Source organism: Panulirus ornatus, chromosome 14 (genome assembly GCF_036320965.1).
Source record: "Panulirus ornatus isolate Po-2019 chromosome 14, ASM3632096v1, whole genome shotgun sequence".
NCBI lineage: Eukaryota > Metazoa > Arthropoda > Malacostraca > Decapoda > Palinuridae > Panulirus > Panulirus ornatus.
Window position 1 is genome coordinate 53,559,041 of NC_092237.1, and position 131,542 is coordinate 53,690,582.

The 131,542-nt window shown below is 35.7% G+C and overlaps 5 protein-coding genes across 9 annotated transcripts; 2 read left to right on the forward strand and 3 right to left on the reverse strand.

The window, feature by feature from the left end:
* The first annotated feature begins 5,661 nt into the window (after positions 1-5,661).
* LOC139753445 (cocaine esterase-like) lies at positions 5,662-13,886 on the forward strand. Its single transcript, XM_071669960.1, has 12 exons — positions 5,662-5,798; positions 6,154-6,346; positions 7,096-7,260; positions 7,894-8,041; positions 8,448-8,633; positions 9,362-9,555; positions 9,746-9,896; positions 10,141-10,322; positions 10,467-10,620; positions 11,093-11,252; positions 12,325-12,439; positions 13,410-13,886. Exons 1-12 carry the CDS (start codon positions 5,677-5,679, stop codon positions 13,491-13,493), a joined length of 1,854 nt encoding a protein of 617 aa, XP_071526061.1. The 5' UTR covers positions 5,662-5,676; the 3' UTR covers positions 13,494-13,886.
* A 3,056-nt stretch (positions 13,887-16,942) lies between these two features.
* Positions 16,943-26,661, forward strand: LOC139753447 (venom carboxylesterase-6-like). 3 transcript variants are annotated; one of them, XM_071669963.1, is made up of 12 exons: positions 16,943-17,053; positions 18,072-18,265; positions 18,620-18,778; positions 19,546-19,693; positions 19,907-20,092; positions 20,454-20,647; positions 21,417-21,567; positions 21,836-22,017; positions 22,299-22,449; positions 23,908-24,067; positions 24,987-25,101; positions 25,900-26,661. In XM_071669963.1, the coding sequence occupies exons 2-12, from the start codon at positions 18,074-18,076 to the stop codon at positions 26,038-26,040; spliced, it is 1,779 nt and encodes a 592-aa protein (XP_071526064.1). In that variant the 5' UTR covers positions 16,943-17,053; positions 18,072-18,073; the 3' UTR covers positions 26,041-26,661. The 3 variants fall into 3 exon arrangements, with proteins under 3 accessions (XP_071526064.1, XP_071526066.1, XP_071526065.1); XM_071669965.1 differs by having other exon boundaries at positions 16,961-16,987; XM_071669964.1 differs by lacking the exon at positions 16,943-17,053 and having other exon boundaries at positions 17,506-18,265.
* A 1,867-nt stretch (positions 26,662-28,528) lies between these two features.
* On the reverse strand, positions 28,529-53,309 carry LOC139753448 (pyrethroid hydrolase Ces2a-like). Of its 3 annotated transcripts, none has more exons than XM_071669969.1 (12): positions 52,959-53,309; positions 37,283-37,478; positions 36,377-36,532; positions 36,020-36,167; positions 35,249-35,434; positions 34,482-34,675; positions 33,966-34,116; positions 33,015-33,190; positions 31,527-31,683; positions 30,466-30,622; positions 29,992-30,106; positions 28,529-29,330 (listed from the first exon to the last, which is right to left on the reverse strand). In XM_071669969.1, exons 2-12 carry the CDS (start codon positions 37,469-37,471, stop codon positions 29,232-29,234), a joined length of 1,728 nt encoding a protein of 575 aa, XP_071526070.1. In that variant the 5' UTR covers positions 37,472-37,478; positions 52,959-53,309; the 3' UTR covers positions 28,529-29,231. The 3 variants fall into 3 exon arrangements, with proteins under 3 accessions (XP_071526070.1, XP_071526069.1, XP_071526068.1); XM_071669968.1 differs by lacking the exon at positions 52,959-53,309 and adding an exon at positions 44,953-45,261; XM_071669967.1 differs by lacking the exon at positions 52,959-53,309 and adding an exon at positions 44,813-44,946.
* A 3,552-nt stretch (positions 53,310-56,861) lies between these two features.
* On the reverse strand, positions 56,862-58,643 carry LOC139753108 (uncharacterized). Its single transcript, XM_071669196.1, has 2 exons — positions 58,598-58,643; positions 56,862-58,051 (listed from the first exon to the last, which is right to left on the reverse strand). The coding sequence occupies exons 1-2, from the start codon at positions 58,641-58,643 to the stop codon at positions 57,279-57,281; spliced, it is 819 nt and encodes a 272-aa protein (XP_071525297.1). The 3' UTR covers positions 56,862-57,278.
* Positions 58,266-69,593, reverse strand: LOC139753446 (organic cation transporter protein-like). The gene is made up of 12 exons (XM_071669962.1): positions 69,361-69,593; positions 67,987-68,170; positions 66,684-66,819; positions 66,292-66,481; positions 65,912-66,015; positions 65,096-65,250; positions 63,564-63,732; positions 62,897-63,056; positions 62,610-62,800; positions 61,448-61,620; positions 60,781-60,965; positions 58,266-59,410 (listed from the first exon to the last, which is right to left on the reverse strand). The coding sequence occupies exons 2-12, from the start codon at positions 68,147-68,149 to the stop codon at positions 59,213-59,215; spliced, it is 1,824 nt and encodes a 607-aa protein (XP_071526063.1). The 5' UTR covers positions 68,150-68,170; positions 69,361-69,593; the 3' UTR covers positions 58,266-59,212.
* Between the last annotated feature and the right edge of the window lie 61,949 nt (positions 69,594-131,542).

Consider the following 131,542-nt stretch of genomic DNA (forward strand, 5'->3'; position numbering starts at 1 on the left):
AACAAAAAGAAAAAAAAAGACGAAACAAAAATAGGACACAAAGAGTTGGACGATCAGCACTTCCAACTTCTGTTGGCACTTCCAACAGAAGTTGGAAGTGCCATAAGCATATTCTTCCTGTCCCCCAAGGCTATGCACACATTTTACATGAGGCCTACCAACACCGCAGCCAGGAACAAGCTGCATGATACGCGCTGAGACACTACGCAGCCTGGATCAAGCTGCATGATACGCGCTGAGACACTACGCAGCCTGGATCAAGCTGCATGATACGCGCTGAGACACTACGCAGCCTGGATCAAGCTACATGATACGCGCTGAGACACTACGCAGCTTGAAACAAGCTGCATGATACGCGCTGAGACACTACGCAGCTTGAAACAAGCTGCATGATACGCGCTGAGACACTACGCAGCCTGGATCAAGCTACATGATACGCGCTGAGACACTACGCAGCCTGGATCAAGCTACATGATACTCGCTGAGACACTACGCAGCTTGAAACAAGCTGCATGATACGCGCTGAGACACTTAGTACGCAGCCAGGGTCAAGCTGCATGACACGCGCTGAGACACTACGCAGCCAGGATCAAGCTGCATGATACGTGCTGAGACACTACGCAGCCTGGAAAAAGTTGCATGATACGCGCTTTGACACTACGCAGGTCCAACATCATCACAACAGATCAACGGAGGAGTAAGGGAGGGCTGGTAACTAAGCCGAGATGAGCGAACAATAGAGAAATCACCAATTATGAACGGAAGCTGGAGATACGGGAGAGCAGACAAGAATTCTAGCCATGGTGCATACAATAGTCGGAAGCGAGAGGCCACTACAGGCAAACAGCTGGTCATGGATGACGAGGGATTCATTCTCCTGGTATTTTTGATGTTTAAGAGGAGTTCTAGCGGCATCCTACTCGATTAATAGAGGATATACTGGACCGTCGAGGAAGACTGTTGAGATCAACATAGCCAAGTGGCGTCGCTAAGAAATGCACAACACAGCACCAGCGCTACGTCGTTATGCATGCATGTACATATGTATGCATGTACATATGTATGTATGTACATATGTATGTATGTACATATGTATGTATGTACATATGTATGTATGTACATATGTATGTATGTACATATGTATGTATGTACATATGTATGTATGTACATATGTATGTATGTACATATGTATGTATGTACATATGTATGTATGTACATATGTATGTATGTACATATGTATGTATGTACATATGTATGTATGTACATATGTATGTATGTACATATGTATGTATGTACATATGTATGTATGTACATATGTATGTATGTACATATGTATGTATGTACATATGTATGTATGTACATATGTATGTATGTACATATGTATGCATGTACATATGTATGTATGTACATATGTATGTATGTACATATGTATGTATGTACATATGTATGTATGTACATATGTATGTATGTACATATGTATGTATGTACATATGTATGTATGTACATATGTATGTATGTACATATGTATGTATGTACATATGTATGTATGTACATATGTATGTATGTACATATGTATGTATGTACATATGTATGTATGTACATATGTATGTATGTACATATGTATGTATGTACATATGTATGTATGTACATATGTATGTATGTACATATGTATGTATGTACATATGTATGTATGTACATATGTATGTATGTACATATGTATGTATGTACATATGTATGTATGTACATATGTATGTATGTACATATGTATGTATGTACATATGTATGTATGTACATATGTATGTATGTACATATGTATGTATGTACATATGTATGTATGTACATATGTATGTATGTACATATGTATGTATGTACATATGTATGTATGTACATATGTATGTATGTACATATGTATGTATGTACATATGTATGTATGTACATATGTATGTATGTACATATGTATGTATGTACATATGTATGTATGTACATATGTATGTATGTACATATGTATGTATGTACATATGTATGTATGTACATATGTATGTATGTACATATGTATGTATGTACATATGTATGTATGTACATATGTATGTATGTACATATGTATGCATGTACATATGTATGCATGTACATATGTATGTATGTACATATGTATGTATGTACATATGTATGTATGTACATATGTATGCATGTACATATGTATGTATGTACATATGTATGTATGTACATATGTATGCATGTACATATGTATGTATGTACATATGTATGTATGTACATATGTATGTATGTACATATGTATGTATGTACATATGTATGTATGTACATATGTATGTATGTACATATGTATGTATGTACATATGTATGTATGTACATATGTATGTATGTACATATGTATGTATGTACATATGTATGTATGTACATATGTATGTATGTACATATGTATGTATGTACATATGTATGTATGTACATATGTATGTATGTACATATGTATGTATGTACATATGTATGTATGTACATATGTATGTATGTACATATGTATGTATGTACATATGTATGTATGTACATATGTATGTATGTACATATGTATGTATGTACATATGTATGCATGTACATATGTATGTATGTACATATGTATGTATGTACATATGTATGCATGTACATATGTATGCATGTACATATGTATGCATGTACATATGTATGCATGTACATATGTATGTATGTACATATGTATGTATGTACATATGTATGTATGTACATATGTATGTATGTACATATGTATGTATGTACATATGTATGTATGTACATATGTATGTATGTACATATGTATGCATGTACATATGTATGCATGTACATATGTATGCATGTACATATGTATGTATGTACATATGTATGTATGTACATATGTATGTATGTACATATGTATGTATGTACATATGTATGTATGTACATATGTATGCATGTACATATGTATGTATGTACATATGTATGTATGTACATATGTATGTATGTACATATGTATGTATGTACATATGTATGTATGTACATATGTATGCATGTACATATGTATGTATGTACATATGTATGTATGTACATATGTATGTATGTACATATGTATGTATGTACATATGTATGTATGTACATATGTATGTATGTACATATGTATGTATGTACATATGTATGTATGTACATATGTATGCATGTACATATGTATGTATGTACATATGTATGCATGTACATATGTATGTATGTACATATGTATGTATGTACATATGTATGTATGTACATATGTATGTATGTACATATGTATGTATGTACATATGTATGTATGTACATATGTATGTATGTACATATGTATGTATGTACATATGTATGCATGTACATATGTATGTATGTACATATGTATGCATGTACATATGTATGTATGTACATATGTATGTATGTACATATGTATGTATGTACATATGTATGCATGTACATATGTATGTATGTACATATGTATGTATGTACATATGTATGTATGTACATATGTATGTATGTACATATGTATGTATGTACATATGTATGTATGTACATATGTATGTATGTACATATGTATAAAAGAAGGGACTCCACGAGTGTAGAAATCCCAGTTTTACAGTTGAAATAGTTACACACACACACACACACACACACAACACCAGATGAAGAAAAATGATTGTCATCATCCAAGAAAGACTCTGTTTATGCATCCAAAATCAGACTTGCGTGGATGGTGACTATCAGTCATTCAGGCCACGGCCACCGACCACCAAATTGCTTTTGTCTCCTCAGACTCCGTCGGATTACAGGGTTGTTAGCTTGTGCAACGGCCGAGGCACTGGAGGTTCTCATTCCTTTGTAGATTAATCAGGGATCTCTCTCTCTCTCTCTCTCTCTCTCTCTCTCTCTCTCTCTCTCTCTCTCTCTCTCTCTCTCTCTCTCTCTCTCTCTCTCTCTCTCTCTCTCTCTCTCTCTCTCTTTTAGTTTGCTTTTAGCCATCCTGGACCCGCTCGGGTGGACGAGACTGTAGGTAGATTGCCAAAAGGCGGTAGGTAGATCCAGCCAACGTGTAAACATGTCTCGTGTTATCTGGCCTACCCTTGTACTCTCCCAGCTATACGTGCCGAGGCGTCGCGTGCTGCAGAAGCCCACAGCTGGAGACCAGCACAGCATCGCGCCTGCAGTACGGGACACAAGTATACATATTACGATCGGCTGTGGTTACTGTCAGTAGAACGATCCAAGAGGATATGCGCTCCGACTGGCCCGCTCTTAAAATGGCACCGGGGCTTACCTTGCTTACGGGGCACTGGTCTCGGGGAAGGCAGCAGCTGACTAGTTTATCATAATTTGTTGTGCCTCTGATTTGAAAGCAGTTTTGATATCTCGCTAGAATTTAAGGTACTTCCTTCCCTTAGATTTTTTTTTTCACCTGTGCAGAAGATCAGAGCGTAACGAGAGAGAGAGAGAGAGAGAGAGAGAGAGGGGGGTGTTTATGAGAGTAAGTGCAACGATATTTTTTGCGTAGGAAGGGGGAGAGAGAGAGAATATGAGTAATCAAGTGAGTTAGGAACAGGGAGTAAATCACTCCTTCTCAGTGTTCGAACTGCTGTTGAAGAATATGTTCCTCCAAACGCAGACAGACACTTTCCGACGAACTTTAAACTTCAAGTATGAAATAGTATGTTGAAGGGTGTGGGTTTACCTGGCTTTACGATGGAGCGGTACATCAGCTAGTAACGTATTCACATCTCATTGCATACGTCTAGTCTACACAGGAACCCCAGGGAAGGTGGAATGTACAATGAGCATCACTCACTATCTCCAGTATCTATGAACGTTAGTTTTTCAGATAAACTGCATCATAAGTCCAGTAGGATCACCGTGGTCGGAACAATGTGTTTTTCAGCTGAATTTTGATGCGAGCTTATGTTGAACCCTACTGTTATTTACATTCTTGATTACAGCCTATTGTATATTCCACATGGATGATACCATAGTCTTCCTGCTGCTCTATACACTATTCTTCAGGTGGACGATAAAGTGTTCATTAACTGGGCCATACATGCACTTACTTCATAGCTAGACCACATCATGTTTATCGTGTCAGTGGAGCAGACCATTATGTCTTCAGAGCTTGATCAGCATCAAATAGCTTGTTGTCTGACGTATATCTTTCCTCCAGATGAAAGTCATTTGAATGTTACGCACTTGATTTGCTAAATCAGCTCAATTCTTCTTCATGTAAGGGGATAGAACCGATATCCTTTGGGATAAGGGAAGGAGACGAATAAGGACTTGTCCCCAAGCACCACTTCGACCAGGCGGGACACAGTGTACAGGTGTGAGGGATAAGAAAGATAACACTGAGATAAGCAGAACCAAACGATAAAAGAACATACTGGATAAAAAAAATAACAGGTAAACCTATTCTAGATTAAAAAAAAACAACACGGGTAAACCTATTCTATTGATCTAACTTTTGCGACATCTTCCTGGCTACTGGTACGTTTTTCCAGTTACTGTTTCCTTCTTTTGTCCACTAACTTTAGACAGCAGATGAACCCATTAGTGTGTATGTCTTAAATCAAAACACTTTCTTTACGTAGAGACACTCGTTACCGCGACTTTCAAAAGGGTAGATGAAAATACGGGCGCTAGATGGTGCTGGGGTCTACCAGCGGCAGCACTTGTGCTGTATACCTGAGTGGGAGGCCAGCAGACGTGCCAGTCGGCGTCGCTCAGTCAAGTTGGCCAGACGTGTTGTTTATCACTGTGAGCAGGTATGTACATACGTGGCCCTCGCTGACAGACCCTGGGTCAAATACCCTCATACATATTCAAGTTGCCTTTTAGAATCAGCTGTATTTACAAATAAGACGATTCTAATGGGATGCAGATGATAAGCGGTCATTAACAATTGCCCAATTGTTTAGGTTGCCACTTTAGTTCTGCTGAGGTCGTCTGTTGTAATGCTTACCCTTAATGCTCAAGTATTTGTTTATTACAGTGACTTAGACACTGTTTAACCTTCGTTGGTTACGTAGTTCACCAAGACCATCACTCGTTCCAGTGGTCCTTGCTCGTTAAAGTTGCCAATGATGAAAGAAGACGAATAATTTCTCTTATCTTGGTCAGGATGACAGTGTCGGCGGTGCTGTTGGCAGCGGTGTTGTCAGTGGCTAGGGTGTGGGCACAGGACGCCCCGGTGGTGGCCACGCAGGAGGGAAGGGTCTCCGGCATCCAGGAGGAGTCCACGAAGGGCAAGGTCTTCTACTCCTACTACGGTATCCCCTTCGCCAAGCCTCCCCTTGGTGATCTCAGACTCAAGGTAACTCGTAGACACAATAAAATGATTGAAAAATTTTGAGAGAGAAAAGAAAATCTAAATATTGTACGCTTAATCGTAGCCATGTACTGTTGTAAAATCATTACTATTTATATGGTCCTTTAACACTGTATTATAATGAATTCTCTCTGTACGTGAGGATAGACGAGATGCACGGAGGAGTGAGAGACGGTGTGAGGTAATGAGAGATATTAAGATACTTACGAGACTACTGCTACTATTGTTGAAACCTGCGAAGCAAGATATAGGCGTCATTTAGACCTGACACTAGTCTTGGGGTGTATCGTATGACCCAGGGTGATGGGTGACGCCAAGTGAAGTGATGGATGATCCAGAGACAAGTGAAGTGATGGATGGATGAACTTGAGAAATGTGAAGTGAAAGATAACAAAAGGTAAGGTGACGGATGACCCAGGGACATGTCAAGTGATGGATGACCCAAAAACAGGTGAAGAGATGGATGACTCTAGGATAAGTAAAGGGACAGACGGCCTCGAGGCAGAGGAAGTGATGGATGACAAAACAACAGGTAAGATCTAACAACCACTTCAGAGATGCGACATGTTTGATGACCTATAACACAAGGTGAAATGATATACGTAAGTCAGTCTTGTTTCACCTTCTCATACTCTTTACAAACTCACTTTCGAAGAGGAGTGAACTCGAGGTGAACATGACACCTGGAAGGATGCCTTCATGACGATGCTCTCGTGCGTCTGTTCCCTTTCCAGGATCCTGTGGCAGCTGAGTCATGGGATGGCCTCCTGGACGGGTCTGCTATGCCCGAACCCTGTCTCCAGGCCCCGTTCTCAGACACCGCAATGGGTGTGAAGACCAAACCAGAGAATCTGATCGGAAAGGAAGACTGCCTTTATGTCAACGTTTTCACGCCCAAGGTAAGGGTATTCGTGGAGGCATAAGAGATCGCTAAGGCAACATGGGGAACACCACTACTTCCCTCTTTGCCAGTGAACAATACTAGATCCTGAATTGAGGTTTCAATTCCGTGTTTTGTGATCCTTTTCGCTATTTGAAACAAAAGATCTAGCTGATCATTTTCATTGAGTTGAATCCTTCGACTCAAATAGTTAAATGATCATACTGACATAGATGATGAGTCCAGTCATCGTACTTGAGTTATCTGTAATAATTAATCAAGCTTCTTTCTTCTACCATCCCTCGACACACGCTGTTTATTCAGTGCACTCAGTAAATGCTGTAATGTACGAGTCATTATCAGTTGAACACAGCGAATTCTAGATATAAAGCGAAAGAATTAAGATTATGCATGTAGGCAATGGTCATACAGATACGTTGTATGTTATGATTGATAGAAGCCAATTATTTTAATTGCTATAATAGAAGCCAGTTATTTCATATGATGAAGGATTCGAAATGATCCACAAATGTCTAAATTGAAAGAGAAGTCATGTGACTTTCGAACCCTGGAACCTGTTTGAGATATCTTAATATTACTCTTGAATGCCTTCGTACATAAGTGCAGCAGTGTATGTGTCTGTGTGTTGCAGCCCACTGACGAGGAGGCTAAACTGCCGGTGATGGTGTGGATCCACGGCGGAGGGTACTTCTCGGGCGGAGCTCACGAGTACTTGCCCCACGTCCTCCTCAACCATGACATTGTGCTGGTGGTCCTCCAGTATAGACTGGGCATCATGGGTAAGGACTGGTCCTCCAGTATATATACAAGGACCTCTTGGATAGGTACTGTTGGCCCTTTAGTATAGACCGGGGCATGATGGGTAGGTACTGATCCATACATTCCCTCATCATATCGACACATCACTGTACTCAGTCTTGTCCACGTTCGCTTCAGCTACGTATACAGTCAACAGAGGGTCACTTAAGGCTTTAAAACCTAGTTAGGATCATTATAAGACTCTGCTTATTACAGTTCTAGATTAGGTCTAATTCTTAGCTAACTTATTGCAGGCTGATTTTTAGATATGCTAGATTCTACGAGACGTGCTCACCGAATATATATATATAAGAGTACGAGTGTCCCCTGGAAGACATATTAGTTTACTGTGAACTAGGTATGTGACATTTTGCTTCCTCACCTCAGGTTTCCTGTCGACTGAGGACTCAGTGATCCCGGGCAACTTCGGGCTGAAGGACCAGACGTTGGCGCTCCAGTGGGTGCAGAGGAACATCCACAACTTCGGCGGCGACAAGACCCGGGTCACCATCTTCGGCGAGAGCGCTGGCGGGGCCTCGGTGCATCTCTTGGTTCTATCACCCAAGACTGATGGTGAGGGAGTGGGAGCAGATGAAGGAGAATAGAATGGATGATTAGGAAGACGCAAGCATGAAAGGTGGTAATGTTTGTCCTCAAATACTATTATTGCTTGATTTTACATGATGTTTGCCCAGGCACCGTCCTACCATAAATGAGAGGATAAACAAATGAGTTGGATGAGAACTGGTTACTGTGTCCGGAACCTGACATCAGGCCCCGTGTAACTCACTGATAACGATGTTAACAGTTACACTACAGAAGCCACCAAGTTCAGGGACGCGTTGGATCAGTTGGGTTTTATGATAATCCTTTTCCTTCTTCATGTTGGTTTCGTCGTAGCCACGTTGTCAAAATGGGGGGCCATTTGTCGACAAGAAACCTTACTGAGACTTCCCTTGCTATTGCCACACTAACAAGACTTACTTATCGTCTAACTATAACAGTCTTCGTAAGACATGATGTCTCTATCTGTGTAGGAAAGCATTGCTATGATACCATGTAAAACGAGTACCAAGCACCTGATGTAGAACAACTAGTGATCACAGTTCATGACAAAATATTTTCTTTACACTCTCCTGTAAGAATTTGCTCTACCAAATAGTTAGTTTAGTTAACAGCTGGATACGTGTGCTGGAGGCATAGATATCATTCCAACAAAGGATTTGGAACCTAATACAGGAGGGAGGAGCATTTAGAATCGTCTATAACGTCAAACTCATTTACACATGTAACTGTTTAAGGATTGTTCAACCGGGCCATCATGCAGTCTGGGTCAGCACTCAGCCCCTGGGGATTTACCTGGTCATACGGAGAGCAGCTGCAGCACGTGACCACCAAGACAGGTTGTCCCACCGACCAGGGCAGCGAGGCGCTCCTTGTGTGCCTGCAAGGCATTGATGATCGGGAGCTGGCCGCCTTGTACCAAGCTTACTTCGTAAGTTGTCGAATTTGTTGACTTAAGTTTTAAGTCCGTCTCCCCCCTCTCTCTGGGTCAGTCTAGAGTTCGTTCAAGTTTTCATTAATATCCTTAGGACTTGTCATTGTATGTAACTCACTCCTGGTTCTCCTGCGAGGTAAGTTAAAGTATCATTTTCCTTTCCCTCTGCCTCCCATGGCATGGCCAGGGCTGGTTCATCCTCCCGTGCATCATCGGGCCGCGGGTGGACGGAGACTTCATACCAGATGATCCCGGTCGGATGCTGCGTGAAGGTCGCTACAAGAAAGTAGACGTCATGACCGGGGTTACGTCAGATGAGGGAGCGCTCTTCACGAAACGTGAGTAACGCGTTACCTTTGCCTGCTTCTCGTAATCTGACCGAAATACAGTTGCTGTCACTGAGGAAAAACAGATGTATTAGAGATTCATAAATGAAATGCAGCCAAAGATATGGTGACGATTCGTTCCCACTTGATCAAGATAGAGGAACTGAAGGGTGTTCGATCTCATGATGTACTCTAGTTCTTCTGTCATTATGTGGCTGTTACACTATTTCTCAAGAGCATTGGATTCACGTTACAGCCATGTATGTCCAGAAGGAGATCTTCAATGCTATTGAGACGAACTTTAGTGTTATGGCCCCAGTGGTCCTCCAGTGTCAGGCGGACAACACCGACCCTCCCAGTGTGGCACGAAGGATCTTTCGTCACTACCTTGGCGAGGGCAAGCTAGACCCAGAGGCTCAGAGCGAGGAACTGACGAGGGTGAGTTCCACGTGAAGGATATCCCTTTTTCCCACCTGTTGTTATAGCTCAGGTTAGACATGCTATGTTGTCTGTGTTTTCAAGACTGATAGATTCATAGATTGATAGATAGATCGATACGAATGAAATCCTCTCCCGCGATAGATGATGACCGACCGTCACATGATGGTGGACAACGAGATGATGGTGATGCAACACGTGAAGAACCCAGCCACTGGCAACACCTTCAGATACGTCCTGACCCACCGTGGAGAACTCTCCTTCGGCGACTTCTTCCCGTCAGACGTCGGCAGCCAGTGTGAGTTGTGAGAGAAGGACGCCCTTTGTCCTCCACCCAACATCGTTTTTCTTTTTACGTTCATTGTTCTTTCAACTTCGAAAGAAAAGTTCGCTATAATCAATCGTAATTTAAGAGGAATCAGTGAAACGATGTTAAGTTCGGTGTTAGTCTTCTGTCTCTTCTTGACATGAAGGAGGAAGAGGATTCGATCGGAAGTCTATGAAGCTGTGCGGTGGTAAGTAGGAAGAGCTAACCTTAGACTTACTGGTCGGGAAAATAATCTTAAACTTTATATCATCTTATAATGAGGATGTCCTCTATTTAGATCACTGTTTTCTACTCTACTGTAGCCAAGAATTCTAAGGAGACAACCTCCATCACGTGCTGTGAATGCTGAGAACAACACATTTATATAGAACACTATAAACACTGATGACCCCGGTGACAGAAACATTCTTCTTCGAATCTATATCTGTGTGTTTCGTCGCAGGGGTGAGTCACTTGGACGACCTGTACTACCTCTTCCGTGGTGGGCGAATGCTGCAGCCTCCCCACCAGCCGCCCCAGCGACCCCGGGACCTGCGAGAGGAGGAGGACCTCGCGGTGAGGGATATCATGACCGCACTCTGGACCAACTTTGCTGCCAAAGGGTAATGACGAAAGTGGAATGGTAGCCACTCTCTAGGGTCACTATCCCTGCACACAGGGTAATGGGTGGGAGATTGGGGAGCAATTCTGAACTATCTCCTCAGAGATCATATTGGGGAGAGGAAATGGGAGGTTTTACACCTAAATTTGAACGTAAGGAATGATAGAAGCCCATGAGGACTTACTGATGAATGATGAACTTATTCAGATTTGAGATACTGTATTTCAACTGCACGAGTCTGACTCGTCTTTTCTTCATAATGATAATTGATACTCAATATTTTTTTCCTTTGAATGATTGTAGAACTGTGGTTCAGTGTGTGAGGAAGGGTTGAAACAGGTGTTTAGACAAGCCACAGGCACTCATGATCTTGGCATCATCTGGAAGTATGTTTAATGTAGTCTGTCAGGCAAAGCCTTTGACACACGCCAAGAATAGCAGCAGACCCAGGATCAAGCCCTGTGGCATCCCACCAGTAACTGTACCCCATTTAGATATTGTTCCTCTAACCTACGTCCGCTGCTCCCTTTCACGAAACCTATCTTCTATCCAGTGCAGGAATCTTCCCTTTATTCCTGCTTGTAGATCTACCTTCCTAGTCAACTTCCCATGGGATAGTTGCCAAATGGCCTCTGGCTATCCAATAATACATGGTCTGCCCATCCATCTTTTTGATCGATGGGAAAGGTGATCCTATCATAGAACTCTACGAGATATGTAATGCATGACACCCTTTTGACTAAATCTATAATGACCCTCATTTAGGTCGTTTCTCCTTTGCAAAGCAGTCACGCCTTTGCTCTCTACTTATATTGTGTAAGTGGTTTTTTCACATAGTCAGGTGTATGCAAGATGAACGTCTTTCCCGGTATGAATTACTTTAGAATGAGCGACTGGCAGAAAGTTATGGTATAGTGGCTTTCCCAATGGCCAATATCCAACAGTCACTCCCTTGAGCTGTTCTGAAACCTGAAAATACGTGCGAATCCCTAAAAAACGAAAGATAATGATGGAGGAACTTCACAGGCAAAAGACGCATCTGTGCTCCTGACGATGTTTATTTCATTTTTCAGGAACCCAACTCCAGACGATTCCCTTGGGTTCATCTGGGAGCCCTTCACCAAGGACGACCACCGGTACCTCGTCCTTAAGCCCACACCTATGATGGAGGCCGACCAGAGACAAGAGGTAAGTGAATCCCTGCTACAGAATGTAGCGTTAATCACCCCTCGTCCCCTCCCCCTGTAAAGCGTAGCCAGGTGTTTATCTCGAATGATTATATTAATATGTATTATGAACTTCACAACTACTCTGCAGATGATTAAAGAAAAGCATAATCTAAAAATCTCTCACCGATGTGTACGTTTTACCACGGTGACTGAAGGAAACTTATTTTCCTTAAAATCGCTAATAAGGAAAATTCATGATCGAGTAACCAAATCCCACATCATTTTTCATTCTTTCTTTGACCAGGATCCACTATTTTTCTCAACTCTTCTTCTCACTTTAGAACCCGACTTTTTCTGATCATATTCAGGCTAGAACGAAACTTAACTTTCTTAATGAGTGCTTCACCTATCATCGAATGCTTTTTTGTCCTCACGACTAATTATGTATCAATCTATGGAGTCATTTCCTATTACAGTAACATTTAAATATCCGTCCTCACGACTCTCTTTCCCTTTTTGGACTCTTCACGTCTCGTTCTCGGTCGCGAACGCCACTTGATATCCTTTAGCTAGAGTATTCACGTCTTGTCCCCCAAATCTTCCTTCCGTGATCTCTTGCGACACCGAGTGTCAGCTTCAACTAAGACGGCTTAGTTTGCCAGCGGTGCTGCATGAACAGACCTGGGAGGAGATGGGTTCGTTTTTTCAAATACTTGATTTCAATCAGCCATTTACAGGTACCCAATACGCTTCATGTGGCCGATTCCCCGCTGGTTTCTGTCTTACCTTCTGCTTCAAAAATCATTCTTCCAATTCCTTCGTCAAATTTATGGCTACTGCCAGACTTATGACTGTCAAGTACTGTCGCTCTCCGACCATAAAAAGGACCACATCAGGAATGAACTCATGCCATTGATCACTTACAAACACTGGAGAGAATATATACACACACACAAGACTTCGTAATATCATTCACTGTCTCTCTTCAGGTGAGGAAGTTCCACGCATCGCTGCCGACCAAGATGAACTTCGCCCTAAACCCCGAGCTGGTGCAGGAGGAAGTTGAAATGTAGTGGCTACATTTTCACCAGCTGTCGACACCAACGGTTCAAAGTTAGATTTTCAGATGTAGGTCATCATCATAGTTAGATACGTCGTGGCAGGGCTGTGAACCACGTCAGGCCTTAATGGTCGTTATCTTTCAATGATCTCTTTTTATTGGCTAGTCGACCATGGTTATCATTCAAGGATTGCTTGGACTCTAGTGCAGATGATCTGATACCTCTGGACTGAGGTGATATTCTGATACTGTAGGTGTTGTACTGATACAGTAGAGAGAGAGAGAGAGAGAGAGAGAGAGAGAGAGAGAGAGAGAGAGAGAGAGAGAGAGAGAGAGAGAGAGAGAGAGAGAGAGAGAGAGAGAGTGGATTTCAATAAAGTATGACGTAAGTGTGACATCGCATAAATGTGTCGGTTTTTATTGCCCCCTTAGGGATGAGAGGCGTGTAATCAGTATTCAGTGTGAAATTTTTACGTACATTATAATCTATAATTTGTTCAAAGCCTAAACAAAGATAAACATTCATAAAACACTAACATCAGCCTTTACGAAAGAGAAATCAAATAATCTGAACAATTAGCAAGTAAACTAACTATCAAGAAGGTGAAAGAAGAAAGTGATTTATATAAATCTTACACCTAGAGATATTCCCCATTCTTTCACCTCAACATTCTCACTTTATCCTCCAATACCTATAGTTTTCTACTCTGTTTCTCATACTTCGCGTGTCTTCACTCTCTCAGACTATACTTTTACTTTATCATCCCTAATTACCAGTGTCTGTAGCTACTTGCACCTCACAAGATAACAACCAAACCTGGTTTGGGTCATAATATACGAGTACTACCTTCAAAGAAATGGGAAAACTCGTTTTCTGTAACTCTTAGAGCCAAATATGATTTCAGAGAATGGATTCTCTGCTTTCTAGTGGAACTCAAGGAAATGTTCTTGGTTCATAGCATTGATGATGTGAAGAATAGATGGCACTCGCCTTTGCTTTTCCACATTTCTTAGTAACAAACAATATTATGAAATATTACTTTATAAATCATCAAATTAAACATATTTCATCACTCCTGATGCTGTTCCCTTCAGCGGATGAAAGGTTCAATTAACCTGACCTCTTCCTTGCCTTTACCGTGACCTATGATATCTTCACTGACGAAACATAATGGTATTATCTGGAGACAAATATATGGTAACCTTTAATAGAATATAACATCTTTCCATCATTTTTCACTTTCGATTTTGATAAGGAATCCCACTAGACTTGCATTATCATTTTGTCTATGATAGGGCTGGATACAACATAACGAAAGTATGTGAAGTTGTAACAGAGGCTTTTGTGCAGAGATTTCGAGAGATACTGATGAAGAGTGGCTTGTGATGAAAATAAACGAAACAATTGGGGGAATGGACGAAGAGTGGAAGAGACGTAGGGAATCGGTGCTAATTACAAGTTACATGCGCGGATGAAGTATGTGGGGTGAGCAGGGTGGGAGGTAGGCGTATGAGAAAAATAGGCGTGAATGGTAGAATGATAACGGTTAGCGTTTCTGACCATGACGCACTCATGGGCCATCCATATGAGAGAGAGAGAGAGAGAGAGAGAGAGAGAGAGAGAGAGAGAGAGAGAGAGAGAGAGGGAGAGAGAGAGAGAGAGAGAGAGAGTGTGTGTGTGTTCATAAGATGGCACTGATCAAGTATACAGCTTAGCTGAACACATGCCTCGACTACTCCTCAGTTTATCAGCTTCCCCATTAGCTCACCGACACACATCCCTACTGATACATCTGCTTGCTTACAAATAGACTTACTCATCCACTTGCTCTTTCTTAAATGTTAGCTTAGACGGCACGTGCAAGTGATTTGCCCAGATCAATGCGAATCTCATGAACTCTCTCTCTCTCTCTCTCTCTCTCTCTCTCTCTCTCTCTCTCTCTCTCTCTCTCTCTCTCTCTCTCTCTCTCTCTATCTATCTATCTATCTATCTATCTATCTATCTATCTAGATATATATATATATATATATATATATATATATATATATATATATATATATATATATATATATATATATATATATATCCCTGGGGATAGGGGAGAAAAAATACTTCCCACGTATTCCCTGCGTGTCGTAGAAGGCGACTAAAAGGGAAGGGAGCGTGGTGCTGGAAATCCTCCCCTCTCGTTTTCTTTTAAATTTTCCAAAAGAAGGAACAGAGAAGGGGGCCAGGTGAGGATATTCCCTCAAAGGCCCAGTCCTCTGTTCTTAACGCTACCTTGCTAACGCGGGAAATGGCGAATAGTATGAAAGAAAAAGAAATATATATATATATATATATATATATATATATATATATATATATATATATATATATATATATATATATGAAGGTGAAATCGTATTTCAGTAGGAGTTCACACAATCTTATTTACCATGTAATTTTTCTATACATGTGGCACGACATGTTTCGTGGGAGACAATCCACCTCATCAGGTGCCAGTACTTAATTTAAATCCCAAGTGGGCATTACCAGCCTGCTCGAGGATGTATTATTGGCAGCATCTCACTCCAAAGGAGTCAACATTTCCCCGCTACTTTAAGTAGACCCTGGGTATTACCAGTACCCGTACATGGAAATTGGTCATGGGGTAATTCCAAATGATGAAAGAGGTTCCTAAGTCCTCATGCAGAGTAGACCTGAGAATGGTGCTATTATAGGTGAAGATTGACACCAGTGTTACAGTAAACCTTGCAGGACTGGCAAAAATCTGAGTAAAGCTTCAGCAGGTTAGATTAGTGGTTCGTGACGTCACAAAAATCATTGGTCAGAGCAGCGAACAATCTAAATTAGCTTTCTTTTTTTTTTTCATTTCCCAACACCCATTTTCAGGTCATATTGGTGTAGCATTGAGCATGTCGTATTGTCCATACTTCGTCCTTCAGGTAGCTCGCTGGCTGTGTTCGTTAGGGTTAAAGTTCGTCAGGTACTCCGCCCTAAAGCCTAGCCTATCTGTGTCCACCCATCAGAAAGCAATCAAGTAAACAAACAGACTTGGACGACGTCTGTCAGAAGGGAAAAATAATCTCCCTAAACAACTAGTTGCAATGAGCTACAGTTAGTGCTACACCACATTTACACAGTCTCAATTCAATAGTTTGACTGACTCGCCAACCTTAAACGCAGTCCGTCTGCTTTTTCCCCACAAACAAACAAATTAGTGTAACCACATCTCGCGCCATGTAACGGAACATATGTTTTAACGGTTACTAATTTTCGCTACGACTTGCTTCTCCCACTAACGTGTTCTTCCCTATTGATTTAAGTTTCTAAATTTTGTAGTCCTGAGGACTAAGTCTGTTAATGGTTAAGATCTCTGCAGAAACGGACATAGAAAGCGGATTTAAATTTAGTACCAAATCTAGAGATTCGGTGTCGTTGTTAACTTCTGGGGTAGAATGACGAAGAGGCGGGCAGTAACGGTGTTGTAGTGGAGAGAGAAGGTGCTTTATGTCGCCTAACAGTTCAAGCAGATATATATACAAAGTAGCTCCCAAACTGATTAAGTGGTCCGTGTACATAGTGAAAGTATATGTAGTATATTGAACATCTGAATTAAAGTCGTCCAGAGTGGCATTAGAGGAGAATAAGGAGCCATTATGAGCGGCATTATTAGTTGGAGCGTTAGTTATACAGTCAGGGTTAGAGGAAATTAGGGAAAGGATTAATTAAAGGAGTTCTGGAAGAGTTTTAGTTACGAACAGAATTATTCATCACTCTTGTAGAAGTCGACGGGTCTGGGTTCCTCTTTCCCACATCCTACGTGATAGTTTTTTTAAATGTACAGCAAAATCCCTCGTCCTCACTTTTTCATATGTTTGTGCCCCAAGAATCCCTTCTCTCTTCTCTGGGGCTCCCCCAACGCCCAGGAAGCTGGCCACGTCCACAGGGTGTGTGTATGTCTGTATGGGCAAAGTGCGGGGCAATTATTTGCAGTAAGTGTTCAGTGTCTTCATTCATTGTGGGTATGAGGCGGGGGTCTTCCACACCGTTGCATTTATACGAGCTCGTTGCTGTACTAATTTAGGACCTTCGTAAAGTCTTAATAAAAGAGAAAGGACATGAGAAACTGGGGAGGAGGGGCTTAGAACGTCGCTAGGGGGCCCCTTTCAAAGGCGGAGCCAGCTGAGTTTGCCCCGAGGCCATATACTGGCTCATGACGCCCTTGGAATGATGATTAAGGATCCACACGCTCTCATCCTTGATGCGACATGAAAGCCAAGTGCAAACAGACCTTGAGTAGGATGAATCCTCCAAATTACTAATTAGTTTCGAAGGCTGGATGAGGGGTAGGCGTGTCCAGTTAAAAGTGACAAATGTGTGAGTGATCATAGGATCCTTGTGGTGGTGGGAGAGCTCAGAGGTTAAAAAAAAAAAAAAATGCTGCAACAATATCGATTTAAAAGTCAGACTTTTACATTGATTTATGCCTGGTCACTGAGAGGGTAGAAGCGGTGTTGTCTGATGGTGGCATGGTGCTGTGATGATGTCAGCAGTGGATGATGTGATTTCTCCGTTGTTACCTAGACATGAGAGCGTCGGCAGTGGTGTTGGCGGCAGTTTTGTCAGTGGCTGGAGTGTGGGCAGAGGACGTCCCTGTGGTAGCCACGCAGGAGGGAAGGGTCTCCGGCATCAAGGAGGAGTCCACGAAGGGCAAGGTCTTCTACTCCTACTACGGTATCCCCTTCGCCAAGCCTCCCCTTGGTGATCTCAGACTCAAGGTAACTCGTAGACACACGTTTTGACGTACAAAAGACTGATCAGTCTGGTATCAAACGTAAGGGGAGACTGGTAGAACATCAGGATTCGCAATATATGCTCTTAATGTAAAACATTGATGCAAGCTCCACTAGCACATTCATCTTTTGTTTTATGTTCAGCTCAGTAAAGATATACGTTTCACAAAGTATTCTTCCTATGAAGCAGGTCAGTATTTAGAACAAGCAGATGGTTTGTGAAATTTTTTGAAATTGAATTTGTTCGTACGTATAGACAGGTATTTTCCATACACATGTGTATTATACATATTTGTATACATGCACGGAGAGAGACTGAACTGCTATGGAACCTTCCAGGACCCCGTAGCGGCAGAACCATGGGAAGGAGTGCGGGACGGGTCTACCATGCCCGAAATGTGCCTCCAGGTCCCATTTCTCGACACGTTGGCTGGGATAAGGCTGCCTCCTGAGGGTCTGTCCGGCAGTGAGGACTGCTTGTACCTCAACGTCTTCACAGTAAGGGCGTGAGAGTGGGATGAGCGTCCTTCTCGTTGCTAAGGAAGAGTGTGTGGTCTTTACATGAAGCTTAATCCTCGGTGGATTTCATGCTATGTATCTGGTATTGATAAGTACTTACTGTCCTGCTCTAACAGTCCCTTAAAGCAGTTTAAGAACCGCGTTTAGAACTGGAGGTTAGTTTGTTTTTTTCTAAGATTCTTTTTTTTTATTGTGATTCTACCCCAGTTTTATGATGTGTAATGCTAATTCTATTCGTCTAGATTCTCTGGTTGTGTCTGTATATTATGGTCCTGTCTTAAAGTACAACTAGATAAATCATTTTACTGTGTTGTAGGCTGTAGATGGTGTGTCCAATAGTCGTTTACTTTTTTTTTCATTCTTACTTTCGCTTTACGTGTGTATTGCTAGGTTTCTAAGTAGGCTCCTACTAGTTTTGCGGCTCATTCTGAATGGATGAAGAAGAATCCTAAACGTGTGACTGTGAGCTGGAAGTTGGGAATGATGCTATTTAGCAGAATTTTTAATGTTCTTGTCGAGTATCTGCTTCCCAGTCGGAAGTTCGATCGCCAAAAACATACATATATTACTTATTTTCAATCTACACAAACATATATTACTTATTTTCAATCTACACAAACATATTACTTATTTTCAATCTACACAAACATATATTATTTATTTTCAATCTACACAAACCTTTTTTTTTTCTTTTTTGGTAGCATTAACCAGTGGAATGCGATTGTAACAAAATACGTTTCATACAGCCTGCTGTCAGGGAGGAGGGACTTCCAGTGATGGTGTGGATACACGGTGGCGGGTTCTTCTCTGGCGGAGCGAACGAGTACTTGCCCCACGTCCTCCTCAACCACGATGTTGTGATGGTGGTCCTCCAATACAGGCTGGGCACTTTGGGTAGGGACTGATGCCATCTACATAGCCTTTCTCAGTCATGTTATACAGTCATTTGGAGAGCGCTTGGAGCAAGCACGATTCATGATCATCTTTCACAATGGTTTATTTGCGTAAACCTCTGAATGTTGATGACCATATAGTGTATGTTTATATCTGATTCTTGGTGATACACTTCTGTTCAAGACTTTACAACGCATTGGTTTTGAAATATAGGTTTCCTGTCGACTGAGGACTCGGTGATCCCGGGCAACTTCGGGCTGAAGGACCAGACGCTGGCGCTCCAGTGGGTGCAGAGGAACATCCACAACTTCGGCGGCGACAAGACCCGGGTCACCATCTTCGGCGAGAGCGCTGGCGGGGCCTCGGTGCACTATCAAATTCTCTCACCCAAGTCAGATGGTGAGTCACAGGAAACTAACTGAATAATTGGGTGATGGATATTCATTCGAAGACGTAGAAAGAATTAGGAAGATAATTATTTATTCAGATTGTTCATTTCGCATTCAGTCATCGTCACATCAAGTTAGTTTGATCTCTCCCTCAAGCGAGGCATTCTGGTCCATCCATTTGTTAGAGAAATATGTAGGTTTAGGTTTGATAAGATAGACTGGGCTATGATAACTCCTTACCTTCTGCCTCCAACTACAAAAAAAAGGCACAGAGAAGGGGGGCCAAGTGAGGATATTCCCTCAGTTCTTAACGCTACCTCGCATACGCGGAAAATGGCGAATGTGTATAATTTATGTTAATAAATGTCTAGGTCTGTTTGCCCGGGCCATAATACAGTCTGGCGTGGCAGTCGACCCCTGGAGTCAAACAAGGACATGGGGAGAGCAGGCGCAGTATGTGGCCTCTGCACTAACCTGTCCCGTCCAAGAGGGTAGCGAGGCGCTTCTAACGTGTCTGCAGAACGTTGATGGTCGGAAGGTGGCTGCGCTCGCGCAGGATTTCTTCGTAAGTTGATGAGGTTTTTTATAACTAGTATATGTCATCGAGTTACCAGATTTTATTGATTCATAAAAGTCATTTATCAAGAGATATTTAGCAGAGTAGTTTGTGTGTATAATTGACGTTCATCATCGCTGATGAAGGTAGATGATGTATAACCCTTTCCCTGGGGCCTTCCTCCCAGGGTTTGTTTAGGTACGTCATAATTTTTTGGTCCATCCAGGGTTGGTTCAAGTACATACATCACCCTCCCGTCGTTCCTCAAGGGTTGGTACGAGTGTGGTGTTGCCCCCATTGATTCTTCTAGGGTTCGTTCATGTATGCCGACCAGTCTTGCTTTTATCAGGAAATTACACAATCGCTACACATAACCTGAAGTGAACTGAACCACAGTTACACTCCTGAGGGACACGGTGATTAGGGCAATGTAAATTTTCGTGATTTTTGTATACGGAGGCCTTAAGCAAAAGGCCACTTTTAAGTTTCCCCTTGAAACCTTAAGCAACCGATGCAGAGAAAGCTGTTAAGGAGACCAACAAATCTTGATGCTTTTTAAGAATAAAGTGATATCTATGCCTGATTTAATTGCTGTTGCATCACACTGATAACTCGGGCATTTATATGTTCACGTACATGGCCTTCAGATAGTCTGCCATGAGTTGATTCACGTATGTCGCCTTCAGCTGCATTGCCAGGGGTTGATTCAAGTCCATCTACTTCTCATTGTTCTCTCGGCGGCTGGTTCAACCATGCCTCCGCTTCTTGCTACTCCCAGAGGTGGTTCGTTCTACCGATGACCGTCGGGCCGCGAGTGGACGGGGACTTCGTACCGGACGAGCCAGGTCGGCTAGCGAGGGACCACCGCCACAAGAAGGTCGACATTATAATCGGCTACACAGCCGACGAAGGAGCGATGTTCACCAGTTGTAAGCTTGACTCCATCATTCATATTGTCTACGGAACTTTTGCAGTGAAACAATTCCAGTTATATGAATATATGTGTGCAGTGATAAAACCCACAGATGAAACACCTAATTATAGCACACGATTTGACAATATTTTGCCTCCAGTAAAATCCCGGACAAGTTAGAACTTAGAACTTGAAAATATATCTGTCCTGAACTCTATATATTCCGTAAGATAATTTTCTTCTACAGCGCCTGGAAGTATTTCCATGTTAGTTCCTTATTCCAGCCATGATGGCCCAGGAGGAGCTGGTCACTGCCATCGAGACCAACTTCAGCGCTATAGCCCCGATAACCCTCCAGTGTGACGCAGACAATGCCGACCCTCCTTCTGTGGCTCGCAAGATCTACAACTACTACCTGGGGGAGGGGAAATTGGACCCGGTGGCCCAAAAGGAGCAGTTCACCAAGGTAAGTAACCCACCCCCCCCGGAGGCTTTCCCGTTCTCATTCATATTGTACGTGGCATAATGACTTAATAATGAGTATCACTCGTCACCTTAAATACGTAGGGAGACACCCACCTTCACTACACCCTCAACGAGCCATGATTCACCTCACCCTTCGACAAAACACATCTTTGTACACCATTTCGTTGGAGTTCATTTCACTTCAGTCTGACAATCGCAGCTTCACCATCGACAAAATGCACCTCCGTCTCACTTTTGCCCCATACTGTCCACACCTTACAGATGTTCAGTGACCGTTGCGAGAAAGTAGGCTCGGAGTTCGTGGCGCTATACCACGCTGGGGACCCGGCCAGCAAGAATACCTACAGTTACATGCTCACCCACCGCGGCCAACTCTCCCACGGCGACTTCGCCGTGGAAGGCGGACGCCATTGTAAGTTAATGAGCTAGATCAATTTACCAGAGATAGTGGATTGTAAGTGGAATTCTTCAAGACGCTGTTCAGTGGGTTCTTTTCTCGTGTTCTTGACTTGCTTAATCCCACTGAGGAAACATGCAAATCTCCTCTATTTCATCTTATTTTTCATTATGAATATCAGTGTGTTTGCTTGACAGTCTGGCGTTCGGTTCCATATGTGTGTGTGTGTTCTGCAGTGTCTGCCAACCGGTTTCTCGTTTCTCTTCATCTTCCTGTGTCTTTCTTTTCTCTACATTTTCCTGTGCTTCTCCTTTTTCTACATTTTCCTGTGCTTAATAATACATTGTGTACGATTCAAACTATTTGTTTTGGGTATTTCCGCTCCCGTGTGCTTATGAAAAACAAAATCTCGAATCTCGTTTAAAGAGAAACAAGTTAGGTCTCGGTGAGTTGAAAGAACATCATGTATAAGAATAAGGAAAGATGAGAGAATAAGTTAATGTAGGACATAACTTTACCCAAAGATAGGTATCACATCATGAGTGCACTTTTGTTTTCGAGATGAGGCCACTCGCTACACACACAAACGCACACTCGTCTGGCCATGTATATCATCTTTATAAAGCACAAATTTTTTTCTTGCACATCTAATCACCTTCTAGCCTTAGAAGTGCTCTTACTGCTCGTACTTATAAAAGTTGATTTTTCTGATCACTTTATATTATGGCACAGTTCGTAGTCCTTGTAAGATAGGGCAATAGAGTGTATTGAAGCGCTCTTACTGCTCGTACTTATAAAAGTTGATTTTTCTTACCACTTTATATTGTGGCACAGTTCGTAGTCCTGGTAAGATAGGGCAATAGAGTGTATTGAAGAATTCTTTACTTTTCCCCCCCACTTCTCGAGCCAGCCATTTGCTTGGTTGTTGAGGACCAAGATACATAGATTCTCTTGGAGCTTGGTGATGAGACTAGTAATGACTTGAGTACAGTCAGGATCTTAATGTAACACTTCTTTTTCAAGTGACTTGATGCTATTTTCATCTAGGTTTAATAGCTTTACCTTCAGTACTTCATATTTCATCTGCTCCCGGGGATGACACAAGTATTTGTTTCACGTGTTTATAGTTTATAATGGCCATTATTGAAGTTCTCTTTTTTTTTTTTTAGGGGGTAACTTTGCTGTATTTGTCGGTGATTTATGTTACCACTAGCCTTTTGAATAGTATTTAAAGTAACGCACAGACCTACTACCATGGAAGTAAATGTTTTGGGCATTGGAGCAATTGGACAGCATTTATATGTATTTAAAGTTATTCACTGTTCAGGTAGCTGAGGCAGACTGCGTGCGCCAACAGCCGTGAATGCTAGAAACGGTAAAATGGTTTTAGTAACTGGCAATCCACATGTTCAAACATTCACGAATTTATGAGTTTCTTTTTTCTGAGGCTGAATATACTGGCGTCCTCCACAGGGGTGTGTCATGCTGACGATCTGTTCTACCTCTTTCGGGGCGGCCCGCTCCTGCAGCCCCGAGAGCAGCCACCTGAAAGACCCCAAGACCTGCAGCGTCAGGAGGACCTCAAGTTGAGAGACATCATTACGACACTTTGGGTCAACTTCGCTAGCGCAGGGTAATGGTGAAAGTGCTGCCATTGTGGACTAACCAAAACGAACAGGTTCATGACGAAGGAGGAGAGGTAGTAGTGAGACAAGTTGGGTGACTGCTAGCTACTCTCGAGTTCACTATGACCACTGATAGTCAGAGGAGGATGGGAGATGTTTACATTACCTGTGAATGGCGTCAGTCAATCATTGTGCCATGATGAGAGAGTAGAGCTTGCGTACAGTATTTACTTCAGTGGTAAATAGCTTGAGTGTCAGGTTCATTTGTTTTTGCTATTTTTTCATACGCTACAAGAACCCTTTGCCAGTGGCTTGTTAAAGGCAAGGCTACCAAAGGCTAAGAAGCGGCACTGGAGTTATCTTGTTATGGAAACCACTGCCGTGGGAGCTGCAAGTGGGAACATGCGTCAGAGATATGGATAGATAGACCTACATTAGTAATTCGCAGTGGGTTTGAAGCATATAGGTTAAGTCGAATTTTACAAGCATTTTGTGCATCATGTTCATACGTACTGACACTGACAATTCCGACACACACACTACTGCAACAAAGTATGTGTGTGTACATATATATATATATATATATATATATATATATATATATATATATATATATATATATATATATATATATGGGAATAAATAAAGGCAGACTATGAATTATGTACATGTGTATATATGTATATGTCTGTGTGTATATATATGTGTCCATTTAGATGTATAGGTATGTATATTTGCGTGTGTGGTCGTGTATGTATATACTTGTGTATGGGGGTGGGTTGGGCCATTTCTTTCGTCTGTTTCCTTGCGCTAACTCGCAAAAGCGGGAGACAGCGACAAAGCAAAATGAAATAAAAATAATAAAAAGAAAAAAAAAATATATATATATATATATATAACGAGGCCCCTGTTCTTCCTCTCTTGCAGGAATCCAACCCCAGACGACTCCCTTGGGTTCATCTGGGAACCCTCCACCAAGGACAACCTCCAGTACCTGGATCTTAAGCCCAGACCAACCATGGAGCCCAATCAACGCCAGGAGGTGGGTGGTTCTCGAAGACGCTTATGGGCATAGAATACCGCCCATAGCTTCATCCATGATAGGGTTGTAGTTGGTTGTATGAATCGGATGTATTAATCAATTGTTTGGCCAAAAGAATATAAGAAAAAGATCAAAAAGCAAATGAATGAATTACAGAAACGCTTGAAAAGACTTCATTTAGAATAATAATTTGCCGAGTATCTTATTTACAGCAAGAGATACTCATTATCTCTTGTTATTTGTTGAAATCCATTACTCCTATCAGCTCTTTCCTGATGCCTGTATGTATGTACATCTACCATCCAATCTGTCTCATCTAGGACTTTATCATTCGTCGAGGATGTCTCGGATGTATTTGTTTGGCCTTGTGACTCTAGCTAACACCTTGGCTGAAGTCAGTTCAGGAGAAAGTAAGTGTCGGCGCGTAACTTGACCCCAATTTTCCTACAGTCGTGTGAATATAAATAGCTCCGTTGAGCTCATCATCTGTGCGGAGTGTAAGCAGTCTTGTGCTTTTTTACGGTCTGGTTACCAAGCAGTGTAGCACCGTTGCATAATGTGGATACCACTTTTCATGTGATACGTAGCCTTCAGAACACCATTAAAGATTCGTGGTAGATATTGCCTGGCGATAGACATATTACACTTGTTTCCGATGAGAATTTGGATGTTGACTGTGATAGCAGTGTCAAAAGCAATATCTTTTGTACACTTTACATACTGTAATACAACTCCTATGGTCACGAATACAGTGATCACACACACCAATACCTGACGCATTCTCCTCTGTCTCCTCAGGTGCGGAGGTTCCACGCGTCGCTGCCAACGAAGGTGAACTTCGCCCTCCACCCGCACCTGGTTCAAGAGGAGCCAGCTCCCGCTCCGGACGCTGGAGAACCTCACCGCACCTGGGCTTCGACAGCCCACTACGAGCTGTAATGTCAAGACCTCGGCAGTTGTTGACGCCAGATGTCACCACTGCCGCAGGGCGACGCAGGACGTGATGGTGTTGTTGAAAATCTACGAGTCGAAGTTTTTAGTAAACAGCTGTTGGTTGAAGAGCCGGGTGTCCGGGGAAGAGCATCAACTTGACTGATGTGAAGGAACGGGAAACAACTGTAGTAAATGAAACTGATGTTATGTTGAGCTGCTGGCCCTGCACTTTATAGGTGTCAGTATGTCAGTGCTTGAATTACCATTTGCGTTGGAGCTGGAAACCCATCCCTCCTTGTATTCTAACTTTCTAAAAGGGGAAAGATATATATATATATATATATATATATATATATATATATATATATATATATATATATATATATATATATATATAGACCAGCCTAAGCCAGGTACTTTGTAAGGTCATGTCCATATTTCTATAAGGTTTTGTTTTGATTGTACTGATGAGGTGAATTTTAAGGGTGATTTCTGTAACCTCGTCATAAACTCTTAGCCATGCCAGTAGTTAGGGTGGTGGAGGATAACTCAAAACAGTAAGTGTATCAACCTGATTACAATCTGTCGTAATTAAAGACTAATTGACAAAACACAAAACTCAGTTTGCCCCAGGTTTTTCTTTCCATATGGAAATTACACAGGAATGAAGAGTGATTCTTTACCAGGCCTTGTACACCTACTCCAATGGTATATCAACTGCTAGACCCGAAATATTTGAGGATATTGTACGTCAGACTAACACGCACTCTTCTAAAAACCCCAGGAGGTCGGTCAGTCACATGGGCTAAAACCAACCTTTGCGAAAGTCGACACACACACACCCAAGACGAACCAAACAAGTTTCCAAACCGGAAAAATAAAATACCAAAGGTAAGTGGAAAAATGTCTGGTCCTGTAGACGGTGTTAGAGGTGATAGAAATTTAATATTACTTGGGTTAGGCTGGAAGATGAGTTTAACATATCCAGGAAAAACTACTGTTCTTCACACAAGTTCTTTTCATATTCTTAACTTAATTCTGATTCACGTAATTCGCTTGTTCTACCAAATGGCTCTGAAATGCTATTATTATTATTGCTGGTTCACGTAATTCGCTTGTTCTACCAAATGGCTCTGAAATGCTATTATTATTATTGCTGGTTCACGTAATTCGCTTGTTCTACCAAATGGCTCTGAAATGCTATCATTATTGAAGTCTCTGTCTATATAAGAGCTATTTTTTTTTCCTCTAATTTGTGCACATTTTATACAAATGATTGACTGTATGTGAATGTGTCACATGAATGCACGTCGAAAAGTAGACATCCTAGTTGAGTCGCACCCAAAGTAAATTATGGAGTGTGCTGGGAAGAGGCATTTTTGCACAAATCTCCACAACCATTAAGGCATTTCACACAGTTTTCCTGGTTTTTTTAAAGGTATTACTTATTTGCGTACAGTTATCAGCAGGAGCGCAGTACATACTCGCCCTCTCTATTGCATTAGCCTTGTAGTTATCAAATTTAGAACAGTAGAGGAAGTGGGTTCTGTGCCCTATGAAGGTGGTGGCGGCCTTTCCTTCTCATACAACTTTTTCATGAGTTGTTTGTACTCACAACTTCATCAATCACATTATTCCATTCATTACAACTCGGGTACTGCAGAAACGTTACTTCATATCTTTCTTAGTCAATTTCTTCTTTATGTCATCTGCTTGTTTTATCTTGATGGAGGCTCTGGTTGCTTTAACTTACGGCCTATTGTTGATTATTTTGTGACCTTTGGTTGTTTTGAATTTTCATTATTCTGAGAAGTGTTCATTGTTGACATCATGAAGGATGTGTTCAAGTCACCCTTTTTACTCTTCTTTATTCCAAAGTGGACAAATCTATTGTCTCTAACTTCTTACTGTTACCCACCTTTGATTATTCTACTACCATCTTTGTTTTTCCTCCTCTGGACTTTAAGGGTTTGTTAGTTCCATGTGCTTTTCTAGAATCGGTGACCAAACTTGAAAAACAAACTCTAGTTTCCCCAAATCTAAACTGTGTAGAGTCTGAATATTTTCTCATCCGTATGTATGATTATATACATACTTCCTGACCCCTGTATGAATTACACCTAACACTTCCTTCATGGTTATACATGCACACTTTCGTTATAAATACAGTATTTCAGAATGTTACAGAAGTGGGAGTGGATGACCGAATACTATTAACCAATGTAGTGTTCATTAATGGTTACCCAACCATGGAAAGAATCTTTGATGACCGAAAATAGATGAGTGTGTATATATATATATATATATATATATATATATATATATATATGTGTGTGTGTGTGTGTGCGTAAATTTCTATTGTAGGTCATTGTGAATATCCACGATGGCTTGGGATAGCTGGACGAGAAAGATGGAGACCTTAACTTGAGCCTCCTTCCAGTACACCATCTTGGGAGCTATGGAAAAAAAAAAGGTGATAATAAAATACTCCAACTTCACTCACAGTGTTATTACAAATATTACAAATTATACATCTACCACTGGAGCTTTGCCCGGCAGCTTGCAAGCGCATCCTAGCCATCTATCTGTTGGCGACGAACTCTCAGTTGACTGAAGTTGATAATACGTTGAGGAATTACGTTATGCTTTTTACCCGCCTCTCTCCCCAGTTGAGAATATTTCCCAATTGGAGGCTTCCAGGATGCGATTGGTCAGTGTTCCAAGTTCAGATTTTTGAAGACTTTACAGTTTCATTCGTCACTTTGACCACCATCTTGTGGCTCAACTTGTCGCCAGGTTTGTAAGGAGGGGAAGTATGGCAGAATATGTTCACAGATTCCCCCGTCCTTTTCAACTAGAGAATTACCCACTAGTGACTCTCTGCTGTTATTTTATTCATGAGCAAGTCATTGTGTTCGTGATTTATTGTGTATAAGAAGCAAATTACTAATACCCACTCGACAGTAGTTGTCACACACACAATAGGTGTCATACACGCACACATTCTCGGTGAAAAAATTTGCTATCACCAATGTCCTTTGAATCTTCCGTTATGCTGATCCTGTGAGAAGAGACTTTTCACATCGACAAATCCCTGTACTTCTGTTGATTGATTTGGTCAGTCTGTTGAGAACCACATGGTCCCCGAAATGACGATGTGGACGGCCGGTACGGAGTAGCTGCTGGTCCTGCATCTTTTAGAGTTCTTCTCGACCGCCACCTGGCTCCGCCTTCACCAGGTCAGGGTGGAGAATGAAGTTCTCCTTGGTCGGCAGCGACGCGTGGAACCTCCGCATCTGAGACAAGACAAAAATACCTCAGGCATCGGGTGAGTTCAACCCTCAATGTGTGTGTGTGTGTGTGTGTAATTCCCTACCGGTACTGTGCGGGAAGGGACTTGTACACTCATGGGGTTAAGTTACTGGCAAATGACACGTATCAGAACGGGGTTTTATCCTTACACAAACGACAGAAGTGGATCTACCTTTTTTTTTTTTTTTGTTGAGCAGCTGGAAAATTACCAAAAATAATTTCAATACGTGGCCATGGTGTAGTCACGAATGCCTATCATTAGCGTATTGTCTAATGGGAAGATGATGATGATGAACAGGAAAATCAACTGACGAGAGTTGTGCTACTGTGCATGAACATGTATGCAAACTATTTATACTTAAAGGCAGTCGCACCTGGCTGCTCAACCATGGTAGCATTTGATACTTGATAAGTCAGATGATTCAATATTTCTTGCATTTTCTAATGATTTGCCTCTATTCATCAACAACATAACCAGAAATATGTAACAGAAAAAAATAAGAAATTCTCTTAATCTGAAATAAATTTTTTGTAATCGAAATTTTTTCGTATTTCGTTTATATTAGATTGGTAACGTACAGCTGTAAGGAACATAAAGTAGGAGTTTGGGAAACCTAGAATTTCCAATAGCAAATGTTTACCCACCTCCTGGCGCTGGTCGGCCTCCATGGTGGGATTGAGCTTGAGGGCAAGGTACTGGAGGTTGTCCTCAGTGGAAGGTTCCCAGGTAAATCCAAGAGAGTCGTCCGGGGTCGGATTCCTGAAGGAGAGAACCTATCAAGGTCATCGCTTATAGCACCTACAGGAGAAGATGACTCCTCATCAGGGTCACTGCTAATAGCATTCACACAAGAGAACCCAGTTAAAAGAGAAGGTCTCAGCTCCAACAGGATCATCCCGGATAGAGCTTAAACCAGTATTTCTGGTGTACATTAAAGTCCCCTTTACAGAGGATGTCAGCGTATAGCTATAAAGATTGCAGTGCCTCTCGTAGTACGAAGTAAAAACTGCCAAGGAGTTGTGCACGGTTGGGAAAATGGAGAGGGTAAGGAGACATGCGAAATGCAAGAGTATTATCCAGTTGGTATAGAATGGCTACCCATTGACTTCCCCCATTACCCTGTCTCAGCGAAGTTGGTCCAGAGGGTCGTCATGATATCTCTCAATGCCAGGTCCTCCTCTTGCTGTAGGTCCCTGAGTGGCTTTGGCGTTGACTTGGAGTCAAAAATCGGTCCACCCCAGAACAGATAGAATAGGTCGTCGCCGTGAACTACCCCTGCGGAGGAAACCACCACGGTTCATCAGATCTTAGCTGGAAGGTAAAACTGCTTAAGGCAATCCTTAACGGTAATGATCCTACACAAGGTGTCAAGTTACATGAAGTGATGGATGGATGGTAAGACCTCATAACAACCTTCAGTGCCTCACAAAGCCGTATAAGAAATTTTGGTTTACGTTAGAAGTGTTTCTTTGGTCATATAAGAACGTGTGAGACATGCATATGACCAATTAAGGGACGGATATTATAGACGTCCATTAATTAATGAGATTATCTGACAGAGCATTGGCTAATCCATTTACAGTGTCTCGGATGACTAAGAAAACCCTTTTCATTAATACCTTACAAACTAATGTAATAATGGATGTTGGCAAATTTCACACCTAAAGGGCAAGCTGATGCATCTATAATCCTTCATTTGATTTTAAAAGGCGCCAGGCATTTGCGATGTACAAGATTTCAGTCACTGAGACTATGATTAATGAGCATCTTCCTCCAAGCTGCATCTCTAAATAGAATTCAGATTGTGCATTATAATTTGTACTGTTATTTTCTTTTGAACTACTGTGAACACTTGCAGCCCTAGTTCACATAGGCATCTCATGGTGACGAGGAAAAAAAAAAAAGAGCATCAAGTCCGATTGATTCTAGTGTATGGCTCATGGTTCCTTGTTGTCTGCCTTCTTATATGGCTTTGTGTGTCTCTCCTGCATACCTCTCAAGGAGCTTTGCATCAGAATTCCGCTGGAGATCAGGGATAGCTCCCCCATACCCTGGCAGCGTCTACAAAATCCTGCCCCTCCCATCTTTAAGTGATATTCGGAAACATTTCCTGTCTGCGCTATACATGTAGGCAGAAGATACCACCAAATTTCTGCCACATCTTCCCACCGGAACTTACACTTTTTGTCGTCCTTCTTCTCGAAGAAATCGCTCAAGGACATCTCCCCTGTGTGCTGCAGCTCGTACGTATAGACCTTCTTGTTGGGGTGCTGGTTCCTGGCGTGGTACATGGCAGCCCAGTCGACACCAGCGAAGAAATGCCGGGCACTGAACGCCTGCAGGAGGAGGAGGTAACGAATGAACCTTTAAGTCTTGCCTTTGATCGCTGGAAGAGGATGCAGATGCTACGTATGATACTTAAAATTTGTCTAAGGGATTTGGGGATTTTGGAAACTATTCTGGAATGTTGATATGTTGTTTAAGAATTATTTGTCGAGGGTTGTTTGAAGTTCTAGATATATTCACATTTTAAAAGACAGGTTCTTGACTTCCTCCAAAATTCGTAAATGTTTTCATGTCTCTTTTTTTTTTTTTCCCCCTCTCATGATCCTTTGTGTTTCAATTAAGGTTCGGCCTTGATGTGGACTTTTGTCCGTGACTGGAACCTCCAACATACAAAACCTGTAGTTGATTATTCATATGAGTAAAGACAGGAGGATATTCAGAATATAATTTTGACAGTGTAATTTATATAAAGTAATCAAGAGATAATGACACTAGTTTTACGTATAGTTTCCAGTATATGAATGTTCGAAAGAATGTAGATATATTTTCCCTCTTTTTCTAGACTAGTGACTTGTATGTTAGAAGCAAAGAGCATTGAGAGGCAGATTCTCTTAGTCTTATTGGACCAACTGTTGACCATGAAGGAAGTGAACTATAAATCCTTCCCAGTATTAAGGAAAGATTCCCTCATAATCCCCCCGCACCAACTCAAAGGTAAACATAACAAAGATGGAAACCACATGAAACACAGCACTCGGAACAATCACCGGCTGCATAGCAACCATAAACATTCAACGTCTGCATTACGAAACAAGAAGCGACCAATACAATCTCACCCAAGTATGTTCGGCACCCTGATCTTTGAAGCAGCATTTCATGCCCAACCACAACCACTTAAGAGAAAAGTGTAATCCCTGCTTCAAAGTTACTTAGGTTGAAATATAGGCAGAAATTGCAGTTTGCGTATTAGCATTGTTGAATTTAACCAGGCGTTCCATACGTCTGAATTATGAGAGGAAGTACAATCGGTAAAGGAAAAAGAGTGAATGTGGGGAGTCATGAGGAGTGAAAATGAGTTAGTGTAAAGTAGAAGCGTAGGTGTAAATTAAATTTCAGATTCACGGAAGATGACTCACGAAGAGAAGAAAGAAGGTAGGCGACAGGACATAGCCCTGGGGAACAATAGTGTTGATGGGGGTATGATGGTTACATCGCTCCACCAGCGAAATGACCAGAAGGAAAACAGCATATTGGTGAACAGAGGAGAGATGATGAGGTCAAAGAGAGAAGCTTAGCTAGCAGTGGTTCGCCTTGTGATACGCCTGAGATGTCGAGAGCTGCAACAAAAGATTCACACCCGAAAAGCTAGTGGCATACCAACCTTAAGTACATCTTCGCTTCGGGTTTCGTCGAACTTCAGTTCACCTAAATATCGCCTGTAAATCTGGGTAGCGACGTCGGTTGGATGGTCGTCCTCGTGGCACTGGAGGCTGGCAGGGCCGACCAGGGAGAAATTGGTCTCGAAGACATCTAGCAGCTCCCGTCTAACGTACATGGCTGAAGGGTGAACGCAAGGTGAAAGAGAAGATAATAACGAAGTTAATACTTTGTTGCCAAGCAAGGAAGAGACGTTGGAAACAAAGTCAATTTGCAAGTATTGAAATACTGTAATCGTTTTAATGGTAAATAAAGTCAGATTTGTTGCTCAGCGAGTTTAAAGCTCATTCCTGTTGCTGAGGGGCTAAAGAGGCCAAAGATACACTCAGACACACACAGTGACCCGCATCAGTCAACAACAGGACATTGCAACAGTTACAACCACATCATCACACTCAGACGCTACCAAGAGGGCTCAGATCTAACTCGGTGTATACTACTACCTATGGTATAGACGTACTTCTTTACATCTTCTCTGAAATGTTTCTTGCTTAACTTCATGTCATGGTCTTGGCGAAATGAAGGAACTCTTGTCTGTTGCTACTGCTGAGATTGTGAACCTGTCAACCCGGGACCTGTGTGTGTGTGTGTGTGTGTGTGTGTGTGTGTGTGATTAATATTGGTGTAATATTGGAACGAGTGCCATCTTCGTATGGCTTCATCCCATAACCTTTCTCTACCATTTTATGAATCTTTAAACTTTTCAACCATTTTTGCATTCATCCAGTGATGACTGTTAATAACCTATTTAGTACTAATAGTAAATAAACCTGAGTTAATGTTGGAAAACCATTTTCCAGTTTCTTTCAAAACGAGCAGATTCGGACTCCCCCACTGGTAATGGACACCAAACAGTAAGAGAACCTCAAGCTAAAGAACAGAACAGTAGACTCACGCATGGTGAAGAGTCCTCCTTCGTTGGCCGTGACGCCGGTCATGATATCAACGTGCTGGTGACGCCCCTTCCGCACCAGTTGGCTCGGTTCCTCAGGCAGGTAGTCACCGTCCATGCGAGGGGCTAGCCGAATGGGGAACAAGAACCAATCCTAAGGAGAGAACCACAAAACTAACGAGACTTGGTATTGTCATTACACTCTCAGTAACCTCTAACTTGCGTCATGGCTTTTCAGTTGTTGACAGTTGTCCTAAATATTTACCCTCACTATACCTCAGTAGAGGAAAATTCAGTTGAATTCAGTGACTTATATACCCTACATATCTTCAGGTTGACTGAATCCCCAAAACCTCTCTTGACACCATTAAAAAGGCAAATGTCATTCAGGCACAGGTCACCTCACAAAACTACACCGGGACGGTGTTTATAAAAGGAACTTCAAGTGCATTTTTCTTCTTGAAATAGATTGAAATACCTAATATATAAGAAGAGAGAGAGAGAAGAAAAAGAACTTACGTTCAGTTCAGAGGCGTACAATGCCAGTTGAATGGCGTCAAGACTCTGTAAACAAGTCAAAAGAGCCTCACTGCCCTCCGATGTACTACATCCGAAAGCCTCGGCGACTCTGTCCTTGACCGGCGCGGCCGACCAAGTGAACGCCCATGGGCAAAGGGACGACCCAGACTGCATAATAGCGCGGGAGAAGAGGCCTGGACATGGATGACATGTATGATCAAACCTTTAGTAACCTATTGTTTGAAATGTAACGATCTCCATTCTATATAGCATGAGGACATCTTGAAACATGGCAATCAACAATAGCTCCTGAAATGCAAAGAAGGATTTCTCTCCTGAACTGTAAAGGGGAAACTAATGCAGTACAGTCATTCATTTATTACTTGAACAGCCTATCTTTTAAAGCAACTTGGGGATTCCATTGCTTAACAGAAAGTCAGGACTTTCGACTAAGTGTATGAAATGGTTATTTAGAATTTAGAGAGAGTAGATCGTGTGCCACTAACTTTATGCTTCAGTTCTGTGTGATCATATGTGACGACCATTTGTACCGTAGGGGGAGAGAGTTTTACATTCGTGTTGCCCCGTCTCTTAATCTTGTATAATACGTACCATGTTTTACTCCCATGGGTGTATGGGCACACACACATTGGATGTACTAAGAGATCGCAGAATTCTAAAGTTTGCGCCATATACTTTGTGACGACCCTGCAGACGCACTCTCCCTATGTTCCACTCTATACTTGTTTACCTAGCGCCTGCCTCACCTTCAGACTTGGGTGAGAGAATGTGATAGTGCACCGAGGCCCCGCCAGCGCTCTCGCCGAAGATGGTGACCCGGGTCTTGTCGCCGCCGAAGTTGTGGATGTTCCTCTGCACCCACTGGAGCGCCAGCGTCTGGTCCTTCAGCCCGAAGTTGCCCGGGATCACCGAGTCCTCAGTCGACAGGAAACCTTCGTCAGGGTAAACACAGTTCTGAATGAGTAACTTCATATCGAAATTCTTCTCTTTTCTAAGTCATGAAGACTAAACGTAATATTACTCAGTTTCAAAAAAAAAGGAAGACAGAGATAATGACGCACTGAATACATTCTGGAATGCATTTTTTATTTCAGTCCTCAAATGACATAAAGGAAAATAGTAGAAATGATAGCTTCTCTGTTCATTAGAACAATATGAGAAATAGAGAGGGACCAGGCTTGTAAAAAAACAAATCCTAAGTTATTCTAACAACAGCAGAGTCATGGAAATCATCATTGTCACGTAAGGATCCACCAACGTTTGAAGGTAAAAGGTTCAGCCCATAACAGAAACGTGGAAGTAATGAGACAATGTATTTCCGAATACTAACATGCAAGATTGAAGACACTGTGATCAGGGCCTCATACCTGAGGAGAACCTGGTTCTACTTATATGATTATGAATTTGCCTAAGTGTGGACAGCCAACTCAAAGGAACGACCTGTTCGGCTGGTTAGTGGATACCTAATATAAACCATTTATAAGAAGCCCAACCCTGAGTCGTCAGTGAGTACTTACCCATGATGCCCAGCCTGTACTGTATAGACACGATCACGACATCATGGTTGAGGAGGACGTGGGGCAAGTACTCATTCGTGCTTCCAGCGAAGAACCCGCCGCCGTGGATCCACACCATCACTGGCAGGTTACTGCCCTCCTCAGCTGACTGCAGACCATCAACTATATGATTACTTAAAACATTGGTTCTCTATACGATGAGTGTGGGATGATACTATGACTTGAACACTTTACATCTCTTGTAAGCATAATTCCTTTCTGATGGAGTTTAATCTAGCGTGATGTTTCATGGAGGCCGACAATATATAAAGAGTACTATTGTATGCACCACTCCCCGAAGAAGTTAGCGAATCTCACCTCTGGCGTGAAGACATTAAGGTAGAGGCAGTCCTCCCTACCCACATGGACATCTGGGAGGCCTATGACAGAGATACCGAAGGGGATCTGAAGGCAAGGTTCCGGCATGGTAGACCCGTCCAGTACGCCTTCCCACCGCTCTCCAGCCACGGGGTCCTGCAGGAGGCGCAATCAGGAAGTTATCCCATCGAGAAAAGGTATCTTCCAATTCCTACTCCTGTAGAATACGTCGTGATGATGATATTAGTCAGCTTAAGAAATGAGATCCTTTAACCCCCTGTGCTCCAGATGTTATCAATATCGAGTCGACTAAAGCAAGGCTCGATTCCTTTTACTGCAGATTATATCATGTGTTTGTGTTAAACGAGGAGATTCTTGTTTCCCCTCCTCTGCCAAACATGAAGCAATGGCAACACCCAAAGATGGCTTTTCACTCCTGCTAATGTAAAACCTTCATTATAAACCAAGGGAGCTCTTCTTTATCCCCGTACTGCAGGTGAATATCGCTAGTAAGGTAACTTCAAGACTAACAGTAGTACGTCTATAGTAAATATTCTCAATAGTCCCCAAAGAAATTACAGTTGGAAGTGATGTATGATGTTACTGTATGAGGTCTTTCACTTTCCTGGCATTGAAATACCCTTTGACAATAGTAATATTTAGCCGTTTTATGGGGAAATCACTCATGAAAATAAGCAACTAATTCAAGGTGATACATCTCATATCATATCTAATCTATAAGTACACAAACATAAAAACATTGTGTAGTGAGAGACACTGGCTTAAAATCAATTAAAAGTTTTTAGTGCAATCCATCATATTTTTGTAACTGTCAATCATAAAAAACGGGACTTTCTCCTTGGTCCAATATGCACTGCACTAGGTCGGGGTTTGTTGTGGACTGACCTTGAGTCTCAGCTCGCCTACTGGAGGCTTGGCGAAGGGAATTCTATGATATGAGTAGAAGGTCCTCCCCTTGGTAGACTCCTCCTTGACCCCAGCCACACGTCCTTGAAGAGTGTTCGCCACCGGGGCCTCATCAGCCACCGCCATCACCGCTACCACCACCAACACCAACGCTGCCACCACATTCATCTTCCAACTGGAGCGTATACAAGTTGACGTAAGTAAGAGACACTACCTTCTTCATTCGTCAGTCTTTATGAATAAGAATCTTGAGATGATCACGGTCAGTCGATTCTCCAGTGATGAAAAATGTATAAAACATTTGAGATATTAATGCATTCACTATATACATAAGATGAAGACGAAAAGTTTACCAAAATAGTTTACTACAAGTTCCTGAACACTTTTTTAGATTTTGTTTTCATCTAAAAAGTAATCTTTAAGTATTTTTTCCACTCGCAATATTCACTAAATCCAGTTAGCATATATATATATATATATATATATATATATATATATATATATATATATATATATATATATATATATACGAAAAACACACACACACACACACACAAGCATGGAAGCCTTCTAGCCGATGTTAGAACTGTAGAGAAAACACAAGACATTTCGTTCCGAGTGTAACACAACAGCCAACCCTCAGTATTGGAGTTTAACACAGCGGCCGACCATCAACAACAAAGCATAACACAGCAGCCGGCCATCATCAGAAGGCGACTAAGAGAGGCAGGTGGGAACGGGGAAAGACCAAGAAATCCTTCCCTCATGCATTGTGAGCCACGAAGAAGCTCCAGCAACCTTTCCTTCAAAGGCTCGGTCATCTTCCCTAAGGAGAGCGAACAGGTACAGTAAAATCTAAGTGTTTTGTAACAAGTTATCAGCGTAGTTGTTTTTCAGGAGAGAGAGAGAGAGAGAGAGAGAGAGAGAGAGAGAGAGAGAGAGAGAGAGAGAGAGAGAGAGAGAGAGAAACTCCCAGACCTCACGGCCACCTTCCCCAGCCTCCCAACACTGACACTTCCCCCACCCACCCCACCCCACCCTTCCCTCCTCTCCCACACTCACCGCTCTCCCTCCCCACCACCACCTAATCAGCACATAATCCCGCCTGAAGGTCAAGTGACTGTCACCGCCAATGATAAGAGCGGCTCCCGTGACCAACCGACGATAGACTTTATCTATGTCATCATGATCTCAAGTGGTCGAGTGCCTGAACAGAAAAGCTTCGTGGTAAGAGTTAGATCATGTAGGTATGGCCGAGGAGGGGGCCTAGGATCCTTATGCCCTGAGCAATAAAGTTCGTCTATCTATTCATCCTCATCTCTAGTCGTTCATCCATTCGTCTGTTTTCCCCCCCGTTCCTTTCATCTGTTCACGCCTTAATCTCTTTGCTTATCCGTTCCTTCGCTCTTCGTCTCGTTCGCCCATTTTGGGTTTCTTTTTTTTCAGTGTTACTGTCCTGAAATAGAGCTTCTGCAAGATTACTGTGAGGGAGAGAGAGAGTCAGCCTATGTTAATTCCTTCCAGAAACATTCCTGACCTTAAAAGGTGCCTTTTAGATGAAGGAATTCTTGTATTACATTTACCTCGCTTGACGAACACCGTATTCCTAGCAATGCTAAGTAGCACCTTCATAATGTTCTCAGATGACATCATAGTATTCCTCTTAAGATGAGTGGACAGGAGTTTAGATAGCGAACAGACACTTTTATTTCCAACGGCACACAGTGAGAACACTCTCAGCAACCTCCCCAAACTCGCTTAAAGGCGTCGGTCATGACCCTCTGAATGCGTCTCTGAAAAGCGCTAAGCTTTGCACAATAGGCTCACAGTCGCATGTCGACATATAGTTTGGTGAATTCCGCGGGGCCGTGTGAGCCGCCGTCACACCGCTGCTGGTATAATCCCTTGGTCTGTTCTGTTGTTCGTTCACACAGTCCTCCGTCCATCGACTCGTTCCTCTGTTTACCCATCGCCTGGCTTATTCGTTCACCCCTCTCGTTGTTCATCCATTATCTCCCCCATTTGTTGGTCTTATCCACTGGTCCATCTATCCGTCCACTTGATGGTTGGTTCTATTCGTTCGTCCACCTATCTGCACATCCCATTTTGTCCATTGGCGTTGCTCTACTTCTGCGTCTTAGATCTACGTAGGACGTTACATACACCAAGACGCCCCAACCGCTTACCACATCCTCCACCGTATCACGATAAATCGTACCTCCTGGACTTCTGAGACCTAAAGTAGCCTTGATCTCGAGTACCTTGATACGCAAGTTACCCGGAAAGTGGGAGAGCTTAAGCCTTGGATTAAGTTTCGTCACCACACAGCTCAGACCTAGCTCCCGCGACTCGCAGCTTAGATTAAAGCTTCTGTAATTCATATAGCTAAAACTAAGCTCCTGGAACTCACAGACTATACTAAGCTTCTGAAGGAAACAGTTTCAACTATATCATTTTCTTCAACGTGCAGATTAGCCTAAGCTCTTGCAAGACAAAGCTCCAACAAAGCATCTGAAACTCAAAACAAATGAAGCTTATGCAAGTGAAAGACCCAAGTTTTTTTTTGCAACCCAGAGCTGACAATCTCTTCAATTAATACGCTTAGACTAAGCCTACGCAACTCAGCTCACACGAAGCTTGCGTAACTCACAGCTCGGACCCACGTAAGGGAATCCTCTGTTTTCTTATCCTCTGACGCTTTGTTATATGACCTTCGCTTTGGAGTCAAGAGAGAGACTGTCAGCCTTCTGCAAGTTACACAAAAAGCATGTTTGTGCTTAGAATACAGAAGAGCACCCAGTGTCCTTGCTTGCGTGTTTGTGTGAGTGTGTGTGCGTGTGTGAATACCACTTTGTTACAGGGAGAGTTTTACACTCGTGTTACCTAGTCTCTTAAACTTTATGTATGTATACACACACACACACACACACACACACACACACACACACACAAAATTGATCGCCGTTTCCCGCGTCAGCAAGGTAGCGCCAGGAAATAGACGAAGAATGGTCCATTTACTTATATAGACAAGTATATACATAAACGCCCATAAACGCACATACATATACATATACAATCAACATATACATACGTATGCATACACATACACACAGACACAGACATATACGTATCATGTACATATTCATACGTGCTCGCCTTCATCCATTTCTAGCGCCACCCCGCCCCATAGGAAACAGCATCGCTACCCCCCTACTTCAGCGAGGTAACACCAGATTAAGACCAAAAAAAACGCCACAATCATTCACACTCAGTCTCTAGCTGTCATGTGTAATGCACCGAAACCACTGCTCCCTATTCAATCTTTAGACCCGTAAATGAGACATGAACTCACTGAGCACATCAATCAGATAATCAATACAATAACAAGAGACTGAAAGCACACGATGACATAACAAAAGCTGAATCCTGCTCGTACGGCCTTGGCAGTTCGGTTCAAAGTCAACCCGGCTGTTTAGACACCTCCCCAGCATTCAGTTGCCCGTTCCGTCTAAACGGACAAACTAAAAGAAGTCAATAGAGTTGAAGTCCACAGTCGAGAGAGATAGGAAACATGGATGTGATATATATATATATATATATATATATATATATATATATATATATATATATATATATATATATATATATATATATATATATATCTTGTGGAGGCTAAGGTGAAGATATGTATGGGTTTTCAGAAAAGAAGAGTGAATGTTGGGGTGAAGAGGGTGGTGAGAGTAAGTGAGCTTGGGAAGGAGACTTGTGTGAGGAAGTACCAGGAGAGACTGAGTACAGAATGGAAAAAGGTGAGAACAATGGAAGTAAGGGGAGTGGGGGAGGAATGGGATGTATTTAGGGAAGCAGTGATGGATTGCGCAAAAGATGCTTGTGGCATGAGAAGAGTGGGAGGTGGGTTCATTAGAAAGGGTAGTGAGTGGTGGGATGAAGAAGTAAGATTATTAGTGAAAGAGAAGAGAGAGGAATTTGGACGATTTTTGCAGGGAAAAAATGCAATTGAGTGGGAGATGTATAAAAGAAAGAGACAGGAGGTCAAGAGAAAGGTGCAAGAGGTGAAAAAGAGGGCAAATGAGAGTTGGGGTGAGAGAGTACCATTAAATTTTAGGGAGAATAAAACGATGTTCTGGAAGGAGGTAAATAAAGTGCGTAAGACAAGGGAGCAAATGGGAACTTCAGTGAAGGGCGCAAATGGGGAGGTGATAACAAGTAGTGGTGATGTGAGAAGGAGATGGAGTGAGTATTTTGAAGGTTTGTTGAATGTGTTTGATGATAGAGTGGCAGATATAGGGTGTTTTGGTCGAGGTGGTGTGCAAAGTAAGAGGGTTAGGGAAAATGATTTGGTAAACAGAGAAGAGGTAGTAAAAGCTTTGCGGAAGATGAAAGCCGGCAAGGCAGCAGGTTTGGATGGTATTGCAGTGGAATTTATTAAAAATGGGGGTGACTGTATTGTTGACTGGTTGGTAAGGTTATTTAATGTATGTATGACTCATGGTGAGGTGCCTGAGGATTGGCGGAATGCGTGCATAGTGCCATTGTACAAAGGCAAAGGGGATAAGAGTGCTCAAATTACAGAGGTATAAGTTTGTTGAGTATTCCTGGTAAATTATATGGGAGGGTATTGATTGAGAGGGTGAAGGCATGTACAGAGCATCAGATTGGGGAAGAGCTGTGTGGTTTCAGAAGTGGTAGAGGATGTGTGGATCAGGTGTTTGCTTTGAAGAATGTATGTGAGAAATACTTAGAAAAGCAAATGGATTTGTATGTAGCATTTATGGATCTGGAGAAGGCATATGATAGAGTGGATAGAGATGCTCTGTGGAAGGTATTAAGAATATATGGGGTGGGAGGCAAGTTGTTAGAAGCAGTGAAAAGTTTTTATCGAGGATGTAAGGCATGTGTACGTGTAGGAAGAGAGGAAAGTGATTGGTTCTCAGTGAATGTAGGTTTGCGGCAGGGGTGTGTGATGTCTCCATGGTTGTTTAATTTGTTTATGGATGGGGTTGTTAGGGAGGTGAATGCAAGAGTTTTGGAAAGAGGGGCAAGTATGAAGTCTGTTGTGGATGAGAGAGCTTAGGAAGTGAGTCAGTAGTTGTTCGCTGATGATACAGCGCTGGTGGCTGATTCATGTGAGAAACTGCAGAAGCTGGTGACTGAGTTTGGTAAAGTGTGTGGAAGAAGAAAGTTAAGAGTAAATGTGAATAAGAGCAAGGTTATTAGGTACAGTAGGGTTGAGGGTCAAGTCAATTGGGAGGTAAGTTTGAATGGAGAAAAACTGGAGGAAGTAAAGTGTTTTAGATATCTGGGGGTGGATCTGGCAGCGGATGGAACCATGGAAGCGGAAGTGAATCATAGGGTGGGGTAGGGGGGCGAAAATCCTGGGAGCCTTGAAGAATGTGTGGGAGTCGAGAACATTATCTCGGAAAGCAAAAATGGGTATGTTTGAAGGAACAGTGGTTCCAACAATGTTGTATGGTTGCGAGGCGTGGGCTATGGATAGAGTTGTGCGCAGGAGGGTGGATGTGCTGGAAATGAGATGTTTGAGGACAATGTGTGGTGTGAGGTGGTTTGATCGAGTAAGTAATGTAAGGGTAAGAGAGATATGTGGAAATAAAAAGAGCGTGGTTGAGAGAGCAGAAGAGGGTGTTTTGAAATGGTTTGGGCACATGGAGAGAGTGAGTGAGGAAAGATTGACCAAGAGGATATATGTGTCGGAGGTGGAGGGAACGAGGAGAAGTGGGAGACCAAATTGGAGGTGGAAAGATGGAGTGAAAAAGATTTTGAGTGATCGAGGCCTGAACATGCAGGAGGGTGAAAGGCGGACAAGGAATAGAGTGAATTGGATCGATGTGGTATACCGGGGTTGAAGTGCTGGCAGTGGATTGAATCAGGGCATGTGAAGCGTCTGGGGTAAACCATGGAAAGTTGTGTGGGGCCTGGATGTGGAAAGGGAGCTGTGGTTTCGGACATTATTGCGTGACAGCTGGAGACTGAGTGTGAACGAATGGGGCCTTTGTTGTCTTTTCCTAGTGCTACCTCGCACACATGAGGGGGGAGGGGGATGGTATTCCATGTGTGGCGAGGTGGCGATGGGAATGAATAGGGACAGGCAGTGTGAATTGTGTGCATGGGTATATATGTATGTGTCTGTGTGTGTATATATATGTGTACATTGAGATGTATAGGTATGTATATTTGCGTGTGTGGGCGTATGTGTGTGTACATTGTGTATGGGGGTGGGTTGTGCCATTTCTTTCGTCTGCCTCCTTGCGCTACCTCGCAAACGCGGGAGACAGCGACAAAGCAAAATAAATAAATAAATATAAATATATATATATATATATATATATATATATATATATATATATATATATATATATACATATGTATGTAGGACAAGATATACAGAGCATCTCAACGAGACAAAACAATACCTGAGAAATACCAAAAACTTACCGACTAAAAAGCATTAGGGAATCAAGCAAATGACGTCGTAAAGAGCGTGGCGGACGACTGAACTACTGAATGAGCAAGATAAGCGGTGAGAGCTACGTGCTGCTGCTAACCCTGCTATTTTAGCAAAATCTCCTAAGTACTCATTGGTAGTCTCTCTCTCTCTCTCTCTCTCTCTCTCTCTCTCTCTCTCTCTCTCTCTCTCTCTCTCGGCAAGAAGTTGATTACATAATTCGCCTCCTCTCTACATTATATCGTTTTCTTATTCCCACCCCACCACCCCTCTCTTCAAAGTATGGCTGGCTTTCGGATACTTCCAAATCACCATTATGACACCTTACTCATTCTACATATGATATGTTAATAACATCATCGTTCACTTCAGCTTACGCTAGAACGTCCAATCTTCGTCTCCATTTCTTGCCTTGCGATACGGTAACATTGAAATGCTGTTCTTAGAACACCAGTTCTTTAACGCACAGTTCACAGCTAATTGAGCAATTCAGGTTAAAAATGACTAAGCGGCTCGGTCTAGCGTTAGGAGATTGATCGGTCATTAGTACAGGTGTACCCGTGACCTTCAGGACAAGTCGCTAGGTCGACCAGACAGCCCAGCCCAGGCGGTAGGAGTTTGACCTGTCACGGATACAAGGAAAATACTACTTGGCGGGGTTTTCTGGTCGGCCTATTTCAAGAACAGGTCGACCAAACAGCCCTGTCGATTTCCTAGCCCTCGCTCGTCCCCTGTCCTCGTACATTTGTGGAGCGTTCTACTGTATCTGCTTCTTTTCCTCGAAATGGGAAATCCGCAAAAACTTTCGTTCATGTCGTTTCATCCATCACACACCACCGAGAATCACCAGGAGAACCCATTATAATAAAAAAAAATATGCGTTACATAAAAAAGTTATAATGCATAAGGTATAGATCTGCCCTTACCTACATCCAACACCAGTTTGTTCAATTGATTATGCGTGTCTCTGTGCATCCTAAACAATCACCAGTTAAGACTAGAAAACATTGGTATTAACTTCATACCCAGGCAAATGTATCCAGACACGTGCCGCATGGAGGGTACGCAGCCGCCTAGGTCCATACACAACAACACGCTGTTCTATTTTGAGCAGCGTACTCACCTGATGGTGCTTACGACTAGTGTACCCAGAGCGTACCCTTACCTCAAGGTCTGGTGGGTCCGAATGGCAAGCACAAGCACGCACGCATCCGCCGGCAGGGGAGAATGCCAGCCAACCACCGACACCCCGCACTGACTGTTGCCGGGTAGATTGGAAATTTTCACCTATGATGCACACACTTCTCTACGCTTTTCGTCTGCGTTTGTTTCTATTTTGATAGTCTGTTTGTTGTCTTTTTCCATTCAGTTGTTCGTTTCACTGTTGAGATTGTCCTGAGGAGGATTGATCGATCACAGAATGTAGAAAGCGAATAGTGATAGAAAGATGGCCATCTGGCGTCACGGGGAATGACGGTGGACGCAAGCACATGATATAAGTCCTTCTTCTATCGGCTAGAGTTGCTTGATTCATCATGCGGGTTGGATTATCTGTACACACACTCAAACACACACACACTCGCACAACGTATTTCCTCTTTAAATCGACTTCTTTCTGATGTAGAAAGGGTCATTCGATCATTATTTTTTTCTCTAGATAAATCCAAGATATCATTAGATCATACACGTCAAGTTCTGCGACGAGTGATGGAATCACTTTTAGTTAGCTTTCGTAGTGTTTCAGTGAATATCGTGATTAGGTCGTATTACCATCTACCCCTTACACTCTCCTCTCTATTCAGATATGAGATCCTGTTGGAGGACGATGGTCATCTGAACCACTGCATCACAGACCGCGGGAGCAAGACTGCTACAAAACCCTGTGGTCTGACGAAATATTACATAACAGAGGACGCCAGGCGAGAGATCAGGCAGGTCGGAGTTATTGGGGGGAATGGTGGGTTGTTGAGGGAGGGAGGGAGGAGGAGTAAAGAGAGTGAGAGTGGCGAAGGAGTAGAGCGAGAGGATAACCACGTAGGACTGAGAAGCGAGGATGCTTATGGAAAATGAGAGGGGGAAATGGTAAGTAAGAGGGTGGGGTGAGGACCAGTGAAAAGACGTTGATGAAAGAGAACGAAGAAAGTACGCAGAGAATACGTGGGCGGGGAAGGAAGAGAGGAGTGATGAGGTAAAGAAGAAGAGATGAAGTAGGTCAATGGACGCAATAAAGCAAGGAGAGGGAGAATGGGAAGATTTAAGAAAATTGCTGTTTCTATTCATCTGATTCACAAAGTGAAACAGATGGCCCTAAACCATGGCAAGAATGAAACAAATGGTCATCATTATCTGTTAAATACGACTTCGGGAGATTCATTCAGACGAAGGAAGAAAAATGAAAGAAGTCTGCATATCATATATACAGTGGATTCGAATTTAGATTTCAAATGTTTACTCTCACGAGAGAATGAACACCCATCCACAATACGGTTTGGTGTCAGCAAATAAATACAATAACCCAGTCAGATACTACAAGTGCGTAAGGGCCAAGAGATCTCTAGGTTCATTAAGATAGTAAGTGCCCAGACCGATGACGCTACGATAAGCTGCCAGAGATACGACGATCCTAGACTCATTCCAAAATTTCAGCATACAACGACAAGATTGAGTTATGATTTTTTTTTTTAGCCATTTTGAAAAACGGATACAGAATTTCTGAAGTGGTATTAAAAATGTTTAAGTTATATTTTCATCCTGTGTCACTAAAACAGAACGGGTATTGCCCTAATCAAGGCCATCTCATTAGCGCTTTCTCTCCCTCTCTCTCTCTCTCTCTCTCTCTCTCTCTCTCTCTCTCTCTCTCTATATATATATATATATATATATATATATATATATATATATATATATATATATATATATATATTCCTATGAGTCCACGGGGAAAAGGAAACAACATATATATATATATATATATATATATATATATATATATATATATATATATATATATTGTGTGTGTGTGTGTGTGTGGATCCTAAGCCATGTACCCATTTTATCGACCAGCCCTTAAGGGAGAATGATCTATTGAGTTGACAGTAGATGGACCGCCGCAACCAGGATCCAAACCTATGCGGTTGACCGCGGGCGGGCCCGTGAAAGCGACGGGGGTCAGCGACGTTAACCGATACACCACGAAGGTCCGTTGTGAAAAGCTTCTAATGTGATGGTAACTTACACGGTTTATAGTCAGTCCCTGGGATTAGGTAACACCCACAGACATACTTTTCTTCTTCATGTCCGGGGTCTTCAACTCTATATGTGTGTGTGTGTGTGTGTGTGTGTGTGTGTGTGTGTTCTCGAATTCCAGATTCGTGGGTTCAAAACCATGATTACAAAAGTCACCTGTGGCTTGTGCTGTATCACTGTCACTGGACAAAAGGATTACGATCTGGTCGAAGAATGTGTCAACCACAAAGGAAATTGATTATTTCCTCATTACTGATCGTAGCGCAGCCCTGGAGGTGCACCAGTCGCAAAAAAGAGGTAGTGGGGTCTCTCTCTCTCTCTCTCTCTCTCTCTCTCTCTCTCTCTCTCTCTCTCTCTCTCTCTCTCTCTCTCTCTGTGCCATGCCAAGTACCCAGTTTCTCGACCAGACTCTCGGAGAAAGATAACGAACTGGATGGTTGTGTACGCCGGCCTCCGCCCAACGAATGCGTCAGGACCACTAACGCTAACTGATACGCCGTGGAAGTCCCTCGAAGGACCCGCTTCCAATGAGGCTATAAGCCTACTAGTCGGGATCACAGGTCAAATTAGTCTGGTAAAGTAATGCGTGCGACTACCTTGTTAGATGACTAAGAGAACATTTGAAGAACAGGTGTTCAGTGTCTTCGTGTTCAATGTCTTCAGTGTGGAAGTTGTATCTTGACCACTAAGGATCCTGTGCTATATTAAACAAACGTTTATAATTTTGAAGAAAAAAAAAGATATTGCCATAACATGGACAAGATAGTGTACCGTGTATGCCTGAGGGGTGTAGTTTCTGGTGGGTGTATGTGTGGAGTAGTGCTTTAAAACTATGACGGTGGATTTTTGTAGGAATGCAAATATACTCTGTTTGAGGTGAACCAAGTGTTCTAATAACATACTGTAATGATGCACGTTTTCTTGTTCTTTATGTAGTAATTGGGTGTTGTAATTGTTGGGTCCCATATTTTCACAGTAGTGAAGTTTCCGGTAAATGAAAAGGAAGTTGTGGCGGGAAGAGATTAAAGAAAGCTGGAGAAAGAGCTGCTCGCTGGGAGACTCCATTGTAGAGCATAAAGGTTTCAGGAGACAGTGTCGAAGGCTTTGTTGACGTCAATTGCCTCTCATAGTGTCCGAGAGGATGGTTATGGCCGATTGAAGTCATACAGGATGTGGTGTGTGTGTGTGTGTGTGTGTGTGTGTGTGTGTGTGTGTGTGTGAGGTTTGTGCGCAGGGAGGTGTTGAAGTAACTCGGCCTAAATCCGCGGTGTGCGCGTAAGAGAGGGTAACTTTAGTTGATTTTGTTGTGGATCTGTTTTTCGGGGGAGTTTGCATATTAGTGATGATGATGACCCACATAGATGTTGGGGGGAAGGAGACCTGTGGAGTTTGGAGGGTTTCAGGGTGGGTGCCATGTTGGCAAAGCTTTCACATTTTGGAAATTTGTTATTTAGAATCAAGGATGATAATAGAATCAGTCAAGCATTGCTTTGCAGCTGAGTCGAGGAGTTTTATGTGGGAGTTTGATAAGAGTTTGATACGTTGGAATGAACTGTTACAGGAGAATTTAAGGATCTTAAGTAACTTGTAAATGACAGTGGATGAGAAGGGTGGATGAGTAGTCGAAGGATGGATGAGTAGTCGAAGGATGGATGAGTAGTCATGTTTCTATGTCACGGTAGGTTTTGTGTGATTTATGAGTATGTTCATTTCTTTCTTTCTTATATAGTAAAAGGAGTCTTGTTGGTTTGGGTTAGAAGTGTCATGCAAGAGGGCTGGAGTTGTGTGGGAGACTTGGCTGAGTCACACTATCCACCAGAGTTGGATGTTGTTGTGTGAGTCGTCGTGTCAAGGTCGGAGTGTTGTGGTAGAGACTGGACGTGTTTCATGCTCTGTATTAATACGGTGAGAGCTGTTCTGTTCGAGCATTTGCTTGTTTCATGAGATCTGTATCGTGTCGGGGAAAAGCTTGGAATTTACTGCTTTGCATGGCATTTCAGTGTGTGTGTGTGTGGGTGTGTGTGTGTGTGTGTGTGTGGGTGTGAGTGTGTGGGTGGGTGGGTGTGTGTGTGTGTGTGTTTAGTGGGTGGGGGAAAGCGCAACGCTCATTGATGATGCTGTTAGAATATGATATTGCCTTTTTCAAAGGTTAGCAGTTTGCGCTAATCGAAGCCATGAAATATGATTCGCAATCATTCATCATCAAGTGAGTGATGTTGGAATTACACCAAAGCAGACAAAAAAAAAGAAAAGGAAACGAAACGCCTGTAATTACAACAGTAGATGTGTTGCTATAGCACGAAGCTCTCTACCAATCAGCTAATGGTGTTCAGGTAGAGGCTGGAGCTCTCTACCAATCATAGCAAGTGGTGACCAGGTGGAGGCTGAAGCTCTCTACCAATCATAGCAAGTGGTGTTCAGGTAGAGGCTGGAGCTCTCTACCAATCATGGCAAGTGATGCTCAGGCAGAGGCTGCGCACTTCCCAACATACGTCTTATGGGTTGGCATTGCCTAGAGCCGAGGGGACACCAGATTACTGCTGCTGACTGAAAGAATCTTTTTTTGTGTGTATGATCAGTAGGTAGATAAGAGACTGCCCAAAGGGAAGTTTTGTGGATAGGAAAAAATGATATACTGATCAGAGGAGAGTATAGGAGCGTTTAAACTCTCTGTAGATATCACACTTCTTGCCATTCCTTGTGTTAGTAAGGCCTTCGATCATTATTATACGACCCTTGACCATGATGGAAAAGACCTTTGACATTACCCTTAAGGGTTAGGTCGAAGACCAGGCTATCATACCCATTGGTCATGCTTGCCGTGCCTGTAAAGCACTGTCGAGTTTAAGACCCTCCCGTCAAGCTCACTGGGTGAAAAGAGGACCAGTAACGCAATGAGGATAGCTTTACACAGGTTCGACACTTCAACAAGGAGCATTAGCAACGCGGAATAGCATTCCAGTTCTAGAAGCGGTGTCAAACACCATTATTCTCTACAAGCAAGATGCGCCAAGTTACTGGTATCTATTACAGGAGTTCCTCTCCGCTGCCTAGATTCCTTGCCCTGCCCCGAGTGAGTCATTGTTATCTCTGCTTTCATAAGTAAGAGGCAGCATACTTTCTCGTGCCTGAGGGTCGTTGACTCCCTCGTGAGTGAGAGGCGATATGGTCCTTCATGTGTGAGGGATGTAGCCATCTCCCCCAACCTATACATGCAATATTTTTTTTCCGTTCGAAAGTCATAAATCATATATACAAGTCAGACTTCTGTCGTGGATACTCGTAAGATTAAAGATACTGCGCAGTGTTCATCCATATCTATCAGAACATGCTGTTCACATGTAAATCAGTCTTAGTAATATTACCATTGCTCATCTGGGATTCGAACTCATCGGTGGTCCAGTGGTACACTGTTCGCCTGCTGTTCTACGCAGTCTTGGTTCGACTTTCGGGTGCACATACATACGTCTATATATATATATATATATATATTTATATGGGGATAGGGGAGAAAGAATACTTCCCACGTATTCCCTGCGTGTCGTAGAAGGCGACTAAAAGGGAAGGGAGCGGGGGGCTGGAAATCCTCCCCTCTCGTTTTTTTTTTCTTTTTTTTTTTAATTTTCCAAAAGAAGGAACAGAGGGGGGCCAGGTGAGGATATTCCACAAAGGCCCAGTCCTCTGTTCTTAACGCTACCTCGCTAATGCGGGAAATGGCGGATAGTTTAAAAGAAAAAGAAAATATATATATATATATATATATATATATATATATATATATATATATATATATATATATATATATATATATATATCCTCAGATATATTGTCAGACCCACATACTTTTATAAATCACATTGAATTTCAGTACAGCTCAATCTTCACTTCATCTGTCCCTAAATTGGAGTGAACTTGATAGTCGCACCTGACATCTGTTCATCATTCTAGACATCCGTACATCTCAGACTTTAACTCCCTGACCTGACGAACTATCAAAAAAAATTTGCAGCCTTGTAAGACTTAGTGATATACCTGATTCCATCGATTCTCATACCAGAGTAAGTGTGGCTCGCGTATCCTTACTTCCAAAACTAAGTCTCCGATCAATTTTAATCTATCGTCCATGATCATTTCTTGTTTGCCGAAGGAACCATATTATGCATGATGACGTCCATGATTTTGTATACCAGTCACAAGCTGCAGTAAATAGCTTAGGACTTTCATGAACTTTGTGAGGTTTCACGCAAGCGATCATCTGTCTAGGTTCGAGGGTTCGTTCATGTATGTGTGTCCACAGCTTTATTTCGAGTCATTAGTTTCACTAACTCTCGTTATATTCTTATCAAACTTAGGAGGATGAATCATTTCAGTGATTATGAGCTCAGTTTCGAAGACTGAATATCAGTCGTTATCGAACCGCCTACGTGAACTAATGCCCGAGTCACTGCTTCATTCACCACCGTGTCTGAACGATGAAACCGTATTGTTCATCGTCCGTATCAGGTCTTGTTCGACGAACACTTCCTCTCTTTTGGCTTTAGATTATAGAAAATAGTTCTCTGTATCTGTGCGTTCTGTAGTTCCAGATCACAGTCTCTAAGTTACGCTGTATTTCGTTCGAGTTAACCGATTCTTTTTTTTTCTTTCTCTCGACAAAGACACTGTGGCGTTCTACAACAGTTTGTGGTGACCCGTCGTCTTCCAACAACCCATCTTCAACACTTAGTGTCATGAATGCGCTCCGGTTATTCCAATACTCTCTGTATAATGATCTCACGTCTCGTATTAAATACCAAGACCAGAACGACTGCAATATGAGAAGCTTAGCGAGTCATGGTTGTGTGCGTGAGGAGGGAGAGTACACACACACATACACAGTCGACGCTTACATCATTGTTCTGAAACTGTAAATGTGTGTAAACCTGGATGACAAGAAACTTGGTCATCTATTAAAGAATAATTACAATTTGTCTCACTGATTACTAAAACTAAATCCATCCCCATCTGTAGTGTTATTTGTCTCTTTGTCATCAAACATACTATTTTTTCCCTCCACGTCTGTCGACCGATTTAAGTTAAACTTAACATACACCACCAAGAACCCAGCGAGTATTTTCAGAGCGAACGGCGCTCAATGAACGAACCTGTTCACTACGCACCGAGTGGCCAGCGATGATAAAAATCCGGTACTGACATTCATAAGAACGCTTGCAGTTCCTCGCCACGTTCGTTTGGAGTTTATCATATGACAAGCATTTAAAAGCTACAAGTTAGCAAGTTGTACATGATGCTCTGCCAATTTAGCAGATTTATATAGTTAGGATAATGGCTTTATATTCGAAGCTTGCTCTTACGTAATGTTTGCAAAGACTTGTCAGTCATGTCGAGTCCCCAGTTCAACTGGTTCTGTACTCGTGAGGGTAAGAATATGAATGATAAGTAAGCAGCGAAAGCCATTCCGAATCGTGGACCCGACAGTGGAAATGAATAATGGCGAATCGTGGCATCACAAGCAGGACTGACATTATCCGTAGCAAATTAAACTTGCTAACCTCTCTCAAAGGATCAGAGCTGTAAAATATATATATATATATATATATATATATATATATATATATATATATATATATATATATATATATATATATATATATCGATTAGATGAAATTTGACAACTTAATAACTTGAACTGGCAATTGTGTAAGCCAACAATTGGATACGTCACAAGTGACCAATCAAAACGTGTTCAATTATCTAGTTACATCACTCTTTTTCTTTTTTTCTTCCTTCTACTTTTCTATTCATCTTTTTCATTCATGGTCTTCCTTCTCAATAACTACTCGTTTTTTGTGGGGGAAAATTCTTTTCTAGTTACATTCACTATCCCTGGAGACATGGAGAAGACAACACCATTCGCAGACGTACCTGTAAACAAGTGCAGATCCGAGAGACTGAGAGCGAGGTGGGCAGTTCGCTTCTTGTACGTCGCCTCACAGAAAATCCCTCGAGTTCTTGCAGGAGAGAGAGAGACAGCGGAAGTTTCAGAAAACAGGATGTTTGCAAGAGGCTGCTTGGAGTGGCTGGCAATGTATTGCAAGAGATTTCACGAAATCACTCCTTGCAAGCAGGTGCTTCTTCACGGCGCCAGTCACATTCTCTACGCCAGCACAGACCCCAGGGTAGTGCTGGTCAGGTAGAGCACCTTTTCATGGACACGGTGTACTCAGGAGGAGGTCGACGAGAGAATGAATCGTGGACACCAGCAACACGCCGGCTGGGCCTCGGCAACCGGGAGGGGTGGCGTCCATGCTGAGACTGCAGCGTAGCCAGGGTACGAAGAGGAGAGCCAAGATGGCAAGACCTGCAGAATGAAATGGTCCATTTCTGGATCTGGTGTCGTCAGGGTCCTGATGGAAACTTGTTCATCGTGACGTAAGCCTGAGGTAGTGTGTGTGTGTGTGTGTGTAGTCAGGTTGCCACAAACACAGCAGTGGCAGACTGGTATACTATTTTCACCAGGTTTTATATATATATATATATATATATATATATATATATATATATATATATATATATATATATATATTAAAATTCATTAGAAATTTATATAGGCTATGACATAGACCAGTTATTTTGAGGTTAGGACAAAACTTCTGGTGTAATTCCATTACCGTAAGTCGTCTAGTTTCCCCGCCACACGCGAAAAGAATGACGTCAAGAAATAACACCTGTAAAATGTACGTTTATTAATGACATTTTTTGTTATTACTTCTGTTTTCCGTTGATCAAATGCTTTATCAATAGTTTTGGAATAACTATGACCTCTCTCTCAAGACTGGAACACCTAAGGACCCATGCCCCATTGATTGTGCCCAGGTATTCCCGCCTTCTAATTGGTCCTCCTCATTTGTCAAAATGATCTACAGATGTGATCAACCTGACCTCTTTATTGATTAGCATACTTCTTATCATTTATATCTTCTTTTCTTTTGGGCTAGGATTCCAAGAGTAAGAAATACGATTCACTGTAGTCATGATACTGTTTATCAAGCCGTACGTACCTCCTTTGATCAGGTGGTCAAAAGCATTTTGGCAGATATGGCATGCGTGAGAATCATACTCGATCCCGCCGCATATGTTGAGGATGGAATGTCAGTTTCTATGGCATTTCATTTCTTTGGTAACTGTATTGTTTAGAGGCCGGAGTGGTCCCTCTCCGTCTGTAGGCTACGGAGTGGTGGTTTTGCTTGACTCCTCCTGCAGGAGGTTACACCGCGAACGAGAAGTCCGTGTTCGTCAAGCCCCGAGCAAGGCTGAATCATCAGCAGCGGAAGGGAGTAGAACAATCTCGTCGAGGGATCATAACTCCCCAGATCTAGACCACTAGAAGGGGTGTCCTGGGGTTGCATAATGATGATAACATATCAGTCATGTCAGACTCTTCCGTGTCTCTAGTTAAACCAGTGATACCAGTTAACACCAAGTTATGTCAGTTATAAACACTTAATCAATTTCTTGTCGTAAGAATTAGACGCTTATCTTTTGGTAAATGACTTTCGCACACACAGTCGTCTCGTTCAAGTGGGTGGAAAATTAAAAGATGTTATATAATAATGTCAGTTGAGGAGCGACTTTTTTACGCCACCGCCCGTCAGAATCCGCTCAAAAAGCGGAGGACCTCGACCCAGTTCTTGAATCTCTGTATCTTCATACGTGATGAATCCTCCCTCTGCTGCGTAGCTCCCCCTCACGTGCCCCGTCTACCACGTTCAGTTTCATGTGCTGCAGCGTGTTGGTGACTTTCTTCTTTTCTTTTCTTTTTTTTCATCACGTGCTTCGGTTTACGTGTTTTAATACATGCATTCACATCACATTTCCACGTACTTCGACCTGGTGTGCCTTAATGCACGCCCGTTACTCCACGTGCTTCAAGATGTGTGTGTGTGTGTGTGTGTGTGTGTGTGTGTGTCCCTCTTTCCCACCACGTGCTTCAGTAGACGCGCCCTCCGACATCACGTGCGTCAGTCAAGAGTCGCAAGCCATGGCAGTGAGTGGGATCGGTACGGCCACTTTACGTAAGACGCCGCGCGACTGGTGGATCCGTGTGGTTGCAACGTACCACAACACAACCTCACCAACGGTACAGGCTGAGGCGCGGTGGCAGTGTACCACGGCGCAGTCTCACTAACGGTACGAGTTTATATACCTTGGTATACCGGACACCTCACGTGTGGTATACTGGTTTAAGTTTTGGTTTACCGCTCATTGAGATATCAACGTTAAGAAACGGAGTCTCTTTACCGTTGTGGGATCGAGCGTCAGTACTCAGCAGCGGCGAGGGTGCCAAGCGGACCTCACAGTGGGTCTGTGTTACCAAGAGGCGCATTCCCGACTGTAAACAAGCGAGTGAGGAGGAGCCAGCAAGCAAAGGTCGAGTAGAACAGAGTGCCAGGTGGGTCTCCCATTGATGTCCAATGAATATGGTATTTATTGCGCTTATATATATATATATATATATATATATATATATATATATATATATATATATATATATATATATATATATATATATATATAATGTGTATGTGTGAGTTGGAAATTAGATGTTTAAGGAAAATATATGCTGTGAGGATCGTTCAAAATCTTTTTCACTCCATACTTCCACCTCCAATTTGGTCTTCCCGATCTCCTTGTTCCCTCCATTTCTAACACATCTTCCTTTTGTCAACCTTTCCTCACTCATTCTCTCCATACGACCAAACCATTTCAGTATACCCTCTTCAGATTTCTCAACCACACTCTTTTTATCATTACGTCTCTCCCTTACCCTTTCATTTCTTACTCGATCAAACCACATATTGTCCTCAAGCATTTCATTTCCAACACATCCATCCTTCTCCGCACAGTCTCATCTGTAGCCATGTCTCGCATCCGTATATTATTGTTGAGACTACTGTACCTTCAAACACACATTTTTGCCCTCCCAGATAACGTTCTCTCTCCACACATTCTTCACTGCTTCGAGAACCTTCGCCCCCTCGCCCAACTTATGCCTCGCTTCCACTTCCATGGTTCCATTCGCTGTCTTGTCCACTCCCGGGTATCAAAAACACTTCGCATCCTCCCTTTTTTTTTTTTTCTATTCAGATTCACACCCTAATTGACATGTCCCTTAACTGCTAAACCTAACAACCGTGTTTTTATTCACATTTACTCTCATCCCTCTCCTTACACACACACACACACACATACACACACACACATACACACATACACACACACACACACACACACACACACACACACACACTCACACACTCACACACACACATCTTCACTACTTTGAGGTGGATAAAAAATGATGCGAAATGAACTGAACTTTGATGGAGTGACAGCAGACGAGGAAGGCATAGCGACTCACAATCAAGTATCCATGTGCGATTCATATGGCTATGAGCCTCTTGTACATGCCACCAATATACACTCACTCCTTGATTGGTTGGGCTTGAGGCCTATCAGCTACTAGGATCATTGAGGCCGAAACACTCCTCCCTTAGCAGTGACAGCACCCTCGTCTTGCATACCTTCACTTCACCCTCGACAAAACGTATCTTCACTACACACACCCAGCCTTACTCTTGACGCATCTCTCACGTCCCATCAAGAAACGAATCGACGTCTCTCGTCATCGGCAGAATGACGTATCGATTCCACATTATCTTCACTACTGGCCTCTAACCTATAACGAAGCCCCAGCTTAACTTTATAATTCATCTACAATATGCCAGTCGACGTGCTTTGGGTTGCTCCAAGGAGACAACAGATTTCACAAAGATGAAACGATATCTCCTTCTTTTGGCTTTCCTTGTGACGGCGCTTTTGATATACATCTTGGACCAACGAGCTAAGGGAAAGATAATGGATTTGGATTCTGAGCGCCATTTCCTTGAAGACCATGTGAGGGAGCAACACCTCAACGCCTATTCAATTCGGGTCTTCCTGCGGCAAGTTCCCGTGATAGGCTCGTGGTTCCCAAAGCCCCCTGAACTTGATCTGAAGATATGTCGCCCCTGGTGGACGACTGTTCCTCTTTTAAGAATTCCAATGATCACGGTTAGGGCAGCTGACGAGAATGAGGACCTTCACCAGTTGATACAGCTCTACAGGATCTAGAATGCCAATAAGTGTGGACAATGCACTTTAATCATGGTGTTCCTGCATGCAGCTGTGATTCTGTTTCCGCTCTTACTGAAACCAAGAGACGGTGAGCGGAGGAGTGATGATGAAGAAGACAATGTCACTGCGAGAAGAGAAGGCTATGAGGAAACCAGGCCTAGGGACAATGCTCTTGCTAATACCACCAGTGACGGCGGTGCTAGTGCCGGTGCTGCCAGTGACGGCAGGTGCTAGTGCCGGTGCTGTCAGTGACGGAGGTGCTAGTGCCAGTGCTGCCAGTGACGGCGGTGCTAGTGCCGGTGCTGTCAGTGACGGCGGTGCTAGTGGTGGTGCTGTCAGTGACGGAGGTGCTAGTGCCAGTGCTGTCAGTGACGGCGGTGCTAGTGCCGGTGCTGTCAGTGACGGCGGTGCTAGTGGCGGTTCTGTCAGTGACGGCGGTGCTAGTGCCGGTGCTGTCAGTGACGGAGGTGCTAGTGCCAGTGCTGTCAGTGACGGCGGTGCTAGTGCCGGTGCTGTCAGTGACGGAGGTGCTAGTGCCAGTGCTGTCAGTGACGGCAGTGCTAGTGCCGGTGCTTCCAGTGACGGCGGTGCTAGTGCCAGTGACAACGGTGCTAGTACTGTTGGAGATGAGAGTGACAGCAGTGTCTCCAGCGACGAGGATGAAGATAGCCACTCTACCTTGCCTGTCGTAGTAAGCTTGGCGATTGCATCCTCACTGGTGTTAGGAGCCTTGTTCTGGAGAAGACGTCGTCTGTGAGTCTCACTCCTCCAGCTTTGAGAACCCTCATTTTCAGCTCCATCCAGTTTTCCCGGTTCTTGGATGTGAAGGCTGGGTGATTGAGCTGCTTCGCATTACCCACCCTCCCCGTTTACTCGTACATGGGGGGGCGGATGCGACGTCATAACAAAGGGGACTGGTGATATTTTTCTTTGTATCTGTTTTATCATTTTACACTTAATGATCTAGTCATATATTGATAATGAGGCGAGTGTCAGGCTGGGGTTATAAGATCTTCAACCTAGAGATGTTATTATAACCATATTCTTAAACATTAGGGTGACAGTTAAAAACATTTTCCATTGAGACCATATATTTCTGTCCCACCAAAGTAAGTACATGGCTGTATTTTGAATATATGTCAAGTTGTAAGAAGACCCTGTTGACATTAATGTTATACCTTCAGTCAATGCTACGGTCTGACAAATTCAGATTGTGGACGGTAGTAAAACATGGATAATCAGTTTGAGAAAATGAAATTGTATTACGGTGATCTTAAGTGATAGGCATGCACGTAAATGCGTGAAGATCCGAGAAAATTCTTTAGAAAGAGAAGAGGTTGAGGATGATGACAATAAAACAAATGTATTTGAAGGAAGAAAATACTGACTGTCTAATTCACTGATCTTTGCTGAACCTGTATCGTTGTTATTCATATATTTCACTCAACATTTACAGAGAAATTGGTGGCTTTGGGGACATGCCCTCCGGGATCACACGTCCTCGCCTTGCACGCATGCCTGGACCTTGGCCGTGTTCCTTCCCACAGGTTAGTTCTTAGAATCACGGTACAATAAAATGATTTATAGTGTAGCGATAATCATACTGTTAACGTCTAGCGCCTCTAGCGAGGTGGAAGACGACGACCAACCCACCTCCACCTTTAGGGTCTTGTTGAATGCTACTCTCTCCAGTGGTTGGCCTTCACCAAAGACCAGAGGAAACCCTTACAGGACCCGGTCGACCCTATATCTCTGGTGAAATAAGAATAAATCCGATGTACCGGAAGGGCTTTTGAGGTCTTTGGAGTGGCTAGTGGTGCAATGGCGAGTACTCTAACACTGAGCGGTGGTCACACACTTGAGATTGTCATGTCTTGGCTGCACTGCACTTTGATAACGATCCCCTCCTGAGTTGTAAGGTTTTACTTTCACATTTTTTTCTAGGATCTGGAAACGTTAGGATTCGATCACAGTTTCTTCTTGTCTGTCACCACTTCTGTCCTCTAGGGCGTCGAGGACGACGGGCAAAGACGACGCTCCGACTCATCGTCCGTAGCACCGTCCTCCTCTCCTTCCTTGACGAAGTCGCTCGACTCGGGCATCACGCAGCGGCTGGTCTCCGGCAGCAGCAGCGTCAAGGCCGCGGCCACCAGGGACAACAAGCCGAAGAGGGCCGACGGTGCCCACAGGAAGTACTGCCCCTGCAAGATGCAACACAACATGGTCAAAAAGGTTGTGTTCGGTGCCCGTTTCAGCCCGTCTCGAGACACCCTTCCATCAGCAAGGCAAGTAGTAATGATCCTCCAGCCCTTGCTCTTTCCCCCTGTCTTGCACACATGCTCCTTGGTATGATCTACACCCTTTGTCGACTCGTTCTTTTCCCTTCTCTTCAACTCCTTTCACTCATCTCATTCTAGCGTACGTGCACACCATGCAGAAGCCCCATTAAAGGGATCCTGTGGTTACATGATAAAAGAAAAAGAATATATATATATATATATATATATATATATATATATATATATATATATATGTGTGTGTGTCTGTGTGTGTTTCAGACTATTCGCCATTTCCTGCGTTAGCGAGGTAGCGTTCAGAACAGAGGACTGGGCCTTTGAGGGAATATCCTCACCTGGCCCCCTTCTCTGTTCCTTCTTTTGGAAAATTAAAAAAAAAACGAGAGGGGAGGATTTCCAGCCACCCGCTCCCATATATATATATATATATATATATATATATATATATATATATATATATATATATATATATATATATATATATATATATACTGGAATGAATAAAGGCAGCAAGTATGAATTAAGTACATGTGTGTATATGTATATGTCTGTGTGTATATATATATATATATATATATATATATATATATATATATATATATATATATATATATATATATATATATATATATATATTTATATGTATATATATATATATATATATATATATATATATATATATATATATATATATATATATATATATATATATATATGGGGATAGGGGAGAAAGAATACTACCCACGTATTCCCTGCGTGTCGTAGAAGGCGACTAAAAGGGAAGGGAGCGGGGGGCTGGAAATCCTCCCCTCTCAATTTTTTTTTTTTTTTTTTTTTCCAAAAGAAGGAACAGAGAAGGGGGCCAGGTGAGGATATTCCCTAAAAGGCCCAGTCCTCTGTTCTTAACACTACCTCGCTAATGCGGGAAATGGTGAATAGTATGAAAGAAAAAAAGATATATATATATATATATATATATATATATATATATATATATATATATATATATATATATATATATATATTTCGCCATTTCCCACATTAGCTTGGTAGCGTTAAGAACAGAGGACTGAGCCTTTGAGGGAATATCCTCACTTGCCCCCTTCTCTGTTCCTTCTTTTGGGAAATTGAAAGTGAGAGGGGAGGATTCCTATCCCCCCCCATCCCCCCCCCCCCCCCCCCCCCCCCGCTCAATCCCGTTTTAGTCGCCTTCTACGACACTTCTCAAAAAAGCAATGCCCATGTCCTTGCCACACTGGGGAATCACCACTCACCAGGACGTCGTTGATGTAAGGGGAGCAGGCGCCCCCTATCCTGGCCAATGTGTTTCCCATGCCCAACGCCAAGGACCGGTACTCGGTCGGGAAAAGCTCAGCGGCGTATACCCAGATGAGCTGGTAGGCTGCCGTCACCGCTATCTTGCCGGTCTGAGCTAGGAACACCACGACGCCCTTGCCTTCTGCCGTAACATAAGAGTCAAAGGATTACGAGGATGGGAATAATCGAATGTTGATAACATTGATAAAAGCGCTCTTATCTAAGAAAAAAAAATAGCCTGGGAAAACCTTTTCCTCCCAAAGATGCATATTCACCTTATCCCCTGAACAGAGGCATCTTCGTTTCATTCTTCACGAACTCATTTTCACTACACCTTCCACACTGCTAGCCAGACCATGCCAATCTAATGTATCCTCTCCCTCATAGAGAAAGACACGATGATAATGTTACAATAATGATGATACTGATCATAGCATTGAAAACATATATTATTAACAGACACACGTTTCGTTCATCAATCGAGAACGCAATGGTATAAAATTCTTCTCTAATCCACCCCCATTGACTTGGAGCTTCTAAAATATATATATTACTCTTGATTTGAACATCAGTATAGTTTGTGTCCCCAGTCACCAGCTGCAAACTCGTACAAGACACATTTACCAACAGCGGAGACGACCATGAATGACAAGACGAGGATGATGGAGAGCCCACACACAAGGTAGAGCACCACGAGGAACTTCCTCCTCCCGACGAAGATGAGAGCTGGCCACAGGAGGAGGTATGACGGTATCTCCACCAACCCTCCCAGGAGCATGTACAAGTAAAGGTCAATCCTGAAACAAGAGCGAGGGAAGAGGTCAACAAACAGAGCGAGAAAAAGGGAGAGGTTTTGATCCCATACTGATGCTCGCGGGTTGAACAAAAGCCAGTGAACTGGACAAGTTAAACATCTGGGGGTCATTGCTGCACAGCATACAAAAGATGGAAGCAACGGGGTGGTGTGGCGGAGGAAGAGATGAGATGTTACTCTAACGAGCAGGGTAGAGGAGGGATCAGGGCTGGAACGACTGAAAACCATTGTAAAGGTCAACCAACACTCGGACGACAGGCGAGCAACATGGCTCAGTGAGTCACTACAGGGACGACAAAAAGGCTCAAAGTCATTTCAGTCCTGGAGCAACGCGTTGCTAAAGGTTCCTGGACGTCCTTGAATGACATTTAAAACTGTAGGAGTTAGTAGCACTTGAACGACATAGGGCTGGGATCGGCTATGGAACGTTATAAAGTAAATTACTGGTCAGACGTGAGCAGTGAGGATTAGTGCTAGAACGAAAATATCATCACTGGAACAAGCAGTAGAAACTAAGATCACTATCGCAGTGAATGGAGCATCGAAAGCGATGAGTCTTTGAACGACGCGAGGATAAGCGGAACTTCTGTTATGGAGTGGGATGAGCAAGGCAAGACTATCAGTTTATCAAAAGTCGATAGCAAAGGCAGGGGGCGGTCAGTGCATGCATGACACGAATAAAGGTTGGACTCTGTGGTGAAACGACAAGAGGAAGGAAGAAGTCGGTGCTGGAATAACATAAGCAAATATGACAGTCACTTCTGGAAGTGCTGGAATAACTGAAACAAATGTAACAATCACTTCTGGAAGGGCTATATTTACAGACGCAAATATGACAGTAACTTATAAATGGAAAAGTATGAGTTACGAATTGATGATTAGAATTATAAAGGCAAATGCAAGCAGAAACTCTAGTCAGGAAGTTTGCATAAAGTGGAGTGAGGGAGGAAGAATACCCACAGTACAACCTACCTGAGGTTGGTAGCACCCAAGGTGACACCGTAGTAGACTGCACCGACTGCAAACCAACAAAACACCATCACTAGAGCTCTAACTCTCAGCTTAGGAATGGTATACAGGACGAAGACGTGCCTCAGAGTAGAGATGACTCGAAAGAAGTTGCTCTTGGTCTCTTTCTGTATCTTACCCGCCTCCAAGGATTCCTTGAATGATAAAAGAAATATTAAAATTATAAAAGATTACGATACAAATGGGAGAAATGGTGAAGAAAACAGGGAGGAGTAAAGATCTTGTGTCACCTTTGAGCTGAACCGACGTCCAATTCTGTTCATGGCCGCGAGGACGTGGTGGTCAGGAGGCAGCGTGTTCCGGTTGATCTTTGCCGCCCAGGACACGACTCCGAGGGCCTCTTGTCTGTGACCTTGTATGATGAGCCAGCGGGGAGACTCTGGAACCCACCTGTCGCAACATTAGTGTTAGAGACAACCCTTCTAGGCTTCGAGAAGATGACCTCATACATCGCCAGAACCACAACATAATTTGCGGTGAAATACTTATCGTTCTAAGCCACAGTTTCTTGATACGAGCCGCGATTTCATTTCAAAATAATTAAGATCACATTTCTGCTCCGGGGTCAAGACCAAGATACTGGATGATGCTGTTTTGGGGGTCTGGTAGGGAGGCGAGACTAAATAAGACATTACGAAAAGGAAGTTTTGTTACTGTGTTATGGGTAGGAGGGCAGCCCAACTGATACATCGCGTCAATCGTACTTTGATATTGACGGAGAGTTTTTGATTCATTCTCGCTGTGAGACCTTGGGTTATGCTTCACGTTATATCGGTGGCTGTGGTAATGGATGATGGTCGTTATTCTCACAAAAGATATCACTTAATGCCATCAGATACGCAGTTCCTTGTGAAAGGAAGGCTTAACAAGTTGGCGGTACTGTAATCCGAGACTTACCAGTAGAAAACGATGGTCAAGATTGCTGGACTGGAGAGGGTGATCTGAAGACACCTCCAGCTGCGTACTAGATAGGCGATCCCAGCCAACAGTAGGAGGCTAAGGGCCCACGGCATCGCGAGTAATGTGCACAACGCCTCACGGTGGTGCGTGGCACACGTCTCCATCGCTACAGGAGTATTAGAGCAGTCAGTCAAACCCCCCCTGCCTGCAGCGATGACTTGAGTCACCTCACCTACTGGACTTAAGTCTAGTTAGTACTCGGATAATATCTGAACCTTCATGAATATGAACCGTCGAATCCCAGATTCGAGAGTATCAGGGGTGAGAAAATTTAGCGTACAAGTAAACTTAAATGTACTCAGTTATGTTGATACTGTACTCCCTAAGACCACATAAAAGTCTGCAGCAACATACGATCCGTTTTCTAACGAATGAGAAAATGGGAAAAGACAAGATGAGCAGATTTCCTCACAGTTTTACGTTAGATATTGGGAGCTTGGGAGCCCAATGGCTGGTCGAGATTTCTTGACGTTATTTCAGCGACGTCAGCTGATCAATCTTAGTCTCATTCTGCCCTAATTAGATCAGATGGTGTTTGTTCCTGTTGTCATTAGCCATCCAAGACAACCCAACCTCCCGTGGAATGTAGCCTATGAAACCTCGACACTACCTCCTGTATGTCATCATCCGTCCCTTCAGCCTACCAACTGATTAAGACATTTCAGGAGGTCTTCAGAGCAACTGCTGTCTTATCCCCTGAGCAGACTGGCAATCAGGGTATCTCATCCAGTGAAGCCATACCAATCTGGGATTTACAGCACCTCTTCACCTGATCAAAATCAGGGCGAATGGTCACCTTCATAACATTCCTATAAAAGCACCTATTCGCCTCATTCCACTCAACAGGACACTTCCTTTCCCGATGCTGTATCAGTTTTTACATTTCACTGATATGCATACGTCTTCAACCATTAACATCAACAGCTTCATTTTCAAACGGGACATTTAGGTTTTTCGTGGTAAAATGAACTATGCATTATCTGCAAATGGTACTTCCTAGAACTGGAAAGCTGAAGCTGAGTATGTTAATACCACAAGAACACGTTACTTTTTAATGGTTTGTCTCTGACTTTCCAGCACTGAGTCTATCCTGAATTATTGCAGAGCTCATCTACTACATCGAAATTCCTCGTGTGTGATCCAAGACACCACGTATATCCGGTGGCCAAACTCTATATACGACCACCACATTCCGGCAGCTGACGCTCTCGATACACGTCGTCCTGCTCCCAGTAACAACCGAACTCGCCACCACCACCACTAGGTGGTGCATCATGTAAATAAGCATATCTCAAGCTTTACGGAATGTCAGCTAAAGCCAGGTGGAAAACTGTATTCCATTACCCACAATACACCTCCCCCGTCCTTGACACCCTTGGCCAACGAGGGGTGTTGTGAGATGCATATTCACTTATCATACAACCCATAATTTCGTCTTTTACACCGACGGCCAAGTGGATAGAGCGTACCATAGACGAACGAGGAGATGTACAGTCCGGAGCTCAAGAAAGAGATGATGACCCGGATGATGATGTAGACTTCGACGGTGGGCGAGGCTGCATTCAGAAAAGAGGCGACAATTTGCAACACCGAACACAGTAGGAGCACAGGCCGCCGTCCCCACCTGTCGGACATAAATTGTATTAGTTACACATGTGGCTCAAGGGAACGGATGATAGTCACAGCTAAAAGTGCATCACAAGGACTGTGGAACGTTTGCCCAGAGAATGAAAAAAAAAAAAAGAGGGGAAAACCTTTAGAAACGCGTGTTTAATTACTGAAAATAAGGAATAGGATTAAATCCAAGAGGTATGCTATACACAAAACCACAAACATGAACACTTTCAAAAGAAATCTTGATGTTGTGGAACCTAAGTATCTTCCAGAACCCCTGGACTTCTTTGCCGAAAACCTCGGTTGACAGACGCTGTTGTGATGAGAAGCGCTGTTCGTTGGGGTTCTCTGGAGTGGCAGCGGTTGTCCGTCCATTGAGGGGTATGGCCTGGAAGGTGCAGCTTAGATTCCTTCTGTCTATAGTTAAGAGGGTGACGGTGGATTTCTCTGGAGATGCAGAGAAGCTCTTCTCAGCGAACCAGTGACACAATTGTATGTAAAATTGTTTAAGGTGAATCCTTACAATGCAGAACATGTCGGCAAGCAATATACTAATACTTTGGTAACTTGGGTGAAATGCACTTCGCTTTCGAACCATACCTGTCGTAGGTTGACTAAGATACAAAAATGGTGGCAGACTAGCGTCAGACCGGATCCTTGGCAATACTCACGTGTCCACCAGGAAGCCAAAGACGAGGGAGCCAATTATAGCCCCTCCCTGCGTCACTGCCTGGGTCGAGGAGTAGATGACGCGATGCTCACACACCAGGTCCCACTGCCGACACCCACGCCCATGGAGGTAACATCACGTCCATGTAGTGAATAGTCGCACAAAGGAATGTTATTCATGCCACAGACTATGCTGCTGGTGAATAACAGCGTCATACATGATGTAAGATACAACAGCGTCCACAAGACACTCTAAGACAAACTTTCTTTGTAGCAAATAAGTATTGTGGATAGAACAAGAGCATTCATTATACATGCAGGAAGATGAAAGCCACAAAGATGGAGGGAAGGGTGGTGCGTTATCCTCAAAGTTACTCATTACCTCAGTAACGATGGTGGACTGGTACTGAGTATAATTGAAGGTCCGCGAGGAACACTTGACTAGCGTGGCGTTGTCGCCCCTGAGACCTAGGAGGGACACGTTGCTGACGCTGGCTTCATAGCCGACCTCCACCGCCGCCGTGTAGTTGTAACCATACATGTGGCATCCGTCGTACTCGCTGGTGGCGTTCCTGAAATGAGGATGACGGTGCCTCACCTGGAGGGGAACTTTGGCTAAGCGTCGTGGGCTGGGAACATGAAAAGAGTCGTTGGCTAAGGACACATCATAAATAGAAATCGTAAATCACGGACCCCTTCTCTGAGGAGTATCTCTTAAGGATCAAGGAGGACTAAACCCATATAATGATACATATACACACGAAGTTCGACTACCTGTAGGGGACGGCAAGGGTGAGAATCTGCTCCTGGGTCCAGTTAGCTTCTTCCAGAGGTGCGATGTGGCACCAGTGGTCGGGAGTGGCCCCCAGAAACTGGTATGACAACAGATGCAAAGGAGATAAGAGAACACCTGGAAATGCACAGGATGGCCATTAACATCTTATGAGAGGTGTGGTTGATAAAAGGAATATATATTTATATCTATCCGTCAATGGGCGCAATGGATTCTGTAACCTGGAGAATCGAGGCTGTTAATCTTGGAGAGATGGGTTGTGCCAGAACATAGACAAGAAGGCGCAACTCGAACGTGCCTGGGAGTCCAGTTTCAAATGGATGTATGTCTGGTGGGGTGGAGTTCTTAAGAATGGAACGGTAAGGAGGCTCCTCAGTGCTTATTGGACCATTACAGTGCATATATGTTGTCAATGTTATGATTGCTGAAGGAGGAAAAGACTGATTCCATTAACACCTATATACATAGTGTAACAATGAAATCAGATCGAGGATGTAGCACGGTGAAATGCCTTCATCGATGTGCTGGGGTCCTGAAAGAGAGCTACAAGTTGCTACGGCCGAACGAACCTTATAAGACTGACTCAGATTCTCAAGCTCTAGCCTGTGGAGGACCTGAAGCAGCTCTGTTTGTTGCCCAAGACTGGCTTGCCCAACACCTTCCACACACTTCCCTTAGGCCAGCTTTACTGGCCTTGCAAATTGGTTCACCAGTTTCCTGACCAAGGTCTGCTGACCACTTGGTCCAAGCCTACCTACTTTACCTAGAGCCACAGACATTATAGCTCAAGTTTTCCAATCTTATGCTAAGGAGTTCCGGATCCTTTGACCATATCTGCTAACCTGTTTATGCCAGGTCTACTTACCCACTAAGATCAGGAGGTGCTCTCTATCAAAGACAGTTCAGGTATGGTGCAAGAACACGAGAATTCAGGTGTTCTGAAGAACTAAGTCTTATATACTTATTTCAGCAGCTGATGATTAGAATAGGTACTGAGCTACAAAGCAAAACACGGGCTGACTAAGCTGGTCATTGTTAACTCTAAAACAGATACTCTGAACAAAAAGGTACAGACCCTCTTATGCCAAGTAATGATGCAGTTAAGCCAGGTAATGGGTGTGTTAAGCCAGGTAATGAAAGTATTAAGCCAGGTAATGAAAGTTTTAAGCCAGGTAATGAAAGTATTAAGCCAGGTAATGAAAGTATTAAGCCAGGTAATGAAAGTATTAAGCCAGGTAATGAAAGTATTAAGCCAGGTAACAATGCATTAAGCCAGGTACTAACTCAGAGAACACAGGGTGAAGTTGAGGGCGTTCCAGCGACCACTGGTTCCCACTACCTCCAGTAGGTCTTCAAAGCTGTTCACCCATTTCAAGTCGTCTTCAAGATCTTTAACCTCGGTCTCCTCCTCTGGAATCTTTCCTCTCCCTTCGCTTCTCTCTAGCATCGTGTACGATTCTTTGAGGACCTGTAGTTCAAAGGAGCTCGTAAGATCATCGAAGTTTTGACCCTCTCTTCACACCGAAGCTTAACGAAAACTCAAATCGTCATGAATTTGGAGACAACAGAGAAACAAAATATAACAGTCCCTTCAAATCACTCTTGTGCATCTCTTAACCTACCCTCATTACGTAATCCCGTTTTCGCAAGCGCTTCTTCGCTTCACACACGGAATTGAATCGTCATACGAGATCAACGTTATCATTCATAACGACCCTGTAAACAAATACGCTTTCTCTAAATTCTATCTCGAGTTATTTCCCATGCATCCCTCATCTGAAATTACAGCAGAAGAAGGAATCAATACGGAAGCTATAGACCCATGCATGGCGACTCCTAGTTACTACCATCCGTTCATGGTGACTCAGTTTCCTGTTCATTCCATAAAGTTTCCCAAAACAACTTGAGCTGATATGATTTCGTAATCTGCTCCATTAATCGTCAACGCTATTTCCAAACCAGTTTTTTTTTTTTAACCTATTTTCATGTATGAATTTGTCAAGACTAAACCGAGTGTTATTAGTTCGGTCTTAATTACTTTATAATAGCACTGTAATGATGCCAGTTTTCTCTATGTCCTTCTTTCACATCACCGTCTTTAATTAACCTCTTTGTCTGATCTGTTTCCCAGAATGTAAAGTTAATCTCTTTAGCCCAACAATGCAATATACATTTCCAATATTCGGTATCAGTTTTGTCACATATATTTTCCAAATAATCTATATTCTTTCTCTAATTGGGCAAGCATAAACGAACTACATAATCCAAATATCCCTAAACCTTGTCCACTGACCTTTCATTTTGCGGGAGCCCAAAGCAAGGTAAAAAAAAAAAAATGAGTTTTCAACATACATCAAATTAACACAGTATTCCATCCAGCTTCTTAGGTAGCCTATCAGTACACATTCCTGTCACCTGCTCTTTGCTCCATTCTTTTGATGAGAATCAGTATTTTGGTAATGGATATCATTTGCTAACGGAAAGTCTATCATCATTAGTCTACAAAGGTAATTCATGTAAACGATCATCTTGTTCTAAGAATGCAAAAGGGACGGTCGCTCTGTCACCGTACAACATAGCCTTAGTGGCCCTTGCCACTATAAACTCCTACCTCTACCCTAAGGTTCCTTGTGGTTTATAAAACACGATACTCCGTACCTCTGTTGAAGTTGCTTGAAGCCTCTCGCAGTCGCACACTGGCCAGCGTTTGTTGGTTATTTCGGTTGAATCGACTTGCGGGCTGCCTCGGTCATATGGGCCACAAACGTCAAATCTTAACCACCAATCAAAAAAGAAGACTATGAACACCTACAGGTGTTCAAGATGATTCTGAAACCATACGGGTTTTTACAAATTTCGGTGCATTTATGACCGTTCCACTGGCCAACGCTGCAGATGTTACGTGATTCGTGGAGAAGTTATCGTACGAGTGTTTAAATCCCAGGCATGTTATGGCGATTCTACAAATGGATGTTGTCTATCGCTCACAAAAACTTGTGTAAAAATTCTGTTTGTTGGCGAATTCACCTGCTGCCAATGATATAAGCCGTTCGTTATATGGGAATGTTCTTTTCCAAGCACCTGGCATCCAGAATATGACTATAGATGTGAATGCAGTTGGTCAGCACGTGATTTATGGTGGAAAATACGAGGAGGCAGTGTCAAAAGCATGATAAATAAGATGTTTATATATATATATATATATATATATATATATATATATATATATATATATATATATATATATATATGTGTGTGTGTGTGTGTGTGTGTGTGTGAATGCAGTTGGTCAGGACGTGATTTATGGTGGAAAATACAAGAAGGCAATGTCAAAAGCATCATAAATAAGGTGTTTATATATATATATATATATATATATATATATATATATATATATATATATATATATATATATATATATATGAAATGTTTGATAATTCTTTCCTTGCTGTGTCTCGGCTCTGGTTATGGAGTCGTTCGTCTGGCAGGCGATATATGGAGAAACTTCTACCCTGTCAGTCGAAGTCAATTGCAGGGTTAGACTCCTTTATCGAAGCAATTTCTAGAGGAATAACTGAGTATTGTAGTCAGCGACTAACCAGTTAAACTTAAGGAATAACTACAGAGACTGAAGAGGTTAAGGACATTCAGGCAGTCAGTGGCATTAGGATATTGTGATTCTAAAAAGAGTTTCTGGCTTCGGTTTCGCGTGGGCCCTTGTTGTGATACTTTGGCCTTGTTGTGTCTGCGGGAACCTGATTGTGTTTAGAAAAGCGGTGCCGGTTAGGGGAACGACGGAGTGGTATCATTGGACATGGTGGTACCTGGGAAGGTGATGGATGGGCTACTTGAAAATCACACAGATCCATAGAGGTGGGCTGGAGGTATTATGTTAAGTATTAAGAAGCCCTCGATGGGATACTGAGGCACCAAACGAGTTCTAGTTGGCTAGCAATGTGTAAGATGCTACTGATCTGTTTCTTCTTTATAGTCGGTGTTTGCAGTAGAAACATTGTTATTTTGCAATACAGTACTTCTTAAAGATTGTTTTTTTTTTTATTTTCAATGCGTAATACAGAGTTGATTTTATTATTTTGTGTATATCAAGGAGTAGACGTAATTGGTTGGTCCTTGCTCAAGGAGATCCCCTTCCTCGGCATCTGCCTTCAGGAATTGGTAGTCCCACATGCCCAACTGTTTAGGTGGGATACGCAACTGCAAACAAAGAGCATCGCATGATGACTAAAACTGGACGCCAAAACTTCGACCCTATGAATACACCAAGATCTTCACGATTCAGACAATAACAGTCCTTTTGCGCATTTCTAATGAACTGAACTTTTTTTTACTGTTCGAAAAGAGAGAACAAAGACGGGCCCAAGTGAGGATTTTCCCTCTTAAGGCTGCCTTCTGTTCTTCACGCTACCTCGCTTACGCGAGAAATGGCGCATATGTATGAAAAAATGTGTATGTATATATAAACATTGCAGTAGTAATATATGTATATATATATATATATATATATATATATATATATATATATATATATATATATATATATATATATATATATATATATGTATATTCATTTTGCTTTGTCGCTGTCTCCAGCGTTAGCGAGGTAGCGCAAGGAAACAGACGAAAGAATGGCCCAACCCACCCACATACACATGTATATACATACACGTCCACACACGCAAATATACATACCTATACATCTCAATGTACACATATATATACACACACAGACATAAACATATATACACATGTACATAATTCATAATCTGCCTTTATTTATTCCCATCGCCACCTCGCCACACATGGAATAACAGCCCCCTCCCCCCTCATGTATGCGGGATAGCGCTAGGAAAAGACAACAAAGGCCCCATTCGTTCACACTCAGTCTCTAGCTGTCATGTAATAATGCCCCGAAACCACAGCTCCCTTTCCACATCCAGGCCCCACACAACTTTCCATGGTTTACCCCAGACGCTTCACATGCCCTGTTTCAATCCATTGACAGCACGTCGACCCCGGTATACCACATCGTTCCAATTCACTCTATTCCTTGCCCGCCTTTCACCCTCCTGCATGTTTAGGCCCCGATCACTCAAAATCTTTTTCACTCCATCTTTCCACCTCCAATTTGGTCTCCCACTTCTCCTCGTTCCCTCCATCTCTGACACATATATCCTCTTGGTCAATCTTTCCTCACTCATTCTCTCCATGTGACCAAACCATTTCGAAACACCCTTTTTTGCTCTCTCAACTACACTCTTTTTATTTCCACACATCTCTCTTACCCTTACATTACTTACTCGATCAAACCACCTCACACCACATATTGTCCTCAAACATCTCATTTCCAGAACATCCACCCTCCTGCGCACAACCCTAGCCATATCAACTATAATTATATTGATATGCTAATTACTCGACTAATTACACGAATTTTAAGGTTTTGACCAAAGATTCTTATTCAACAGACGTACAAGCATCTATGCTGAAATTTTCAGGAAAATCTTTTTTTTTCAAAAAAATCAAGAAAAATCCAATATTTTACTCAAATTTTCAACTTGTTCAGATTTAAATGAAAATCTGGGTAGAAGTGGTATTCTCTATGGTGGTAAGTGTATCGAGTCAAAAGATTGCATTTCGTAAAATTAAGCGCTTAATTACATATTTAATTTCAACTATAATTATGTTATCATGCTAATTACTCGACTAATTACACGAATTTTAAGGTTTTGACCAAAGATTCTTATTCAACACACGTACAAGGATCTATGCTGAAAATTTCAGGAAAATCTATTTTTTCAAAAAAATCAAGAAAAATCCAAGCCTTGGATATTTTGCTCAAATTTTCAACCTCTTCAGATTTTAATGAAACTCTGGGAATATGTGGTATTCTATATTGTTATTAAGGATATCGAGTGAAAAGACTGCATTTCGTAAAATTAAGCGCTTAATTACATACTTAATATTAATTATAATTACATTAATATGCTAATTACTCGACCAATTACACGAATTTCATGGTTTTGACCACAGATTCTTATTCAACAGACGTAAAAGCATCTATGCTGAAAATTTCAGAAAAATCTATTTGATCAAAAAAAATCAAGAAATATCCTAGGATATTTTGCTCAAATTTTCAACTTGTTCAGATTTTAATGAAAATCTGGGTATAAGTGGTATTCTCTATGGTGATTAAGTGTATCGAGTCAAAAGATTCATTTCGTAAAATTAAGCGCTTAACCACATATTTGATATTAACTATAATTATATTTATATGCTAATTACTCAACTAATTACACGAATTTTAAGGTTTTAACCAAAGATTCTTATTCAACAGATGTACACGGATCTATGCTGAAATTTTCAGGAAAATTTATTTTTTCAAAAACAAGAAAAATCAGATTTTCAAGTTCTTCAGATTTTAATGAAACTGGGAATATGTGGTATTCAATATGGTGATTAAGGATATCGAGTCAAAAGACTGCATTTCGTAAAATCAAGTGCTAAATTACATACTTAATATCAATTATAATGACATTAATATGCTAATTACTCTACTAATGACACGAATTTTAGGGTTTTGACCAAAGATTCTTATTGAACAGACGTAAAAGCATCTATGCTGAAAATTTCAGGAAAATCTATTTTTTCAAAAAAATCAAGAAAAATCCAGGATAATATTTTGCTCAAATTTTCAACTTCTTCAGATTTTAATGAAAATCTGGGTATAAGTGGTATTCTCTATGGTGTTAAGCGTATCGAGTCAAAAGATTGCATTTCGTAAAATCAAGCGCATAATTACATATTTAATATTAAATATAATTTTGTTATGCTAATTACTCGACTAATTACACGAATTTAAAGGTTTTAACCAAAGATCCTTATTCAACAGACGTACAAGGATCTATGCTGAAATTTTCAGGAAAACCTATTTTTTCAAAAAAATATTTTGCTCAATTTTCAACTTGTTCAGATTTTAATGAAAATCTTGGTATAAGTGGTATTCTCTATGGTGATTAAGTGTATTGAGTCAAAAGATTGCATTTCGTAAAATTAAGCGCTTAACCACATATTTGATATTAATTACAATTATATCAATATACTAATTACTCGACTAATTACACGAAGTTTAGGGTTTTAACCAAAGATTCGTATTCAACACACGTACATGGATCTATGCTGAAAATTTTAGGAAAATCTATTTCAAAAAAATCAAGAAAAATCCAAGGCCTTGGATAATATTTTGCTCCGATTTTCAAGTTCCTGAGATTTTAATGAAATTCTGGGAATATGTGGTATTCTATATGGTGATTAAGGATATCGAGTCAAAAGACTGCATTTCGTAAAATCAAGCGCTTAAAGACATACTAATATTAATTATAATTACATTAATATGCTAATTACTCGACTAATTACACGAATTTTAAGGTTTTGACCAAAGATTCTTATTGAACAGACGTATAAGCATCTATGCTGAAATTTTCAGGAAAATCTATTTTCTCAAAAAAATCAAGAAAAATTGCCAGATTCTTATGGATAATGTTTTGCTCAAATTTTCAACTTTTTCAGATTTTAATGAAAATCTGGGTATAAGTGGTGTTCTCTATGGTGTTAAGTGTATCGAGTCAAAAGATTGCATTTCGTAAAATTAAGCGCTTGATTACATATTTAATATTAACTATAATTATGTTATTATCCTAATTACTGGACTAATTACACGAATTTTAAGGTTCTGACCAAAGATTCTTATTCAACACAGGCACAAGGATCTATACTGAAAATTTCAGGAAAATCTATTTTTTCAAAGAAATAAAGAAAAATCCAAGCCTTGGATAATATTTTGCTCAGATTTTCAACCTCCAGATTTTAATGAAACTCTGGGAAATATGTGGTATTCTATATGGTGATTAAGGATATCGAGTCAAAGACTGCATTTCGTAAAATCAAGCGCTTAATTACATGCTTAATATCAATTATAATTACATTAATATGCTAATTACTCGACTAATTACACGAATTTTATGGTTTTGACCACATATTCTTATTTGACAGACGTAAAAGCGTCTATGCTAAAATTTTCAGGAAAATCTATTTTTCAAAAAAATCAAGAAAAATAATATTTTGCTCAGATTTACAAGTTCTTCAGATTTTAATGAAACTCTGGGAATATGTGGTATTCTATATCGTGATTAAGGATATCGAGTCAAAAGACTGCATTTCGTAAATTCAAGCGCTTAATTACATACTTAATATTAATTATAATTTCATTAATATGCTAATTACTCGACTAATTACACGAATTTTAAGGTTTTGACCACAGATTCTTTTTCAACAGACTTAAAAGCATCTATGCTAAAAATTTCAAGAAAATCTATATTTTCAAAAAAATCAAGAAAAAATCCAAGTAGCCTAGGATAATATTTTGCTCCGATTTTCATGTTCTTCAGATTTTAATGAAACTCTGGGAATATGTGGTATTCTATATGGTGATTGAGGATATCGAGTCAAAAGACTGCATTTCGTAAAATCAAGCGCTTAATTACATATGCAATATTAATTATAATTACATTTATATGCTAAATACTGAACTAATTACACGAATTTTAAGATTTTGACCACATATTCGTATTTAACAGACGTAAAAACATCTATGCTGAAAATTTCAGGAAAATCTATTTTTTCAAAAAAATCAAGAAAAATCCCAGGCTATATAGCCTAGGATAATGTTTTGCTCAGATTTTCAAGTTCTGAAGATTTTAATGAATTTTTTGGAGTATGTGGTATTCTATATGGTGATTAAGGATATCGAGTCAAAAGACTGCATTTCGTAAAATCAAGCGCTTAATTATACACTTGATATAAATTATAATTACATTAATATGCTAATTACTCGACTAATTACACGAATTTTAAGGTTTTGACCACAGATTCTTTTTCAGCAGAAGTAAAAGCATCTATGCTGAAATTCTCAGGAAAATCTTTTTTTTCAAAAATAATATTTTGCTCAGATTTTCAAGTTCTTCAGATTTTAATGAAACTCTGGGAATATGTGGTATTCTATATGATAATATGATGATAGAATATATAATGATAAAATTCAAATGCTAATTACTCGAATAATTATAGGAATTTTTATATTCTGATCACAGATTCGTATTAAGCATACATAAAGGTATCTATTCTGAGAATTTCAAGTAAATTTATTTCTTCAAAAAAATCACGAAAAATCCAATGCTATAGATTGGCATTTTTTTTGCTCAAATTTTCAACTTCCTCAGATTTTAATGAAAATCTATATATAGATTTTATTTTATATTGTATTTAAGTATTTGGTGTCAAAAGACTGTAATTTATGATCTTGACCGGTTTATTAATTAGAACCTGGACTAATTATGATAAAATTCTAATGCTAATTACTCGAATAATTATATGAATTTTTAGATTTTGACCACAGATTCGTATTCAGCATTCATGAAGATATCCTTGCCTAAAATTTCAAGAAAATTTATTTTTTCAAAAATATCACCAAAAAGACTGTAATTCATGATATTAACCGGTTATACTCAAGGTTATACTCATTTTTTTGCTCAGATTTTCAACTTCCTCAGATTTTTACGAAAATCTGTGTATATATGATATTTTATATGGTATTTAAGTATTTGGAGTCAAAACACTGTAATTCATGATATTAACCGGTTCATTAATTAGCGCCTGGACTAATTATGATAAAATTCAAATGCTAATTACTCGAATAATTATACGAATTTTTGTATTCTGATCACAGATTCGTACTCAACATATATAAAGGTATCTATTCTGAAAATTTCAAGAAAATTTATTTTTTCAGAAAAATCACGAAAAATCCAAGGCTGGCATTTTTTTTGCTCAGATTTTCAACTTCCATAGATTTTAATGAAAATCTGTGTATATATGATATCTTATATGGTATTTAAGTACTTGGAGTCAAAAGACTGTAATTCATGATATTAACCGGTTAATTAATTAGCACCTGAACTAATGATGATAAAATTCAAATGCTAATTACTCGAATAATTATAGGAATTTTTATATTCTGATCACAGATTCCTATTCAGCATACATAAAGGTATCTACTCTGAAAATTTCAAGAAAATTTATTTCTTCAAAAAAATCACGAAAAATCCATTTTTTTTGCTCAAATTTTCAGTTTCCTCATATTTTAATGAAAATCTATGTATGGATTTTATTTTATATGGTATTTAAGTATTTGGAGTCAAAAGAATGTAATTTATAATCTTAACCGGTTTATTAATTAACACCTGGACTAATTATGATAATATTCAAATGCTAATTACTCGAATAATTATACGAATTTTTAGATTTTGACCACAGATTCGTATTCAGCATTCATAAAGATATCTTTACTTAAAATTTCAAAAAATTAATATTATCAAAAATATCACCGAAAATCCAAGGCATTTTTCTTGCATTTTTTTTGCTCAGATTTTCACCTTCCTCAGATTTTAATGAAAACCTGTGTATAGATGTTATTTTATATGGTATTTAAGTATTTGGAGTCAAAAGACTGTAATTCATGATATTAACCTGTTTATTCATTAGCACCTGGACTAAATATGATAAAATTCAAATGCTAATTACTCGATTAATTGTACGAATTTTTAGATTTTGACCACAGATTCGTATTCAGGATACATAAAGGTATGTATATGCTGAAAATTTCAAGAAAATCTATTTTTTAAAAAAAAACAAAAAATCCTAGGCTATAGCCTGGCATTTTTTTTGCTCAGACTTTCAACTTCCTCAAATTTTAATGAAAATCTGTTTATAGATGTTATTTTATATGGTATTTAAGTACTTGGAGTCAAAAGACTGTAATTCATGATATTAACCGGTTTATTAATTAGCACTTGGACTAATGATGACAAAATTCAAATGCTAATTACTCGATTGATTATACGAATTTTTTAGATTTTGACCACAGATTCGTATTCAGCATTCATAAAGATATCTATGCTGAAAATTTCAAGAAAATTTATTTTTCAAAATATCACGAAAAATCCAAGGCGGGCATTTTTTTTGCTCAGATTTTCAACTTCCTCAGATTTTAATGACAATCTGTGTATATATTTTATTTTATATGGTATTTAAGTATTTGGAGTCAAAAGACTGTAATTCATGATATTAACCGGTTTATTAATTAGCACCTGGACTAATTATAAAATTCAAATGCTAATTACTCGATTAATTATACGAATTTTTAGATTTTGACCACAGATTCGTATTCAGCATACATAAAGATATATATGCTGAAAATTTCAAGAAAATATATTTTTTAAGAAAAATAAAAAATCCAAGGCATTGCATTTTTTTTGCTCATATTTTCAACTTCCTCAGATTTTAATGAAAATCTGTGTATAGATGTTATTTTATATGGTATTTAAGTATTTGGAGTCAAAAGACTGTAATTCATGATATTAACCGGTTTATTAATTAGCACCTGGACTAATTATGATAAAATTCAAATACTAATTACTCGAATAATTATACGAATTTTTAGATTTTGACCACAGATTCGTAATCAGCATTCATAAAGATATCTCTGCTTAAAATTTCAAGAAAATTTATTTTTTCAAAAATACCACGAAAAATCCAAGACAGCCTTACATTTTTTTTGCTCAGATTTTCAACTTCCTCAGATTTTAATGAAAATCTGTGTATAGATGTTATTTTATATGGTTTTTAAATATTTCGAGTCAAAAGTGTGTAATTCATGATATTAACCGGATTCTTAATTAGCACCTGGACTGATTATGATAAAATTCAAATGCTAATTACTCGAGTAATTATACGAATTTTTAAATTTTAACCACAGAAACTATTCAGCATACATAAAATTATCTATGCTGAAAATTTCGAGAAAATCTATTTTTTCAAAAAAATCATGAAAAATCCAAGGCTATAGCCTTGCATTTTTTCCCCAGTATATTTCCCCAGTATATTCCCCAGTATTATACGAATTTTTAAATTTTAACCACAGAAACTATTCAGCATACATAAAATTATCTATGCTGAAAATTTCGAGAAAATCTATTTTTTCAAAAAAATCATGAAAAATCCAAGGCTATAGCCTTGCATTTTTTCCCCAGATTTTCAACTTCCTCAGATTTTAATGAATCTCTGTGTATAGATGGTATTGTATATGGTATTTAAGTATTTGGAGTCAAAAGACTGTAATTCATGATATCTACCGGTTTGTTAATTAGCACCTGGACTAAATATGATAAAATTCAAATGCTAATTACTCGATTAATTTTACGAATTTATAGATTTTGACCACAGATTCGTATTCAGCATACATAAAGGTATCTATTCTGAAAATATCAAGAAAATCTATTTAAAAAAAATTACGAAAAATCCAAGGCATTTTTTTTTTGCTCAGATTTTCAACTTCCTCAGATTTTTATGAAAATCTGTATATATATGTTATTTTATATGGTATTTAAGTATTATGAGTCAAAAGAATATAATTCATAAACTTATCCTTTTAATTACCACCTGGATTAAATTTAAATGCTAATTACTCCTAGTAATTATATGAATTTTTAGATTTTGACCACAGATTCGTATTCAACATACATAAAACTATATATGCTGAATATTTCGAGAAAATCTATTTTTTCAAAAAATCAGGGAAAAATACAAGGCTATAGCCTGGCATTTTTTTTGCTCAGATTTTTAACTTCCTCAGATTTTAATGAAAATCTGTGTATAGATTCATTTTATATGGTAATTATGTATTTGGAGTCAAAAGACTGTAATTCATGATATTAACCGGTTTATTAATTAGCACCTGGACTAATTATCATAAAATTCAAATGCTAATTACTCGATTAATTATACGAATGTTTAGATTTTGACCACAGATTCGTATTCAGCATACATAAATGTATCCATTCTGATAATTTCAAGGAAATCTATTTCAAAAAAAAAATCACGAAAAATACTTGCATTTTCTTTGCTCAGATTTTCAACTTCCTCAGATTTTAATGAAAATCTATATATAGATGTTATTTTATATGGTATTTAAGTATTATGAGTCAAAAGAATGTAATTCATAAATTTAACCTTTTAATTACCACCTGGACCAATTATGATTAAATTAAATTGCTAATTACTCGAGTAATTATATGAATTTTTAGATTTTGACCACAGATTCGTATTCAACATACATAAAATCATCTATGCTGAATATTTCGAGAAAATCTATTTTCTCAAAAATATCATGAAAAATCCAAGGCTATAGCCTGGCATTTTGTTTGCTCAGATTTTCAACTTCCTCAGATTTTAATGAAAATCTGTGTATAGATGTTATTTTATATGGTATTTAAGTATTTGGAGTCAAAAGACTGTAATTCATGATATTAACCGGTTTATTAATTAGCACCTTGACCAATTATGATGAAATTCAAATACTAATTACTCGAATGATTATACGAATTTTTAGATTTTGACCACAGATTCGTATTCAGCATTCATAAAGATATCTCTGCTTAAAATTTCAAGAAAATTTATTTTTTCAAAAATATCACGAAAAATCCAAGCCTTGCATTTTTTTGCTCAGATTTTCAACTTCCTCCGATTTTAATGACAATCTCTGTATAGATGTTATTCTATATGGTATTTAAGTATTTGGAGTCAAAAGTCTGTAATTCATGATATTAACCGGTTTATTAATTAGCACCTGGACTAATTATGATAAAATTCAAATGCTAATTACTCGAATGATTATGCGAATTTTTACATTCTGATCACAGCTTCGTATTCAGCATACAGAAAGGTATCTATTCTGAAAATTTCAGGAAAATTTATTTTTCAAAAAAATCACGAACAATCCCAGGCTAGCATTTTTGCACAGACTTCCTCACATTTTAATGAAAATCTATGTATAAATGTTATTTTATATGGTAATTAAGTATAATGAGTTAAAACAATGTAGTTCATAAATTTAACCTTTTAATTAGCACCTGGACTAATTATGATAAAATTTAAATGCTAATTACTCGAGTAATTATACGAATTTTTAGATTTTGACCATAGATTCGTATTCAGCATACATAAAGATATCTATGCTGAAAATTTCAAGAAAATCTATTTTTAAAAAAATCACGAAAAATCATAGGCTATAGCCTAGGAAATCTGTGTATAGATGTTATTTTATATGGTATTTAAGTATTTGGAGTCAAAAGACTGTAATTCATGATATTAACCGGTTTATTGATTAGCACCTGGACTAATTATGATAAAATTCAAATACTAATTACTCGAATAATTATACGAATTTTTAGATTTTGACCACAGATTCGTAATCAGCATTCATAAAGATATCTCTGCTTAAAATTTCAAGAAAATTTATTTTTTCAAAAATACCACGAAAAATCCAAGACTATAGCCTTGCATTTTTTTTCCTCAGATTTTCAACTTCCTCAGATTTTAATGAAAATCTGTGTATAGATGTTATTTTATATGGTATTTAAATATTTCGAGTCAAAAGTGTGTAATTCATGATATTAACCGGATTATTAATTAGCACCTGGACTGATTATGATAAAATTCAAATGCTAATTACTCGAGTAATTATACGAATTTTTACATTTTGACCACAGAAACTATTCAGCATACATAAAATTATCTATGCTGAAAATTTCGAGAAAATCTATTTTTCCTCAGATTTTAATGAATCTCTGTGTATAGATGTTATTTTATATGGTATTTAAGTATTTGGAGTCAAAAGACTGTAATTCATGATATTAACCGGTTTATTAATTAGCACCTGGTCTAATTATGTTAAAATTCAAATGCTAATTACTCGATTAATTTTACGAATTTATAGATTTTGACCACAGATTCGTATTCAGCATACATAAAGGTATCTATTCTGAAAATATCAAGATAATCTATTTAAAAAAATTTTCCTCAAATTTTCAACTTCCTCAGATTTTTATGAAAATCTGTATATATATGTTATTTTATATGGTATTTAAGTATTATGAGTCAAAAGAATATAATTCATAAATTTAACCTTTTAATTACCACCTGGACTAATTATGATTAAATTAAATTGCTAATTACTCGAGTAATTATATGAATTTTTAGATTTTGACCACAGATTCGTATTCAACATACATAAAATTATCTATGCTGAATATTTCGAGAAAATCTATTTTTTCAAAAAAATCATGAAAAATCCAAGGCTATAGCCTGGCATTTTTTTTGCTCAGATTTTCAACTTCCTCAGATTTTAATGAAAATCTGTGTATAGATGTTATTTTGTATGGTATTTAAGTATTTGGAGTCAAAAGACTGTAATTCATGATATTAACCGGTTTATTAATTAGCACCTGGACCAATTATGATGAAATTCAAATACTAATTACTCGAATAATTATACGAATTTTTAGATTTTGACCACAGATTCGTATTCAGCATTCATAAAGATATCTCTGCTTAAAATTTCAAGAAAATTTATTTTTTCAAAAATATCACGAAAAATCCAAGCCTTGCATTTTTTTTTGCTCAGATTTTCAACTTCCTCCGATTTTAATGACAATCTCTGTATAGATGTTATTCTATATGGTATTTAAGTATTTGGAGTCAAAAGTCTGTAATTCATGATATTAACCGGTTTATTAATTAGCACCTGGACTAATTATGATAAAATTCAAATGCTAATTACTCGAGTAATTATACGAATTTTTAGATTTTGACCACAGATTCGTATTCAACATACATAAAATCATCTATGCTGAAAACTTCGAGAAAATCTATTTTTTCAAAAAAATCATGAAAAATCCAAGCCTATAGCCTTGCACTTTTTTTTGCTCAGATTTTCAACTTCCTCAGATTTTAATGAAAATCTGTGTATAGATGTTATTCTATATGGTATTTAAGTATTTCGAGTCAAAAGTCTGTAATTTTATGATACTAACCGGTTTATTAATTAGCACCTGGACTAATTATGATAAAATTCAAATCCTAATTACTCGAGTAATTATACGAATTTTTAGATTTTGACCACAGAAACTATTCAGCATACATAAAATCATCTATGCTCAAAATTTCGAGAAAATCTATTTTTTCAAAAAATCATGAAAAATGCAAGCCTATAGCCTTGCATTTTTTTTTTTTTTTTATTGCTCAGATTTTCAACTTCATCAGATTTTAAATAATATCTATGTATAGATGTTATTTTATATGGTACTTAAGGATTTGGAGTCAAAAGACTGTAATTCATGATATTAACCAGTTTATTAATTAGCACCTAGACTAATTATGATAAAATTCAAATGCTAATTACTCGAATAATTATACGAATTTTTAGATTCTCATCTCAGATTCGTATTCAGCATACTTAAAGGTATCTATCCTGAAAATTACAAGAAACTTTATTTTTTCAAAAAAATCACGAAAAATCCTAGGCCTTGCATTTTTTTTTTTCTCAGATTTTCAACTTCCTCAGATTTTAATGAAAATCTGTGTATAAATGTTATTTTATATGGTATTTAAGTATTTGGAGTCAAAAGACTGTAATTCATGATATTAACCGGTTTATTAATTGGCACCTGGATTAATTATGATAAAATTCAAATGCTAATTACTCGTTTAATTATACGAATTTTTCGATTTTGACCACAGATTCGTATTCAGCATACATAAAGGTATCTATTCTGAAAATTTCAAGAAAATCTATTTCAAAAAAAATCACGAAAAATCCTAGGCTATACCCTTGTATTTTTTTTGTTCAGATTATCAACTTCCTCAGATTTTAATGAAAGTCTGTGTATAGATGTTATTTTATATGGTATTTAAGTATTATGAGTCAAAAGAATGTAATTCATAAATTTAACCTTTTAATTACCACTTGGACTAATTATGATTAAATTTAAATGCGAATTACTCCTAGAAATCATATGAATTTTTAGATTTTGACCACAGATTCGCGTTCAACATACATAAAATTATCTATGCTGAATATTTCGAGAAAATCTATTTTTTCAAAAAAATCATGAAAAATCCAAGGCTATAGCCTGGCATTTTTTTTTTGCTCAAATTTTCAACTTCCTCAGATTTTAATGAAAATCTGTGTATAGGTTTATTTTATATGGTAATTAAGTATTTGGAGTCAAAAGTCTGTAATTCATGATATTAACCGGTTTATTAATTAGCACCTGGACTAATTATGATAAAATTCAAATGCTAATTACTCGAATGATTATACGAATTTTTATATTTTGACCACAGATTCGTATTCAGCATTCATAAAGATATCTCTGCTTAAAATTTCAAGAAAATCTATTTTTTCAAAAATATCACGAAAAATCCAAGGCTATGGCCTGCCATTTTTTTTGCTCAGATTTTCAACTTCCTCAGATTTTAATGAAAATCTGTGTATAGATGTTATTTTATATTATATTTAAGTATTTGTAGTCAAAAGTCTGTAATTCATGACATTAACCGGTTTATTAATTAGCACCTGGACTAATTATGATAAAATTGAAATGCTAATTACTCGAGTAATTATACATAAAGGTATCTATTCTGAAAATTTCAAGAAAATCTATTTAAAAAAAATCACGAAAAATCCAAGGCTATAGCCTGGCATTATTTTTTGCTCAGATTTTCAACTTCCTCAGATTTTAATGAAAATCTGTGTATAGATGTTATTTTGTATAGTATTTAAGTATTTGTAGTCAAAAGATTGTAATTCATGATATTAACCGGTTTATTACTTAGCACCTGGACTAATTATGATATAAAATTCAAATGCTAATTACTCGGATAATTATACGAATTTTTAGATTCTGATCACAGATTCCTATTCAGTATACATAAAGGTATCTATTCTGGAAATTTCAAGAAAATTTATTTTTTCAAAAAAATCACGAGAAGTGCCTTGCAATTTTTTTCGCTCAGATTTTCAATTTCTTCAGATTTTAATGAAAACCTGTGTATAGATGTTATTTTATGTGGTATTTAAGTATTTGGAGTGAAAAGACTATAATTCATGATATTAACCGGTTTATTAATTAGCACCTCGACTAAGTATGATAAAATTCAAATGCTAATTACTCGATCAATTATACGAATTTTGTAGATTTTGACCACAGATTCGTATTCAACATACATAAAGATATATATGCGGAAAATTTCAAGAAAATCTTTCTTTTTATAAAAAATCACGAAAAATCCAGATTTTAATGACAATCTGTGTATAGGCGTTATTTTATATGGTATTTAAGTATTTGGAGTCAAAAGCCTGTAAATCATGATATTAACTGGTTTATTAATCAGCATATGGACTAATTATGATAAAATTCAAATGCTAATTCCTGGATTAATTATACGAATTTTTAGATTTTGACCGCAGATTCGTCTTCAGCATACATAAAAGTATCTATGCTGAAAATTTCGAGAAAATCTATTTTTTTCCAAAACAATCATGAAAAGGCTAGGCTATAGCCTTGCAATTTTTTTTACACAGACTTTCAAATTCAGATTTTAATGAACATATGTGTATAGATGTTATTTTATATGGTATTTAAGTATTTGGAGTCAAAAGACTGTAATTCCTGATGTTAACCTGTTAATTAATTAGCACCTGGACTAATTATGATAAAATTCAAATGCTAATTACTCGGATAATTATACGAATTTTTAGATTTTGACCACAGATTCGAATTCAGCATACATACAGATATCTATGCTGAGAATTTGAAGAAAATCTATTCTGTAAAAAGAAATCATGAAAAATCCAAGGCCTTGAATTTTTTTTTTTTTTTTTCCTCAGATTTTCAACTTCCTCAGATTATAATGAAAATCTGTGTATAGATGTTATTTTATATGGTATTTAAGTATTTCGAGTCAAAAGACTGTAATTCATAATATTAACCGGTTTATTAATTAGCACCTGGACTAATTATGATAAAATTCAAATACTAATTACTCGAATAATTATACGAATTTTTATATTTTGACCACAGATTCGTATTCAGCATTCATAAAGATATCTCTGCTTAAAATTTCAAGAAAATTTATTTTTTCAAAAATATCACGAAAAATCCAAGGCTATACCCTGTGATTTTTTATGCTCAGATTTTGAATTTCCTCAGATTTTAATGAAAATCTGTGTATAGATGTTATTTTATATAGTATTTAAGTATTTCGAGTCAAAGTCTGTAATTCATGATATTAACCGGTTTATTAATTAGCACCTGGACTGATTATGATAAAATTCAAATGCTAATTACTCGAGTAATTATACGAATTTTTAGATTTTGACCACAGAAACTATTCAGCATACATAAAATTATCTATGCTGAAAATTTCGAGAAAATCTATTTTTTCAAAAATATCATGAAAAATCCAAGGCTATAGCCTTGCATTTTTTTTTCTCAGATTTTCAACTTCCTCAGATTTTAATGAATGTCTGTGTATAGATGTTATTTTATACGTTATTTAAGTATTTGGAGTCAAAAGACTGTAATTCATGATATTAACCAGTTTATTAATTAGCAGCTGGGCTAATTATTATGAAATTCAAATGCTAATTACTCGAATAATTATACGAATTTTTAGATTCTGATCTCAGATTCGTATTCAGCATACTTAAAGGTATCTATTCTAAAAATTACAAGAAAATTTATTTTTTCCAAAAAATTACGAAAAATCCTATTTTTTTTCTCAGATTTTCAACTTCCTCAAATTTTAATGAAAATCTGTGTATGAACGTTATTTTATATGGTATTTAAGAGTTTCGAGTCAAAAGACTGTAAATCATGATATTAACCGGTTTATTAATTAGCACCTGGACTAATTATGATAAAATTCAAATGCTAATTACTCGATTAATTATACGAATTTTGTAGATTTTGACCACAGACTCGTATTCAACATACATAAAGATATATATGCGAAAAATTTCAAAAAACCTTTCTTTTTAAAGAAAATCACGAAAAATCCACATTTCAATGAAAATCTGTTTATAGGCGTTATTTTATATGGTATTTAAGTATTTGGAGTCAAAAGCCTGTAAATCGTGATATTAACTGGTTTATTAATCAGCACCTGGACTAATTATGATAAAATTCAAATGATAATTACTGGATTAATTATACGAATTTTTAGATTTTGGCCACAGATTCTTATTCAGCATACATAAAATTATCTATGCTGAAAATTTCGAGAAAATCTATTTTTCAAAACAATCATGAAAAGGCTAGGCTATAGCCTTGAAATTTTTTTTTCTCAGGCTTTCAAATTCAGATTTTAATGAAATTATGTGTATAGATGTTATTTCATATGTTATTTAAGTATTTGGAGTCATAAGACTGTAATTCATGATATTAACCGGTTTATTATTTAGCACCTGGACTAATTATGATAAAATTCAAATGCTAATTACTCGAATAATTATGCGAATTATTAGATTCTGATCACAGGTTCGTATTCAGCATACATAAAGGTATCTACTCTGAAAATTTCAAGAAAATTTATTTCAAAAAAATCACGGACAATCCCAGGCTAGCATTTTTTTTTTTTGCTCAGACTTTCAACTTCCTCACATTTTAATGAAAATCTGTGTATAAATGTTATTTTATATGGTATTTAAGTATAATGAGTCAAAAAAATGTAGTTCAGATTTAACCTTTTAATTAGCACCTGGACTAATTATGATAAAATTTAAATGCTAATTACTCGGATAATTATACGAATTTTTAGATTTTGACCACAGATTCGTATTCAGCATACATAAAGATATCTATGCTGAAAATATCAAGAAAATCTATTTTTAAAAAAAATCACGAAAAATCATAGGCTATAGCCTAGGAAATCTGTGTATAGATGTTATTTTATATGGTATTTAAGTATTTGGAGTCAAAAGACTGTAATTCATGATATTAACCGGCTTATTAATTAGCACCTGGACTAATTATGATAAAATTCAAATACTAATTACTCGAATAATTATGCGAATTTGGGTATTAATACAAAGGTATTATCTGAAAATTCAAGAAATCTATTTAAAAAAATCACGAAATCAGCTATACCCTGATTTTTTTTGCTAGATTCACTTCCTCAGTTAAAAAACGTGTATAATTTTTAATGGTATTTAAGTATTGATCAAAAAATGAATTATTAACTTTAATTACACTGGACTAATATATAATTTAAATGCTAATTACTCCATAATTATAATTTAATTTGACACAATTCCTTCAACAAAATTATCTGAAATTCAAAAATCTATTTTTACAAAAAATCATGAAAAATCCAAGGTTATATAGCCTGGCATTTTTTTTCCTCAGATTTTCAACTTCCTCAGATTTTAATGAAAATCTCTGTATAGATGTTACTTTTATATGGTATTTAAGTATTTAGGGTCAAAACTCTGTAATTCATGACATTAACCGGTTTATTAATTAGCACCTGGACAAATTATGATAGAATTGAAATGCTAATTACTCGAGCAATTATACGAATTTTTAGATTTTAACCACAGAAACTATTCAGCATACATAAAATTATCTATGCTGAAAATTTCGAGAAAATCTATTTTTTCAAAAAAAATCATGAAAAATCCAAGGCTATAGCCTTGCATTTTCTTTTTTTTTTTTGCTCAGATTTTCAACTTCCTCAGGTTTTAATGAATATCTGTGTATAGATGTTATTGTATATGGTATTTAAGTATTTGGAGTCAAAAGACTGTAAATCATGATATTAGCCGGTTTATTAATTACCACCTGGACTAATTATGATAAAATTCAAATGCTAATTACTCGATTAATTATACGAATTTTTAGATTTTGACCACAGATTCGTATTCAGCATACATAAAGGTATCTATTCTGAAAATTTCAAGAAAATCTATTTAAAAAAAAATCACGAAAAATCCAAGGCTATAGCCTGGCATTTTTTTTTGCTCAGATTTTCAACTTCCTCAGATATTAATGAAAATCTGTGTATAGATGTTATTTTATATGGTATTTAAGTATTTGGAGTCAAAAGACTGTAATTCATGATATTAACCGGTTTATTAATTAGCACCTGGACTAATTATGATAAAAAATTCAAATGCTAATTACTCGGATAATTATACGAATTTTTAGATTCTGATCACAGATTCCTATTCAGTATACATAAAGGTATCTATTCTGAAAATTTCAAGGAAATTTATTTTTTCAAAAAAATCACGAGAAATGCCTTGCATTTTTTTCGCTCAGATTTTCAACTTCTTCAGATTTTAATGAAAACCTGTGTATAGATGTTATTTTATGTGGTATTTAAGTATTTGGAGTCAAAAGACTGTAATTCATGATATTAACCGGTTTATTAATTAGCACCTGGACTAAGTATGATAAAATTCAAATGCTAATTACTCGATCAATTATACGAATTTTGTAGATTTTGACAACAGATTCGTATTCAACATACATAAAGATATATATGCGGAAAATTTCAAGAAAATCTTTCTTTTTAAAAAAAATCACGAAAAATCCAGATTTTAATGACAATCTGTGTATAGTCGTTATTTTACATGGTATTTAAGTATTTGGAGTCAAAAGCCTGTAAATCATGATATTAACTGGTTTATTAATCAGCACCTGGACTAATTATGATAAAATTCAAATGCTAATTACTGGATTAATTATACGAATTTTTAGATTTTGACCACAGATTCGTATTCTGCATACATAAAAGTATCTATGCTGAAAATTTCGAGAAAATCTATTTTTTCAAAACAATCATGAAAAGGCTAGGCTATAGCCTTGCAATTTTTTTTACACAGACTTTCAAATTCAGATTTTAATGAACATATGTGTATAGATGTTATTTTATATGGTATTTAAGTATTTATAGTCAAAAGACTGTAATTCATGATATTAACCGGTTTATTAATTAGCACCTGGACTAATTATGATAAAATTCAAATGCTAATTACTCGAATAATTATGCGAATTTTTAGATTCTGATCACAGATTCGTATTCAGCATACATAAAGGTATCTATTCTGAAAATTTCAAGAAATTTTATTTGTTCAAAAAAATCACGAACAATCACAGGCTAGCATTTTTTTTTTTTTTTTGCTCAGACTTTCAACTTCCTCAGATTTTAATGAAAATTTTTGTATAAATGTTTTTTTATATGGTATTTAAGTATAATGAGTCAAAAAAATGTACTTCATAAATTTAAACTTTTAATTAGCACCTGGACTAATTATGATAAAATTTAAATGCTAATTACTCGAGTAATTATACGAATTTTTAGATTTTTTCCACAGATTCGTATTCAGCATACATAAAGATATCTATGCTAAAATTTCAAGAAAATCTATTTTAAAAAAAAATCACGAAAAATCATAGGCTATAGCCTAGGAAATCTGTGTATAGATGTTATTCTATATGGTATTTAAGTATTTGGAGTCAAAAGACTGTAATACCTGATATTAACCTGTTAATTAATTAGCACGTGGTCTAATTATGATAAAATTCAAATGCTAATTACTCGGCTAATTATACGAATTTTTAAATTTTGAACACAGATTCGTATTCAGCATACATAAAGATATCTTAATTTTTTTTTTTATTATACTTTGTCGCTGTCTCCCGCGTTTGCGAGATAGCGCAAGGAAACAGACGAAAGAAATGGCTCAACCCCCCCCCCCCCCATACACATGTATATACATACGTCCACACACGCAAATATACATTCCTACACAGCTTTCCATGGTTTACCCCAGACGCTTCACATACCTTGATTCAATCCACTGACAGCACGTCAACCCCGGTATACCACATCGCTCCAATTCACTCTATTCCTTGCCCTCCTTTCACCCTCCTGCATGTTCAGGCCCCGATCACACAAAATCTTTTTCACTCCATCTTTCCACCTCCAATTTGGTCTCCCTCTTCTCCTCGTTCCCTCCACCTCCGACACATATATCCTCTTGGTCAATCTTTCCTCACTCATTCTCTCCATGTGCCCAAACCACTTCAAAACACCCTCTTCTGCTCTCTCAACCACGCTCTTTTTATTTCCACACATCTCTCTTACCCTTACGCTACTCACTCGATCAAACCACCTCACACCACACATTGTCCTCAAACATCTCATTTCCAGCACATCCATCCTCCTGCGCACAACTCTATCCATAGCCCACGCCTCGCAACCATACAACATTGTTGGAACCACTATTCCTTCAAACATACCCATTTTTGCTTTCTGAGATAATGTTCTCGACTTCCACACATTCTTCAAGGCCCCCAGAATTTTCTCCCCCTCCCCCACCCTATGATCCACTTCCGCTTCCATGGTTCCATCCGCTGCCAGATCCACTCCCAGATATCTAAAACACTTCACTTCCTCCAGTTTTTCTCCATTCAAACTCACCTCCCAATTGACTTGACCCTCAACCCTACTGTACCTAATAACCTTGCTCTTATTCACATTTACTCTTAACTTTCTTCTTCCACACACTTTACCAAACTCAGTCACCAGCTTCTGCAGTTTCTCACATGAATCAGCCACCAGCGCTGTATCATCAGAGAACAACAACTGACTCACTTCCCAAGCTCTCTCATCCCCAACAGACTTCATACTTGCCCCTCTTTCCAAAACTCTTGCATTTACCTCCCTAACAACCCCATCCATAAACAAATTAAACAACCATGGAGACATCACACACCCCTGCCGCAAACCTACATTCACTGAGAACCAATCACTTTCCTCTCTTCCTACACGTACACATGCCTTACATCCTCGATAAAAACCTTTCACTGCTTCTAACAACTTTCCTCCCACACCATATATTCTTAATACCTTCCACAGAGCATCTCTATCAACTCTATCATATGCCTTCTCCAGATCCATAAATACTACATACAAATCCATTTGCTTTTCTAAGTATTTCTCACATACATTCTTCAAAGCAAACACCTGATCCACACATCCTCTACCACTTCTGAAACCACACTGCTCTTCCCCAATCTGATGCTCTGTACATGCCTTTACCCTCTCAATCAACACCCTCCCATATAATTTACCAGGAATACTCAACAAACTTATACCTCTGTAATTTGAGCACTCACTCTTATCCCCTTTGCCTTTGTACAATGGCACTATACACGCATTCCGCCAATCCTCAGGCACCTCACCATGAGTCATACATACATTAAATAACCTTACCAACCAGTCAACAATACAGTCACCCCCTTTTTTAATAAATTCCACCGCAATACCATCCAAACCTGCTGCCTTGCCGGCTTTCATCTTCCGCAAAGCTTTCACTACCTCTTCTCTGTTTACCAAATCATTTTCCCTAACCCTCTCACTTTGCACACCACCTCGACCAAAACACCCTATATCTGCCACTCTATCATCAAACACATTCAACAAACCTTCAAAATACTCACTCCATCTCCTTCTCACATCACCACTACTTGTTATCACCTCCCCATTTGCGCCCTTCACTGAAGTTCCCATTTGCTCCCTTGTCTTACGCACTTTATTTACCTCCTTCCAGAACATCTTTTTATTCTCCCTAAAATTTAATGATACTCTCTCACCCCAACTCTCATTTGCCCTTTTTTTCACCTCTTGCACCTTTCTCTTGACCTCCTGTCTCTTTCTTTTATACATCTCCCAGTCAATTGCATTTTTTCCCTGCACAAATCGTCCAAATGCCTCTCTCTTCTCTTTCACTAATACTCTTACTTCTTCATCCCACCACTCACTATCCTTTCTAATCAACCCACCTCCCACTCTTCTCATGCCACAAGCATCTTTTGCGCAATCCATCACTGATTCCCTAAATACATCCCATTCCTCCCCCACTCCCCTTACTTCCATTGTTCTCACCTTTTTCCATTCTGTACTCAGTCTCTCCTGGTACTTCCTCACACAGGTCTCCTTCCCAAGCTCACTTACTCTCACCACCCTCTTCACCCCAACATTCACTCTTCTTTTCTGAAAACCCATACAAATCTTCACTTTAGCCTCCACAAGATAATGATCAGACATCCCTCCAGTTGCACCTCTCAGCACATTAACATCCAAAAGTCTCTCTTTCGCACGCCTGTCAATTAACACGTAATCCAAAAACTCTCTCTGGCCATCTCTCCTACTTACATAAGTATACTTATGTATATCTCGCTTTTTAAGCCAGGTATTCCCATTCATCAGTCCTTTTTCAGCACATAAATCTACAAGCTCTTCACCATTTCCATTTGCAACACTGAACACCCCATGTATACCAATTATTCCCTCAACTGCCACATTACTCAATTTTGCATTCAAATCACCCATCACTATAACCCGGTCTCGTGCATCAAAACCACTAACACACTCATTCAGCTGCTCCCAAAACACTTGCCTCTCATGATCTTTCTTCTCATGCCCAGGTGCATATGCACCAATAATCACCCACCTCTCTCCATCAACTTTCAGTTTTACCCATATTAATCGAGAATTTACTTTCTTACATTCTATCACATACTCCCACAACTCCTGTTTCAGGAGTATTGCTACTCCTTCCCTTGCTCTTGTCCTCTCATTAACCCCTGACTTTACTCCCCAGACATTCCCAAACCACTCTTCCCCTTTACCCTTGAGCTTCGTTTCACTCAGAGCCAAAACATCCAGGTTCCTTTCCTCAAACATACTACCTATCTCTCCTTTTTTCACATCTTCGTTACATCCACACACATATAGGCACCCCACTCTGAGCCTTCGAGGAGGATGAGCACTCCCCTGCTGAGAATTTGAAGAAAATCTATTCTGGTAAAAAAAAAATCATGAAAAATCCAAGGACTTGCATTTTTTTTTTTTTTTTTTTGCTCAGATTTTCAACTTCCTCACATTTTAATGAAAATCTGTGTATAGATGTTATTTTATATGGTATTTAAGTATTTCGAGTCAAAAGACTGTAATTCATGATATTAACCGGTTTATAAATTAGCACCTGGACTAATTATGATAAAATTCAAATACTAATTACTCGAATAATTATACGAATTTTTAGATTTTGACCACAGATTCGTATTCAGCATTCATAAAGATATCTATGCTTAAAATTTCAAGAAAATTTATTTTTTCAAAAATATCATGAAAAATCCAAGGCTATAGCCTTGCATTTCTTTTTCTCAGATTTTCAACTTCCTCAGATTTTAATGAATGTCTGTGTATAGATGTTATTTTATATGGTATTTAAGTATTTGGAGTCAAAAGACTGTAATTCATGATATTAACCAGTTTATCAATTAGCACCTGGACTAATTATTATAAAATTCAAATGCTAATTACTCGAATAATTATACGAATTTTTAGATTCTGATCTCAGATTCGTATTCAGCATACTTAAAGGTATCTATTCTGAAAATTACATGAAAATTTATTTTTTCAAAAAAATCACGAAAAATCCTAGGCTCTATATAGCCTGGCATTTTTTTTTCTCAGATTTTCAACTTCCTCAAATTTTAATGAAAATCTGTGTATGAACGTTATTTTATATGGTATTAAAGAGTTTCGAGTCAAAAGACTAAATCATGATATTAACCGGTTTATTAATTAGCACCTGGACTAATTATGATAAAATTCAAATGCTAATTACTCGATTAATTATACGAATTCTGTAGATTTTGACCACAGACTCGTATTCAACATACATAAAGATATATATGCGGAAAATTTCAAGAAAATCTTTCTTTTTAAAGAAAATCACGAAAAATCCACATTTTCATGAAAAATCTGTGTATAGGCGTTATTTTATATGGTATATAAGTATTTGGAGTCAAAAGCCTGTAAATCGTGATATTAACTGGTTTATTAATCAGCACCTGGAGTAATTATGATAAAATTCAAATGATAATTACTAGATTAATTATACGAATTTTTAGATTTTGACCACAGATTCTTATTCAGCATACATAAAATTATCTATGCTGAAAATTTCGAGAAAATCTATTTTTTCAAAACAGTCATGAAAAGGCTAGGCTATAGCCTTGCAATTTTTTTTTGCTAAGACTTTCAAATTCAGATTTTAATAAAATTATGTGTATAGATGTTATTTTATATGATATTTAAGTATTTGGAGTCAAAAGACTGTAATTCATGATATTAACCGGTTTATTAATTAGCACCTGGACTAATTATGATAAAATTCAAATGCTAATTACTCGAATAATTATGCGAATTATTAGATTCTGAACACAGATTCGTATTCAGCATACATAAAGGTATCTATTCTGAAAATTTCAATAAAATTTATTTTTTCAAAAAAATCACGAACAATCCAAGGCTAGCATTTTTTTTTTTGCTCAGACTTTCAACTTCCTCACATTTTAATGAAAATCTGTGTATAAATGTTATTTTATATGGTATTCAAGTATAATGAGTCAAAAAAATGTAGTTCATAAATTTAACCCTTTAATTAGCACCTGGACTAATTATGATAAAATTTAAATGCTAATTACTCGAGTAATTATACGAATTTTTAGATTTTGACCACAGATTCGTATTCAGCATACATAAAGATATCTATGCTGAAATTTTCAAGAAAATCTATTTTAAAAAAAAAATCACGAAAAATCATAGGCTATAGCCTAGGAAATCTGTGTATAGATGTTATTTTATATGGTATTTAAGTATTTGGAGTCAAAAGACTTTAATTCATGATATTAACCGGTTTATTAATTAGCACCTGGACTAATTATGATAAAATTCAAATACTAATTACTCGAATAATTATACGAATTTTTAGATTTTGACCACAGATTCGTATTCAGCATTCATAAAGATATCTCTGCTTAAAATTTCAAGAAAATTTATTTTTTCAAAAATATCACGAAAAATCCAAGGCTATAGCCTGGCATTTTTTTTTTTTTTTTTTTTGCTCAGATTTTCAACTTCCTCAGATTTTAATGAAAATCTGTGTATAGATGTTATTTTATATGGTATTTAAGTATTTCGAGTCAAAAGTCTGTAATTCATGATATTAACCGATTTATTAATTAGCACCTAGACTGATTATGATAAAATTCAAATGCTAATTACTGGAGTCATTATACGAATTTTTAGATTTTGACCACAGAAACTATTCAGCATACATAAAATTATAAATGCTGAAAATTTCGAGAAAATCTATTTTTTCAAAAAAAATCATGAAAAATCCAAGGCTATAGCCTTGCATTTTTTTCTTTTTCTCAGATTTTCAACTTCCTCAGATTTTAATGAATGTCTGTGTATAGATGTTATTTTATATGGTATTTAAGTATTTGGAGTCAAAAGCCTATAAATCGTAATATTAACTGGTTTATTAATCAGCACCTGGACTAATTATGATAGAATTCAAATGCTAATTACTAGATTAATTATACGAATTTTTAGATTTTGACAACAGATTCGTATTCAGTATACATAAAAGTATCTATGCTGAAAATTTCGAGAAAATCTATTTTTTCAAAACAATCATGAAAAGGCTAGGCTATAGCCTTGCAATTTTTTTTGCTCAGACTTTCAACTTCAGATTTTAATGAAAATCTGTGTATAGATGTTATTTTATATGGTATTTAAGTATTTGGAGTCAAAAGACTGCAATTCATGATATTAACCGGTTTATTAATTAGCACCTGGACTAATTATGATAAGATTCAATACTAATTACTCGAATAATTATACGAATTTTTATATTTTGACCACAGATTCGTATTCAGCATTCATAAAGATATCTATGCTTAAAATTTCAAGAAAATCTATTTTTTCAAAAATATCACGAAAAATCCAAAGCATACCTGCATTTTTTTTGCTCAGATTTTCAACTTCTTCAGATTTAATGAAAATCTGTGTATAGATGTTATTTTATATGGTATTTAAGTATTTCGAGTCAAAAGTCTGTAATCATGATATTAAGCCGTTTATTAATTAGCACCTGGACTAATTATGATAAAATTCAAATGCTAAATACTCGAGTAATTATACGAATTTTTAGATTTTGACCACAGAAACTATTCAGCATACATAAAATTATCTATGCTAAAAATTTCAGAGAAAATCTATTTTTTCAAAATAATCATGAAAAATCCAAGGCTATAGCCTTGCATTTTTTTTTTTTTTTGCTCAGATTTTCAACTTCCTCAGATTTTAATGAATGTCTGTGTATAGATGTTATTTTATATGGTATTTAAGTATTTGGAGTCAAAGACTGTAATCATGATATTAACCGGTTTATTAATTAGCACCTGGACTAATTATGATAAAATTCAAATGCTAATTACTCGAGTAATTATACGAATTTTTAGAATTTGACCACAGATTCGTATTCAGCATTCATAAACATATCTATGCTGAGAATTTCAAGAATATTTATTTTTTCAAAAAAAATCACGAAAAATCCAAGGCCTTGCTTTTTTTTTTGCTCAGATTTTCAACTTCCTCAGATTTTAATGAAAATCTGTGTATAGATGTTATTTTATATGGTATTTAAGTATTTGGAGTCAAAAGACTGTAATTCATGATATTAACCGGTTTATTAATTAGCACCTGGACTAATTATGATAAAATTCAAATGCTAATTACTCGAGTAATTATACGAATTTTTAGATTTTGACCACAGATTCGTATTCAGCATACATAAAGGTATCTATTCTCAAAATTTCAAGAAAATCTATTTTTAAAAAAAATCACGAAAATCCAAGGCCTTGCATTTTTATTGCTCAGATTTTCAACTTCCTCAGATTTTAATGAAAAATCTGTGTATAGATGTTATTTTATATGGTATTTAAGTATTTCGGAGTCAAAAGACTGTAATTCATGATATTAACCGGTTTATTAATTAGCACCTGGACTAATTATGATAAAATTCAAATGCTAATTACTCGTATAATTATACGAATTTTTAGATTCTGATCACAGATTCCGTATTCAGCATACATAAAGGTATCTATTGCTGAAAATTTCAAGAAAATTATTTTCTCAAAAAAATCACGAAAATCCAGGCTTGCATTTTTTTTTGCTCAGATTTTCAACTTCTCAGATTTTAATGAAAAACCTGTGTATAGATGTTATTTTATATGGTATTTAAGTATCATGTGTCAAAACAATTTAGTTCATAAATTTAACCTTTTAATTAGCACCTCGACCAATTATGATAAAATTTAAATGTTTTTACTCGAGTAATTATACGAATTTTTACATTTTGACCACAGATTCGTATTCAGCATACATAAAGATATCTATGCTGAAAATTTCAAGAAAATCTATTTAAAAAAAAAAAATCACGAAAAATCATATGCTATAGCCTAGGAAATCTGTGTATAGATGTTATTTTATATGGTATTTAAGTATTTGGAGTCAAAAGACTGTAATTCCTGATATTAACCTGTTAATTAATTAGCACCTGGACTAATTATGATAAAATCCAAATCCTAATTACTCGGATAATTATACGAATTTTTAGATTTTGACCACAGATTCGTATTCAGCATACATAAAGATATCTATGCTGAAAATTTGAAGAAATTCTATTTTGTTAAAAAGAAAAAAAAAATCATGGAAAATCCAAGGCCTTGCATTTTTTTTTTCTTTTTGCTCAGATTTTCAACTTCCTCAGATTTTAATAAAAATCTGTGTATAGATGTTATTTATATGGTATTTAAGTATTTGGAGTCAAAAGACTGTAAATCATGATATTAACCGGTTTATTAATTAGCACCTGGACTAATTATGATAAGATTCAAATACTAATTACTCGAATAATTATACGAATTTTTATATTTTGACCACAGATTCGTATTCAGCATTCATAAAGATATCTCTGCTTAAAATTTCAAGAAAATTTATTTTTTCAAAAATATCACGAAAAATCCAAGCCTTGCATTTTTTTTGCTCAGATTTTCAACTTCTTCAGATTTTAATGAAAATCTGTGTATAGATGTTATTTTATATGGTATTTAAGTATTTCGAGTCAAAAGTCTGTAATTCATGATATTAAGCAGTTTATTAATTAGCACCTGGACTAATTATGATAAAATTCAAATGCTAAATACTCGAGTAATTATACGAATTTTTAGATTTTGACCACAGAAACTATTCAGCATACATAAAATTATCTATGCTAAAAATTTCGAAAAAATCTATTTTTTCAAAGAATCATGAAAAATCCAAGGCTATAGCCTTGCATTTTTTTTTTTTTTTTGCTCAGATTTTCAACTTCCTCAGATTTTAATGAATGTCTGTGTATAGATGTTATTTTATATGGTATTTAAGTATTTGGAGTCAAAAGACTGTAACTCATGATATTAACCGGTTTATTAATTAGCACCTGGACTAATTATGATAAAATTCAAATGCTAACTACTCGAGTAATTTTACGAATTTTTAGATTTTGACCACACATTCGTATTCAGCATTCATAAATATATCTACGCTTAAAATTTCAAGAAAATTTATTTTTTCAAAAATATCACGAAAAATCCAAGGCTATATAGCCTTGCATTTTTTTTTGCTCAGATTTTCAACTTCTTCAGATTTTAATGAAAATCTGTGTATAGATGTTATTTTATATGGTATTTAAGTATTTCGAGTCAAAAGTCTGTAATTCATGATATTAACCGGTTTATTAATTAGCACCTGGACTAATTATGATAAAATTCAAATGCTAAATACTCGAGTAATTATACGAATTTTTAGATTTTGACCACACAAACTATTCAGCATACATAAAATTATCTATGCTGAAAATTTCGAGAAAATCTATTTTTTCAAAAAATTCATGAAAAATCCAAGGCTATAGCCTTGCATTTTTTTTTTTTTTTTTTGCTCAGATTTTCAACTTCCTTAGATTTTAATGAATGTCTGTGTATAGATGTTATTTTATATGGTATTTAAGTATTTAGAGTCAAAAGACTGTAATTCATGATATTAACCGGTTTATTAATTAGCACCTGGACTAATTATGATAAAATTCAAATGGCTAATTACTCGAGTAATTTTACGAATTTTTAGATTTTGACCACAGATTCGTATTCAGCATTCATAAAGATATCTATGCTTAAAATTTCAAGAAAATTTATTTTTTCAAAAATATCACGAAAAATCCAAGGCTATAGCCTTGCATTTTTTTTGCTCAGATTTTCAACTTCTTCAGATTTTAATGAAAATCTGTGTATAGATGTTATTTTATATGGTATTTAAGTATTTCGAGTCAAAAGTCTGTAATTCATGATATTAACCGGTTTATTAATTAGCACCTGGACTAATTATGATAAAATTCAAATGCTAAATACTCGAGTAATTATACGAATTTTTAGATTTTGACCACAAAAACTATTCAGCATACATAAAATTATCTATGCTGAAAATTTCGAGAAAATCTATTTTTTCAAAAAATCATGAAAAATCCAAGGCTATAGCCTTGCATTTTTTTTTTTTTTTTTTGCTCAGATTTTCAACTTCCTTAGATTTTAATGAATGTCTGTGTATAGATGTTATTTTATATGGTATTTAAGTATTTCGAGTCAAAAGACTGTAATTCATGATATTAACCGGTTTATTAATTAGCACCTGGACTAATTATGATAAAATTCAAATGGTAATTACTCGAGTAATTTTACGAATTTTTAGATTTTGACCACAGATTCGTATTCAGCATTCATAAAGATATCTATGCTGAAAATTTCAAGAAAATTTATTTTTTCAAAAATATTACGAAAAATCTAAGACTATAGCCTTGCATTTTCTTGCTCAGATTTTAAACTTCCTCAGATTTTAATGAAAATCTGTGTATAGATGTTATTTTATATAGTATTTAAGTATTTGGAGTCAAAAGACTGTAAATCATGATATTAACCGGTTTATTAATTAGCACCTGGACTAATTATGATAAGATTCAAATACTAATTACTCGAATAATTATTCGAATTTTTATATTTTGACCACAGATTCGTATTCAGCATTCATAAAGATATCTCTGCTTAAAATTTCAAGAAAATTCATTTTTTCAAAAATATCACGAAAAATCCTTGCATTATTTTTGCTCAGATTTTCAACTTCTTCAGATTTTAATGAAAATCTGTGTATAGATGTTATTTTATATGGTATTTAAGTATTTCGAGTCAAAAGTCTGTAAGTCATGATATTAAGCGGTTTATTAATTAGCACCTGGACTAATTATGATAAAATTCAAATGCTAAATGCTCGAGTAATTATACGAATTTTTAGATTTTGACCACAAAAACTATTCAGCATACATAAAATTATCTATGCTTAAAATTTCGAGAAAATCTATTTTTTCAAAAAAATCATGAAAAATCCAAGGCTATATAGCCTTGCATTTTTTTTTTTTTTTTTGCTCAGATTTTCAACTTCCTTAGATTTGAATGAATGTCTGTGTATAGATGTTATTTTATATGGTATTTAAGTATTTCGAGTCAAAAGACTGTAATTCATGATATTAACCGGTTTATTAATTAGCACCTGGACTAATTATGATAAAATTCAAATGGTAATTACTCGAGTAATTATACGAATTTTTAGATTTTGACCACAGATTCGTATTCAGCATTCATAAAGATATCTATGCTGAAAATTTCAAGAAAATTTATTTTTTCAAAAATATTACGAAAAATCTAAGACTATAGCCTTGCATTTTCTTGCTCAGATTTTCAACTTCCTCAGATTTTAATGAAAATCTGTGTATAGATGTTATTTTATATAGTATTTAAGTATTTGGAGTCAAAAGACTGTAAATCATGATATTAACCGGTTTATTAATTAGCACCTGGACTAATTATGATAAGATTCAAATACTAATTACTCGAATAATTATACGAATTTTTATATTTTGACCACAGATTCGTATTCAGCATTCATAAAGATATCTCTGCTTAAAATTTCAAGAAAATCTATTTTTTCAAAAATATCACGAAAAATCCAAGGCTATAGCCTTGCATTTTTTTTGCTCAGATTTTCAACTTCTTCAGATTTTAATGAAAATCTGTGTATAGATGTTATTTTATATGGTATTTAAGTATTTCGAGTCAAAAGTCTGTAATTCATGATATTAAGCGGTTTATTAATTAGCACCTGGACTAATTATGATAAAATTCAAATGCTAAATACTCGAGTAATTATACGAATTTTTAGATTTTGACCACAGAAACTATTCAGCATACATAAAATTATCTATGCTAAAAATTTCGAGAAAATCTATTTTTTCAAAGAATCATGAAAAATCCAAGGCTATAGCCTTGCATTTTTTTTTTTTGCTCAGATTTTCAACTTCCTCAGATTTTAATGAATGTCTGTGTATAGATGTTATTTTATATGGTATTTAAGTATTTGGAGTCAAAAGACTGTAACTCATGATATTAACCGGTTTATTAATTAGCACCTGGACTAATTATGATAAAATTCAAATGCTAATTACTCGAGTAATTTTACGAATTTTTAGATTTTGACCACAGATTCGTATTCAGCATTCATAAAGATATCTATGCTTAAAATTTCAAGAAAATTTATTTTTTCAAAAATATCACGAAAAATCCAAGGCTATAGCCTTGCATTTTTTTTGCTCAGATTTTCAACTTCCTCAGATTTTAATGAAAGTCTGTGTATAGATGTTATTTTATATGGTATTTAAGTATTTCGAGTCAAAAGACTGTAATTCATGATATTAACCGGTTTATTAATTAGCACCTGGACTAATTATGATAAAATTCAAATGCTAATTACTCGAGTAATTTTACGAATTTTTAGATTTTGACCACAGATTCGTATTCAGCATTCATAAATATATCTATGCTTAAAATTTCAAGAAAATTTATTTTTTCAAAAATATCACGAAAAATCCAAGGCATTTTTTTTGCTCAGATTTTCAACTTCCTCAGATTTTAATGAAAATCTGTGTATAGATGTTATTTTATATGGTATTTAAGTATTTCCAGTCAAAAGTCTGTAATTCATGATATTAACCGGTTTATTAATTAGCACCTGGACTAATTATGATAAAATTCAAATGCTAAATACTCGAGTAATTATACGAATTTTTAGATTTTGACCACAGATTCGTATTCAGCATTCATAAAGATATCTCTGCTTAAAATTTCAAGAAAATTTATTTTTTCAAAAATATCACGAAAAATCCAAGCCTTGCATTTTTTTTGCTCAGATTTTCAACTTCTTCAGATTTTAATGAAAATCTGTGTATAGATGTTATTTTATATGGTATTTAAGTATTTCGAGTCAAAAGTCTGTAATTCATGATATTAAGCGGTTTATTAATTAGCACCTGGACTAATTATGATAAAATTCAAATGCTAAATACTCGAGTAATTATACGAATTTTTAGATTTTGACCACAGAAACTATTCAGCATACATAAAATTATCTATGCTAAAATTTCGAGAAAATCTATTTTTTCAAAGAATCATGAAAAATCCAAGGCTATAGCCTTGCATTTTTTTTTTTTTTTTGCTCAGATTTTCAACTTCCTCAGATTTTAATGAAATTCTGTGTATAGATGTTATTTTATATGGTATTTAAGTATTTCGAGTCAAAAGACTGTAACTCATGATATTAACCGGTTTATTAATTAGCACCTGGACTAATTATGATAAAATTCAAATGCTAATTACTCGAGTAATTTTACGAATTTTTAGATTTTGACCACAGATTCGTATTCAGCATTCATAAATATATCTATGCTTAAAATTTCAAGAAAATTTATTTTTTCAAAAATATCACGAAAAATCCAAGGCTATAGCCTTGCATTTTTTTTGCTCAGATTTTCAACTTCCTCAGATTTTAATGAATGTCTGTGTATAGATGTTATTTTATATGGTATTTAAGTATTTGGAGTCAAAAGACTGTAACTCATGATATTAACCGGTTTATTAATTAGCACCTGGACTAATTATGATAAAATTCAAATGCTAATTACTCGAGTAATTTTACGAATTTTTAGATTTTGACCACAGATTCGTATTCAGCATTCATAAATATATCTATGCTTAAAATTTCAAGAAAATTTATTTTTTCAAAAATATCACGAAAAATCCAAGGCTATAGCCTTGCATTTTTTTTGCTCAGATTTTCAACTTCTTCAGATTTTAATGAAAATCTGTGTATAGATGTTATTTTATATGGTATTTAAGTATTTCCAGTCAAAAGTCTGTAATTCATGATATTAACCGGTTTATTAATTAGCACCTGGACTAATTATGATAAAATTCAAATGCTAAATACTCGAGTAATTATACGAATTTTTAGATTTTGACCACACAAACTATTCAGCATACACAAAATTATCTATGCTGAAAATTTCGAGAAAATCTATTTTTTCAAAAAATTCATGAAGAATCCAAGGCTATATAGCCTTGCTTTTTTTTTTTTTTTTTTGCTCAGATTTTCAACTTAGATTTGAATGAATGTCTGTGTATAGATGTTATTTTATATGGTATTTAAGTATTTAGAGTCAAAAGACTGTAATTCATGATATTAACCAGTTTATTAATTAGCACCTGGACTAATTATGATAAAATTCAAATGCTAATTACTCGAGTAATTTTACGAATTTTTAGATTTTGACCACAGATTCGTATTCAGCATTCATAAAGATATCTATGCTTAAAATTTCAAGAAAATTTATTTTTTCAAAAATATCACGAAAAATCCAAGGCTATAGCCTTGCATTTTTTTTGCTCAGATTTTCAACTTCCTCAGATTTTAATGAAAATCTGTGTATAGATATTATTTTATATGGTATTTAAGTATTTCGAGTCAAAAGTCTGTAATTCATGATATTAACCGGTTTATTAATTAGCACCTGGACTAATTATGATAAAATTCAAATGCTAAATACTCGAGTAATTATACGAATTTTTAGATTTTGACCACAAAAACTATTCAGCATACATAAAATTATCTATGCTTAAAATTTCGAGAAAATCTATTTTTTCAAAAAAATCATGAAAAATCCAAGGCTATATAGCCTTGCATTTTTTTTTTTTTTTTTTGCTCAGATTTTCAACTTCCTTAGATTTGAATGAATGTCTGTGTATAGATGTTATTTTATATGGTATTTAAGTATTTCGAGTCAAAAGACTGTAATTCATGATATTAACCGGTTTATTAATTAGCACCTGGACTAATTATGATAAAATTCAAATGGTAATTACTCGAGTAATTTTACGAATTTTTAGATTTTGACCACAGATTCGTATTCAGCATTCATAAAGATATCTATGCTGAAAATTTCAAGAAAATTTATTTTTTCAAAAATATTACGAAAAATCTAAGACTATAGCCTTGCATTTTCTTGCTCAGATTTTCAACTTCCTCAGATTTTAATGAAAATCTGTGTATAGATGTTATTTTATATAGTATTTAAGTATTTGGAGTCAAAAGACTGTAAATCATGATATTAACCGGTTTATTAATTAGCACCTGGACTAATTATGATAAGATTAAAATACTAATTACTCGAATAATTATACGAATTTTTATATTTTGACCACAGATTCGTATTCAGCATTCATAAAGATATCTCTGCTTAAAATTTCAAGAAAATCTATTTTTTCAAAAATATCACGAAAAATCCAAGCCTTGCATTTTTTTTGCTCAGATTTTCAACTTCTTCAGATTTTATTGAAAATCTGTGTATAGATGTTATTTTATATGGTATTTAAGTATTTCGAGTCAAAAGTCTGTAATTCATGATATTAAGCAGTTTATTAATTAGCACCTGGACTAATTATGATAAAATTCAAATGCTAAATACTCGAGTAATTATAAGAATTTTTAGATTTTGACCACAGAAACTATTCAGCATACATAAAATTATCTATGCTAAAAATTTCGAAAAAATCTATTTTTTCAAAGAATCATGAAAAATCCAAGGCTATAGCCTTGCATTTTTTTTTTTTTTTGCTCAGATTTTCAACTTCCTCAGATTTTAATGAATGTCTGTGTATAGATGTTATTTTATTTGGTATTTAAGTATTTAGAGTCAAAAGACTGTAACTCATGATATTAACCGGTTTATTAATTAGCACCTGGACTAATTTTGATAAAATTCAAATGCTAATTACTCGAGTAATTTTACGAATTTTTAGATTTTGACCACAGATTCGTATTCAGCATTCATAAAGATATCTATGCTTAAAATTTCAAGAAAATTTATTTCTTCAAAAATATCACGAAAAATCCAAGGCTATAGCCTTGCATTTTTTTGCTCAGATTTTCAACTTCTTCAGATTTTAATGAAAATCTGTGTATAGATGTTATTTTATATGGTATTTAAGTATTTCCAGTCAAAAGTCTGTAATTCATGATATTAACCGGTTTATTAATTAGCACCTGGACTAATTATGATAAATTCAAATGCTAAATACTCGAGTAATTATACGAATTTTTAGATTTTGACCACAAAAACGTATTCAGCATACATAAAATTATCTATGCTTAAAATTTCGAAGAAAATCTATTTTTTCAAAAAATTCATGAAAAATCCAAGGCTATATAGCCTTGCTTTTTTTTTTTTTTTTTGCTCAGATTTTCAACTTCCTTAGATTTTAATGAAAGTCTGTGTATAGATGTTATTTTATATGGTATTTAAGTATTTCGAGTCAAAAGACTGTAATTCATGATATTAACCGGTTTATTAATTAGCACCTGGACTAATTATGATAAAATTCAAATAGTAATTACTCGAGTAATTTTACGAATTTTTAGATTTTGACCACAGATTCGTATTCAGCATTCATAAAGATATCTATGCTGAAAATTTCAAGAAAATTTATTTTTTCAAAAATATTACGAAAAATCTAAGACTATAGCCTTGCATTTTCTTGCTCAGATTTTCAACTTCCTCAGATTTTAATGAAATTCTGTGTATAGATGTTATTTTATATAGTATTTAAGTATTTGGAGTCAAAAGACTGTAAATCATGATATTAACCGGTTTATTAATTAGCACCTGGACTAATTATGATAAGATTCAAATACTAATTACTCGAATAATTATACGAATTTTTATATTTTGACCACAGATTCGTATTCAGCATTCATAAAGATATCTCTGCTTAAAATTTCAAGAAAATTTATTTTTTCAAAAATATCACGAAAAATCCAAGGCTATAGCCTTGCATTTTTTTTGCTCAGATTTTCAACTTCTTCAGATTTTAATGAAAATCTGTGTATAGATGTTATTTTATATGGTATTTAAGTATTTCGAGTCAAAAGTCTGTAATTCATGATATTAAGCGGTTTATTAATTAGCACCTGGACTAATTATGATAAAATTCAAATGCTAAATACTCGAGTAATTATACGAATTTTTAGATTTTGACCACAGAAACTATTCAGCATACATAAAATTATCTATGCTAAAAATTTCGAAAAAATCTATTTTTTCAAAGAATCATGAAAAATCCAAGGCTATAGCCTTGCATTTTTTTTTTTTTTTTGCTCAGATTTTCAACTTCCTCAGATTTTAATGAATGTCTGTGTATAGATGTTATTTTATATGGTATTTAAGTATTTGGAGTCAAAAGACTGTAACTCATGATATTAACCGGTTTATTAATTAGCACCTGGACTAATTATGATAAAATTCAAATGCTAATTACTCGAGTAATTTTACGAATTTTTAGATTTTGACCACAGATTCGTATTCAGCATTCATAAAGATATCTATGCTTAAAATTTCAAGAAAATTTATTTTTTCAAAAATATCACGAAAAATCCAAGGCTATAGCCTTGCATTTTTTTGCTCAGATTTTCAACTTCTTCAGATTTTAATGAAAATCTGTGTATAGATGTTATTTTATATGGTATTTAAGTATTTCGAGTCAAAAGTCTGTAATTCATGATATTAACCGGTTTATTAATTAGCAACTGGACTAATTATGATAAAATTTAAATGCTAATTACTCGAGTAATTATACGAATTTTTATATTTTCACCACAGATTCGTATTCAGCATACATAAAATTATCTATGCTGAAAATTTCGAGAAAATCTATTTTTTCAAAAAAAATAATGAAAAATCCAAGGCTATAGCCTTGCATTTTTTTTGCTCAGATTTTCAACTTCCTTAGATTTTAATGAAAGTCTGTGTATAGATGTTATTTTATATGGTATTTAAGTATTTCGAGTCAAAAGTCTGTAATTCATGATATTAACCGGTTTATTAATTAGCACCTGGACTAATTATGATAAAATTCAAATGCTAAATACTCGAGTAATTATACGAATTTTTAGATTTTGACCACAGAATCGTATTCAGCATACATAAAGATATCTATGCTGAAAATTTCGAGAAAATCTATTTTTTCAAAAATATCATGAAAAATCCAAGGCTATAGCCTTGCATTTTTTTTTTTTTGCTCAGATTTTCAACTTCCTCAGACTTTAATGAATGTCTGTGTATAGATGTTATTTTATATGGTATTTAAGTATTTCGAGTCAAAACACTGTAATTCATGATATTAACCGGTTTATTAATTAGCACCTGGACTAATTATGATAAAATTCAAATGCTAATTACTCGAGTAATTTTACGAATTTTTAGATTTTGACCACAGATTCGTATTCAGCATTCATAAAGATATCTATGCTTAAAATTTCAAGAAAATTTATTTTTTCAAAAATATCACGAAAAATCCAAGGCTATAGCCTTGCATTTTTTTTGCTCAGATTTTCAACTTCTTCAGATTTTAATGAAAATCTGTGTATAGATGTTATTTTATATGGTATTTAAGTATTTCGAGTCAAAAGTCTGTAATTCATGATATTAACCGGTTTATTAATTAGCACCTGGACTAATTATGATAAAATTCAAATGCTAAATACTCGAGTAATTATACGAATTTTTAGATTTTGACCACAAAAACTATTCAGCATACATAAAATTATCTATGCTGAAAATTTCGAGAAAATCTATTTTTTCAAAAAATCATGAAAAATCCAAGGCTATATAGCCTTGCATTTTTTTTTTTTTTTTTGCTCAGATTTTCAACTTCCTTAGATTTGAATGAATGTCTGTGTATAGATGTTATTTTATATGGTATTTAAGTATTTAGAGTCAAAAGACTGTAATTCATGATATTAACCGGTTTATTAATTAGCACCTGGACTAATTATGATAAAATTCAAATGCTAATTACTCGAGTAATTTTACGAATTTTTAGATTTTGACCACAGATTCGTATTCAGCATTCATAAAGATATCTATGCTTAAAATTTCAAGAAAATTTATTTTTTCAAAAATATCACGAAAAATCCAAGCATTTTTTTTGCTCAGATTTTCAACTTCCTCAGATTTTAATGAAAATCTGTGTATAGATGTTATTTTATATGGTATTTAAGTATTTCGAGTCAAAAGTCTGTAATTCATGATATTAACCGGTTTATTAATTAGCACCTGGACTAATTATGATAAAATTCAAATGCTAAATACTCGAGTAATTATACGAATTTTTAGATTTTGACCACAGAAACTATTCAGCATACATAAAATTATCTATGCTCAAAATTTCGAGAAAATCTATTTTTTCAAAAAATCATGAAAAATCCAAGGCTATAGCCTTGCATTTTTTTTTTTTTTTTGCTCAGATTTTCAACTTCCTCAGATTTTAATGAATGTCTGTGTATAGATGTTATTTTATATGGTATTTAAGTATTTGGAGTCAAAAGACTGTAATTCATGATATTAACCGGTTTATTAATTAGCACCTGGACTAATTATGATAAAATTCAAATGCTAATTACTCGAGTAATTTTACGAATTTTTAGATTTTGACCACAGATTCGTATTCAGCATTCATAAAGATATCTATGCTTAAAATTTCAAGAAAATTTATTTTTTCAAAAATATCACGAAAAATCCAAGGCTATAGCCTTGCATTTTTTTTGCTCAGATTTTCAACTTCCTCAGATTTTAATGAAAATCTGTGTATAGATGTTATTTTATATGGTATTTAAGTATTTGGAGTCAAAAGACTGTAATTCATGATATTAACCGGTTTATTAATTAGCACCTGGACTAATTATGATAAAATTCAAATGCTAAATACTCGAGTAATTATACGAATTTTTAGATTTTGACCACAGATTCGTATTCAGCATTCATAAAGATATCTATGCTTAAAATTTCAAGAAAATTTATTTTTTCAAAAATATCACGAAAAATCCAAGGCTATAGCCTTGCATTTTTTTTGCTCAGATTTTCAACTTCTTCAGATTTTAATGAAAATCTGTGTATAGATGTTATTTTATATGGTATTTAAGTATTTCGAGTCAAAAGTCTGTAATTCATGATATTAACCGGTTTATTAATTAGCACCTGGACTAATTATGATAAAATTCAAATGCTAAATACTCGAGTAATTATACGAATTTTTAGATTTTGACCACACAAGCTATTCAGCATACATAAATATATCTATGCTGAAAATTTCGAGAAAATCTATTTTTTCAAAAAATTCATGAAAAATCCAAGGCTATATAGCCTTGCATTTTTTTTTTTTTTTTTGCTCAGATTTTCAACTTCCTCAGATTTTAATGAATGTCTGTGTATAGATGTTATTTTATATGGTATTTAAGTATTTAGAGTCAAAAGACTGTAATTCATGATATTAACCGGTTTATTAATTAGCACCTGGACTAATTATGATAAAATTCAAATGGTAATTACTCGAGTAATTTTACGAATTTTTAGATTTTGACCACAGATTCGTATTCAGCATTCATAAAGATATCTATGCTTAAAATTTCAAGAAAATTTATTTTTTCAAAAATATCACGAAAAATCCAAGGCTATAGCCTTGCATTTTTTTTCCTCAGATTTTCAACTTCTTCAGATTTTAATGAAAATCTGTGTATAGATGTTATTTTATATGGTATTTAAGTATTTCGAGTCAAAAGTCTGTAATTCATGATATTAACCGGTTTATTAATTAGCACCTGGACTAATTATGATAAAATTCAAATGCTAAATACTCGAGTAATTATACGAATTTTTAGATTTTGACCACAAAAACTATTCAGCATACATAAAATTATCTATGCTGAAAATTTCGAGAAAATCTATTTTTTCAAAAAAATCATGAAAAATCCAAGGCTATATAGCCTTGCATTTTTTTTTTTTTTTTTTGCTCAGATTTTCAACTTCCTTAGATTTTAATGAATGTCTGTGTATAGATGTTATTTTATATGGTATTTAAGTATTTCGAGTCAAAAGACTGTAATTCATGATATTAACCGGTTTATTAATTAGCACCTGGACTAATTATGATAAAATTCAAATGGTAATTACTCGAGTAATTTTACGAATTTTTAGATTTTGACCACAGATTCGTATTCAGCATTCATAAAGATATCTATGCTTAAAATTTCAAGAAAATTTATTTTTTCAAAAATATTACGAAAAATCTAAGACTATAGCCTTGCATTTTCTTGCTCAGATTTTCAACTTCCTCAGATTTTAATGAAAATCTGTGTATAGATGTTATTTTATATGGTATTTAAGTATTTGGAGTCAAAAGACTGTAACTCATGATATTAACCGGTTTATTAATTAGCACCTGGACTAATTATGATAAAATTCAAATGCTAATTACTCGAATAATTATACGAATTTTTATATTTTGACCACAGATTCGTATTCAGCATTCATAAAGATATCTCTGCTTAAAATTTCAAGAAAATTTATTTTTTCAAAAATATCACGAAAAATCCTTGCATTTTTTTTGCTCAGATTTTCAACTTCTTCAGATTTTAATGAAAATCTGTGTATAGATGTTATTTTATATGGTATTTAAGTATTTCGAGTCAAAAGTCTGTAATTCATGATATTAAGCGGTTTATTAATTAGCACCTGGACTAATTATGATAAAATTCAAATGCTAAATACTCGAGTAATTATACGAATTTTTAGATTTTGACCACTGAAACTATTCAGCATACATAAAATTATCTATGCTGAAAATTTCGAGAAAATCTATTTTTTCAAAAAAATCATGAAAAATCCAAGGCTATAGCCTTGCATTTTTTTTTTTTTTTTGCTCAGATTTTCAACTTCCTCAGAATTTAATGAATGTCTGTGTATAGATGTTATTTTATATGGTATTTAAGTATTTGGAGTCAAAAGACTGTAATTCATGATATTAACCGGTTTATTAATTAGCACCTGGACTAATTATGATAAAATTCAAATGCTAATTACTCGAGTAATTTTACGAATTTTTAGATTTTGACCACAGATTCGTATTCAGCATTCATAAAGATATCTATGCTTAAAATTTCAAGAAAATTTATTTTTTCAAAAATATCACGAAAAATCCAAGGCTATAGCCTTGCATTTTTTTGCTCAGATTTTCAACTTCTTCAGATTTTAATGAAAATCTGTGTATAGATGTTATTTTATATGGTATTTAAGTATTTCGAGTCAAAAGTCTGTAATTCATGATATTAACCGGTTTATTAATTAGCACCTGGACTAATTATGATAAAATTCAAATGCTAAATACTCGAGTAATTATACGAATTTTTAGATTTTGACCACAAAAACTATTCAGCATACATAAAATTATCTATGCTGAAAATTTCGAGAAAATCTATTTTTTCAAAAAAATCATGAAAAATATAAGGCTATAGCCTTGCATTTTTTTTTTTTTTTGCTCAGATTTTCAACTTCCTCAGAATTTAATGAATGTCTGTGTATAGATGTTATTTTATATGGTATTTAAGTATTTGGAGTCAAAAGACTGTAATTCATGATATTAACCGGTTTATTAATTAGCACCTGGACTAATTATGATAAAATTCAAATGCTAATTACTCGAGTAATTTTACGAATTTTTAGATTTTGACCACAGATTCGTATTCAGCATTCATAAAGATATCTATGCTGAAAATTTCAAGAAAATTTATTTTTTCAAAAATATTACGAAAAATCTAAGACTATAGCCTTGCATTTTCTTGCTCAGATTTTCAACTTCCTCAGATTTTAATGAAAATCTGTGTATAGATGTTATTTTATATAGTATTTAAGTATTTGGAGTCAAAAGACTGTAAATCATGATATTAACCGGTTTATTAATTAGCACCTGGACTAATTATGATAAGATTCAAATACTAATTACTCGAATAATTATACGAATTTTTATATTTTGACCACAGATTCGTATTCAGCATTCATAAAGATATCTCTGCTTAAAATTTCAAGAAAATCTATTTTTTCAAAAATATCACGAAAAATCCAAGCTAGCTTGCATTTTTTTTGCTCAGATTTTCAACTTCTTCAGATTTTAATGAAAATCTGTGTATAGATGTTATTTTATATGGTATTTAAGTATTTCGAGTCAAAAGTCTGTAATTCATGATATTAAGCAGTTTATTAATTAGCACCTGGACTAATTATGATAAAATTCAAATGCTAATTACTCGAGTAATTTTACGAATTTTTAGATTTTGACCACAGATTCGTATTCAGCATTCATAAAGATATCTATGCTGAAAATTTCAAGAAAATTTATTTTTTCAAAAATATTACGAAAAATCTAAGACTATAGCCTTGCATTTTCTTGCTCAGATTTTCAACTTCCTCAGATTTTAATGAAAATCTGTGTATAGATGTTATTTTATATAGTATTTAAGTATTTGGAGTCAAAAGACTGTAAATCATGATATTAACCGGTTTATTAATTAGCACCTGGACTAATTATGATAAGATTCAAATACTAATTACTCGAATAATTATACGAATTTTTATATTTTGACCACAGATTCGTATTCAGCATTCATAAAGATATCTCTGCTTAAAATTTCAAGAAAATTTATTTTTTCAAAAATATCACGAAAAATCCAAGCCTTGCATTTTTTTTGCTCAGATTTTCAACTTCTTCAGATTTTAATGAAAATCTGTGTATAGATGTTATTTTATATGGTATTTAAGTATTTCGAGTCAAAAGTCTGTAATTCATGATATTAAGCCGGTTTATTAATTAGCACCTGGACTAATTATGATAAAATTCAAATGCTAAATACTCGAGTAATTATACGAATTTTTAGATTTTGACCACAGAAACTATTCAGCATACATAAAATTATCTATGCTAAAAATTTCGAGAAAATCTATTTTTTCAAAGAATCATGAAAAATCCAAGGCTATAGCCTTGCATTTTTTTTTTTTTTTTTGCTCAGATTTTCAACTTCCTCAGATTTTAATGAATGTCTGTGTATAGATGTTATTTTATATGGTATTTAAGTATTTGGAGTCAAAAGACTGTAACTCATGATATTAACCGGTTTATTAATTAGCACCTGGACTAATTATGATAAAATTCAAATGCTAATTACTCGAGTAATTTTACGAATTTTTAGATTTTGACCACAGATTCGTATTCAGCATTCATAAAGATATCTATGCTTAAAATTTCAAGAAAATTTATTTTTTCAAAAATATCACGAAAAATCCAAGGCTATAGCCTTGCATTTTTTTTGCTCAGATTTTCAACTTCTTCAGATTTTAATGAAAATCTGTGTATAGATGTTATTTTATATGGTATTTAAGTATTTCCAGTCAAAAGTCTGTAATTCATGATATTAACCGGTTTATTAATTAGCACCTGGACTAATTATGATAAAATTCAAATGCTAAATACTCGAGTAATTATACGAATTTTTAGATTTTGACCACACAAACTATTCAGCATACATAAAATTATCTATGCTGAAAATTTCGAGAAAATCTATTTTTTCAAAAAATTCATGAAAATCCAAGGCTATATAGCCTTGCCTTTTTTTTTTTTTTTTTTGCTCAGATTTTCAACTTCCTTAGATTTGAATGAATGTCTGTGTATAGATGTTATTTTATATGGTATTTAAGTATTTAGAGTCAAAAGACTGTAATTCATGATATTAACCAGTTTATTAATTAGCACCTGGACTAATTATGATAAAATTCAAATGGTAATTACTCGAGTAATTTTACGAATTTTTAGATTTTGACCACAGATTCGTATTCAGCATTCATAAAGATATCTATGCTTAAAATTTCAAGAAAATTTATTTTTTCAAAAATATCACGAAAAATCCAAGGCTATAGCCTTGCATTTTTTTTGCTCAGATTTTCAACTTCTTCAGATTTTAATGAAAATCTGTGTATAGATGTTATTTTATATGGTATTTAAGTATTTCGAGTCAAAAGTCTGTAATTCATGATATTAACCGGTTTATTAATTAGCACCTGGACTAATTATGATAAAATTCAAATGCTAAATACTCGAGTAATTATACGAATTTTTAGATTTTGACCACAAAAACTATTCAGCATACATAAAATTATCTATGCTGAAAATTTCGAGAAAATCTATTTTTTCAAAAAAATCATGAAAAATCCAAGGCTATATAGCCTTGCATTTTTTTTTTTTTTTTTTGCTCAGATTTTCAACTTCCTTAGATTTGAATGAATGTCTGTGTATAGATGTTATTTTATATGGTATTTAAGTATTTCGAGTCAAAAGACTGTAATTCATGATATTAACCGGTTTATTAATTAGCACCTGGACTAATTATGATAAAATTCAAATGGTAATTACTCGAGTAATTTTACGAATTTTTAGATTTTGACCACAGATTCGTATTCAGCATTCATAAAGATATCTATGCTGAAAATTTCAAGAAAATTTATTTTTTCAAAAATATTACGAAAAATCTAAGACTATAGCCTTGCATTTTCTTGCTCAGATTTTCAACTTCCTCAGATTTTAATGAAAATCTGTGTATAGATGTTATTTTATATAGTATTTAAGTATTTGGAGTCAAAAGACTGTAAATCATGATATTAACCGGTTTATTAATTAGCACCTGGACTAATTATGATAAGATTCAAATACTAATTACTCGAATAATTATACGAATTTTTATATTTTGACCACAGATTCGTATTCAGCATTCATAAAGATATCTCTGCTTAAAATTTCAAGAAAATCTATTTTTTCAAAAATATCACGAAAAATCCAAGGCTATAGCCTTGCATTTTTTTTTCTCTGATTTTCAACTTCTTCAGATTTTAATGAAAATCTGTGTATAGATGTTATTTTATATGGTATTTAAGTATTTCGAGTCAAAAGACTGTAATTCATGATATTAACCGGTTTATTAATTAGCACCTGGACTAATTATGATAAAATTCAAATGGTAATTACTCGAGTAATTTTACGAATTTTTAGATTTTGACCACAGATTCGTATTCAGCATTCATAAAGATATCTATGCTTAAAATTTCAAGAAAATCTATTTTTTCAAAAATATCACGAAAAATCCAAGGCTATAGCCTTGCATTTTTTTTGCCTCAGATTTTCAACTTCCTCAGATTTTAATGAAAATCTGTGTATAGATGTTATTTTATATGGTATTTAAGTATTTCGAGTCAAAAGTCTGTAATTCATGATATTAACCGGTTTATTAATTAGCACCTGGACTAATTATGATAAAATTCAAATGCTAAATACTCGAGTAATTATACGAATTTTTAGATTTTGACCACAAAAACTATTCAGCATACATAAAATTATCTATGCTGAAAATTTCGAGAAAATCTATTTTTTCAAAAAAATCATGAAAAATCCAAGGCTATATAGCCTTGCATTTTTTTTTTTTTTTTTTGCTCAGATTTTCAACTTCCTTAGATTTTAATGAATGTCTGTGTATAGATGTTATTTTATATGGTATTTAAGTATTTCGAGTCAAAAGACTGTAATTCATGATATTAACCAGTTTATTAATTAGCACCTGGACTAATTATGATAAAATTCAAATGGTAATTACTCGAGTAATTTTACGAATTTTTAGATTTTGACCACAGATTCGTATTCAGCATTCATAAAGATATCTATGCTGAAAATTTCAAGAAAATTTATTTTTTCAAAAATATTACGAAAAATCTAAGACTATAGCCTTGCATTTTCTTGCTCAGATTTTCAACTTCCTCAGATTTTAATGAAAATCTGTGTATAGATGTTATTTTATATAGTATTTAAGTATTTGGAGTCAAAAGACTGTAAATCATGATATTAACCGGTTTATTAATTAGCACCTGGACTAATTATGATAAGATTCAAATACTAATTACTCGAATAATTATACGAATTTTTATATTTTGACCACAGATTCGTATTCAGCATTCATAAAGATATCTCTGCTTAAAATTTCAAGAAAATTTATTTTTTCAAAAATATCACGAAAAATCCAAGCCTTGCATTTTTTTTTGCTCAGATTTTCAACTTCTTCAGATTTTAATGAAAATCTGTGTATAGATGTTATTTTATATGGTATTTAAGTATTTCGAGTCAAAAGTCTGTAATTCATGATATTAAGCAGTTTATTAATTAGCACCTGGACTAATTATGATAAAATTCAAATGCTAAATACTCGAGTAATTATACGAATTTTTAGATTTTGACCACAGAAACTATTCAGCATACATAAAATTATCTATGCTAAAAATTTCGAAAAAATCTATTTTTTCAAAGAATCATGGAAAATCCAAGGCTATAGCCTTGCATTTTTTTTTTTTTTTTGCTCAGATTTTCAACTTCCTCAGATTTTAATGAATGTCTGTGTATAGATGTTATTTTATATGGTATTTAAGTATTTGGAGTCAAAAGACTGTAACTCATGATATTAACCGGTTTATTAATTAGCACCTGGACTAATTATGATAAAATTCAAATGCTAATTACTCGAGTAATTTTACGAATTTTTAGATTTTGACCACAGATTCGTATTCAGCATTCATAAAGATATCTATGCTTAAAATTTCAAGAAAATTTATTTTTTCAAAAATATCACGAAAAATCCAAGGCTATAGCCTTGCATTTTTTTTGCTCAGATTTTCAACTTCTTCAGATTTTAATGAAAATCTGTGTATAGATGTTATTTTATATGGTATTTAAGTATTTCGAGTCAAAAGTCTGTAATTCATGATATTAACCGGTTTATTAATTAGCACCTGGACTAATTATGATAAAATTCAAATGCTAAATACTCGAGTAATTATACGAATTTTTAGATTTTGACCACACAAACTATTCAGCATACATAAAATTATCTATGCTGAAAATTTCGAGAAAATCTATTTTTTCAAAAAATTCATGAAAAATCCAAGGCTATATAGCCTTGCCTTTTTTTTTTTTTTTTTTTGCTCAGATTTTCAACTTCCTTAGATTTGAATGAATGTCTGTGTATAGATGTTATTTTATATGGTATTTAAGTATTTAGAGTCAAAAGACTGTAATTCATGATATTAACCAGTTTATTAATTAGCACCTGGACTAATTATGATAAAATTCAAATGGTAATTACTCGAGTAATTTTACGAATTTTTAGATTTTGACCACAGATTCGTATTCAGCATTCATAAAGATATCTATGCTGAAAATTTCAAGAAAATTTATTTTTTCAAAAATATCACGAAAAATCTAAGACTATAGCCTTGCATTTTTCTTGCTCAGATTTTCAACTTCCTCAGATTTTAATGAAAATCTCTGTATAGATGTTGTTTTATATGGTATTTAAGTATTTGGAGTAAAAAGACTGTAATTCATGATATTAACCGGTTTATTAATTAGCACCTGGACTAATTATGATAAACTCAAATGCTAATTACTCGATTAATTATACGAATTTTTAGAATTTGACCACAGATTCGTATTCAGCATTCATAAACATATCTATGCTGAGAATTTCAAGAATATCTATTTTTTCAAAAAAATCACGAAAAATCCAAGGCCTTGCATTTTTTTTGCTCAGATTTTCAACTTCCTTCAGATTTTAATGAAAATCTGTGTATAGATGTTATTTTATATGGTATTTAAGTATTTCGAGTCAAAAGACTGTAATTCATGATATTAACCGGTTTATTAATTAGCACCTGGACTAATTATGATAAAATTCAAATGCTAATTACTCGAATAATTATACGAATTTTTAGATTTTGACCACAGATTCGTATTCAGCATTCATAAAGATATCTATGCTTAAAATTTCAAGAAAATTTATTTTTTCAAAAATATCACGAAAAATCCAAGGCTATAGCCTTGCATTTTTTTTGCTCAGATTTTCAACTTCCTCAGATTTTAATGAAAATCTGTGTATAGATGTTATTTTATATGGTATTTAAGTATTTGGAGTCAAAAGTCTGTAATTCATGATATTAACCGGTTTATTAATTAGCACCTGGACTAATTATGATAAAATTCAAATGCTAATTACTCGAGTAATTATACGAATTTTTAGATTTTGACCACAGAAACTATTCAGCATACATAAAATTATCTATGCTAAAATTTCGAAAAAATCTATTTTTTCAAAAAATCATGAAAAATCCAAGGCTATAGCCTTGCATTTTTTTTTTTGCTCAGATTTTCAACTTCCTCAGATTTTAATGAATGTCTGTGTATAGATGTTATTTTATATGGTATTTAAGTATTTGGAGTCAAAAGACTGTAATTCATGATATTAACCGGTTTATTAATTAGCACCTGGACTAATTATGATAAAATTCAAATGCTAATTACTCGAGTAATTTTACGAATTTTTAGATTTTGACCACAGATTCGTATTCAGCATTCATAAAGATATCTATGCTTAAAATTTCAAGAAAATTTATTTTTTCAAAAATATCACGAAAAATCCAAGGCTATAGCCTTGCATTTTTTTTGCTCAGATTTTCAACTTCTTCAGATTTTAATGAAAATCTGTGTATAGATGTTATTTTATATGGTATTTAAGTATTTCGAGTCAAAAGTCTGTAATTCATGATATTAACCGGTTTATTAATTAGCACCTGGACTAATTATGATAAAATTCAAATGCTAAATACTCGAGTAATTATACGAATTTTTAGATTTTGACCACAGAAACTATTCAGCATACATAAAATTATCTATGCTGAAAATTTCGAGAAAATCTATTTTTTCAAAAAAATCATGAAAAATCCAAGGCTATAGCCTTGCATTTTTTTTTTTTTTTTTGCTCAGATTTTCAACTTCCTTAGATTTTAATGAATGTCTGTGTATAGATGTTATTTTATATGGTATTTAAGTATTTCGAGTCAAAAGACTGTAATTCATGATATTAACCGGTTTATTAATTAGCACCTGGACTAATTATGATAAAATTCAAATGGTAATTACTCGAGTAATTTTACGAATTTTTAGATTTTGACCACAGATTCGTATTCAGCATTCATAAAGATATCTATGCTTAAAATTTCAAGAAAATTTATTTTTTCAAAAATATCACGAAAAATCAAGCTATAGCCTTGCATTTTTTTGCTCAGATTTTCAACTTCCTCAGATTTTAATGAAAATCTGTGTATAGATGTTATTTTATATAGTATTTAAGTATTTGGAGTCAAAAGACTGTAATTCATGATATTAACCGGTTTATTAATTAGCACCTGGACTAATTATGATAAAATTCAAATGCTAATTACTCGAGTAATTATACGAATTTTTAGATTTTGACCACAGATTCGTATTCAGCATACATAAAATTATCTATGCTGAAAATTTCAAGAAAATTTATTTTTTCAAAAATATCACGAAAATCCAAGGCTTGCACTTTTTTTTGCTCAGATTTTCAACTTCTCAGATTTTAATGAAAATCTGTGTATAGATGTTATTTTATATGGTATTTAAGTATTTGGAGTCAAAAGACTGTAATTCATGATATTAACCGGTTTATTAATTAGCACCTGGACTAATTATGATAAAATTCAAATGCTAATTACTCGAGTAATTATACGAATTTTTAGATTCTGATCACAGATTCGTATTCAGCATACTTAAAGGTATCTATTCTGAAAATTTCAAAAAAAATTATTTTCTCAAAAAAATCACGAACAATCCCAGGCTAGCATTTTTTTTTGCTCAGACTTTCAACTTCCTCAGATTTTAATGAAAATCTGGTTATAAATGTTATTTATTATGGTATTTAAGTATTATGTGTCAAAACAATGTAGTTCATAAATTTAACGTTTTAATTACCACCTCGACTAATTATGATAAAATTTAAATGCTATTTACTCGAGCATTTATACGAATTTTTACATTTTGACCACAGATTCGTATTCAGCATACATAAAGATATCTATGCTGAAAATTTCAAGAAAATCTATTTTTAAAAAAAATCACGAAAAATCATAGGCTGTAGCCTAGGAAATCTGTGTATAGATGTTATTTTATATGGTATTTAAGTATTTGGAGTCAAAAGACTGTAATTCCTGATATTAACTTGTTAATTAATAGCACCTGGATTAATTATGATGAAATTCAAATCCTAATTACTCGGATAATTATACGAATTTTTAGATTTTGACCACAGAAACTATTCAGCATACATAAAATTATCTATGCTGAAAATTTCGAAGAAAATCTATTTTTTCAAAAAAATCATGAAAATCCAAGGCTATAGCCTTGCATTTTTTTTTTTTTGCTCAGATTTTCAACTTCCTCAGAATTTAATGAATGTCTGTGTATAGATGTTATTTTATATGGTATTTAAGTATTTGGAGTCAAAAGACTGTAATTCATGATATTAACCGGTTTATTAATTAGCACCTGGACTAATTATGTTAAATTCAAATGCTAATTACTCGAGTAATTTTACGAATTTTTAGATTTTGACCACAGATTCGTATTCAGCATTCATAAAGATATCTATGCTTAAAATTTCAAGAAAATTTATTTTTTCAAAAATATCACGAAAAATCCAAGGCTATAGCCTTGCATTTTTTTTGCTCAGATTTTCAACTTCTTCAGATTTTAATGAAAATCTGTGTATAGATGTTATTTTATATGGTATTTAAGTATTTCGAGTCAAAAGTCTGTAATTCATGATATTAACCGGTTTATTAATTAGCACCTGGACTAATTATGATAAAATTCAAATGCTAAATACTCTAGTAATTATACGAATTTTTAGATTTTGACCACAAAAACTATTCAGCATACATAAAATTATCTATGCTGAAAATTTCGAGAAAATCTATTTTTTCAAAAAATCATGAAAAATCCAAGGCTATATAGCCTTGCATTTTTTTTTTTTTTTGCTCAGATTTTCAACTTCCTTAGATTTGAATGAATGTCTGTGTATAGATGTTATTTTATATGGTATTTAAGTATTTAGAGTCAAAAGACTGTAATTCATGATATTAACCAGTTTATTAATTAGCACCTGGACTAATTATGATAAAATTCAAATGGTAATTACTCGAGTAATTTTACGAATTTTTAGATTTTGACCACAGATTCGTATTCAGCATTCATAAAGATATCTATGCTGAAAATTTCAAGAAAATTTATTTTTTCAAAAATATCACGAAAAATCTAAGACTATATCCTTGCATTTTCTAGCTCAGATTTTCAACTAAATCAGATTTTAATGAAAATCTGTGTATAGATGTTATTTTATATAGTATTTAAGTATTTGGAGTCAAAAGACTGTAATTCATGATATTAACCGGTTTATTAATTAGCACCTGGATTAATTATGATAAAATTCAAATGCTAATTACTCGAGTAATTATACGAATTTTTAGATTTTGACCACAGATTCGTATTCAGCATACATAAAGGTATCTATTCTGAAGATTTCAAGAAAATTTATTCTTTTAAAAAGATCACGAAAATCCAAAGGATTTTATTTGCTCAGATTTTCAACTTTCTCAGATTTTAATGAAAATCTGTGTATAGATGTTATTTTATATGGTATTTAAGTATTTGGAGTCAAAAGACTGTAATTCATGATATTAACCGGTTTATTAATTAGCACCTGGACTAATTATGATAAAATTCAAATGCTAATTACTCTTATAATTATACGAATTTTTAGATTCTCATCTCAGGTATCTATTCTGAAAATTTCAAAAAAATTTAATTTTTCAAAAAAATCACGAACAATCCCAAAAATTTTTTTTTGCTCAGACTTTCAACTTCCTCAGATTTTAATGAAAATCTGGTTATAAATGTTATTTTTTATGGTATTTAAGTATTATGTGTCAAAACAATATAGTTCATAAATTTAACCTTTTAATTACCTCCTCGACTAATTATGATAAAATTTAAATGCTATTTACTCGAGTAATTACACGAATTTTTACATTTTGACCACAGATTCGTATTCAGCATACATAAAGATATCTATGCTGAAAATTTCAAGAAAATCTATTTTTAAAAAAAAAATCACGAAAAATCATAGGCTATAGCCTAGGAAATCTGTGTATAGATGTTATTTTATATGGTATTTGAGTATTTGGAGTCAAAAGACTGTAATTCCTGATATTAACTTGTTAATTAATTAGCACCTGGACTAATTATGATAGAATTCAAATCCTAATTACTCGGATAATTATACGAATTTTTAGATTTTGACCACAGATTCGTATTCAGCATACATAAAGATATCTATGCTGAAAATTTGAAGAAAATTTATTTTGTTAAAAAAAAGATCATGGAAAATCCAAGGCCTTGCATTTTTTTTTTTTTTTTTTTTGCTCAGATTTTCAACTTCCTCAGATTTTAATGAAAATCTGTGTATAGATGTTATTTATATGGTATTTAAGTATTTGGAGTCAAAAGACTGTAAATCATGATATTAACTGGTTTATTAATTAGCACCTGGACTAATTATGATAAGATTCAAATACTAATTACTCGAATAATTATACGAATTTTTATATTTTGACCACAGATTCGTATTCAGCATTCATAAAGATATCTCTGCTTAAAATTTCAAGCATTTTTTTTGCTCAGATTTTCAACTTCTTCAGATTTTAATGAAAATCTGTGTATAGATGTTATTTTATATGGTATTTAAGTATTTCGAGTCAAAAGTGTGTAATTCATGATATTAACCGGTTTATTAATTAGCACCTGGACTAATTATGATAAAATTCAAATGCTAATTACTCGAGTAATTATACGAATTTTTAGATTTTGACCACAGATTCGTATTCAGCATACATAAAGGTATCTATTCTGAAAATTTCAAGAAAATTTATTCTTTTAAAAAGATCACGAAAATCCAAGGGATTTTATTTGCTCAGATTTTCAACTTTCTCAGATTTTAATAAAAATCTGTGTATAGATGTTATTTTATATGGTATTTAAGTATTTGGAGTCAAAAGACTGTAATTCATGATATTAACCGGTTTATTAATTAGAACCTGGACTAATTATGATAAAATTCAAATGCTAATTACTCTTATAATTATACGAATTTTTAGATTCTCATCTCAGATTCGTATTCAGCATACTTAAAGGTATCTATTCTGAAAATTTCAAAAAAAATTATTTTCTCAAAAAAAATCACGAACAATCCCAGGCTAGCATTTTTCTTTTTGCTCAGACTTTCAACTTCCTCAGATTTTAATGAAAATCTGGTTATAAATGTTATTTTATATGGTATTTAAGTATTATGTGTCAAAACAATGTAGTTCATAAATTTAACCTTTTAATTAGCACCTCGACTAATTATGATAAAATTTAAATGCTTTTTACTCGAGTAATTATACGAATTTTTACATTTTGACCACAGATTCGTATTCAGCATACATAAAGATATCTATGCTGAAAATTTCAAGAAAATCTATTTTTAAAAAAAAAAATCACGAAAAATCATAGGCTATAGCCTAGGAAATCTGTGTATAGATGTTATTTTATATGGTATTTAAGTATTTGGAGTCAAAAGACTGTAATTCCTGATATTAACCTGTTAATTAATTAGCACCTGGACTAATTATGATAAAATTCAAATCCTAATTACTCGGATAATTATACGAATTTTTAGATTTTGACCACAGATTCGTATTCAGCATACATAAAGATATCTATGCTGAAAATTTGAAGAAAGTCTATTTTGTTAAAAAAAAAAATCATGGAAAATCCAAGGCCTTGCATTTTTTTTTTTTTTTTTTTGCTCAGATTTTCAACTTCCTCAGATTTTAATGAAAATCTGTGTATAGATGTTATTTATATGGTATTTAAGTATTTGGAGTCAAAAGACTGTAAATCATGATATTAACTGGTTTATTAATTAGCACCTGGACTAATTATGATAAGATTCAAATACTAATTACTCGAATAATTATACGAATTTTTATATTTTGACCACAGATTCGTATTCAGCATTCATAAAGATATCTCTGCTTAAAATTTCAAGAAAATTTATTTTTTCAAAAATATCACGAAAAATCCAAGGCTATAGCCTGCATTTTTTTTGCTCAGATTTTCAACTTCTTCAGATTTTAATGAAAATCTGTGTATAGATGTTATTTTATATGGTATTTAAGTATTTCGAGTCAAAAGTCTGTAATTCATGATATTAAGCGGTTTATTAATTAGCACCTGGACTAATTATGATAAAATTCAAATGCTAAATACTCGAGTAATTATACGAATTTTTAGATTTTGACCACACAAACTATTCAGCATACATAAAATTATCTATGCTGAAAATTTCGAGAAAATCTATTTTTTCAAAAGAATCATGAAAAATCCAAGGCTATAGCCTTGCATTTTTTTTTTTGCTCAGATTTTCAACTTCCTCAGATTTTAATGAATGTCTGTGTATAGATGTTATTTTATATGGTATTTAAGTATTTGGAGTCAAAAGACTGTAATTCATGATATTAACCGGTTTATTAATTAGCACCTGGACTAATTATAAAATTCAAATGCTAATTACTCGAGTAATTTTACGAATTTTTAGATTTTGACCACAGATTCGTATTCAGCATTCATAAAGATATCTATGCTTAAAATTTCAAGAAAATTTATGTTTTCAAAAATATCACGAAAAATCCAAGGCTATAGCCTTGCATTTTTTTTGCTCAGATTTTCAACTTCTTCAGATTTTAATGAAAATCTGTGTATAGATGTTATTTTATATGGTATTTAAGTATTTCGAGTCAAAAGTCTGTAATTCATGTTATTAACCGGTTTATTAATTAGCACCTGGACTAATTATGATAAAATTCAAATGCTAAATACTCGAGTAATTATACGAATTTTTAGATTTTGACCACAGAAACTATTCAGCATACATAAAATTATCTATGCTGAAAATTTCGAGAAAATCTATTTTTTCAAAAAATTCATGAAAAATCCAAGGCTATGTAGCCTTGCATTTTTTTTTTTTTTTTTGCTCAGATTTTCAACTTCCTTAGATTTTAATGAATGTCTGTGTGTATATATGTTATTTTATATGGTATTTAAGTATTTAGAGTCAAAAGACTGTAATTCATGATATTAACCAGTTTATAAATTAGCACCTGGACTAATTATGATAAAATTCAAATGGTAATTACTCGAGTAATTTTACGAATTTTTAGATTTTGACCACAGATTCGTATTCAGCATTCATAAAGATATCTATGCTGAAAATTTCAAGAAAATTTATTTTTTCAAAAATATCTTGCTCAGATTTTCAACTAAATCAGATTTTAATGAAAATCTGTGTATAGATGTTATTTTATATAGTATTTAAGTATTTGGAGTCAAAAGACTGTAATTCATGATATTAACCGGTTTATTAATTAGCACCTGGATTAATTATGATAAAATTCAAATGCTAATTACTCGAGTAATTATACGAATTTTTAGATTTTGACCACAGATTCGTATTCAGCATACATAAAGGTATCTATTCTGAAAATTTCAAGAAAATTTATTCTTTTAAAAAGATCACGAAAATCCAAGGGATTTTATTTGCTCAGATTTTCAACTTTCTCAGATTTTAATGAAAATCTGTGTATAGATGTTATTTTATATGGTATTTAAGTATTTGGAGTCAAAAGACTGTAATTCATGATATTAACCGGTTTATTAATTAGAACCTGGACTAATTATGATAAAATTCAAATGCTAATTACTCTTATAATTATACGAATTTTTAGATTCTCATCTCAGATTCGTATTCAGCATACTTAAAGGTATCTATTCTGAAAATTTCAAAAAAATTTAGTTTTTCAAAAAAATCACGAACAATCCCAGGCTAGCATTTTTTTTTTGCTCAGACTTTCAACTTCCTCAGATTTTAATGAAAATCTGGTTATAAATGTTATTTTTTATGGTATTTAAGTATTATGTGTCAAAACAATGTAGTTCATAAATTTAACCTTTTAATTACCACCTCGACTAATTATGATAAAATTTAAATGCTATTTACTCGAGTAATTATACGAATTTTTACATTTTGACCACAGATTCGTATTCAGCATACATAAAGATATCTATGCTGAAAATTTCAAGAAAATCTATTTTTAAAAAAAAAATCACGAAAAATCATAGGCTATAGCCTAGGAAATCTGTGTATAGATGTTATTTTATATGGTATTTAAGTATTTGGTGTCAAAAGACTGTAATTCCTGATATTAACCTGTTAATTAATTAGCACCTGGACTAATTATGATAAAATTCAAATCCTAATTACTCGGATAATTATACGAATTTTTAGATTTTGACCACAGATTCGTATTCAGCATACATAAAGATATCTATGCTGAAAATTTGAAGAAAATTTATTTTGTTAAAAAAAAATCATGGAAAATCCAAGGCCTTGCATTTTTTTTTCTTTTTTTGCTCAGATTTTCAACTTCCTCAGATTTTAATGAAAATCTGTGTATAGATGTTATTTATATGGTATTTAAGTATTTGGAGTCAAAAGACTGTAAATCATGATATTAACTGGTTTATTAATTAGCACCTGGACTAATTATGATAAGATTCAAATACTAATTACTCGAATAATTATACGAATTTTTATATTTTGACCACAGATTCGTATTCAGCATTCATAAAGATATATCTGCTTAAAATTTCAAGGAAATTTAATTTTTTCAAAAATATCACGAAAAATCCAAGGCTATAGCCTTGCATTTTTTTTGCTCAGATTTTCAACTTCTTCAGATTTTAATGAAAATCTGTGTATAGATGTTATTTTATATGGTATTTAAGTATTTCGAGTCAAAAGTCTGTAATTCATGATATTAAGCGGTTTATTAATTAGCACCTGGACTAATTATGATAAAATTCAAATGCTAAATACTCGAGTAATTATACGAATTTTTAGATTTTGACCACAGAAACTATTCAGCATACATAAAATTATCTATGCTGAAAATTTCGAGAAAATCTATTTTTTCAAAAAAATCATGAAAAATCCAAGGCCTTGCATTTTTTTTTTTTTTTTTTTTGCTCAGATTTTCAACTTCCTCAGATTTTAATGAATGTCTGTGTATAGATGTTATTTTATACGGTATTTAAGTATTTGGAGTCAAAAGACTGTAATTCATGATATTAACCGGTTTATTAATTAGCACCTGGACTAATTATGATAAAATTCAAATGCTAATTACTCGAGTAATTTTACGAATTTTTAGATTTTGACCACAGATTCGTATTCAGCATTCATAAAGATATCTATGCTGAAAATTTCAAGAAAATTTATTTTTTCAAAAATATCACGAAAAATCTAAGCCTTGCATTTTCTTGCTCAGATTTTCAACTTCCTCAGATTTTAATGAAAATCTGTGTATAGATGTTATTTTATATAGTATTTAAGTATTTGGAGTCAAAAGACTGTAATTCATGATATTAACCGGTTTATTATTTAGCACCTGGACTAATTATGATAGATTCAAATGCTAATTACTCGAATAATTATACGAATTTTTATATTTTGACCACAGAATCGTATTCAGCATTCATAAAGATATCTATGCTTAAAATTTCAAGAAAATTTATTTTTTCAAAAAAATCACGAAAAATCCAAGGCTATAGCCTTGCATTTTTTTTTTTTTTTTTTTGCTCAGATTTTCAACTTCCTCAGATTTTAATGAATATCTGGGTATAGATGTTATTTTATATGGTATTTAAGTATTTTGAGTCAAAACACTGTAATTCATGATATTAATCGGTTTATTAATTAGCACCTGGACTAATTATGATAAAATCAAATGCTAATTACTCGAATAATTATACGAATTTTTAGATTTTGACCACAGATTCGTATTCAGCATTCATAATAATATCTATGCTGAAAATTTCAAGAAAATTTATTTTTTTCAAAAAATCAAGAAAAATCCAAGGCATTTTTTTGCTCAGATTTTCAACTTTCTCAGATTTTAATGAAAATCTTTTAATAGATGTTATTTCATATGGTATTTAAGCATTTTGAGTCAAAAGACTGTAATTCATGATATTAACCGGTATTGATAATTACCACCTGGACTAATTATGATATAAAACAAATGTTAATTACTCGAGTAATTATACGATTTTTTAGATTTTGACCACAGATTCGTATTCAGCATCCATAAAAGTATCTATGCTGAAAATTTCAAGAAAATCTGTTTTTCAAAAAATCAAGAAAAATTCCAGATTTTGAAGTTCTTCAGATTTTAATGAATTTCTGGGAATATGTGGTACTCTATATGGTGATTAAGGATATCGAGTCAAAAGAATGCTTTTCGTAAAATCAAGAGCTTAATCACATATTTAATATTAATCATAATTATATTAATATGCTAATTACTCGACTAATTACAGCGAATTTTAAGGTTTTGACCACATATTCTTATTTAACAGATTTAAAAGCATCTATGCTGAAAATTTCAGGAAAATCTATTTTTTCAAAAAAATCAAGAAAAAATGCAAGTAGCCTAGGATATTTTGCTCCGATTTTCAAGTTCTTCAGTTTTTAATGAAACTCTGGGAATATGTGGTATTCTATATGGTGATTAAGGATATCGAGTCAAAAGACTGCATTTAGTAAAATCAAGCGCTTAATTACATATTTGATAATTATAATTACATTAATATGCTAATTACTCGACTAATTACACGAATTTTAAGGTTTTGACCACATATTCTAATTTAACAGACGTAAAAGCATCTATGCTAAAATTTTCAGGAAAATCTATTCTTTCAAAAAAAATCAATAAAAATCCTGTGCTATATAGGCGAGGGTAATGTTTTGCTCAGATTTTCAAGTTATTCAGATTTTAATGAATTTCTGGGAATATATGGTATTCTATATGGTGATTAAGGATATCGAGTCAAAAGACTGCATTTCGTAAAATCAAGCGCTTGATTACATACTTAATATTAATTATAATTTCATTGCTAATTACTCGACCAGTTACATGAATTTTAAGGTTTTGACTACAGATTCTTTTTCAACAGACGTAAAAGCATCTATGCTGAGATTTTCAGGAAAATCTATTTTTTCAAAAATAATAATTTTGCTCAGATTTTCAAGTTCTTCAGGTTTTAATGAAACTCTGGAAATATGTGGTATTTTATATGGTGATTAAGGATATCGAGTCAAAAGACTGCATTTCGTAAAATCAAGCGCTTAATTACATATTTAATATTAATTATAATTACATTAATATGCTAATTACTCGACTAATTACATGAATTTTAAGGTTTTGACCACATATTCTTATTTAACAGACGTAAAAGCATCTATGCTAAAATGTTCAGGAAAATCTATTATTTTCAAAAAAATCAAGAAAAATCCAAGGCTATATATATAGCCTAGGATGATATTTTGCTCAGGTTTCAAGTTCTTCAGATTTTAATGAATTTCTGGGAATATGTGGCATTCTATATGGTAAGGATATCGAGTCAAAAGACTGCATTTCGTAAAATCAAGCGCTTAATTACATATCTAATTTTAACTACATTGATATGCTAATTACTCGACTAATTACGCGAATTTTAAGGTTTTGACCACATATTCTTATTTAACAGACGTAAAAGCATCTATGCTAAAATTTTCAGGAAAATCTATTTTTTTCAAAAAATCAAGAAAAATCCAAGGCTATATATATATATATATAGCCTAGGGTAATATTTTGCTCAGGTTTCAAGTTCTTCAGATTTTAATGAATATCTGGGAATATGTTGTTTTCTATATGGTGATTAAGGATATCGAGTCAAAAGACTGCATTTCGTAAAATCAAGCGCTTAATTACATACTTAATATTAATTATAATTACATTGATATGCTAAATGAAAAACACAGACTCATGCGAAATGGAAGTGATGTTGAAAGAAGAACATTGCAAAGTAATATTGATAAAAAAATTACTGAATCGAAAAGAATATACAAAGAAAAAGTTGAAGGCTTGTTTAAAACAAACAGAGTAAAAGACGCTTGGAAAGGACTTAAAACCCTGTGCGGGCACAAGAAGAAACAAAGTGTGCCTGAACCGGAAAATATCAACACATATGTAAATGAAATGAACGCGTTCTTTGCGAGATTTGAAAGACATGATTTCAGTGATGCGTGTAATGAGGTAATGACAGAAATTCAATCTAACAATGATGAAAGAATTATAATTAGGCAAGAAGACGTACAGAAGTCCCTGCAGAATATTCGGGCAGGTAAAGCTACAGGGCCAGACGGGATACCTGCTAGGGTACTTAAATGCTGTGCAAAACAATTGACACCCGTACTGACCACATTGTTTCAGGACTCGCTGGATCAGGGAGTGGTGCCTTATAAATGGAAAGAATCTGAAGTGAAACCTATTGCAAAATTAATCACCCAAAAGATCACAAAGACTTCAGACCTGTAGTACTAACATCTTATATAATGAAATGTTTAGAAAGCATTGTGAAAAACTATATCTATGAAAAAACAAATAATTTAAAAGACCCTCTGCAATTTGCTTATCGTAATAATAGGAGTGTACAGG

Excerpts from the sequence above, each read along its gene's own strand:
- LOC139753446 (XM_071669962.1), bottom strand. The coding sequence starts at position 68,149 with ATGCTAGAGAGAAGCGAAGGGAGAGGAAAGATTCCAGAGGAGGAGACC. Across the intron at positions 66,482-66,683 it reads ACCCTTGCCGTCCCCTACAG|GAACGCCACCAGCGAGTACG; the intron begins GTAGTCGAACTT and ends TCCTCATTTCAG. Across the intron at positions 62,801-62,896 it reads GACGTCGGTTCAGCTCAAAG|GAATCCTTGGAGGCGGGTAA; the intron begins GTGACACAAGAT and ends TTATCATTCAAG.
- LOC139753108 (XM_071669196.1), bottom strand. The coding sequence starts at position 58,643 with ATGAATAACAACGATACAGGTTCAGCAAAGATCAGTGAATTAGACA. Across the intron at positions 58,052-58,597 it reads AAAGATCAGTGAATTAGACA|CTCAATCACCCAGCCTTCAC; the intron begins GTCAGTATTTTC and ends AATGCGAAGCAG.
- LOC139753447 (XM_071669963.1), top strand. The coding sequence starts at position 18,074 with ATGAGAGCGTCGGCAGTGGTGTTGGCGGCAGTTTTGTCAGTGGCTGGA. Across the intron at positions 18,779-19,545 it reads TGTACCTCAACGTCTTCACA|CCTGCTGTCAGGGAGGAGGG; the intron begins GTAAGGGCGTGA and ends CGTTTCATACAG. Across the intron at positions 25,102-25,899 it reads AGCCCAATCAACGCCAGGAG|GTGCGGAGGTTCCACGCGTC; the intron begins GTGGGTGGTTCT and ends CTGTCTCCTCAG.
- LOC139753445 (XM_071669960.1), top strand. The coding sequence starts at position 5,677 with ATGGTGCTGGGGTCTACCAGCGGCAGCACTTGTGCTGTATACCTGAGT. Across the intron at positions 6,347-7,095 it reads TTGGTGATCTCAGACTCAAG|GATCCTGTGGCAGCTGAGTC; the intron begins GTAACTCGTAGA and ends TTCCCTTTCCAG. Across the intron at positions 9,556-9,745 it reads CCTTGTACCAAGCTTACTTC|GGCTGGTTCATCCTCCCGTG; the intron begins GTAAGTTGTCGA and ends TGGCATGGCCAG.
- LOC139753448 (XM_071669969.1), bottom strand. The coding sequence starts at position 37,471 with ATGAATGTGGTGGCAGCGTTGGTGTTGGTGGTGGTAGCGGTGATGGCG. Across the intron at positions 33,191-33,965 it reads AGGAGGACTCTTCACCATGC|CCATGTACGTTAGACGGGAG; the intron begins GTGAGTCTACTG and ends TTCACCCTTCAG. Across the intron at positions 31,684-33,014 it reads GAAGCGAAGATGTACTTAAG|GCGTTCAGTGCCCGGCATTT; the intron begins GTTGGTATGCCA and ends CTCCTCCTGCAG.